Here is a 128597-nt window from a genome sequence, read left to right on the forward strand (position 1 = left end):
ACCTGCCTCATTGACCTGCGGTGGTGACCTCCCTTCACAGCGGGGAGGAGGCGTCTCTTCTCTCCTCCTTTCCAAAGCCAGCCTCGGTGCTCCTTCGGCGGCAGGCCTCGAGCCGCGGAGCACAAGGTGCTTGAAAATTTGGCGAAGTCGCCATTTTGGCAGTTTACGTCACTCGGGCAAGGGAGGTATCAAGTGGCAAGTTGCTGTCAGTTGGCATTTTGCAGCTTGCCTACCAAAGTTTGGCGCCAAAGGTCACAATCTTTGTAAAGTATAGTTACTTAGTGATATATATTGCTATGGTTAAGTGCTGTGAATTGTATTATATATTGAATTTGCTTTTATTGTAAATTTACTTGCAGGTATATTGCATTTGCCTTTGTTGTAAATTTACTTGCTATTAAGAATACATAATGTCTATGCAATTTCAAGATGATGCAGATGGTATACCTCCTTCTGAGGCTGAAAGTAGGAATGAAAGGCCCCAAAGGATAAAGCACCCTTCAGCCAAGATGCTAGCCCATCTAATAGATGAAAAGGAGCTCCTCCATGTGAGGTTAGGTTCGGCATGGGAGCGAATTGTAACATTAATGGACAGAATTGAGAGCTTGGGTATTACAAGGGTGCCATCCATATTACAGACAGACCTTGAAGAGACCTTCGGTATTTGGAGGGGTTTGGTGTCTAAGATAGTCCAGGTCCTCGAGCGCATTAACGCCAAGGATTCAGAGTTAGAAATAGTGAGTGTCTTAGCTGACACTAATGAGAAAGAAAATAAGGTGAGGGCAATTCTAGATGCCTTGGAATTTAGTTCTCCATCTGTTAATCTAAGGTCTGAGCCAAAAGGAAATCAGTCTTCCTTATGCAGCCATGAGACCAATCTTTTAAAATCACCTGCTGTGGCACTTAGTCTTAAGTCCAACCGCTCTAGCCAGGTATCTAAGCTAAGGGAGCGTGCATCGTCTAAACACAGCCACTCTAGCAAGTCTTCTGCTGCTGGGAGTGCCATCTCTTCCCTAGCTGCCTTGCACATTAAGGAGGCTGCACGTCTGGAGCTACAGAGCAAGGTTGCGGAGGCGGAAGCTGATGCAAAAGCAGCTGACCACACTTTCCACCTTAAAGAGGAGGAACAGCGACTCCAAATAGAACAGGCCCAAAGGCAATGTGAAATAGAAATGCTTAGAATAAGGATGGATGCTACTGCCAAAAAGGTAAAGGCTGAGACTTTGGCCAAGGTCCTAAGTGGGCAGCTCACAGAAGAAAATGTAAGTCAGTTGCCGAAGCAGGACCCTTCTTCCAAGGTGCTTGTGCATCTTAATAGCTTAAACAGCCAGCTTTCTGACGAGGAACATGAAGACTTCTCCGTTCGGTCAGAACAGGGCCCTAAAGTTGCCTTCGGGCTGCCGGAAGTTCAAAGCGTCATAGCGGGGAGCTCCTCTTTGCTCAGTTTGCCTGTGCCTCCTACTAAGATTCCCGAGCAGTCAGCCAAACCATCAAAGCCTATCACCAATTGGGCCCTACAAGCAAGTCCAAAAGGAACCATCTGTCCGTCTACAGACGATGCCTTCCCTCCAAAGGGTCAAAGGTCGACACCAGGAGCACGGGATTTCTCCCTGCAGCAGCCAACGCCACATAAGACACCGTCAACACCAGAATCCCAACTCGTCTCGATCCTTAGAAGTCCCAAAAGAGACCTCAAGGACAAGGGAGTCGAAAAGTTTTCAGACAAGCCTGAAGAGTTCCTTCTCTGGAAGGTTACCTTCAAGAGGGCAATTAGAGACTTAAAGTTGTTGCCTGAAGAAGAGCTGACCCTGCTAGGCGCCTGGTTGGGTCCAGCATCATCTTCTCAAGTTAAGAGAATATATTCAGCCCATGTAGCTGATCCCGACAAAGCCTTGGAAAAGGCCTGGGACAGATTACATCAGCGGTATGGAGCTAGCACGGAGATTGAAGCATCTCTAATGGACAAGCTGCAAAGGTTCCCAACCTTAAAGCTCAAGGACTGCAAGCTCTTGTGGGACCTCAGTGATCTTCTTGCAGAGTTAGAGTCGGCCAAGGAGAATCCAGAGTTGCCTGGACTGCAGTGCCTCGATCAGCATCTGTCCCAGCGGCAGATTCTGGACAAACTTCCCTTTGCCCTGCAGGAAGACTGGGGGAAACAGGTTTTTAACTACAAGGAGGCCCATTCTCAGGCGTACCCACCGTTTTCCCATCTGGTCCAGTTCATCACCAGAGCGGCCAGGGAAAGGAATGATCCACAGACGGGCCTGCCCACCTTATATCAAGGGATCCATACAGGGAAGGCGCCTGAAGTGGACAAGAAACCACCTAGAGAGGCCAATAGACCTGTCAGCGTAAAGGCAGTCGAAACTCAACACAAGACTGACAAAACCAGGTCAGAAGTAAAGGAGGTGCTCTGCCCCATTCACCAAAAGCCTCACAGTTTGGCCAACTGCCGGGAATTTGGCAAGAAGCCTTATAAAGAAAGACAACAGATTGTACAGAAGCTGGGCATATGTTTTAGGTGCTGTGGAGCAACTCCTCACTTTGCTTCCAACTGCAAAGAGGACGTCAAATGCGCAAGGTGTAACAGCCTTAAGCATTGCACCGCGATGCACAACTCTGACGCTGTCTCCCGCGCCAAAGGGGACACGTCTTCCAAAGAAGGGTCATCTACTGAAGCCACCAACATGCAGACCGCGTCACGGATGCAGGAGGATGCTCCATCGGTCGCCTGTACTGAACTATGCTCTGACGTGCACCAGTTCAGAGTCTGCCATCCCATCTGCCTAGCAGATGTATATCCAGCCAGAAGACCTTGGCTTAAAAAGAGACTTTACGTGGCTTTGGATTCACAAAGCGACGCCTCCCTGGCGACTCCAGAGTTTTTCCAACTGTTTGACATAAAAACCCAGACGGTCGACTACACCATGTCCACCTGTGTAGGGAAGAAGAAGTTGCAGGGTCGCATAGCATCCGGCTTTGTTGTCTCCTCTTGTGACCAGAAGAGACTGTTCGAGTTACCAGACCTCATTGAGTGTTCCTCTATTCCCCGGAACAAAAGGCAGATTGTCACCAGAGAAGTCGTGGAAGCCCATCCTCACTTGCGAAAGCTGAAGAACGCCTTACCTGCTTTCCGTCCAGATGTGGACATTGCCCTTCTGCTTGGTGCGGACTGTCCGAACTTGTTCTATGTGAACGACCAAGTTAAGGGACCTCCAGGGGCGCCCATTGCTCAGCTGCTACCACTAGGCTGGACAGTTACAGGCCCAGTGTGCATAAATAGGATGCACCCTCCATCGTCGGTGGGCACTCGTGAAGCGCACGTGCTTCAAGGCAGTCGCCCCACACTAATGCATAGCTGTTTGAGTCATATCTCGGTCTATTGTCAGGGAATAACTCCAGAGTATTCCTCCATTTTCAAAGTCTCTGAGAGAGACGAAGCCACAGCGCTCTCGAAAGATGAGCAAAGGTTTTCGGACATTATGAATGCTCAAGTCTCACGAAGTGCAGAGGTGAAAGCCTGCAAATCAACCACAGAAATCAAGATGGGCCAAAGATCTTGCCTGGAACCACACCGTTTTGAATGTTTTTCGGAGTGGCACAGTCTTCTTAGAGCAGTTGCTAGGCTTATACATCGTTTAGCTTGCAAAGATAGTGAGCCTTTACAGGTCCAGGATATGATAAAGGCTAAGAGCGTCATATTCAAGTCAGTACAGAGATCTGCTTTCAAGCAGGAAATAGCTAGGCTAGAGCAAGGGCTCAACATCCCTAATCAAAGTCTTCTAAATGAGTTAAACCCATTTCTAGACAAGGAGGGTATTTTGAGAGTTGGAGGAAGGTTAGCCAAAGCTAAACTCAAGGCGTGCATAAAAAACCCCATCATCATACCCCCTAATAGTCACACTGCATTGCTGCTCGTTCGGCATCACCATGAAAGGATCCATCATCAGGGTAGAACTCTAACTGAGGCAGCCCTTAGAAATGAAGGTCTGTGGGTAGTTAATGCCAAAAGGTTGGTCAACAGTTGTATTTTCAAATGTGTTAAATGCAGGCGCCTTAGGCGAAACTGTCAAAGTCAGTTGATGGCAGAACTACCTCAGGATAGGACTTTGACAGACCCACCCTTTTCCCATGTGGGAATCGATGTGTTTGGTCCTTGGGAGGTTGTCACTAGGAAAACCAGGGGTGGTGTTGTAAATAACAAGAGGTGGGCAGTTTTGTTTACTTGTTTAGTAATACGAGCTGTCCATATAGAAGTCATAGAAGGGATGGACACTTCATCATTTTTAAACGCATTAAAAAGGTTCATAGCCCTCAGAGGGCCAATTAAGTCAATTCGGTCGGACTGTGGCACCAATTTTGTAGGTGCGACCAAAGAACTCAATTGTGTGTCTAGGTTTGGGAGAGACCCAAAGGTTCAGAACTTTACGAATACTGAACAAATTATGTGGACTTTCAATGTTCCTCACGCCTCCCACATGGGTGGTGTTTGGGAGAGGATGATTGGTATTAGTCGCAAAATCCTTAATGCCATGCTTTTGAGTCATAGGTCGTTGACGCATGATGTTTTGGTGACACTTATGGCGGAAGTTACCGCAATTATCAACAACCGGCCGCTGGTTCCCCTTACCAGTGACCCTGAGAACTTACAACCACTGACTCCTGCACTTATTTTGACACAAAAGGTGCCAGGATGGAAGGACATCATGTTGCCAGTTCCGGACGGAACTCACCGTGCCCTGTGGAAACAGGTGCAGTCCTTGGCCAACCACTTTTGGAAAAGGTGGAAAGCTGAGTACTTAAGCCAGCTTCAAGCTAGAAGAATCTGGCAAAGCCCACAGGACAACATTGAGGTTAACAACGTTGTGTTGTTAAAGGACAAAGACTTGCCCCGCCATGCATGGCCCATGGGCATTGTATTAAAGACCTTTCCTTGCCCGGACGGTAAGGTCAGGAAAGTTCAATTAAAGACTTGCAACAGAGGCAAAGTGTCCATTTTGGACAGACCAATTAGTGACCTCGTGTTGCTTATTGGAGATGTTTAAAGTTCTAGTGTTTGTATTGTTGTGTATACAAAGGTGTTTGTATGTTTTTGATTGGTAAATTCCCACATCCTGGGAATTTAGCGGGGAGTGTTCCGTCCCCCAGGACGATGGTTTGCCTTACCTATTGGTCGTTTGTTTGTTTTCCCTCCTTTACATTTTGTTTGAGCCTCTGGCTGCAAAAGCCTAGGAAAAGTGGCTTGGAATCTGCAAGAGCTGGCTGCAGTTTTCTTTGCAGTGATTGGTCAAAGAATGCAACATCTTAGGACCGCCCTTTTTACCAGGGTCTAGTCTCCATTTTGGAGCTTCATTCTGGCTATAGTCTTCCAACGTGCTGGAGCTGTGCAAGGCTAACTGGGACAAATCATCCTCAAAACCAGGCCAATCTAAGCCTATCCAAATTAGATAAGTATTGAATTATACTGATCTGGAATAGGAAATCTAGTTAGAGGAGCAGGGTTATTCCATCGCTTCTAGAACTAATCTTTGCTGTAAAGATAGGGAAGGAAAGAGTTTCTCCTTCTAATATAGACAGCGTGATTAGGGTATAGTGGTTTTATAATCACCTTTGCCTTCTGGAACCAGGGATAATTCTGCAACTAAAACCTATGGAAATTTGTTTCATTTTCTGCAACTTTAAGATCTGTGCCAGGTTTACAACCTTGTATGAATAAACATCCTTTTTTGAAGTTATCCAGACTCAGTCGTTCAATATCTATAGGACAGCTTATAGGGATTTGCAGTTCGCCCGGATAAAGGACAGCACGTTTCAGTTTTATAGTTTTTTATTGTCCGGCGGACGGCACAGTTACACTATCGAACTGTATTTCTGGCATTGCAGAGGGGTTGGTTGGTTTCTGCTTAAAGAGCACTTTGGTTTTCTCAATGCTCAGTGAGAGGCCAAGCTTCCTTTATGCTCCTCAGAAGGTGTTTAAGGTGGCTTGTAGATCTTCCTTTGAATAAGCACAGACTATATTATCATTAGCATATTGTTCTATAACAAAAGTTGCTGTGACCAGCCAGAGAGAGGACGGTCTAGAAATATATTATTATTGTTGTTGTTGTTGTTGTTGTTGTTGTTGTTGTTGTTATTTTGACTTTCAGCCTGCTGAGGTTAAATAGCTTGCCATCTTCCCAACAGGTGATTTCCACACTGGTGGAAGTTTCCTGTCAACAAGGTGCATAATTATTTCTATGAAGATGGAAAATAAGGTAGGGGCAATAACACATCCTTGTTGGACACCTGATCCCAACTTAAATGGGTCACTTTGGGAGTAGTTGCGGTTCAAAACTGTTGCCATCATGTCATCATGGAAGAGTTGCAGGATGTCCACAAATTTATCAGGGCTTCTGATTTTCGGGAGGATGGTCCAGAGAGCATTACGAGACCAACTAAGCAAAGAAATATGGCTTATCAGTCACATGTAAGTGCCTTGAGGCTTTGGTTCCTCTGTGCTCTGTATAATGGTTTGGGCCCTGCCTATCTTCGTGATTGCATCCCCCTCTGTGATGTCCCATGGACCCTTGGGCCGTGAACCTGACTCCATTGTGAACCACAGTGATGAGGAAACAAGTTTTGTGCCGATTCAGCAAGACTCTGCCCCGTTCCAGATGTTCCCTATTGACAATTCTAGTTCAACGCTCATTAAAAAGGCCCTTGAAACGGAGTCTTCTCTTCCCAGTTCCCCTCCCTTTGATAGAAGGATGTTTGTGGAAACTAACAGGCAGGAGAAAGCTGGCAGGAGGCGGAGCGCTGATTAACCTATTTTCCCCTGAGAATTCTGAGGGAGGATTGCATCTGGTCAAGATGTTGTTCTAGCTCTTTTCCCTTGAGAAAAGAGCATTTGAGACACTTGTTCTGAGGGAAGATTCGAAGTTCTTTAAAAGTTCTGTGCACTGGCTAGCCAGCGCGGAGTCAACGTGTCAGTTGGAGGATTAATTTCACTTCCAGCCAAGCGTGGACCGCGTTTGGATCCACTACCTTCCAGCCTAGCCGTGCCTTGCCTAGCTGTGTTTCCTTGCCTTGTCTCGCCGTGATTCCAGCCTTGCCTTGTCATGTCGTGATTCCAGTCTTGTCTTCAATTCCTTGCCTTGGACTTGCTTTGATCTCTAGTAAAAGACTTGGACGTTTCCCCACTCAAACTACTTGGAAGTTTGAGTGCGTTTCGGTTTTTGGATTACAAACTTTAAACTCTAATATTAGACATTGGACATTATATTATTGGACTATATTTGACCTTTCCTGAAAGGTCTATTGATGAACTATATCTTCTACTTGTTTTTGTTTTAATTCTTCAATTCTTTAATAAAGATATTAGATTGTTTATTGGCCTCGGTGTATTGGTTTCCAGTGCTCTCGCAGCCAGGGGTGTCACACCCTCTTTGTACCTGCGCAAGTGTTAAGATCTGCCTGGAATCACAAGCACGATTGATGGGGACATGAGAGAGGGCCTTCTCGGTGGTGGCCCCCCAGTTTTGGAACACCCTCCACTGGGAGATTAGGCAGGCCCCCACACTGTCCTCCTTCCCTAGGGATTTGAAGACTTGGGTGCTTAAACAAGCCTTTGAGAACGTCTAGCCCCAATGGTCTGCAATCAATGACACAGCACAGCACTTTCATCCCATGCCTTCGTTCCTTAGTTACAATTTGCACTATCCTATTCCCTTGCCTTATCTACAGTCTGACCATGTCCTACTTGTTTAATATGCTATATGTTTTACTGTATTGTACTGTGCTGTGTGTTTATTTTATGCTGTTTTAGGCACTTTCTGCCATATGTAAGCCGCCCTAGGTCCCTTTGAGGAGATGGAGGTGGGGTACAAGAATAAAGTTGTTGGTATTGTTGTTGTTATTATTAAGGTAAAGGTTTTCCCCTGACGTTAAGTCCAGTCATGTCTGACTCTGGGGGTTGGTGCTCATCTCCATTTCTAAGCCGAAGAGCTGGCATTGTCCGTAGACACCTCCAAGGTCACGTGGCCGGTATGACTGCATGGAGCGCCGTTACCTTCCCGCCAGAGCAGTACCTATTGATCTACTCACATTGGCATGTTTTCGAACTGCTAGGTTGGTAGAAGCTGGAGCTAACAGCGGCCGCTCACGCCGCTCCCGGGATTTGAACCTGGGACCTTTCAGTCTGCACGTTCAGCAGCACAGTGCTTTAACACACTTTGCCACCGGGGCTCCTTATTGTTATTATTTTCATCATATATTTTATTATCACATTCACTTTTATGTTTCTTTGGATCTCCTCCCACAATGATTCCTGCTTCTTGTATTGTCTGTATTTTTAGATCATCTCATAGTACTCAGAATGGAAAATTAGACAGCTTTCCATGCAAGGCTGCATCTATATCAGGCATGGGCAAACTTGGGCTGTTAGGAATTGTGGGAGTTGAAGTCCAAAACCCCTGGAGGGCCCAAGTTTGCCCATGCCTGATCTATATTGTAGAATCAATGCGGTTTGACACCACTTGAACTGCCAGGGCTCAATGCTATGGAATCCTGGGAGTTGTAGTTTGGTGAGGCACCAGCAGTTCTGGAGGACGAAAGCGAAAACACCTTGTAAAGCTACAAGTCCCAGAATTCTACAGTATTGAGATTGTCGTTGAAGCAGTGTCAAACTGTATTAATTCTACAGTGTCGAACAGCCGGTAGGCTGTTAGGAATTGTGGGAGTTGGAGTCCAAAACACCTGGAGGGCCCAAGTTTGCCCAAGCCTGGTGTAGATGCACCCTGTGACCTTAAAAACTATTGGGGCCTGTTAATGAGGATTTGATAAGTAGACAAAGGAGACAGGAAAGGGAACAAAAGCCTTATTCTCTCCACTTCAACCTGAAACTCGAGAGGAATTTCCAAACCCAGCCGAGGAAGTGCAAGAATGCTTCCTTACTGCTCCATTCCTTCCCCCGCCCCTCGAGTTACATTGGGCGTATCTTTTGGGCCAATCAGGATCGTTTGCGTCACAGCTGGTCACCGCCGGCGCGCGCGCGCGGGAATTACGGAGGAGGAGGAGGGTCTGGAGTTTTCCCGGGGATTCTGCCGAAGAAGGCGGGCGGCTGTTACTCAAGCCCCGCAGGTGAGCCTTGCAAGTGGCGGGTCCTTGCCAGCCCTTCCGAAGTTGCCTCCTTTGCTCCGAGGTTTGTGCCCAGACCACATTATTCAGTGCTTAATTAAGTGTATACCAGCATGGTGCGCTGCCATGGATGAATGCAGTTCGGCCCCACTTTAACTGGCACGGCTCAATCCTCTGGGATCATGGGAGTTGTAGTTTTACCAGACTTCAGCCTTCTCTGCCAAAGAGTGTTCCTCTGTGTTGTCGAAGGCTTTCGTGGCCGGAATCCCTGGGTTGCTGTGAGTTTTCCGGGGTGTTTGGCCATGTTCCAGAAGCATTCTCTCCTGACGTTTCGCCTACATCTATGGCAGGCATCCTCAGAGGTTGTGAGGTATATTGGAAACTAGGTAAAGGAGGTTTATATATCTGTGGAAGTTCCAGGGTGGGAGAAAGAACTCTTTATCTGTTGGAGGCAAGTGTGAATGTTGTAATTGACCACCTTGATTAACATGGAATAGCCTTTCAGCTTCAATGTCTGGCTGCTTCCTGCCTGAGGCAATCCTTTGTTGGAAGGTGTTGGCTGGCCCTGACTGAGTTAACATTCACACTTGCCTCAAGCAGACAAGAGTTCTTTCTCCCACTCTGGAGATTCCACAGATATGTAAACCCCACTTGATCAGTTTCCAACAGACCTCAATACCTCTGAGGATGCCTGCCATAGATGTGAACAAAACATTAGGAAAGAATGCTTCTGGAACATGGCCATACAACCGAGAAAACTCACATCAACCCAGTGCTTATCTGTCTTAGTAAGGTAAAGGTTTTCCCCTGATGTTAAGTCCAATCGTGACTGACTCTGGGGGTTGGTGCTCATCTCCATTTCTAAGCCGAAGAGCCGGCGTTGTCTGTAGACACCTACAAGGTCATGTGGCCGGCATGACTGCATGGAGTGCCGTTACCTTCCCACCAGAGCGGTATCTATTGATCTACTCACATTTTCATGTTTTCAAACTGCTAGGTTGGTAGGAGCTGGGGCTAACAGCGGGCGCTCCTTCCGCTCCTGGGATTTGAACCTGGCACCTTTTGGTCCGCAAGTTCAGCAGCTCAGCACTTTAACACACTGTGCCACCAACTACAAATTCCATAGGGAAATAATGGTTTTCCTATTTTTTCATTAACAAGATTGTTATTGTTATTTATGTGTACCTTGGAATCTTTTTCTTGAACTTAAGGTGACTCTTACAGTGTCTAATTGGAAAGATTTGTCCCAAAGATGAGTTTGCCTTTGCCTTTATCTGAGGCTGAGAGTGTGTGACTTGCTCAAGGTCTATGGCAGAGGGTGTATCTACACTTCAGAACTAATGCAGTTTGACACCATTTTAACTGCCACAGCTTATTTTTATTTTATTTATTGTGTCAGAAGCGAACCAAGGTACAAGTTGTAATGTATTTAAAAACACAAAGTTAAAAACTTGGCATTATACTAAATGTCCTTTGACCAGTAGCTGGCCACCTGGAGTGCCTCTGGTGTTGCAGTAAGAAGGTCCTCCATTGTGCATGTGGCAGGGCTCAGACTGCATTGTAACAGGTGGTCTGTGGGCTGTTCTTCACACTCGCATATCGTGGACTCTACTTTGTGGCCTCATTTCTTAAGGTTGGCCCTGCATCTCGTGGTGCCAGAGCACAGTCTGTTCAGTGCCTTCCAAGTCGCCCAATCTTCTGTGTGCCCAGGGGTGAGTCTCTCATTTGGTATCGGCCATGGCTTGAGGTTCTGGGGTTTAGCCTGCCAGTTTTGGGCTCTTGCTTGCTGAGGTGTTCCTGTGAGTATCTCTGTAGATCTTAGAAAACTATTCCTTGATTTAAGACATTGGCATGCTGGCTGATACCCAAACAGGGGATGGGCCAGAGATGTTAATGCCTTAGTCCTTTCAGTATTGGCTGCTACTTCCCGGCGGATGTTGGGTGGCGAAATACCAGCTAAGCAGTATAATTGCAATGCTGCAATGCTTTTGGGTTGAAAAGACTGGCTGTTTACAAGAAACTTTGCCCAGGGGACGGCCGACTGGATTTACTCAACCTTCCAGGAGGCTCTTTCCACTTTTAAACATTTTTGAAATGTTTAAAGCCAACTCACTAATGCTTTGAAAGATCTCTCCAGCTACTACAAAGATAACCACCTGAAGCCTAACCCTGCCAAGACACAAGTGTGTGCTTTCCACCTACGTAACCGTGAAGCCAACAGGAAACTGAAAGTTACTTGGGAAGGCCAAGAACTCGAACACTGGTTCCATCCTAAATACCTTGGTGTCACCTTAGATTGAACACTAACATATAGGAAACACTGCATGAACACCAAGCACAAAGTAGCTGCACGCAACAACATCCTGCGGAAACTTACTGGCAGCGCATGGGGTGCAGACCCACAAGTAATAAGAACATCAGCCTTGGCCTTGTCTTTCTCAACTGCTGAGTACGCTTGTCCTGTTTGGCACAAGTCTGCCCATGCGAAGCAGGTGGACATAGCATTGAACGAAACATGCAGAATAATCACAGGATTAAACCTACACCTGTTGATAAACTCTACAAGTTAGCTGGCATTGCCCCTCCTAACATGCGACGGGAAGTTGCTGCTAACTGTGAGAGAAATAAGGTCAAACATTGTGAAAGCCACCCACTGCATGATTATCAGCCTCCTCCCACCAGACTCAAATCTAGGAAGGGATTCATGAGAACCACCACTCCTCTTGATGTTTCCCCAGCGACAGCAAGGGTGTCCCTCTGAGCAACTAAACCAGGCAATTCCAACTGGATGGCCCCCCATGAGGGTCTTCCTCCAGGGGCAAACCAAGAATGGGAAACTTGGAAGTCCCTGAACAGACTGAGAAGTGGGCAGATCAAAAGACAACTTGGCAAGGTGGCACTACCTGGAGGAATCCTCTACCTTGTGTGACTGTGGAGCAGAACAAACAACTGCGCATATGTATGCTTGCCCACAATGCCCTGCCTCATGCATGGAGGAGGAGTTGTTCAAAGCCACAGACAATGTGGTCACTGTTGTCCACTTTTGGTCTAAAACTATTTAGCTGCTTGTGATTTCCTTTATTTTATCACTTTTAAACTTATTTATTATGCAATGCTTTTGACATGAAATAAAATAAAAGCATTATAATTTCTCCATTGATATGGGGCATAGACATCCTGTAATAATGTAGCATGTCTCATTAAGAGCCACATCCACTGTTTTAATGCAGTGCAGTGTTGGGGGTTATAATATCCCTTTGTCGGAGATGGCTCAAGATCTTGTGAAACTACAAATCCCATGATTTCACGGCATTGAACCATGGTAGTGTCAATTTGCATTAATTCTATATTGGAGATGCATCCTGAGCAAGGAATCATACCCTGGGGTGCACCTCCATTGTAGAGTTAGTACAGTTTGACACTGCTTTAAAACACTCTCTAAAAGTACTCTCACCTTTGGCCCTTAGTCCCTGTGAGTGCTTGTTTGTAATTTTCCTGAAGGCACATATTGCCATGGATAAACAAGAAAGAATCTTGTGGCATCTTACAAATTTAACAAGTTTTATTCAATATGAACATTGTCTTGTGCCAAAGAAAATCTTAGAATTTAAAGTGTCCCAATACTCATTGATTTTGCTGCTACACATATGAAGTGGCTATGCACCTCAAAAATCTATCTTGAATTTTAATTCCTCTTAGATGGTTAGTTATGGATGTGAGGAGCACAAGAGTGTCCCTAATCAAAAGCATTAATAAATCTGAATACAGAGAAAGGAGCTCTTGTGGTTTATCATCCACTATTGTGACAGACTCAGCTTGCGTAGATGATATCAGACTCTGCTAACCTTAGAAATACTTCCTCAAATAACCTGCAGTAATCTAATATAAATTGCCCTGGCACCCATCGTATATTTAATCAGTGTCTGCTTGGGTGTTAATATTGATAATTATTAAATACTATTATTAATAAGTAATAATATTTAGCTATTAATATTAACACTTGGACATCATCATCGTTATTATTAGCACCCAGTTTCTCAGCCCTTAATTTTTGATGTAGTAACCCGTTAACAGTTAGTAAAAAGAAAATGAATCTAGCCGCGATGAGTCCCTTTGGGGAGAGAGATACAGGTTACAAATAACATTATTATTATTATTATTATTATTATTATTATTATTATTATTATTATTATTATGCATTTAAAGCCAGCATGGTGTAGTGGTCTGAGCATTGGACTATGACTCTGGAGATCAGAGTTCAAACCCCTGTTCAGTCATGGAAATCCAGTGTCTGACCTTAAGCAAGTCACTCTCTCTCAACCTCAAGAATAAAAGGCAAACCCTATCTAAACAAATCTTGCCAAGAAAACCCTGTGATACATTTCCCTTAGGGTCTCTTTACATCTGAAGTGACTTGAAGACACATAGCAACAACATTTATCGTTATTACTTGATACACAAGATTAGTACAAAGCAGACAAGATCACTAGGCTGGCATTTGTATTGGGTAACACGTTGGACACTTCCCTAGTGTCTAGGACTATGTGATGTATCTGCTAATAATATGTGCAGATCCGTAGGGTAGCCTTTTGCAGCTGATAGATGGTAATTTTATCAGGGCTGATTGTTTTCAAGTGCTGGCCAAGATCTTTAGGCACGGCACCCAGTGTGCCAGTCACCACTGGGACCACTTTACTGGCTTGTGCCAGAGTCTTTGTAGTTCGATCTTTAAATCCTCATGTCATTTCAGCTTTTCCAGTTGCTTCTCGTCAATCCTGCTATTGTTGTTGTTATTGTTGTTATTATTATTACAGTAGAGTCTCACTTATCCAACAAACGGGCCGGCAGAATGTTGGATAAGCAAATATGTTGGATAATAAGGAGGCATTAAGGAAAAGCCTATTAAACATCAAATTAGGTTATGATTTTACAAATGAAGCACCAAAACATCATGTTAGACAATAAATTTGGTAGAAAAAGTAGTTCAATACGCAGTAATGCTATGTAGTAATTATGAATTTAGCACCAAAATAGCATGATATATTGAAAACATTGACTACAAAAATGTGTTGGATAATACAGAATGTTGGATAAGTGAGACTCTACTGTATATGGTAGTTGTCATACACAGCAGATCAGAGGTGAGAATATGTTGGCGCCAGATTGTGTTACTTCAATCCTTCCTCACCCTTGCTGCCCTCCAGTGCTGTTGGGAGCTGCACATCATAAATATCTAGATATATTAACACTATTCTCACCCCAAAACTAGACAGTAATGCTAACCACTATTGAGCCAGCCCCCTCCTCAATGTGTAGCTTAATAGATGAATCTTTTTCTTCTTGAAGGAACATAGAATTTCCTTGTTGCAACAACGGCTGCTGGTCCATATTCAGGCACAGTCAGAAGGCTGGTTTCAATCTATGGATCCATATATTGCTCAGGTCAAGGTTATTTCAAGGACTACATTTTTAAATATGAATCACTCTGTGTTTTGAGATTTGCTGAGAATGCCTTTCTTTCTATCCCACCAACTTCACAGGTGAGAACATAGGAGAGGGCCTTCTCAGCCCCCAGGCTCTGAAATTGTTTTCCAGGGTGCATCAACACTTTATAATTAATGCAGTTTGACACCACTTTAACTGCCATGGTTCAATGCCAAGGAATCCTAGAAGTTGTTTATTAGTGAGGCACCATAGAAAGCTAAAGATTTTGTAAAACGGCCATTCCCAGGATCTTTACAGCATTAAGCCATGGCAACTAACCTGATGTCAGACTGCATTCTACAGTGTATGTAGATGCACCTTCAGAGAAGTTATATTAGCACCCTCCCTGCTTTCTAAGTGCTCTCAAGTAAAGACTTTTCTGTTTCAACAGGAGTTTGAAGATTGATTGTATGAGGTATATGCTACCTAAGCATGCTGGATTTTTCTAATGGATGTATATGTGTTATTTAATGGTTTGTTTTCTGATCATTTAAGCTCTTAATTTTTGTATTTTGTAAAACGATGTGCTTTTTAATCTATTGTGACATACTTTGACTCTTGAACTTGGAAAAAGGTAGAAGATAACAACAACAACAATATACTTATACACAAAGCACTAGAGGGAAGAAAGCAATAACGTTTTCTGAATGCTTTATACATTCGTTATTTAAGTACTCATTGTTGGATTTGTTTGTGTGTATATGAAATGTAAATCAAGTGTTTCTGCTGTTTTGCAAGAGTGTGTGTTTCAGCAGTGAAACAGTTAACAGCAGGCCAGTTTGACTGACAGCCTGCTGTGACCTATGAGACATGATTTCCGGCCTTGGAGGTCGGAACTTCCTTCAGACTAAGGAATGTTTTTCTTATCTCTTGTACTCTGTGAGCGACGGGACAAGCCGAAGAGTGCCGGCTTCGAGCTATGGACTTTGCTGCTTTGTAAATATCTTTGTAAATATTAAATAAGTGTTTGAACTTCAGACTGCAGATGTCTTTGAGTCTGACTTTGGAGGAATTGGTGAGAGCAGAAGTTCACCAATTCGTCAGGGTGCTGGTCGGGAGCATGATTGATCGATGGTGTTTGAAGAAACCCACCAACGCGCACCCTGACTCCTGGCTCTGCATCTTGACACTCATTTTAATATGACTAATAATAATAATCACTGTTTCTGATAGTGAATTACAAGATATTCATCCTTTCCACAACTTTTAAATTAAGTTATTTAGTTGTGGTGTTTGTTTATCATTTTGATCAGATTGTTTGTTACAAAAAGCTTCGACGCTGATGGTTGCTAAATGTTGATTTTTTGCATTGAAGAAATTACTTTAAAAATATGATAATTATTTCATGTTTAGATCTTTATATTGCATTTATTGTATTTTTAAAATAATATTTTTATTTTTAAAAGTTGTAAAACACCCTCAATATGCATTACAAACATATACACATATGCATACATAGACAACCCACCACCCACAATACAATTACCCCTCAATCCACCCCCAGTGCAACCCACCACCTTGACTCCCGACACTGAACAACGTAGAGTTTATACATAATTTTGTTTAACCCTCTGTGCTTCTGGATCAATAAATTCCCCTTGTTTTTATCACTTAGATTCCAGCTTCCAATTTCTTTCAAAAACTTCATGACTTTCATGTTTCAGATTGCTAGAAATCTTGGCCATTTGTGCATAATCCCTCAATTTATCCTTCCAATTTTTAATACTTAATGTTTTTTCACTTTTCCAGTCACTGACAATTGTTATGTGTGCAGCCGCAAAACTGTACAGGCAGATTTCTCTTTCTGGCTGCACTAGTTCATCACTGAATAACCCTAAAAGGCACATCCCTTGATTTTTTTTACTTTGTTGTGGATCACTTTATTTGTTTCTTTTATAATTTTTTTCCAATAGACATGCACCAATTCACAAGACCACCATACGTGAAACAAGGTCCCTTTCTGTCTTTTACACCTCAACAGCATCCTGATTGTGATTTGTCTATTTTGGCTAGGAGAGCTGGGGTTGTGTAACATCTGTAAAACATTTTATATAAATTGTCTCTTATTGAGGCCGCCACTGTAAATTTAAGGCCTTTTTTCCACAGGTTCTCCCAATTATCAACGTCTATGTTTATTCCTAGATCCTGGAGGTTTTTACTTGATTATCTTCCGGGTTGTAACCTAGAATATATTTATAAAGTCTGGCTATTAAACCTTTTTTCCCTTTGTCTAGTATAGTTTCCAGTTCTGATTTTTTTGAAGCAAATCCCTTCTTTTCATCCTTTTTAAATCTTCCATATAATTGGTGATAACGAAGCCAGTCTTTGATACCCAGTTCATCTTTTCCCCTCAATGCCCATTGGCCCTTAGTTCTGGTAAGTAATTCCCCGTAAGTTCTTACATCATCCTTCGAGGAGGGTCTCACAACAGCTTCTAATAGTCTCAACCACAAAGGTGTTTTCGGTTCTATAGCTAAATTATACCTACTCCAGATATCTATTAGGCTTCCTCTAATTATATGTTTATTAAAAGTCTTATTTAGCTTCTCTCCTTCATACCATAGGTATGCATGCCACCCAAATCGTAATCCATATCCTTCTAGGTTAAGTAAATTGGTATTCTTATATTATATTCAGTCTTTGAGCCAACTCATGCAGGCGGCTTCATAATAAATTCTTAGGTCTGGTAAATTTAGTCCCCCCCCCCCCCCCCTTTGGTGTCAATTCGATTCTTGTAAGCAATCCTGGCTTTTTTCCCTGACCAAACAAATTTCATAAGATCCCTTTTCCATATGTTAAAAATTTTGGTCCCTTTGATGATAGGTATGTTCTGAAATAAAAAGAGCATTTATTGTATTTTGAGGTATGGATAGAAATTGCTTAGTATTAATAGCGCAATGTAGCATCTCTGCCTTTAGAAAAACTTTTAAGAGAACAATAAGGTAAAAAGAAATAAATTGATATTTGGGGACAGAGGCAATGGCCCCTTCTACACAGCTAAATAAAATCCCACATTTTCTGCTTTGAACTGGCAGTGTGGACTCAGATAACCCAGTTCAAGGCAGATGTGGGATTTTTTGCCTTGATATTCTGGGTTATATGGCTGTGTGGAAGGGCCCAAAGAGGCACTTGAGAGATCCTCATGGGAGGTCTTTCCACAATGACAGCATAAGCAAGACATGTGGCAGAATGTTTTCTATTAAATATAGGATTCACTCCAGCTACAGGTGATCCAAGTATGGTCTGTAAACCTCATGCAATATCTCCAGTGTATCCAAACTTGGGGAAAAATGATGTAAAAATCAGGTTTTCAGAAGTTTCTTGAAGGAGGGGCACAAGTTTATATTTTTGGACTCCCTAGGCCTGGTTGCATTTCTTGAGCTGCATTTCTTTTCAAATTGCTGTCCCCACAGACTTTGGAAAAAGGTTTTGCCTTCCCCAAAACGTTTCCCATTTTTTCCTAGGGAGTCACATCTCTTGACTGTGGGATCCTGGATGGAATCTGGTTCGAGCCACAAAGTTGCCACAGAGGTCCTGTAGATGCACAACAGCTGCATTTTAAATACCCCTGAATTTAAATTTCGTAGCATTGGGATTCCTGTGCACTGACATGGTTTGAAAACTTGATGCTATTTCACCTACTACTTAGCATTTCCAAGGTTTGATTTTATGCTTTAGCTCAATATGTGAAAATAAGTCTGACAGTCCTATACTCAGAAAACGAAGCACTTCAAAACAAAGCAGCCCACATACTGTCTGATTCCAGGGAGAAACATAAACAATGGATGATGATTTCCTGGCTTCCTCCATGCTTTCGGTGCCTTCCTCTTTCCCCGAGAGCTTAGAGATGGCAATGGAAGTGGAGGCCCAATCCTCCAGGCTCTTCAACTTCTCCTGTGCTTCAGACCTTACAAATGGAGGGAAAAGCTTTTCTCCTGATTCTTACTTAGCAAGTGGGTCTTTTAAGAGGTATGTAGAACTGGAAATGTCCCTCTTGGGGCTTTTATCTTGGGGGGGGGGGGGAGAAACAAAACTATTGGGCAGACTTAATTTTATAGAGAATGTTTCAGCGGCATAATTACTTTGAGTAATGCTAAAATCCCCTGTGTGAGAGTGAGTGTGTGCGTGTTCAGGACTGAGAGTTAGGAATGTTTAATTAGTTTCTTCTAACAGCTGCTGTGTGCCACAGTGATCCCATTAGTGTCTTTGGCTTTTGTTTGAGCAGTGGTTTTTTGGATCCAATTCATAACATTCCTGGTGTGGCATGGCAGTTGTTGAAAAGAACACTTTCCTTCTCTATGGGTTTTATAATTCAAGAGAAAAGTGTTCATAGGCTGACCCTGTGGCCAGCACCATGACCCAATGGAAAGACAGTATTGTTTTACAAACACCATCATAAAGTCTGTTCTTTGCCACGGCCTTTCCACAGGGTGGAAAAATATCTGTGGTAATTACACCTCTGTTAGTAGGATATGAAATGTGTTTTAGAGTATTAGGGGTCTCACAACTATAATGTTCCTTATCTCTTAAATTAAAAAGATAGATCAATTCATACTATGGGTATGTGTGCCCTGTCTTATTTCTGACTTGCAATTCTTACCGTCAGCCAGAGCTTCTTACCCAATACATTTGGAAGCTGATTATAATAAAGCAAGTGCTGCTTTGTTTCTTTTTGGACAGCTATTTTGTGTTACATGAACACCTACACAGTACTGTGTATATTCATAGATATCAGCAAGCGGTGAATGGAGTAAATTCCACACCATCCAAGTTTTTACAGATGAAAGCTGGGACTTGCATAGCTAGGTCCATTAGAGTGTGAGGAGGGATTTATAGGCTATTGATGAAGAAGAAAAAAAGGTAGGAGAGGCAGAAGAAGTTTGCTTTCCTGGATCTACAAGGAAGGGCAAGATTTTCCTCCTCTTTTGTTATCCTGCGGAACTAATTGGGTGCAAACTGCTTTTGCACTTTCACTCAGTGTGCATCTACACCAGGTGTGGGCAAACTTCAGCCCTCCAGGTATTTTGGACTACAACTCCCACAATTCTGGGAGTTGGTGTCCAAAACACCTGGAGGGCTCAAGTTTGCCCATGCCTAATCTACACTGTAAAATTAATGCACTTTGACACCACTTCAACTGCCGTGGCTCAATGCAGTGGAATCCTGAGAGATGTCGCTTTACAAGGTCTGTAGTCTTCTCTGCCATACCCTCAACAGACTGCAATTCTCATGATTCCATAGCATTAAAGCTCACTTGTTAAAGTAATATCAAACAGCATTAATTTTTAGTGTAGGCTCACCCCCAATTGGAGACAGAGGAAGAAGGAGGCAGAAAGTGGGATGTTTCTGAAAAAGTGGAAAGATGGAAGTTTAATTGGGAATGTTCTTGCCAAATCAGGACACTTGGGTATATGAATAAATCATTAAAGGCAAGATTATGATCTATTGATAAAATATTAGTTTGTGCATCACATATATTTATGATACTCTTCAAAGAATCTAAATAATGCTGGCTGTTCTTTTCTTCAGGATTTTGCTGGGATTAGATCCTTTTCCAACTGATTATGAGGAAGACACTGTGGAATTATTTGGTTTTCAGTGGGTCACCGAAACTGCTTTAGTTGAGTCTTGTACGCTTCTCTTTGGATTATTCAGGTACGGTTTTTAATCTCTCTCTGTCTTGGTACTATGGTTATAAATTGATCATCATTTGCAAAATATTTGGCATTTTTGGAGTGTGGATTTGAATATTTTGAGCTGGTCTGTCAATTTTTTTAACCCAGTACATAGTTATTGGATCTAAATGCTAGGGGCATCCAGCTATACAGATTGTGCAAACAGGCACACAAAGTACAGGCCAACTGAATCTCATGTTTGCATGCGAAGGCACACTCTTCCCTGGGAGAATTCTTTCTAGTAATTGCATTGAACTTTTACAGTATGTTTCTGTGGTCAGGGCAAGATGGCTACAGTTGGGCCAAGGCAAGGGAGGCTTTCTGCACACTTGGCAGGACAACCTAAGATCAGTGCCATTTTGTAGCCTCATACTCAGCCATCTATTTGTCTTCAGAGATGAGATACATTATTTCCATGCCAACAAGTCTTTACTTGAATGCGACTTTGTTCTTGCAAACTTGCTTATCTTCACCTTTCCCTCCTGCTATCTCCTGCTAGTACTGGACGTTTTAGTGAGGAACCGTTGAACAGTGATTGCCTTCATAAGATCAGTTGCCATGCTCTCTGTCATAAGGTTTAAGCCATATGCCTGACAGTAATAAAAAAGTGGAGGTTACGAGGTAAGGAAGACACATATTGCCTTCCCCAGAGATAATTTTGCGAATTTCTTCCTCTGAAATAATAGCCTTGAACATCTGGGGTTTGTTGGCAGTCTCCTATCCACATGCTAACCAGGGCTGACCCTGCTTTGCTTCCAAGATCAGATGTCTTTAGGGAGTTAGACTATACTTTTATTACCTCCTGCCACACGAAAGGTTCATTATATATTATGGTACCTTTTGAAGCTCTCCAGCTTGAAACTTGTGGGCTTCAGGCAGAGATACATAAAATGGATGCAATTTGCAAGGCAAGGATTGTTGATACCACCTGTAAAGACTCTTTAAGATTTTTTGACTTAGTTTTTCCTTATAGTCATTGTGGTATCAGGACATTCTCTCTTTTTTGTATCCTCTCTGCTTAGAAGCAAGTGTATGTGCCTGCAAAACTGCCTATTAGCATATGATGACTTATACTCAGTGGAAGTTTTGCCAGTTCCATCCTCTGAAATATAGGCTATAGCACTTGGTATCCATTGGTGGTCTTCCATCCAAATACTAACCAGGGCTGATCTTGCTTCACTTCCAAAATCAGAAGCTGATGTCTTTACCTCCCCCCCCCTTACTATTGTTCATATAATGTTGTTTGGTTTTTATTTAGGATTTTTAAATATATATATTTAAACTCTGTTCTGGATGATATTCTTAGTTGCTATCATGTCACTTCCAGAAAATATGTTAAGTGGTAGATGAATGGCTTTCAGGCTATGCATAACTTGATATCATAATAGACTTAAAATGTGGCTGAGACTAGACAATTGTAGTAATTTGTGTTGGAATGGCAGACATTGTTTCCTTGGGGTTTTTTTCCTACTTAATAAGGTAGTTTAATAAAATTGAAGTCAGTCTGTTCTGCAGTCTGACACAAGAAGTTGTTTAGCATTTTATTGGCTATGCTGTCTTTTTCTGTGATGTCAATTTGACAGTTCCTGGAGAGCCTACCTATCCTAACTAAACACTCAGTAACTTGCTTCAATGTCTCTGGAAGACTATTAGTCTCCCAAAAGGTTGGCTTTTTGAAGTGAAAATGTTATTGTTTAGCTCATTTACTAAGTTAAAAATGGCTTTGGGGAGTATTATGTGTGGGTGGGTCTGTATGCATGTATGTATGTGAGGTGTACATGGTCATTGTTGTTCTGTTGGCAGGTATGGGAACCTTAGTTGTCTAAGGGTGAAAATGTCTATGAGGCATTACTTCTTGCTGCTAATTTCTAGAAACATTTACATGGGAGAAATGAAGGTGTGAGGGTCAAACGAAGTCTTCCTCTGCTCACTGAATCTAATCTGCAAATACTGTTCTCACCTTGCCCCTTGCAGGCATTTTATATTTTTGCCAATTTTCTCTTCAGCCAGACTCTGGAAACAAACCTGCCTGAATGGGGGTATGCCTTTGTAGAAGGAGATTTGTGCCATAATTGTGTTTATTGACTGGTGAACTATATAGATCACAGTAGAATGGAACAAAGTGAGTGGATTTACAGTGAGGCTCACTGATTTCAGAAATATTCCTGCTTCTCTCTAGGTGGTAATATGGACTGTAGTTTATTGAATTCGTGTGGTTGGGGTTCTTTTCATAAATTGTATTTGCCCTCGAGTGAAACTATCTTTTCTTTTACTTCTAGTCTTGACCATAGCTATCTATTTAGCATCTCTATTACTATTAGATGAGGCTTCATTTCAGAATAGCTTGACATTTGAAAATTGTGTGTACTGCAAAATGGATCTGTCTGCTTATTAACTGGCATTTCCTGTAAAAGGCACCTTACACCTGTTAGGTATGATTAGTTGCGGCTGTCAATTTGTTTGAGTAAAGTTGAAGATTTGGGCAATTCTGCAGCCTGGTTACAAAAAGTGGCATAACCTGTTGATGACTCTCCTGTCGCAGCTCAGTTTAATAGTACCTAGAGGACCCTGAAGGATCCTTGGAGACTTAAGCAAAGTCTATATTGAAGATAATGGTCTGGGTCCAAACACTAAATTCCTTCAGAAATGTAAAAGCTCTTTCTGTTTCTCTTCTCCTTCTCTATTTCTCTTTGGCAGAAGCTTTGGACCTTCTGCCGAAGGAAGTAGTCAGGTGAGGCATCTTTTCCAGCACCTCCTTCTCCCTGCAGCAAGAACTATCTCACAAGCTAATTTTGTCCAAATTGACTTCAGCTACTAGTTGTCTTTTGGTCCCATGTTTGCTAAGGGTGAACATTTATTTCTATGCAAAAAATACGGTTTTGAAATCCAGAGTTTGTTACTTGTATAAATGTGTTTCTAAGAACATATTCCTCTTTCCATTTGGATAGGCAGCAAATACAGAAACTGGAAATCCTCCTTCAATCAAATGACTTTGGTAAGTTTAATAATTTCTTTGCAGCAGTGTTTCCAACAGGTTTTTTAAAATAAACCTTCATTATACCGTATTTTTCACTTTATAAGACACACTTTTTTCCCCCCAAAATAAAGGGAAAAAGTCAGTGTGTCTTATAAAGCGGGGGGAAGGGGCCGTCCTCCTCGTCCTCCTCCCCCCCTGGCTGCTGAGGGCGGGCCTCTCTCGCTCTCTTTCGCCTTCGCCTCCCTCCCTTCCCTCCGAGGCAGAAGAGGCCTGGCCGGTCCAGGCCGGGACTGAGCCGCCGCCTGGATTTCTCGGAGTAGGCCCCGCAGGAAGCGCTGGCGGCGGGAGGCGCCCCTCGCTTGTCGCTGCCACCACTGCGCCTGCCTTCTCCTCCTCCCCCCTCGAGGCCAAGCAACCGCCATCGCCAGGAAGCCAGCGGAGGAGGAGGAGGAGGAGGAGGAGGAAGGGCTAGGCATGAACCACCGGCCCCCACAGCAGCCGGCGGCCTCAGCGGGGAAAATGCCCGCCCCGCAAGCGCCTGCCAGCGGGGAAGACGCGCTGCTCCCGGGCCGGCGGAGGAAGCTGGAGGCCATGATCCGGGACCCCCACTCGCCGGTCAATTTGGAAAGTGACAAACAAAGAGTTGGACGTCCTATGACAACAACCACCGAGTTTCACAAGCAAAAGTTTGACAGATTGACTCAGGATGATAGTCGTATCACTCAGAGAAAAATTTCAAGCATAATTGGCATTTCACAAGAACGTGTGGGTCATCTTTTAGTTCAAATTATTTTTCCCCATTTTCCTCCTCTGAAAACTAGGTGTGTCTTATCATCAGGTGCGTCTTATAAAGCGAAAAATACGGTAATTACTGTTTGTAGTTTGTTCTGTCCCCATTTCAGAACCCAAAGGGGAAAATAATATAATAATAAATAACAACAACAACAACAACAACAACATAGCATATGTGGACTGTGCCTGCAGTACACTACATCACAGGCATAATTTACTAGACACAAGCCAAATTGGACACCCTGGATAGAAAAACACAAAAAATTGTGACCATAAATCGAGAGCTGCACCCAAGAAGTGACGTAGACAGGCTCTACCCTAGCAAGGTCTGAAGGAAGAAGAGGGCTGCTCCAAGTCAAGTAATCAGTAGAGGAAGACAAAGGTAGCCTAAAAGAATACATCCAAGAAAGCCAAGAGCCAGCACTAAAAGAAGTTCATAAGACTGAGATGCCAAAGCCAAAGAATCAGAAGAAAAGTTCAGAGCCCAGCAGTTTGCAACACAGAAAGAGCAGTGGCTAAGCAAGCCACTCCATGGGCAGTATTTTAAGAACATTGAAGGGAAGGCCGACAGCAAGAAAACATGGGAGTGGTTTAGAAGGGGAACCCTAAAAAAGGAAAATGAAGGCCTGATTTTTGCTGCATGAGAACAAGTCTTATGAACAAATGCAGTAAAACAAGAACTGAAAAGTCCTACAATGACCCAAAGTGCCATTTATGCAAAGAGAGTGGTGGGACAGTGAAGCACCTTATTTGCATTTGAAAGAAAATAGCCCAGACCGACTACATCGAACATTACAACAGGCTAGCATCAATGGTGCACTGGAACCTTTGCAGTAAAACTTGGTATGAGCATAAGCCAGAAAAGACCACGTAAAACCAAGAAGCAAAAATACTTTGGGATTTTAGAATCCAAACAGATAAACACCTGCTACATAACACACCAGATATAACTGTTGTGAAAAGAAACATGTTTTTATTATAGACACTAGCTGTGCCCGGCCACGCGTTGCTGTGGCTGAAGGGAAATCATTTGTTGACCAGGTGGAATAGCAGTGAATAGCCTTGTAGCCTTTAAGTCTGGGTGTTTTCTGCTTACGTGAATCCTTGTTTGGTGAGCTGGAATACAATGGAATAGGTTTTCTGCTTGGAAGGCTGGGTACTTGCGTTGTAGGAAAATGGTTTTTTAACCAATTTGAATTGCACCGAATAGCCTCGCTTTTTCAAAGACTGACTGCTTTCTACATAGGGGCATCCTTTCTTGGGCAGGCTGAATGAGACAGAGTAGCCTCATGGCTTGAAACCCTGAGGGTGTACTATGAAGGGGAAATCTTGCTTGGTTAGGTTGAACAGCACTGAATAGCCTTGCTGTTTGGAAGCCTGGTTGCTTCCTGCCTGGGGGAATCCTTTGTTGGGAGGTGTTAGCTGGCCCTGGTTGTTTCCTTTGTGGAATTCCCATTTTCAGAGTGTTTTCTTTATGTAATGTTCTGATTTTAGAGATTACATTGTTGCTTCCTGCCTGGGAAAATCCTTTGTTGGGAGGTGTTAGCTGGCCCTGGTTGTTTCCTGTCTGGTATTCCCATTTTCACAGTGTTGTTCTTTATTTAATGTCCTGATTTTAGAGATTATATTGTTCTGTATTATTACACCACAGTAATGTTAGGTGTTATATTTGTTGCCTGAGAGTACAGGCAGGAGGCCCCTCTTTCCAATCCCTGGGGGAGAGAGAGAGGCCCAGGCAGCTGAGGGTGGGAAGGTAGGGCCCTCCTCTGAAGAGGGGGAAAGGGGAGGGAGGGGGGTGCAAGGAGCCAAGGCCCTGCTCCTCGGTGGCCCTGCCTAGGCCTTCACGGCCTTAGGCCGCCATTTGCCTCTCCAGACCCGGCCCATGTGGCAGGCCTGGGCCCTCGCTGGCTGTTTAGGGCCTTCAGGACACGAGGGGGGGGCTCTTCCCAGCCTTGCAGCCACCCCTGCCTCCGCCTCTGCAGGCCTCCACTCAAACCAAAAAAAAAAAACCCCAAAACCCAAACCTTGGGGCCTGGCAGCCTGCGTCCAGCTAGTGGGAGGCCGTGGTTGGTCTTTGCGGGGGAAGGGGGGGCCGGGCTCCACTTTGTGGAAGGCCCCCCCGACCTTCGGCTTTGCAGGGCTGAAGGTCCAAAAAAAAAAAAACCTTTGGGGCCTCGTGGCCTCCCTCCGGCTGGTGGGACGCTGAGGCGGCTTTTTGGGGGGGGGGGGGCTCCCTCCGGCCTGTGAGGCATGGAGGAGCCCGTGGGGGGGGGGGGATGGCGGGCCCGTTTTTCTGGAAGCCCCCCCCCCCCCCACACCTTTGACTTTGCAGGCCTGAATGCAGGAAAAAAAAACAACCTTGGGGCCTCGCAGCCCTCTTCGGCGGGCGTCACAGGCCCCGCCGCGTGGAGGCCCCTCCTCCAACCACCATGGGGCCTTCCAGCCAGGCTGACGACTGGGTTTTTAAGGCCCCATGGAGGTTCTTGACGGGATTTTTTGTTGTATCAACCTAGAGGCGTGGATGATGGGTTGTGTTGTCAAATTTCGAGGTTGGGGGGCCTTTACTTTTGTTGCTTTGCTCGGTGCCGCGATTCCATCACCCTTTTATATATATAGATTGCGGTACCAGGAAACACTAGAGTAGAGGACAAAGAGCTAGAAAAGATCCCGAAATACAAGGACTTACAAATTGAAATTGGACGACTATGGCAAAAGAGAACAACAGTGATACCAATCGTAGTTGGTGTGCTTGGAGGCATTCCAAGAAACCTCAAAAAGTACTGGAAAAGCCTTAATTTGGACAGAACATCAATCCACATGCTGCGATAGGCAGCATTTCTCAGAACTGTGAACATTCTGCAAAAATACTTCTAATATCCTAGGCCCTTGGGAAGAACCCAATATTCAGACGAATCCCAGACACTTGGACCTAATATACATGTGTGCTGTGTTGTTATGTACAAATAAATCTATATAATGTAGCATGTGTAAAAATTATCCAGAATCATGTTCTGTGTTGTGTACATGAAATTTATCACACAAGTTTCCTATTTAAATATGCAAACTCTTAAAAATAAATATTGTGCAGTAACAGTAACTAGCACTGGCCTTCCCTAGCAAGATCAGATAGGATTTCCTGTCCCACTTTAAAATCTGCAGAGTTCTGGGGTTTGTAGTTCAGTGAGCCCAGGACTTCTCTTGCTGAGAATGGAAAACCCCATTGCTGCCCTCATTCATGGAAGAAGTAAACTACTGCCCCCATGATTCCTTAGCATTGAATCATAGCAGTGAAAGTGGTCTCAGACTGCATTAATTCCAGTGCAGATTCACTCTCCCCCAAACTTAGTTTACTCTACCGTATAAACACGCATGTGTTGGAATGCAACCTTGTGTCAAAATGTCAAGTTAATTGACCGACTACTTTTCAAGTTCTCTGTGCACAAACTTATGCAAGCTGTATTTTTATATATAAAGAAGATGAGTTTGGGGAAGGGGGTACCACGGATGATAGGATGTGCAGTATATTCAATCACTTCAGCTCCCACAGACCACTGCGACTTGCACAAATGACAGATCAAGACCAAACCTGGCACACAGATCGCCCCCCCCCCCCCCGGAACCACTTTACGTCCTGGTGCGGTTAGAGGAGGACAGACCCTGGATGATGGGATTTGCAGTACCTTCACCTGAATCAACTTCACAGACCACTACGACCCCCACAAATGATGGACATGGACCATATTTGGCACATAGATACCCTATTATCCATTTCACGTTCTGGTGCCGATAGGAGGAGGATGGACCACAAATGATGGGATTTGCAGTACCTTCACCTGATACTTAACCAACTTCAACAGACCACAGAGACCCACACAAATGATAGACCTGGTCAAAACTAGGCACATAGACTCCCCATGACCAACAGAAAATACTGGACCAACTGAACATACTACTTTGATATGTTGGAATTGACCTTGATTATGGGAGTTGTAGTTCACCCATATCCAGTTCAATGATTTCATTTAAAACAGTGACATACAAATCCATTGACTCCATGAGGAACCAAAATGAAGTAGTGAAATTTCCAACTGAATTTGTTAATTCTGTCAATGTACCCGGATTATCGTCACACATTTTGAATTTTAAAATTGGAGAGCAAATTATATTACTACTAAACATCATTCAGCCAAAGTTATGCAATGGCACACAATTAGTAGTTTAGAAATTGAAGAACAATCTAAGTAAAGCAACAATTCTTATTGAACCTCATAAAGGTTAGGATATACTACTTCCAGGAATACCACTCATTCCAACCAACATAGCGTTAGATTTCAAATAATTTCAATTTCCAATATGCCTTGTGTTCGCTATGACTATCAAGCAAGTGTGCAGATTGAATTTACAGAACAATTGCTTCTTGCAAGGGTAATTATACATCACATGCTCCAAAGTCGGTAAACTGTCTGAAATTTATGTTTATGCAGAAAACGGACAAACCAAAAATGTGGTCAATCCACTAGCTTTACACTAAAAAAATAATTTTTGGTAAAAACCTCTTTTTGCTTCCTTTCATTTCATTCCACATAGACACAGCAACACAAGGCAAGGAATTGAATTGAATGATGTGTTTTCTCGGCGAATCTATGTTTGTTACAATACTTTTATTTACTTTCACATTCATTTCATATCCTATCATTCTGCGCCACAGCAAAGCGTGGCCGGGTTTAGCTAGTTGATTGTATTTTTACAGACAAGCAAAAAAAAAAAAAAACCCCTTAATTGTGTCCTATTCGTTCTAATTGATATTTTCTTTGTTTTATGTGTGTTTGTACTTGGATTGTTTCCCCTTTGAATCAGGGAAGCTGAGGTAGCATTCGTACATATATCATATGAAGAATAACATCTTTAATTTCTGTCTTACTGCCAGGTCAGGCTGCCCAACTTCACTGGGAGGCCCATGATGTCAGACAGCAGTGTACTGAATTTCTACAGTATGTGAAAATGTTCATCTTCAGGTGAGCTGCCAGAAACAGTTTTTCTTTCATTTTCCTCTGTTTATTTAGCATTGTTTATAATACAATATGTATTCATGCATTTGTTCAGATATCTGGAAACACATGTAATGGAAGAAGATGAGCTGCTCCATCCATATGAGAAACAAGAGACACAGCTGCCTTCCTTGCTGGTTGAGGAACTCCATTCTTTGACACTACATATTGGACATTTACATGAACTTCCTAGTTGTGTTTTGGGAGGATTTACCATTTTGCCTCAAGCTAAGGTTTTAATTGTTTTTTCTTGGTTTATTTTAACATGTATAAACAGTAAAAAAAAATGTGTGTGTGTGTATTGGGGGCGGGGGAGTACATGACATAAGACTAGGTTGGGCAGCCAGAATGGATGAGGAAGTACATTTTCTAACTAAGCATCCCACATCAGAAGTTTCCAGAAATCTATTTCTTATTTTGAAATGGGTTGTCATTTTAAATAGATTAGAACTGCTGTAATCTATATAAAAGGTAATGATTTCTTCCAGTGGTTCTTTCTCACTATGCTGTTATAATGCTATTATCATGAGCCTTTGGTGTCCACTAGGTTTTTTTCCCAATTCCCTCCAAAATGCATGGGTGCTGAAGTCACATTACATAGAATGGCACAGTAAAAAGATGTCCTTTATATATGTCAGAATCAGTGTTTACTTTTTTGATATTTTTTTTATATATATATATATATATATATATATATATATATATATATATATATATATATATATATATCTTCAAGCCATGGATGGTTGAATCCATGGATATGGATGACCAACTGCACCTGCATCCTAGGCTGCATCTTAAGAAATTCTACAGTATGTTATTTGGTAAGGTACTCTCTGGTTGAGAATTCTAAATACCTCTTCTAAAACGGCAAATCCCAGGATATTGTAGGGTGCAGCTACGGTAGTAGAAATTGAATTGTAGTATTAGGATGGTTTAGTGTGAAAGAGCCGAAGGAGAGGCAATTCAGTCTGGAATGGCTGAGGGTAGCATTGTACTCCAGGTGTAGATATAGCTTTATGGTTCAAACATTTGAGGACGTTATCACCTGTCATGTCAGCCAAGAAGAGACCTGGTGGGTCTCCCACCAGTACACTGTTATCATGGTGGGTTCTTATTTAAGAGTCACTCAGTCCCCTCCCTTAGATCAGTAAATTACCAGTGGAGTTAATCCAGCATGTAACCAGTCTGATCCATGATAGGGTTAAGGGAATATTTTCTCCCCAAGGCTGGGGCTGGGCAGGCTACATTTCCCAATGTCCTCCATTATCCTGCTCACTCTCCCAAGTGAAAAAGTAAGCGGAGTGGGGTATTCCCCAGTTATCTCTACTCAGCAAGATAACTGATCTCCCATGGGGAATTCCCACAGTTATCTCCAGAAATTCTTGCACATCTATCCTTTTCACAGGCAAGGGTTTGACTGAGGATTTATTTTTAAAATAAATCATACTAAAAGAAGCAAAGGTCAGTTTACAGTGTTGTCACTCCTTTTCAACTCTAGAAAAAATATTAGCTTTCAAATATCACTTGGTATTGATAACAATTGGTTTTGGTATTTTCTTCCCCCTTTTACTTAGTTATTTCCACCTTCATGGCATTTGCTGCATCTTCACCTGGACATCCATTGGTCAGTGCTGGAAATTCTTCATATTCTTGGTGAAAAGATGCCAAGTAGGTCTGCTTGTTGTCTAGTCTGAAATATTTGACTGTTGATTTTTTTTGTGGGGGAAGGATTAAATCTTTTCCAGTCAATGTGCATGTGTAAATAATTACTAAAGCAATAGCCTGGTAGAAACATCAATCTTTCATACATTCCAAAACAATACACTTTAAATTATAGATTGCTGTGTATTTATTCTCCAGAATCTTCAAGTTGTCTCAGATGTTTTTGTCAGTTGAATGATGCTTCAGTTTTGATCGCTTCCTGTAAGATATTTTTAGACTTTTTATTCCTAGCACAATCATGTTTTAATCCACAAGTTATATCCTAAGCGTTTTTGGTCTTTGTTTGTTTGTGTGGGTTTTTAGCTTGCCACCTTCATAAAAGGCATTAGGGTTAGTATAAGAGAGGGGGGTATCAGGGACTACCATGCCAGCATCCTACTTTCTTGCTGCTTCTATGAGACTGGAGAAGCTGCTGGCTGCTTAGTTACCCAACAACAGGAATATTTTGAAGACTTAGCTTCAATTGGGGTGGGGCAACACAGATGTAAAGATTGAGTCTGTAGCCAGGGATGAGGAAACAGAATGTAGAAAGGGTGTTGAATCCATTGCTTTCTCAGAAGACTGCCACAGAAGTATGCAAGGGCAGGGGCATAAAAAAGAGACAGTAACCCACCCAAGAGAGTGTGTTGGGCATGAAGGAGGATTTTGGGGGGGGGGGGGTGTCAAAGAAGAGCTCTTTCAGGAGGCTCGTCCCCTTAGTTTGTCTCCCAACATCACGATCCCCAGCTTGCCTAGCTCTCACTCTCCAGAGCTGGGGCAGACTATCTGTCCTACTTGTAAAGATTCAGCAGTCCAGTCAGAATGGGAGTTGGGCCAACCTGTAGATCAGGTCTACACAACCTGCAACTCTCCAGGCGTTTTGAAATTCAGCTCCCAGAATTGCTCACCATTGAACATGCTAGTTAGGAGTTGGAGGCCCAAACGCCTGGAGGGCCACTGGCTATGCAGGCCTGCTCTAGATGCAGTGCCCTTCAACCTGAGTTGTTGTGAGAAAAGCAGGATATAAATAAATGATGATGATTATTATTACTACTACTACTACTACTACTACTACTGCTATCATCAATGTCCTGAACCCATGAATCAAAGAAGAATGGGAAGAATGGACCTTGGAGCTATGTGAGGATTGTGAAGTATAAACCTTGTTTGTGCCCTTTTGGTAAGCCATGGAGATAGAGGGCTATGAAACCCTCCTGTCTATGAAAGGGGTAAAGGTGTCACAATTAATAAGAAATAAATATACTTTTAAGTTAAAGAGTAAGGAGCAAATCTAGGAAGATGAGTCAATTTGTGAAAAACAATTATATGAAGCCCTCTTCCACATAGATGAGACATTTTATTTCCCAGAGTTGTCATTTATTGTAGAAGTAACATAAAATTAGACTCCAGTGTAGGCATTCTACAGTATTGTTACCTGGACAGCTATAAGCAGTGTCCCTAAATTCCAGGCATATGCCATATAATGTTTTTCCCCTAGTAAGGAAAAAAATAGTCTGGGACTGAAAAATCCCCTATATGCAGGCCTGTAGCCGGGGGGGGGGGGGGGGAGGGTTCAACCCTCCCCCCCCCAAATTTTTCAAGTTATAAAAAAAATCTCGTTTACTCATGAATTTTAACTGGTTAACCAAATCCCCATGCTAAGTCTATGAGATGCAAAACATTAAGAGTCCCTCCAGGCACTATCTCAAGCAGATATTGACAGGTTTGTAGCGGGGAGGGGTATGTGCTAGGGGTTCAACCCCCCCCCCCCCCGAAGTTTTCAAAACCCCTCCTGAAAATTTTTTCTGGCTACGGCCCTGCCTATATGTATATGTAAGCATTGGCCTACCTTTTTGTTTTTAGTTAATGTAAACTATTGGAATAAAAATGTCCAAGACTCTAGTTCTGCTGCAGAGAAGATGGCATAAATGCTCAGAAGAAACTACTGTTCATCTTACCAAAACACAGAAAAACTGTTTTCAGACACAGTTCAAAATGCTAGTTATGACAAATGATTATTCAATCAAGGTTATCAAGGGGAAGTTGCTGCTAACTGTGAGAGAAATAAGGTCGAACATTGTGAAAGCCACCCACTGCATGACTATCAGCCTCCTCCCAGTAGACTCAAATCAAGGAAGGGCTTCATGAGAACCACCACTCCTCTTGATGTTCCCCCAGCGCCAGCAAGGGTGTCCCTCTGGGCAGCTAAACCAGGCAATTCTAACTGGATGGCCCCCCACGAGGGTCTTCCTCCAGGGGCAAACCAAGAATGGGCAACTTGGAAGTCCCTGAACAGACTGAGAAGCGGAGTGGGCAGATCAAAAGACAATCTGGCAAGATGGCACTACCTGGAGGAATCCTCCACCTTGTGTGACTGTGGAGCAGAACAAACAACTCCGCATATGTATGCTTGCCCACAATGCCCTGCCTCATGTACGGAGGAGTTGTTTAAAGCTACGGACAATGCGGTTGCTGTTGCCCGCTTTTGGTCCAAAACTATTTAGTTGCTTGTGCTTTCCTTCCCCCCCCCCCCCCCCATCATTTTGAAATTTATTTGTCGTACAATGCTTTTGACACGAAATAAATAAATCAAGGTTATCTGAAGCATCATATGAACCTGCAGGTTTTCAGATCCTCAGAGGAAGTCTTACACTTTGTCTTGCCATATTCCCAGTGACGTCTGTTGGGAATACAGGAGAAAGCGTTTTCAGTGTTTTACAAGGCTCTGGGCCTCTCTTTCTAGTCTGAGCTCCCCCTTGCTTTCATCCATCTTTTCAGGTTTTTGTTTTGACAACCCTTAGGGACCTGACTGTTAATGAAAAAGGTATTTTAATAATTACTATGAAATGTCCTTATTGTTATTAAGAGGTCTTTTTCTCATTGTGTTACTTAGTCTTCTTTATTTTAAAATAAGCCCCTTGTTAAAAATTAATTAACCTTCCTATTTAGTTGCAGATCTAGGCACATTTCTCAATGACTTACTTTGTGAGCCTTATTGACAGCTCTTATTTCTTACTTTCTTCTCTCTCTCTGTATATGTGTGTGTGTGTGTTCATACACTGATAATTTTATTTTATTGGTGACACATTTTAATTGTATCTGTTTAATTGTATCTGATGGTGGCGGGGTATAAATAAAGTTTTATAATAATAATAATAATAATAATAATAATAATAATAATAATAATTATTATTATTATTATTATTATTATTATCCTCATTATCCTCCTTGAGTTCTAGTTGTGCAAAAGGCAAGGTAAAATAAAATAAATGAAACTACTAATAATTCCAACATTTATAAAAGATTTCTCATTCCTATATCACCAGCTCTTTTCAGTAAAAAGTAATTTTATTTCATTCCAGTTCTTCTGTCATCTTTATAGTTTTAAGTCTGTATACACAACAATGTTTTGATCAGTTAATAACAGGATCTATTCATCTATTACCTGTCTAGCAAATTGAAAACAAAAAGACTACTCAATTTATCCTTCTCTTTTCAAAGCAAAACTCCACTTTTAAAACAATTAAAAGGTCAATGCATCTCTTCAGAATGTACCTTAAACCAATTAACACATGTTATTTGTCCTATTGATTTCAATGGAAATTCTAACAGATTCCTTTATGTAAGCATTTTTTATCCATCGCATTTGAGTGAAATGTCCTTGCAGACTCACCAGTTTATTTAGTATTCCTCCACAAGACTAAATCTAATTTATGAATAAAGGTGGAAGCTAGTATTATCATTGAACTTACATATGTGTGTCCGTCCATTTAGTCCTGAAACCAAAGCCCAGCGGGCAGTAAGGCCCCACAGTACCTAGGATTGGCACAGAATAAGCAAGACAGCGGAATGAAATAGCACTCTGTAACAGTGTCTAATCTTTAATCCCTTGTTACGCGCCTACTTCTAATTTTCTTTTTAAAAGCAAATTCTCCAATTCAGTGTTGCTGCATAGATTGCTTTACCTTTGAGATTCTCCTGTTGAGAACTGATCCTGCAACAGCCAATCAGTTTTCAGTGCCTCATAAGTTGTTTCCCTGTCCCTCCCCAAAAAAATATTTCTATACTTTCCTATATCTGGCGGTATACCAAGGACGGCTGACACCTTCTTCCTGTGCTTGGGTGATGCCATTTTGACATTGGATGATAAAGGAAATATTGTTTGGTCTAGCGTATTACTGCCATTTGAGGCAGTGCACCTCTTAGGTCTGAAAGGTTTCTTTTTGCTAATTCTACACTGTTTCCAGTTTTGGATAATAAAACCTGTTTATTGTTTGCTGATAATCTCAATTTCTCATATTGCAATTTTCACTTTATTCCCATTTTCTTAGCTAGAAACAATGGATACATGTTTTAATACTGTAGCAGGCATAGTTTCTAACACTAGATCTGTACTTTAGAGCAGAGCTATATTACAACAGAATATATTTTACAACATAATTTAAACACTTGTTCTTCATTTTATAACTTGACCACAGAGTAATTTTATGTGCTGTTTTAAATTACATATCTTATGGCCTTAAATTCTAAGTACAGAACTTTGCATATAATTAGATTTTCCTTAAAAGTGTAGAACCCCACCCTGGGTATTCAGATGGCTTGAGGATAGAAGCAGGTTTTTAAATATAAAGATTAGTTCAGCAAAGAAATGGCAATTGTGTACCTCCTGGGCTTCATTTGGTTTTATTCATGATTATTTTTGGCTGTACAGCCCATAGTACCACATAGGTCCAAGAGCAGAAAGGTTTGAAGTCTGAAAAGATGGTTGCAGGCTTTAATTCAGGGCTCCACATCTAACATGTTGGCTCTTCCCTTATTTACTTCCATTTCAATCCCCCCAAAATCCATTACCATTTTACAGAGGTCCTTCATTTTGAATCGGCTCCTGTTGAGACAAAAATAATACTCCTCGTTCTACTAAATTAACAAATTCCCAGTGCAGTATGATGAGATGGTCAAGAGGTGGCTGGGGCATCCTTTCATTGTGTGGATGGGTGACAAGGGTGGGTGAATGAGAGAGTGGAGAAGGAACCAGTGGGTTAGAAGGAAAGTTCAAAAGCAGTATTGACCAAGCAAAAGGCAGCTCTTCCTTCAGTCTAACAGGCCTTGAAGAACAAAATGAAATAACTTATAAGTAAAACAAGTGGGGAGAATGTCTTCTTATTCATTGTTCAGATGATTAGTTGTCTAAGGAGATTCTGCATACTAAGGTGGACCAATGAGGTGAAGACATGTGAAATATGTCCATGTCTCTAGTAGCTTAGCTAGGAAAGTCTTGAGAAACCGACCATTATGTAGAGCTTTCCCCATTTTACTTGTGAGCATACTAAGGTCTCCTTTTTAAACCTTACCTGAACAACACAGTTCCTGCTTGGGAAAGATCTGCTGTCTGGGAGATTTAGGAGTCATTGTCCAAATGAGTAATTTTTTCAAACTCTGGGGAGAGGCTTGTTGGATCACATGTCTCAGCAGTTGCCGATTAAATGGTGCTTGCTGTAAGTTTTTAAAATGGTTTTATTTGATACGTTAATTGGGTTTTTATATCAGGAAATGATGTTTTGACTGATTATGTATTGCTGTCTAATGTATTTGTATGAATTTTATATGTTGTATGCCACTTTGAATCCCACCCACGGGAGAAAAGCAGAATAGAAATGAATAAATTATTATTATTATTATTATTATTATTATTATTATTATTATTATTATTATTATTATTATTTTATTATGACACAGCAAACAAGATAGATATACTGGATTTTATATCACAAAATCACAAGTCGGACATTTCCCAAGTGTCTAGGACTGTGTGATGTATTTTCAGATGATGCGCGCAGATCCCAGCAGGGTGGCCTTTTGCAGCTGGCAGATCGTAATTTTGTCAATGTCTATTGTTTCCAAATGCCGGCTGAGATCTTTTGGCACGGCACCCAGTGTGCCCATCACCACCGGGACCACCTGCACTGGTTTCTGCCAGAGTCTTTGAAGTTCAATCTTGAGGTCCTGATAGCGGCTGAGTTTTTCCTGTTGTTTTTCGTCAATGCGACTGTCACCTGGGATGGCAACATCAATGATCCAAACCTTTTTCTTTTCCACAACTGTGATGTCTGGTGTGTTGTGTTCCAGAACTTTGTCAGTCTGGATTCAGAGGTCCCACAGTATCTTTGCATGTTCATTTTCCAATACTTTTGCAGGTTTGTGATGCCACCAGTTCTTTGCTGCTGGAAGGTGGTACTTGAGGCATAAGTTCCAATGAATCATTTGGGCCACGTAGTTGGGCCTCTGTTTGTAGTCTGTCTGTGCAATTTTCTTACAGCAGCTGAGATGATCAATGGTTTCGTCGGTTTCCTTGCACAGTCTGCATTTTGGGTCATCAGCTGATTTTTCGATCTTGGCCTTAATTGCATTTGTTCTGATTGCTTGCTCCTGGGCTGCAAGGATCAGGCCTTCTGTCTCCTTCTTCAGGGTCCCATTCGTGAGCCAGAGCCAGGTCTTCTCCTTATCAGCTTTTCCTTCAATTTTGTCAAGGAACTTTCCATGCAATGTTTTGTTGTGCCAGCTGTCAGCTCTAGTTTGTAGTGTGGTTTTCTTGTACTGGTTTTTTGTCTGCTGTGCTTTGAGGAGTTTCTGATTTTTGACTTCAATCAAAGCAGGTTCTTCACTTTGCTTTACATATTCTGCCAGGGCATGTTCTTCTTCTTTGACTGCTTGTTTTACTTGTAAGAGTCCTCTGCCCCCTGATCTTCTAGGCAGATGTAGCCAGTCAACATCACTGCGGGGGTGCAGTGAATGATGAATGGTCATGAGTTTTCTTGTTTTTCTGTCCAAATTGTCCAGTTCCATCTGTGTCCAGTTTATGAAGACAGCAGTATATCTTATGATAGGTATGGCCCAGGTGTTTATGGCTTTGATGGTGTTGGCTCCATTGAGCTTGCTTTTGAGAATTTTTCTGACCCTTTGTGTGTATTCTTTACTGACCACAGTCTTCACATGTTCATGCTTGATGTTGTCCAGCTGTAATATGCCCAGATATTTATAGGCCTCTGGCTGGTGACACTTTATCGTTTGTCCATTAGGCATATTTATGCCCTCACTTTCAATGATTTTTCCCTTCTTCAATGCCACTGTCGAACATTTGTCCAAGCCAAACTTCATGCTGATATCAGTGCTAAAAATTCGGACAGTGTTAGTCAGAGACTGGATTTCAGTTTCCATTTTCCCATACAGCTTGAGGTCATCAGATGCGAAATTTTGTGAGATTTCTTAGATGTTTAATAGCCGAGATTTGTTGTTGTTGTTGTTGTTGTTGTTATTATTATTATTATTATTATTATTATTATTATTATTGGGAGCAAAAGGCAAGTAGCACTTATCAAGCTCCCTTTTTTCCAACAAAAACTTAGGCCCCTTCCACATAGCTGAATATAATCCCACGTTATCTGCTTTGAACTGGAATATGTGAGTGTGGACTCAAATATTCCAGTTCAAAGCACATATTGTGGGATTTTCTGCCCACAATATGTGTGTTGAACTGGAATATTTGAGTCCACACTGCCCTATATTCTAGGTTATATGGCTGTACGCCATCAAATTAGAAGTGAAATCAGCAAAGACTGTTTTTTGTTCACTTTTCATTCTGTTAAATTGAATGTGCCTGATTTGGTACCTGCATTATAAAGTCAGTATTTAATAGTGAACTTTCCCCCTTTTATTTTTATTTCTAGGGCAAACTGTGTATGCTCACAGGTTCATAAATTTAACGGGTGAAAATTTAACCAATGTCAGTTTATTTGAAGAACATTGTGGAAACCTCTTACATGATATGATAAGTTTTTCAGCAAACAGATATACAAAGGTACTATACTGCTTTTATTTATTATTACAGTAGTGTTCTATTTCTCTTAATTGTATGATGAAATGAGTTGATGTCCTATACCTACCTTTTCCAGAATTGAATAAAATGTATTTTCCAGTTGAATTTAACTTTCCATTGGCCTCTTATATCTTGCTTATTTTTTTTTACTAGATCTTGGAAATACAAGGGTTGAATGACAAGTAATGCCTCCACCTTCGTTACTTGGGTTTGGATGGGAATATTTTAATAAATCAAATGCAGAAATAATCCTTAGAATGTGCTCTTTAACTACCACTATTCACTTTCCCACATAATCACCAGACAATTGGATACATTTCTGCCAATGATGAACACGTTTTCTGAAGCTGTCATGGAAGAAGTCAAAACTCTGTTTCTGCAACCAGCGCCTCACAGTACCCATCGTGCACAGATCTTCCGATAGCCAAGCAAACCAATAATGTGACCCACCCGTTCTTGTGAAATGCCGATTATGCTTGAAATATCTCTCTGAGTGATACGACGATCGTCCTGAATCAATCTGTCAACCTTTTGCTTATGAAACTTGGTGGTTGCTGTCACAGAATATCCAACTCATTGTTTGTCACGCAAGTCAGATGTTCCCACCTTAACATCTTTAAACTGACTCGCCCAACGACGCATAGTACTCACAATACAATCACCATAAACAGCTTGCATTTTCTGATGAATCTCCTTTGGGGTGACACCTTCTGCAGACTAGGACACGGAACAATGGCTTCAAACTACAGGAAAGGAGATTCCACCTGAACATCAGGAAGAACTTCCTCACTGTGAGAGCTGTTCAACAGTGGAACTCTCTCCCCGGGGCCGTGGTGGAGGCTCCTTCCTTGGAGGCTTTTAAGCAGAGGCTGGATGGCCATCTGTCGGGGGTGCTTTGAATGCGATTTCCTGCTTCTTAGCAGGGGGTTGGACTAGATGGCCCATGTGGTCTCTTCCAACTCTACTATTCTATGATTCTATGATTCTATGCTGTCAAGAATTCAATGACTTAAGCATGTTGCTTAAGTCTCATTGACTGACCTCTGTGCAGGGTTCCATACTTCGCACTTTAACAACACAACTGTTCAATGCTAAGGCTTTCTACCAAATGGAACTGTAGAGGAGTCTACTGAACAAGCCAGTACCTGCCGCATACCAGTACTGCCATCTGTTGAGGAGTTATGAAGGTGGAGGCATTACTTTTCATTCAGCCTTCATACCTTTGGTTATGGAATATGTTTTCTGCTTATTCACCTCTGCCTTCACTTTTGAAAGAGAAAATAATTTGAAGGGGTTTTTTAAATTTTTGTTTTTGACCCTTTTAGTTCTGACTGGAACAGGCACATTGATCCCATTGATCTGTGTTGACTTGCATTTAGCCATTGATTTAACAGGTCTACTCTAGCTGGGCCTGACCACAAGGGCTATGTAACTATAGCCCTGGAAAATGGAAAGTGGGGCTTGGACTAGATGGCCCATACGGTCTCTTCTAGCTCTGTGATTCTGTGAAAGTTAATTTGAATTAGGTGAAGCAGCCCCTCTGAATTCTCATGTTTGGATCTCATGTCCCACCATCCAAGAGCAAAGTGGGGAGAAGGTGATAGTAATGTTGTGGAGGAGGGAGGAAACCCAGAAAAATTCTGCTGGAAAAGAAGCACAGATATAAGATACAGTTCTAGGTCTGTATTCTCTAATATTTCTTCCCCCACAAAACAGTGGAGCAACTGAAGATAATACGGTTATTGAAATCATTTTTCATTTAGGGAAAGTGTGGGAGACAGAAACTGGTCACATTACCTCCCCCAGTAAGAATATTCCTCTCTCAATAAAATTTTCATTTAGTCTCCAAATCTTTCACATTGTAAGTCACTGAAAATTGTTTATACCAGAAGACTTATATTTTCTGTATTCCCATTCCTCTGGTAATTGTGCATACATTTCTTTCTTTGAGTGCCTAAGTTATATTTCTTAAATGCTCAACTAAATGTTAGGTTAATGCAAAGGTTGAGATTTGGGGATTAAAAGAAAATTTCATTCTGGGACTAATAGAACATTATTTTATCTCTGTTCTAGCAATCAAATCTCTTTACTTAAAGTTTCCAGCTTCTTTTCTCATGCTTCCATTTCATTCCCAGACAGAAAACTGCAAAAAAAAGTTAATAACTTTTAATAAACAGAAGAGATAACTCAATTGTGTAAAGAGTATATCGTGCAACATCAAGTGCTACATGATTAGATCTAACGCAACATTGTTTGAAAATTGTGTGTTTTAAAAATGTTAAAACAAATGGGAGTGGTATCTAGTGACTGAATGTGGCTACAATACCACCTGCTGGTGGATCAAGGTAAAATCTATTTCATGAAAGATGGCAGGCTAACAACTCACAAAATAGAACTGTGTTTTTGAAAATTTTGTTCTGTTATGTGCTGTTTTGGAATTCTTTGAATGTATTACAAATGGCTGTGGTCTGGCTAATTTGGATACTTTTTTATTTATTTAGCCAACATCTGCATGCTTTTATCTGAAATTTCATGAGTGAAATGTATATGAATTCAAAGTAACAAAAATTTTCTCATTAGGAATAATTTTGTGTTGTCTGCTGTGAGGCTTGAAATTCTAAAGTTGTTTTTAAAATAGGTATTTTATATATTTTTTAAAAAGAATTGAGGACTTGACTTCGGCAGGTCTCAATGGAGGACCTGTGGGACTTGGACCCGCACAAACTACACTTTGAGGTCTTCTGAGCTGAACCAGGCTGGACAAATGTGCCATTCAACTTCTTCTTGCAGATCTCCAATGAAGGAAAGCCACACTATCCCAAAGCCATCTGCTCCTCTGATGAGCAACATTGACTCCTGTGTTTAGCTAACATATTTTTCTTTGTCATTTTCAGCCATTGGTTCTGATTTTGTTTTGATTCTGTATTAACTCATAGCACTTTAATTGGTTGGTTTTGCGGTGTAATACAGCTTCAGGTTCAATATGTATTCCTCATAGAACTCAGTTTCCACATCACTGATCTACACAGGCCCTACTTTGTCTACATCCTTCTTAAAATGAGACACAGTGCTTCCAATGAACCTAACTAAACCTGAAGAGAGCAGAGCTCCTTTTCCCCTTGATCTCGATATTATTCATGCATTGGGTTTTTAAAAAGAAGCTATTTCTCAATGCTGACTCATATCCAGTTTGTGATCAACAAAGATTTCCAAGTTCTTTTATTATTATGTCAGATCCACCACACCCTTTACTTGTGTCATTGATTTTTTTTTAATGCTGAAATGCAGGAAAGAAAGATACAAATACAGAATGGAGAAGACTTGGTTTGGTAGCAGTATGCATGGAAGTCTCCTGTTTTTAACACTGTATCCTGCTTGTTGATTTTAATGATTGTTTTTATTGATGTTGATGTTTTTTACTGGGATAATTGTTTTATTGCTTTGTTACTGTTTTGTTTGTTTTATCGGGCCTGGCCCCATGTAAGCCGCCCCGAATCCCTTCGGGGAGATGGGGCGGGGTATAAAAATAAAGTTATTATTATTATTATTGGAAATCTTAGTAAACTGCTTCTCATGCTATCTGATGTGGGATTTGGCATTTTTTTCACCCTACTCCCCATATTCCATATTTGTGCTCACTGGTTACAGTTTTCTTCTTTTTTTTCCAGGAAACTAAATGGGCTGGTCCACAGGCCACCATTTTGAGTCTTTGTAGATCAGAAGTTGGATATGAGTCCAGTAGTGCAATGTAGGGCCTTTTATCTTTTTGATATTACCCCTGACAAAAGTCCAATATATAAAATTGTTTCAACTGTTTCTAACAGAATAGATATTTCTTAATCTGTGTGTATAAAATTGTACTATGTGATCTTTAAGTGAAGTAATTTATTTGCCACAGATAAGGCCTCCTGAAGCCCTGAACAGTCCCCACTATCCTTGCATCTGTGTGAAGGAATTGTGGGTTCTGCTTATTCAACTGCTTGACCACAGAAATAAAGGATCTCACACCGAGGTAGGCGTTGTTGCCCAGCAGAAATAACATTTCCTGCAAAAGTTTATATTTGAAACATTGGATACTATTGTTGTAGGTAACATGTACAATAAGCTTTGATCCATAACTATGCCATGTGGAACTGTCCTTCTCCAAATAGGAAAGTAGAAGCATCTAGAAAAATTGTTATGGGAGTGATCAGAAAGGAGAAATGTTTGCTTTACTCACCTGTTTTGGTTTTAGATATCTTTATTTTGTTTTCTTTTTGTGTGTGTTTATGTACAGCCAGTCCCCAAGTTGTGAACAAGATAGATTCTTTAGGTTTGTTCTTCAGCTGAGTTTGTATGCCAGTCAGAACAGTTACATTTTTAAAGCGTAGCTCCAGCCATACACACACATACATACATAGAAGCCCCCGGTGGCGCAATGGATTAAACCCTTAACAGTTTCTCAAGTCGCTCCTGACACTAAAAAAAACATACATACATGTATATATGTATCAGCTTTGGATAGCATAGGGAAGGGTTAACACCCCTGTGGTGTTTGTTTGGTTATCTGTGCCCCTGTTCAAAAGACTTCACCTTATTTTCTGTTCCTGTGAGAATTGGGTGAGAAAGCACCTTTTCTCCATGATAACTTTTCCAAGAGTGAATTTCCCTGCCAAGGGATGGATTTTTCTCACTTGTTGTCTCACCCCTGTTCTTAACCATTAGTTGTTTGTAAGTTGGACATTTGTAACTCGAGCACAGCCTATAGATGTGATAGACACATAAATCCATAAAGTGAAATATCAAAAGGTACATTTTGTTTTGTGAGTTTAAAAGTTTCTCTTTGGAAAAGTCCTTAGGTGATAAGTCTCATTTTCAGACTTTACAAGTTGTAGAGTACTAGATAGCGCCGGGTATCTATCTATCAGGGAAAAGTAATGCAGGAGCTCTATAGTGTAGGTGATTATTGTGTGTGTGTTTGTCTTTATATATACAATCTTTTTTTTAAAAAAAACTTGGTTTTTTTCTACAGTCATTCTGGAGTTGGTTGAATAAAATCCTTAAAAGTGTATTTGAAAAAAACAATGGTACAGAAGAAACGCCTTCTTTTGGATCTATTCCATGTAATGATCCATTGAGCTTTAGTTGGTGGATTATAACTCACCTGGCACCACTCTACCACATTGATCGAAATGGACACGTAGATAAAGAGGTGGGTTCTTTCTTTTTCCTTCGCAAATTTTTGCTGCGTAACTGGTCTGAATTAATCCAAGCTGAAGATTGCCAAGGATTCAAATTTTTGAATTGGTTGCCTTTCGGTTGTCTAAATGCTCTTCATGTTGTCTAGAGGGAACCAGACACTTTGCCATTTCCAAGCTTTGGTATCTCCTTTGTTCCAATAAGCTTGATTTCTGTGAGCAGTTCCTCTCTTGATAAATCAGTGGTTCTCAGCCTGGGGTCCCCAGATGTTTTTGGCCTTCAGCTCCCAGAAATCCTAACAGCTTGTAAACTGGCTGGGATTTCTGGGAATTGTAGGCCAAAAACATCTGGGGAATCCAGGCTGAGAACCACTGTTATAAATAAAAATTGCAACACAAGTTTATGGCTGAATCTCAATCAAAAACTGTCTTAATGACAGAAAAAGTACTTGGAACTATACCCATTGGCTACATTATTATGTCATGGATCTCTTTAGCTTAGATATGTCGGTTTCTTGCCTCTGTTATCAAGAACTATGTGTCTTCTTGTCAAACTGTGATCATGATATGGAAGAAATATATGCATATTTCTATGTCAGCTAGCAAAAATTCCCTTAGGTTATCTGTGGTGTGTTTTAATTTCTGTCAGTTTGTCTTCCATTTTTGAAACCTACTGCTCTGCCTCTAAGGTTTGAACTGTTTCAGGAGGGCACTGATATTTTGTCAACGAGAAACTAGATTTGATATTCTTATTGTGGTGGTTTCAGGCTAACAAAAATGTATTGATCTCTGGATTCGGGAAGTTTTAAAAAAACTTTTGTAGGGTCCGTATAGGGCTCAGAGTTTATCCATAGCATGGTTGATCTGTATATAGAGAAATGGATTTAATTGGAAAATTGACCGATTTCTTCCTCTGAAAGAAACTATTAATCTTATTTCAAACTTATAAAGGAAACATACATCATATACATTTTCCTCAACTACAAAACAGCCTATGTTATCGTACCCTTAAAGGCTACATTCATAAATGTTTAAAACGAAATAGAATAGAAATATTACCACTTTTGAACATTGCAGGGGTCAATTTTAACGCTGCTTTGGGCTATTGAAATATCGTCAGGATGACTTCAAGCTAAACATTCTTGCCTTTGAATTGTTTAAAATGACTACTTTGTGAGATATGCAAAGAGTGGTTTCCAGCTGAGCAGCTTAGCAGCTCAACAGGTGAGCCAGAAGAGGAAACTTTTTTTGTGCACTGTTAAAAGGAAATGTGACTTATATTCTCAAAAGTTGTCGTGAGTTATTTGTTGTCATTTTTTAAAGACAAAAGAATGGAATATTGACTTCTAAGCCACAGTTCCAGACTATGTGGATGTTTGTTTAGCAGATATATAATTCTTTGCCTTAGGCAAAAATACATGCACACACACACCAACACACATACACTCATATAGACAATGAAAGAACTGGCTATCAAATAGTTTTAATAAATCTACATTTCAAAAGGCAAAACTCCTTTAGCATAAAATAGCAAACTCAGTCTGTCCTATGGTAGACCGGATAGTCATTCTCACTAAGTGTTTATTTTATTGCTTCATAATGAACTTGTAAATTTCTTTATTATGCTTGGTTTGAGTAGATGGAACTTGTTTTGTTTTTCCTCTTTATTGGTCATGGATCAAGGACACCCTTTGACTATCACAGTAAGATACACACTTCCTCCATCCCTCTGCATTGCTTGAAAATATATTCTGTGGCATTTCTGGAAACTCTGGACTAGATTTTGAAGATCTACAGGAAGAGAACAAACTCTCTTTATCCCTGTTTTGCCAAGAGAACAACAGCAGATCAACACAATTTAATCTATTCATGTGCAGGGAGATTTTTTTTTTTTTAAATTATTACCTCTTATTACCTACATATTTATAGCCGAGATTAGTCAGAAAAGGAAATTATGACCCAGAATTTGTAAGATTTGCAAACTCAATGTGATTTAGCAAGAAGGCAGAAGACTAACTTAATTTGTGAGCTGCGATGCACATTGAATCCATTGAAACAGGTTATTCTTTATTGCTGTTACCTTCTCCCTAGTTAATATGCTTAGATGGATCAACCTGTGTTGTTCTCCTATTGTTCCTTCAGTAAAACTCTGTGCTGGATTCTAGAACATGAAAATGAAAGATTACATTGAAGGCTTTTAGGACATTATTCTTTCTCAATTACAGGCAGCTTGGCTGTGTATGTCTATTGAACACTCTAGCTTGTCTAGGCTGCAATAAACTGGTTATTTTCTATGAGAGTAAGAAATGTGTTGTCCATTAAGCTTAATGGAGTATTTTAAGCACAATTGGTAGGAAATAATGAAAGAGGTGGTAATCTTTCATAGTCTCAATTGGCTTGTTTTATAACAGTGGTTCTCAACCTGGGGTCCCCAGATGTTTTCAAGTCCCAAAAATCCTAACAGCTGGTAAAGTGGCTAGGATTTCTGGGAGTTGTAGGCCAAAAACATCTGGGGAACCCAGAATGAGAACCACTGCTTTATAAGAAGAACTATGCTAGATTGATTAAAGGCTGAATAGCCCAGCAGTCTCTTCTCACAGTGGCCAACCAAATGTTTATGGGAAACTCAAAAGCAAGAGTTGATACCAGTGTCCCATTCATATACCAAGCAACTGACAATCATGGGCTTTCTGTCTCTGATACTTGGAACAGCAACATGTAGGTCTCATGATTAGTAGGTTTCAATAGCTTTATCTTCCATAAATATGTTTAGTTTCCTATACACATTGGCAGTTATCACTACATTTTGTGTTAGCTACTCCATAATTTAAGTATTCAGTATTCAGAAAAGTACTGCTATCTCTCTATCCTCAGTCTTCCACCATTCAACTTGATGTTGCGGTGCCGAATTCTGGTATTATGAAAAGGAGAAACAATTCGATCTGCCTGCGTTTTCTACATCCAGTATAATTATATATGCTTCCTTCCATCCTTACTAGCATTTTTCCTAAAGAACATTGTGCCAGACATTTTTACTTATACAAACTTCACATGGGTTATAAACTTAAATTTTGTGGACTTCAATAAAATTTGACTTTTAAATAGATATTGGAGGATTGTGCTTTGGTATTAATTATATAATCAGCTATTTACATCTATTTTCTGCCTAGAAACCAATAGAATCCAACTGGCCTTATGTGGAAGGTTTATTGAAGCGGTCCATTAATAGTCAAGTAAGTACAGTATATGATGGGTAACAAGATGATTTGGGCTAATTTGTAGGTTAGTAGAAAAGTGTTTTATTCACCAGTTTGTTTTCTAAGCTTTGTTGTTGTTTTAAATTCAGCTGCACAAACAACTCATGATCTGTCTAAGCTAGGATGCTTCGTAGTTCTCTTCATGTTAGTGGTCATCTCCTAAGTGGTTGTGTTTTGGAGATAAATTGTCAGATAAGGTGCGGTGGAAGATAATTGTCCTGGATGTGTTACTTGGCTCTTTTGACAAGATATATTCCGAATAAGAGCAGGATGCTTAGAAAATGTAAACTCTGCACTGAATCTGAGGGTATCAGGTTGAGAGACGTGATAGGGAAGATAGTTTATTGCATTGAAAATTCAGCTATATCCTCATCACAGCAGGAAGGTGACTTGCCTTGCTGAGCAATTTGTCTTACAGGCTTGAATCAAACTCTTACTGATAAGGTTGTAGCTTCTGAGCATTCATTTCATACCTTATCATTTTTCTTTCTATGGAGCTGTTAATGCAGTACTTTGTGGCCCAGAGGTCAGAACTGACCTCCTTTTTAAAAGTGCTTTTCAACACGGCAAACATATTAATATGTTTTCTGTAAATTTGTTCTAGGTTGCATGGTACTAATTGTAATTTATGTAACATTGGCCATTATGAAATAATTTCTTTAATTTGTCAGTAATACAGAGGTATCTGTCTAGACAAGCAATAGGAGTATCCTGTTATTGTATTGGCTGATGTTATATAAATTAATACTGTTTTATACAACCTAAGAATGAATTTACAGAAGATATATCAATACAGAATATTTAAAACAGTTTTTAAAAGATCAAGAATTTGAAAAAAAGTATTAACCAAATCAATTGTTCTGGATCCCTAATCCCCTCTACAATGAATTTGACAAATTTGTCCTTTATGAACAGAGCTGTGTTCTAGTGGAGATTACCCCCTGGAGAAAGAGACGGGGCAGCAATTCTTCTTATATTTCTCCTCCCATCCAATGTCCCATAGTCTCCTGGAAAGTTCCCTAAACTTCTGGAACAATATGAGAAAGGTTAAAGATTTTAGCTGAAGCTGTAGAAAATTTCACTGGAGTACAAGACTGAATCCGAGGCAAAATTTAGACATGCTGTGAATTTGACATTTTCTTGTATTGTTACAACATTTTAAATTTTTCAAACCTAAATGTCATACTTGGCTTAAAGGATTGTCCTTCAGTGCCATATGACACAGTGAGGGCTAGGTCTGTCTTGCTATTCACAGCAAGTAGTGTGCTTAACGGTGTTCATTTTCAGTTTCTTCCCAGAGTAGTTAGTTATTAGAAAGTGCTCTTGGCACTTTGGATCATATCATCTTCTGTTTGGGATAAGCCAAGCTCCTCATATGGGAATTTTGCTGCACTTCTCTTTCAGGTTTTCATACAGTGCAAAGAACTTAAAATGTAAATAGCGTTTACTAGCTGGCAATGTCAGTAGTTGTCAGATTTTATTTTCTAGATCACTGCTCATATTAATAGATTGGGTTATGACTAAACTAGAAATAACATTCATAGAAGAAAATTATTCTTGGAATCTGAAAGCCTTGTATTTGATTTGTGATCAAGTTTGTTTTTATTAAATAAGAAAATGCTAAGTAGAACAAATTTAACAGCATTTGAATGTCTTTGTTTGTTAGATGGGGATATTAGAAGAACAGTTGCGAATGCATCTTCAGTGCTGTTTGACATTGAGCTACATCTGGGATGTGAACCTATCTGCTGTCACCATACTCTGGGAATATTACAGCAAGAATCTGGTTAGTAAATGAGCCTAGGAAAAGTTAGAACTGGACAGGAACATCTTGAGATACCTCGTGAATTTTTTTAAAAAATAATCCAGTTTATCAATTTAAGAACTTCATTGAAATAAGCAGGGGGACTGTCTTATTACCTTTATATTCCCCCCCCCCCCCCCCCCCGCCAAGCTTATCAGATTTATTCATTGATTCAGTTTATTTCACACTCTGCCACAAAAGCTCTTAGCAGCTTTCAGGTATTTATATTCTAAAAGAAAGAAAGGGGATGAAATATCAAGTGGTATCGAATTTATCACAGAGGAAAAGAGGGGAGATTGAGAGAGAGATAGAGAGCACAAGTGCACTACAGTCTCCCAGTGGGCAATCATCTGATAGATGACTCAGATTGTTATGTCCTTTTCCCTCTTCTTTTAGCTATAGGACAATGGGTTGCTTTTTTAAAAAAAAACCTGGATAGGGAAGAGTAAAGACCAGTAGGTATGGTGTAGCATATCATTGTCAATATAGCTTTCCAGAAGTATTTTCTTCACTGGGATGTTGTGTGACGTCACAAGAAAATGCTGCTAGGACTTGGCCATACAGCCCGGAAATCACACAACATCCGAGTGATTCTGGCCGTGAAAGCCTTCAACAATACTTTTCTTCATTGTCTTCATTCTGTAACAAAAGAGAAAAGGGGCATTCAAATGTTTTCAGGATTCTTGAAACAGGTGTGGGGGACCTGTGTTAGATACCCTAAATGCTCATGTATAAGTCTAGAAATTTTAGTTAAAAAATCAAATGAAAAAGCCTGGGTCAGCTTATCCATTGGTCAGTGTAAGTACTCTACCTTCACACTTATCAACAAAGGAGCCATCCCCTTCTCTGATTAGAATGGTGAAAGACAAGAACATAGTTCATTCTGGGAGAATCTAAAAGAAACACTGACCTCCTCTACTAACTCACTGCGATGCCATTTCAGGATATTTTGAATGCCTGGGCAGGGAAATGGCAGCAGCAAGGAATGGCCCTTGGGAGTGCTCTGGAACGCACTCCCAAGGGAAATTCAGCTAGCTGCCACTTTGGAAGGGTTTAGGAAAAGTCTGAAAACCTGGTTGTTCACACAGGCTTTTGAATAAGTACCACCCTCCTGAATGCTAAATTCTTGCACAAATGGTTATCCTTGATCGGTTGCATCCGCATGGGTAATTTCTTTATATATCCTCAGGGTTCAACTCGCATTTGGGTTCTCCCCAATGTTCTTATAGCACCTTTAACTTCCTCTATGTTTACAAGTCTCAGTGCACTTTGATCAGCCCATCCTTATGTTTTTATTGATGTGTTTTAACTTTGTCTTATTAATGGTTTGATTTTAATCGTATGTTTTAATTTTTCATTTGTGCGTTTTTGGTATTTGATGTTTTTGTATGTATACTCTTTTGCATTTGTAAGCTGCCCTGAGTCCCTGCGGGGAGATAGAGGCGGGGTACAAGAATAAAATTATTATTATTATTATTATTATTATTATTATTATTATTATTATTGAAAGGTCGTATCAAAATCCATAATTTTTTACCGAAAACCTGGTCTTGATTTAAACATGAGGTTGATTTATACGTGAATATATATGTCTCTTAGCAGTAAAGGAAGGTAGGGAAATGTCTCTGCATTCCTACAGGAATGAGGTACGTACAGAAATGGAACTGTACCCCTTGCCCAATGGTGCAAATGGCTCTTTGTGCCTTATTCTTTGCTGAGTATCAAGGCACATTTATGAAGATTAGACTTAAAAATGGCAATTATGCTTTTCTTTGTCAGTTTCTGTTAACTGGTTGGTTTTGCGGCTGGAATTGATTGCAGCAAATCGATTACAAAACCCTTCATTTGTCAACAAAAAATCTGCATGTAATAAATGTTGAAAGAAAGGTGAAACTCTTCAGTTCCATTTTTGATTCCATTTTATGAAATTTGCTATGTTTATTTTTCAGAATAGTTCCTTCACTATTCCTTGGATTGGTCTCAAAGGACTTGCAAACATTACTAAAACTCCCCTGTCTATGCACAAGGTGGTAAAGAACTGTTGTGGTGATATACATACTCCTGATTTGTATACATCTAGCAATAGTTATCAAATTTTTCTTTGCATTTTGGCACAAATAATGAAGAAAGCAGTGAGGACCAGTGGTGTTCATCCATGGAAGCAGATCAAAGGAAGGTACAAAGGCTTTGACAGTTTTCCACTTATTTTCAGTAGTGACTGTGTATTATCAGTGATAGGGTCATTTCTTCAAAATCTAAGTACGGCATCTCTTTATAGTCTATATTCATGAATTGTGAAAAATTCTCAAAGCCGTTTTAAACCAGGCAATTGGATCAGGTGTTTTTCTAATTTTTGGATTCTAAAATGCTGAGCACCATTTTATATAAACAGCATTTGTTTTAAAGTACTCTGTGTGACTCATTAAAAGCTGGTGGCTTCTTTGTGAACTGGGAGATGAATCCACTCAAATCTAAACATCAAAGGACCTATTCAAGGTGCTGAATTTATTTTGACATTAGCATTTAGCAGTTTACCCAGGTCTTTAAAGTATGGTATGACGTTAGAGTGAGCAAAGTGTGGTCCCATGCCCCCAACCTAGTGCTCTCCAAACATAAAGAAAAAATGCACCTAGGAAGTGTGGGGAATATATGCCCCATGGGCATTTAAGGTATCAGGGGAAAAACCTGGAAGCTAGTCAGAATTTATTCTGGTCATTTTCTATTTGGGGGCGGGGAGGCATTTTCTAAAAATATGACACAACCTCTAGAGCAGGCATGGGCGGACTTTGACCCTCCAGGGGTTTTGGACTTCAACTCCCAGAAATCCCAGCCAGCTTACCATCTGTTAGGAATTGTACGAGTTGAAGTCCAGAACACCTGAAGGACTGAAGTTTGCCCACGCCTGCTCTAGAGGATGTTGAAGGGCATTTCAGGCAACCCTCCCCCCAGTCCACATTAATTTTTTTTTTTTTTTGCACTAGGGCTACAGTAAAGGATACCACCCCCGTTATCTCCTAGAGCAGTGTTTCTCAATCTGTGGGTCCCCAGATGTTTTGGCCTTCAACTCCTAGAAATCCTAACAGCTGGTCAACTGGCTGGGATTTCTGGGAGTTGTAGGCCAAAGCACCTGGGGATCCACAGGTTGAGAACCACTGTCCTAAAGAGATAATGCAGCTTCCTAGCTTCCCAGATCCATCTACCCCTGTTCTAGACATGGAGTAGGTGCACCACTCCTCTTAATATGGAAGCTACTTCATGCACGATAAGTAATGGCAATATCCAGTCTTTAAGTCTGTGTCTCTGCTACTCTTCCTTCTGCCCCCAAAATGGGGAATAGGGAGGGGCAGTGGTCTGGAGGAATCCTAGCTATGTAACAGACATAATGCAATGGGTCAGAGTTGCATGAACAGCTTTGCATGGTATCCTTTTTACCTTTCTGTGCCTAGCACCTCCTGAAGTCATGACATGCAATCTAAAGAATTGCCAACTATATGTCTAGTAGATGTAGTAGATGCTACATGATCCATACTTAATTTTGAGTTTTAAAAAGAGAAAAGGGAAAACAAAGCTCCTGTTTATCCTTTAACATTTAGCTTGCATCAAGACACATTGAATATAAAACAGATTTTAAGAGAAAGTTTTGTGTTTTGTTTTGGTGTGATGCAGAATTTATTCCAAATTCCACCAGAAGCGGATGAGAGAACTGACAGAGGTGGGGCTGCAAAACTACTTCTATCTTTTCCTTCTGCTGGCAGCTATTGCAGAGACAGAGGACGTTTCCAGCCGCATGACAGAACTCCTGCGCTGTTTCAGCCCAACTTCCACTAGCATCCCACTGAGAGCTCTGATCTGGAGAGGATACTTTGCCTTTATGTTAACATATGTTGAGAAGAACATGGACATCAGTGTTCTAGCGGAAGAAATCTCAAATGCCTTCCATGAAAAGGCAAAGGAGTTTTTGGTAGGAAGAAATGACCTCATGCAAAAGCAAAATCTCTGGATGTTGCTTTCTACCTACCTTGATGGTGTCCAAGACGTTTTTGAGATCAGCCGTTGCTTGAATCTGTCTGAGGAAAAGCTGTTGAGTGAAGGTTTTAGCATGTTGCTCCCAGGATGCCGAGGAGCAGAACTTTCAACAGTGCTAAATCTCTTGCAAGATGTCCTGTTCAGGCTGAGGTAAGGATTTATGGATGGATGTTTTCTTCTAGCTTCTAACTTGCTTAAATTACACTTAACAGACCTATGTTATATCTTTGTTTGCTTAATTATTCAGACTTCTGAAAAATGCTCTTCATCCATGTGGATACTAGAGTGGTTTGCAAGTATGATTAACATAATGTGCAATTCAGATAAGAGTGCTAGAGCTCCATTGTAATCAGTGTTGAAACAGAGAAAGTAACAAATATAACAGAAAGAACAAAGGCAACCTATAAAAATGCCTGAGCAAAAAAGATTTTAAACTGGTGCCAATTGAAGTGCTTATGAGTAAAGCATATTATGCCTTTCAGTGCTCCCAAACCCCCCAAAGTGAGCTATTTAAAATCAGAAACCAGCCCCAGAGTGTGAACAGAAATGATGTGATATCACTTGCAGTGCAGCAGGATACACAAATTGTTGCCTGTCTCAGAACACAAGAATGAATTTATACATATTGTGAGAACACAGGCCTATTTTCTTATATTGGCAGTAGCATTTTTTGGGCAATAGTTGATTTGGTAGATAGCAAATATTATGATATAGGATTACAAATCACAAATATACATGCAAAATACAGAAAATACCAAATATAATGTATATAATATATACTTTAGAGTGGGGAGATACTATCTGAAACACACAAACTCATTAGTCCCAGTAAATGGTCCCATGGCATCCACAAAGGTCTGGTTAATGCGGGTTGAACCGAACGACAAAGGCTATGGGAAGACATCCACTGGATGTTTTCCTTTATTTTTTTTCCCATGACTCTCAAAGATGCCCTGCACCTCACAAGTATTTTGCCAATGTTGCAGCGCTGATGCGGATACAATATAGTATGCACAAGCAGATGTTCTGTCATTTTCTCTCCTTATCTTCACTCCTGAGGCCTCCAGGTTTGCATTCTTGAACCCCGTTTTCATTTGGAGTCATTTGCCTGCAACATGCTAGTGCGCACTATGTAATTTCAGACTCCTTTTTCTCTCAGTTATACACAGGAAATGGGTTTTCAGTCCTGTGTAGATTAACTGAGATAAAGAAGTTTATGGCATAAGCTTTTGGTAACTGGATCTATGAAAGCTTCAACATCTGATGCATCATCTGATACAACAGGAACTCATCTGATGAGGTAGACCCAATGAACAAAAGCTTATGCTATAAATATAGTTCTCTCATTTTCAAAGGTGCTACAAAATCCTGTTGCACAGTGATACACTCACTGTATCTTAGAATGCATTTCCCTGGTATTTCAGAGAAAGGTGGCTCGTAAAACCACCTCTGAGTATTTCTTGCCTAAGAAAACCCTATGGAATTCATGGGGTCACCATAAGTTGATAGGCAGCTTGAATAAACATACCTCAAGCAGAGAAGGCAGTGGAGAGGGGGGCTCATTGGATGTCATAACTCTTGTCCAAGCTGGAGCATCGCCCAAAGAGAAGGAACACTCAGCTGTTCTGGTTTTCCAACCTGAATCTCAAGTACAACCACATTTTCTCTCATCCATCAGCATATTTAGTAAGTAGCTTCCTTGGGGCAGAGTGCCATAAATGTAATGCGGTTAAAGTGCCAAAGTGTTAAGACATCTGAGCTTATTGACTGTGGTTCTGTCACTCCTGCTGGACTTCGGAAAATGCCAGGAGCAGCTCTGAACATCGCTGCTTTCCAGAGGTTTGTAGTCATTGCTTATTGAGAGAGAGAGAGAAGGGGGGGGAGAGAGAGATCTGATATGATACAAGTAATAGTAATTCCAATATAGTAATGATTGGAACTTTACAGTCTTATCTGAGTTCCTAGATAGATAGAAACTGCATAAAGTGTAATAACAAGTAGTGAGGGAAAATGAAGATTAGTGATTAAGTGCTGAACAGTTTTGCCTTGATTCATCGATACATTTTACAACCTCCAAGCTGTCCTTTCTGCAATAAACATGCTTGTTCCCACTAATTCATATTGGAGGCAGCTCTTCATTTTGGTGCCAAAAGCTACAGTAGGAAGGTTGGAAGACATCTTTTCCTTGTCATCCTGCCACAAGGCCTAATGAGGCAGTTATTGATTGGTCAGTGCAGAAACCTGAGGATTAGTTAGGGAGGGGCAGAAGAAAATATGCATTATAAACAGTTGGGGGGGGGGGGATGCTGACCGGCATGCTTACCTTAAGTGCTTTGTTACTGTCTGGATAGTTTGACTTCTGCTGTCAGAGGATTGTATATCCAAGGACAACTGACTTTTTTCTCCTAGGCTGTGTTTGAACAAAGATAAAGCATTTGACAAAGTGTAGGTGATTTATTAGGAGGGAACTTGTAAATTGTTTTAACTTAGTCTTTAAAAAGTAGAAACTATCCAAATTCAGGAGACTTCATCCCCACCCTCTTTGATTGTTCAAAAGTTTGTCTTGCATACTACCTTGGAAGATCATTTGATTTTCAATGGCTTGTGTAAAATCAGCACATGGGCTATGCTTGAAGTTTTTTTTTTAAAAAAGAATAAAGAAATAAAACAAACATTTCAATTAGGGGCAGGGAAGTTAACTGAAGTTTTAAAATATTGATCCTCCTTGCTCAGTGTAATTAGTTTGGAACCAGGTTTCATGAAAGGAAGCACTCCATCCATTTCACAGAAGTGGACCAGAACCAGTGGGGATTTTTTTTTCAATCAGCAAGATAACAAGCAGAAGTGGGAAATGATTTTTTCTGAATTCTTCCTTCTCACTGCAATCCCCAGACCCCGCCTCGTGATCCAGACCCAAAAGAATTCTTGTTTCTTATACTGTAATATGCCTGTCTACAATTTGCATTAGTCTGATAAGTGGCGCAGGGGGTTAAACTGCTGAGCTGCTGAACTTGCTGACCGAAAGGCTGGTGGTTTGAATTTGGGGAGCTGGAGGAGCTCCCGCTGTTAGCCCCAGCTTCTGCCAACCTAGCAGTTCGAAAACATACAAATGTGAGTACAGGAAGGGTAATGGCGCTCCATGCAGTCATGTCAGCCACATGACCTTGGAGGTGTCTACGGACAACGGCCGGCTCTTCGGCTTAATAATGGAGATAAGCACCAACCCTCAGAGTCGGACACGACTAGATTTAATGTCACGGGGAAACCTTTACCTTTATCTCAATAAAAAAGTTCTAGACAAATGTCACAATAATGTTGTTCCTTTTGCAGTATTTGAGTAAATGAATTCTGCTCTCCCCCCCCCCCCCCCACACACACACACACCAGCCACCACTTTTGTATAGTATGAATGTACAGTGACAAAATAATAATAATAATAGTTTCTTTCACAATTGTGGAAAAGAAAATGTATGTGTGTTAATATACACATACCCATCCATGTGACAAAAAGAGGGCTATAGAGCAGTATGTTTGGCCAGAGGAATAGCTTATATTTTTGGCTGCCTCTTCAAATTGGCAAAGGAAGAACTGCCTCACTGTAGCAATCCTTTTTTGTTTTAAGATCCAGATGGGAATAAGATATCAGCCCTTGTATAACTGTAATATTTCTGCCAGCTGCACTGGGTGTAATACTTCTCGGACTGTCAGAATTTGCAGGTAGGTAGGAAAGGAGACCACTGATTAAAGGGAGAAGCAGCTCCCTGCAGGCAGTTAGTTAATAATAACTTCATATGCCACTTTTCTGCTAACCTAAGATGATGGCTCACAGGAGCATTCCTTTATTGCTGATTAAGTAGCATTATGAAAATACTGACTTGGCTGTGTTAACTAAATGCCTTGGTATTTAAAGCTTAGAATGTCAAATAGTTCTAGCAGTCGCTTTTAACACATCACATGGGAAGTTTTCTGGAATCACATTTTATTTGAGGAGATTGTAGACTTGGCATTTTCCCCATTTTGCAAAGTGAGGTAAAGCTGGGCTTTAATTATAGCCATTCCAACTGCCATGTTTAAAGGCCTATCCGCCTTTCCATTATTACCCCTTTTATTTTTCCAGAATTTATAATGTAACTATGGAAATTTGCTTTTGGGCTAAAACGTGGCTCACAAGGTCTTGTAGGCGCTCGCTTTCATTCTGTTTTTTCCTTTAAGCAAGCATTTCAAAGTTCATATGTAGAAAAAGGACAGAAGATTAAATGGATTTGCTTATCAGCCTTGGCTTTTTTGCTTTTTCTCTCTCCCCTACTTCATTTGTTCTGGACATACATTTGTATCTAGAGTAATAATTCCTAAACTGTGTGTATTTTAAGATGACTTTGCTAGTGAATGATTCATTGGTCATGTTTTCAATCAAACTACAATGAGTGGCACTGGAGTTCTTGATTGGTCTCAATGTGTAAAAAGTAACTGTGCAACTGGCTCTCAAAGAAAGCACTCCCTGAAAGTGATGTAAGTTGAAACCCAAAAGATGGCATCTCTAAAAGGTAGTGTTCTGCTTAAAGAACCAAAAGCTGTTATTGAAAGAGTTATGTTGTCAGAGCCAATACTACTGCTACTTCTTGGAGTATATACCAAAATACTGCCCGTATAAGCACCAAAAACTACATGAAAAGATGGGAAAAGTCAGTAACAGGGCCTGTTTTCCATGCCAATTATTTTCCTGGTTTCATAAAACTGTATTTTGATTTTGTAAAGACAACAGCTAGTCTGACTTACATGGACCAGTGGCCTCATTTGGTGTAAAGTGGCTTCTTATGTCTATACAAAGTGGTGGTCTCTCTTTGCTAGAATTCTGTCAAGGAGATGTAGAATCATTAATAAATGGACGGCATGTAGGTAGCCCAATACAATTTGAACATTATAAGTCTTACCCTGGGCCAGTTCCTTATTCTACAATCACACGGACTGCTCTAAATCATTCCTAATTTCCTACCACTTTTTAAACATTAAACCCCTTGTTTTTGTCTCTCTTTTTTGGTGATACTGTTATTGCAACTCATTATTCGTTTGTGGGATACAGCTTGGAAAATGTAAAGTATTCATTCTTGGTTTTCAAGTTAGGAAAACTGACAAGAGTGTTGGAGGTGAAGTGTTTGGGTGGAAACTTCATGTGGCAAGTATGAGCTGTAATCCAGTGGAAAGAATATTATTGTAATCTCGGAATTTGCAACTATGGAAGGGACAGAAGGCTACACTATGCCCCCCCCAAAAAAAAAACCTTGGATAGCAACACCCACTTCCTCAAAAATAAAATAATTTTTATTAGTAAATATCTTCCTCTAAGGATGGTGGGGGTGGGAGCATTTTCTGCATGTTTTGGGTTCTTCCCAGACTGTTTTAGGCCTTTTTAAAAACAGGATGTGAGTGGGTGTCATTTTCTGCTTCAAAAAGGGTCTAAATATGGTCTCTTACAGAACATTTTGGAGCAAAGAATGAGGGACAGATACAATTTTTGAATCCCTAGGAGTCACATGAGTCCGCCCTAGTTTTAATCTGTAGTGTCATGCAATGTTCACAATGTAGCTATAGTAAAGCTCCAATTAAAAAGTGTACACCTCCCTGAAGCTTACTGCATGACCTTGGGTCAGTCACTATTTCTCACCTGCTTTACTAGATTTTTGTGAAGATATAAATGAGGGAAGGGTTGTGTTTGCCACCTTAAACTCTTGGATCAAAGGCAAAATATAAATGTTATAATAATTAAATTAATCCATATTCTGTCTCACAAGTGTTAAGCTTACTAGTGAACTTCATATCTTTCCCTGTGAGCTTTTGTACCTGAAAAATTGCAATTTTTACAGAACAACTGTAAGAAGGAAGGCTTAAGCAGTAATGTTACACTGACTGACTACTGAGCAAGCTTGGTACAGTATTTCTGATTATTTCTGAGTAACCAGAGTCCCTTAAGTGATGGTACCAATCCCCTTGTCCTGGAGGGCAGTTACATTAAAATAACTTGGTGTGTATATACAGTTGGCCATCTATATCCACAGGATCTACATCCAAGGATTTCATCATCCACAAATTTTAATTTTTTGAAAAAAAATCCAAAAAGGAAGCTTTGATTTTCCCATTTTATATGAGGGACATATTTTATTATGTCATTGTGTGCAATGGGATGTGGACACCCATGGATTTGTTACAGTAAGTAGTAACAGGATCAGGTATATATGTGTGTGTTAAAAAAACCTTATTGTGTTAATTATGAGCAGCTGCTGATGTAGGTTAGTAAGCAAGCTTGGACCACACCCGGTAGGGTATAACAGTATGAGTTTTTAGAATATAGTTTGGGATAGTTATGCTGCATGTGCAATGACTGACCAGCAATGCTCTTTGCTATGAAGAACTGTGTAAGTTTGTTGAGTTTACTTCATTTTTGATTTTGCAACTCTGCTGACAAGAGTAAAGATTTTTTGTTCATTTTTCCTCTTGTTTGTGTGTCTATTGTTTTGGACCTGACTGATATTTGCTTATGCGCAACAGGAGTTTGGTATCTGGTGTGTCCGTGTCAGTGTCTTCCTGAAATGAAACACAGCCGATATCAAGGGCCCGCTATAGATGGATTGTATTTTATTGTGTCCCTCTAGTGACAGACAGCATTTTGATCCTGCTGAAGTTCAGTAAGCCGAAAGGAGATACTATAATTTTAATTAATTTTCTTTTTCTCTTCAAATCACCCAAGTAATTTACCATGCAGGGTCCCTATAGCATTGGCACCCTTTTCCCTACTATTAGATTTTAAAATATGAATGGAAACAAGATCAGCATATATTCAGCTGTTTTTGAAGAGAACTAAAGAAAGTGGAGTACAAAAGGAGTAAGTCTTTAAAAATTTATTAAAGAGTATATAGCACATTGAACTTGTAATATGGTGGACTGCTAAAATAGTTCATCCAAATAAAAATTAATTGAGGGAGATGCGTAACAAAGAGTTTGAGCACTGTGTATTGATATGTCTGGGGACTTATAAATGTTTTGGAAATGAACTTTGTGATAAGGAATTATGAAAGTTGCAGTCCAAAACAGCTGCTTGGCCAAATACTTCCCATATTGTTTATGCTGAATTTTAGAAGTGAGTTGGAGTTGAGGACTATTTTGGGATATCTGAAGTGTGTGGGAACAAGCATTAGATTGGGATATTATTAGTAATCTGTAATTTAACATGCGGAACATCACTACATGTGTGCCAATTAATTTTCTGCCACTTGCATATTCATAGCCCTTTTTCAGGCTTCACTTAAGCCACTTGTATAGTTTCCATGAAACAATGAAATTGAACAGTAGAATAATAGAATCATAGAGTTGGAAAAGACCACATGGGCCATCTAACCCAATTCCCTGCCATTCAGGAAAAATACATTCCAAGTACCCTGACAGATGGCCTTCCAGCCTCTGTTTAAAAGTCTCCAAGGAAGGAGTTTCCACTACACTCCAAGGCAGTTCCACTGCTGAACAGCCCTCACAATCAGGAGGTTCTTCCTAATGTTCAGGTGGAGCCTCCTTATCTGTAATTTTAACCCATTACTCCGCGTCCTAGTTTCAAGGGTAGTAGAAAACAAGCCTCCCTCTTATGACATCCTTTCACATATTTATACATGGCTGTCATGTCTCCTCTCAACCTTCTCTTATGCAGGCTAAATATATGCAGCTCTTTAAGCTGCTCCTCATAGGGCATGATATCCTTTTAGTCACCCTCCTCTGGACACCTTCCAGCTTGTCAATATCTCTTAAATTGTGCCCAGAATTGGACACAGTATTCCAGGTGAGGTCTGACCAAAGCAAAATAGAGGGGTACCATGACTTCCCTTGATCTAGACAAGCGGTTTTCAACCTATGGGTCCCCAGATGTTTTGGCCTTCAACTTTCAGAAACCCTAACAGCTGGTAAACTGGCTAGGATTTCTGGGAGTTGTAGGTCAAAATACCAGGGGACCCACAGGTTGAGAACCACTGATCTAGACACTCCTTCTGATGCAGCCCAAAATCTAATTGACTTCTTTAGCCGCAGAATCACATTGTTTACTCATTTTCAACTTGTTGTCTATGAAGACTCCAAGTTTTGGCTCAGCTCTCTAATGTAATAATAATAATTATTTTTTGGCTAAGATGGCGGAGAGGTAGCAGGAACTATACAGCAGCTCGGTAAGAGAAAACATAATCCAAGTTAATCCTCCCATCTGAGTCTACCCTTGCTAGCTAGAGCTCTTGTTTGGTCATCCAGGGTCTTGGAGGAGGCCTTGGGGGCTAATTCGCGTGGCTCAGCAGGAAGAAAGGGGAAAGAGAAGATCGGGAGAGAAGAGGTAGAGGGCTACTGCAGCCGCCATTACAACAGGGCTGGAACGCTCTCCCTCATTCTGCCTCTCTATACTAAACAACTGCTGCTGCTGTTGCTGCTGTTTGGAACTGACTTTTCTGTCACTAGGGCCACTGCTGGTCTCTAACCTCTCCATCGCTAACGACCAGCTTGGGAGGAGGGTTTACACTGCTCCCGCTGCTTTGAATTCTTCGGAGCCGATCATTGCTCTGCAGCTGGCCGCTGTGTTGCCTAACACTGCCTACCTGTTTGACTCGTGACAGCGAGCTTTCTTCCCGAGGCGGCTCTCCATCTGGGACTGGGACTGGCTGTTTCCGAAGTCATTAACACCCAATTATCAGTGCTAGCTGCTTCAAAGGCTCAAAGGCTGTAGAGACTTCTACTTCTGCTGCTGCTGTTGTTAGAGACCTTCCCCCCTGGAGGCATTCTTGTTATTGCAGCTGCTATTCACCATCCGCTGGGGTTTTCTACATTGCCTATCCTCCTAAAGGACACAGGAAGCAGCGCTGTGGAGTGTACCATCTTGCTCCTTGGGACTTGCCTGGGCTTGGCCGACCTCTCCATCTGCCCCTGCCCTGTTGGAATCAACAGCTAGGGCCAGTGCCGCGTGACGAAGGTTTTTCCTGTACCGAACTCCAGCTATATTAAGGCCGCCTAGCTGGATTGGGGGGCAGCCTGTATTGAGCTGCATCCAATCTGCCATCTGTTTTTTGACACCATCAAGCCTTTTCTTTTTCTTTTTTTTTCTTTTTTTTTCTTTCTTTTTTTATTTTATTTTATTTTTTTATTTTTTTTAATTAGAGAGTTTAATTTTACTGGTTGAGACTGAGTCAATGAGGAAGTTCTAGATAGGAATAGCTTGGATCATTTCTTCAGTGCTGCAGCCTGCCATCTATTTTATTTTATTTCTTTATTATTATTATTATTATTATTATTATTATTATTATTATTATTAATTTTTTTCCTCTTTTCCTTTTGAGTGTGTATATGTGTGTGTGTGTATTATAGATAGGAGTGAGAAAGTTTTTATCTAATTTCAGGGAGACTCTGATAGGAAGCAGGTTTGAGAACCTGGTACTTAGGTCATAGGAAGTGATCACATAGGATTCGAGAGTTCTTGAGTTTTATTGATTGGTAAATTGATGGTCCCAGAATGTGAATGAAGGTATGTGTATGTTGGACGAGATACTGTTGAGCTGAAAGAGATAGTAGAAACGAGGGGTAATTTTGAAAGATTAGAGGTATATTATAGGAAGGTTTTTGAAAGGTAATAGGAATGAGTTGGCAGGAAACATCGAGGGAAAACGAACTCTTTTACCTATGTGATCTACTGGGAAAATCGTTCAGTACTGTTTTACAACAGTTAGAGACACTGAACAAGAAAATTGACCATCTTTTCAAAGGAATTTCCCTAATGGTGAAGAATCCTTCTCCTATAGACATTATACAAACTGTACCAACCAGCTTTATTAATATTAATGAGGAATTAAATGCTCTGGAAAGCCAGGGAAGAAAAAAGCTAGAGGAGCAGAAGGAAGGCAATAGGTCAGGCTTGGAAGGGGCCAGGGATGGGGTGGAGTCTTTATCTGGGGAAGAGAGTCAGAGTCAGGAGCGGGACGGCCGGAAGGAAACTAATAGAGTCTCTCAGAGGACAAACAACACGCTGTCCCCAGAACTGTTTGGACACTCCCTGGACACTTACTGCAATTCCCAACATCTGTTGCGAACTAATAAGGTGGCAGTGGAAGTGCAAGACTCACTATTGAACAGAGGAAGATGGACATCTAAGCGAGCGGTCCGGACATCTCTCTCACAAATTCTATCTTTAAGCTGGTCGAAAGTGAAGATCAAGACTATCGACTGGCTTCGTAGAGACTATCAGTCCTGGAACCGCTCCATTTGTCTTCTCATTGGATTGGAAGACAGAACGCTGATGGAGGAATTGTTTTTGTATAGGCCCAAACTACAACAGTGGGGCATTACTCTCAGGAGGGTACTAGTAGACCCATTGATTCGCCCCCTGGACATCAGGCGGAATCTTGGTAGACAAGATCCCCCAGTTTTAGGCCATGTCTATGTTACCTCTCAGTCCCGTTCTCAGACATCATTAGTGCCTAGCCCCCTTCCCACGCTAGATGATGATCTGTTAGATGACTCCTTTCCTCCTACACCAGCGGAGATAGGCCCCTCCTTTAAACAACCAAGTATTGCTGGTGATTTTCTATCTCAGGACAGCTGACTATCCCCTTCAATGGGCAACCTCAATCAGTCATCTCTCCAGGGGGAAGAGGGTTTCCACGGGCAGGGTCTCATTGAGGTGGTTTGGGGGAGAAGGAAGAACGGTCACTTTCGACCCAGGGAGAAGCGCAACAGAGTTTTTGCGACCCTGGAGAGGAATAGGTGTGGTAGTCTTCAGGACAGACCTCCCAGCCTTAAGGTCCTGCTTTTGAACGCCAGATCCGTCAACGGTAAAACAGCTGTTATCCAGGATTTGATCCTGGATGAGGGGGCGGATCTGGCATGCATCACCGAGACGTGGTTGGACGAGCAGGGTGGTGTGAATCTCACTCAGCTGTGCCCACCAGGTTTCGGGGTGCATCAGCAGGCCAGGGCTGGGGGGCGGGGAGGAGGAGTCGCGGTGATTGCTCGGCAGTCCATCGCCCTGATCAGATGCGCCGTTCCGCAGTCTTCGAGGTTTGAGTGTGTCTTCCTGAAGGTGGGAGCCCGAGACAGCTTGGGGATTCTGCTGGTGTACCGTCCATCCCGCGACCCAGCAGTCTCTCTGTCCGAGCTAGCAGAAGTGGTCTCCAATTCGGCCCTGGTCTCCCAACAACTCATAGTTTTGGGGGACTTTAATATTCATGCCGAGACCACTTTGACAGGTGCAGCTCAGGATTTCATGGTTGCCATGACGACCATGGGGCTGACTCAAGTTATATCTGGGCCCACACATCAGGCGGGACACACGCTGGACCTCGTCTTCATTGTGGACGGTGGGACAGTCAGAGTGGAAGAGCAAAATATTCTTCCATTGTCATGGTCTGACCATCATCTGATCTGTTTAAGTTTCGCCGTGTCTTCTAACCTCCGCAGGGGTGGTGGACCCATTAAGATGGTCCGCCCCAGGAGGCTGATGGATCCGGATGGACTCCTGAGGTCTCTTGGGGATCTTCCTGTTCTGGAGACTGGCGATCCTGTTGATGTCCTGGCTGATCGTTATAATAGCCAGTTGGCAAGGGCACTTGACACCATCGCTCCCGAACGTCCTCTTTCGCTGCGTAGAGTCATGTCGACTCCTTGGTTCACTGAGGAGCTGGCCGTGATGAAGCGTGCGAGGAGGGGACTAGAGTGCATCTGGAGGAAATCTCGGGATGTGTCTGACCAAGCACGGGCTAAAGCCGCTATTAAGGCTTACTCCGTGGCTCTGCAAGCAGCCAGGAAAGCTTTCACGACTGCCCGCATAGCGTCTGCGGCCAACAGGCCATCGGAGTTGTTCCGAGTTGTTGGGGAGCTCCTGCGGCCTCCTGAGACCCAGGGGCTTCCTGATGACTTGGCAACTAGGTGCAGCGATTTTGCGCACCACTTTGCAGGCAAAGTTGCTCAGATACGCCATGAGTTGGACTCCAGCTTAATTGTAGTTCCAGCGGAGGTAACCGAGGCACCTGTCTGTCCGATTTTGTGGGATTCTTTCTGGCTTGTTCTTCCGGATGACGTGGAGGGGATTCTTGGGTCTGTGAGGGCGACCACTTGTGCTCTGGATCCTTGTCCCTCTTGGCTGGTTAAGCAGGCCAAAGAGGGGTTGTTGGATTGGTTTGTGGCTATAATAAATGCCTCCCTGGGTCAGGGGTCATTTCCATCTTGTTTTAAGCAAGCGGTGGTAAAACCGTTACTAAAAAAGACCTCGCTAGACCCATCTGTATGTAACAACTACAGACCAATTTCCAACCTCCCGTTTTTGGGCAAGGTTCTGGAGCGGGTGGTGGCCACGCAGCTCCAGGAGTTCCTCGATGACACTGATTTTCTGGACCGCTCGCAGTCTGGCTTCAGGCCTGGGCACAGCACTGAGACGGCTTTGGTCGCCTTGGTGGATGACCTCCGCAGGGAACTGGACAGGGGGAGTGTGACCCTGCTGGTTCTCCTCGACATCTCTGCGGCTTTCGATACCATCGACCATGGTATCCTTCTGGGGAGGCTCTCCAGAATGGGACTCGGTGGCACTGTTTTGCAGTGGCTCCAGTCCTTCCTGGAGGGCCGTTCCCAGATGGTGAAGCTGGGGGACACCTGCTCGGACCCCTGGCCTTTGACCTGTGGGGTCCCGCAAGGGTCTATTTTATCCCCCATGCTTTTTAACATCTACATGAAACCGCTGGGAGAGGTCATCCGGAGTTTTGGAGGGTGTTGCCATCTCTACGCAGATGACACACAAATCCACTACTCGTTCCCACCTGACTCCAAGGAAGCCCCTCGGGTGCTGAACCAGTGCCTGGCCGCTGTGGCGGACTGGATGAGGAGGAACAAGCTGAGGATCAATCCTGACAAGACAGAGGCCCTCCTGGTCAGTCGCTCGTCGGATCGGGGTATTGGGTGGCAACCTGTGCTGGACGGGGTTGCACTCCCCCTGAAATCACAGGTCCGCAGTTTGGGGGTCCTCCTGGATTCAGCGCTGACGCTTGAAGCGCAGGTGTCGGCAGTGGCCGGGAGGGCTTTTGCACAACTCAAACTTGTGCGCCAACTGCAACCATACCTCGTGAAGTCTGACTTGACCACGGTGGTGCATGCCTTAGTTACCTCTAGACTGGACTACTGTAATGCGCTCTACGTGGGGCTTCCCTTGAAGACGGCCCGGAAGTTACAGCTGGTCCAACGTTCGGCCGCCAGACTAATAACGGGGGTGAGTTACAGGGAGAGATCTACTCCCCTGTTTAAGGAGCTCCACTGGCTGCCGTTCATCTTCCGGTCCCAATTCAAGGTGCAGACCATCATTTATAAAGCCCTAAACGGTTTGGGACCCGCCTACCTTCGTGACCGTATCTCCTACCATAAACCTGCCCGACCTCTCCGATCATCAGGGGAGGCCCTCCTGTCGCCACTACCTATATCTCAGGCTCGCCTTGTAGGAACAAGGGAGAGGGCCTTCTCTGCGGTGGCCCCTCGCTTGTGGAACTCGCTGCCCATTGAAATCAGGCAAGCCCCCACCCTTTTAGCCTTCAGGAAAGATTTAAAAACATGGCTCTTCCGGTGTGCTTTCGGAGAGTAAATGTTCTATGCTACTCCCCCCCCCCCCCCCCGATATTTATCCTCTAGACTGGTTCACTATCTGATGTCCCGTCCCTCGAGGTTTTATTCTGATCCCTTTCTCACCCAGAGTTTTAATTTTTAATCTAGTTTTTAAATGTAGTATTCATGCGGCCCGCTCGTGTTATACTGCTGTTTTGATCTTATGTTGTACTGTTTATTTTATGTAATGTATTATTTAATTGTATTATGTTATGGTTTATTGTATTGTCTTGGGCATGGCCCCATGTAAGCCGCCCCGAGTCCCCGTTGGGGAGATGGTGGCGGGGTATAAATAAAGTTTTATTATTATTATTATTATTATTATTATTATTATAAAAACTATTTAGAACCTGCCCTACCTCCCCAGGGGGACTCAGGGCGGTTTCCAAACAAAAAGTGGCAAATATTCAATACCAAAATAAAAACAAACAGACAAACAAAACAAATCAAAACAATAAGTAAAACAACATCAGTATAAACTAATCTGTTAAGGTCGTTTTGAATTCTGATCCTGTCCTCTGGAGTATTAGCTATCCCACCTAATTTGGTGTCATCTGCAAACTTGATAAGCATGCCCCCTAAACCTTCATCTAAGTAATTAATAAAGACATTGAACAGTACTGGGCCCAAGACCGAACCCTACACTCCACTGGTCACTTATTCCCAGGATGAAAAGGAACCGTTGGAGAGCACTCTTTGGGTTCAGTCACTTAACCAATTACAGATCCACCTAATAGTAGCATTACCTAGCCCACATTTGACTAATTGGTTTACAAGAAGTCATTGGGGACTTTGTCAAAGGCCTTACTGAAATCAAGATATGCTACATCCACAACATTTCCTGCATCTATCAAGCTTGTAACTAGCCAAAAAGGAAATAAGATTAGTCTGACATGACTTGTTTTTCAGAAATCCATGTTGACTTTTAGTAATCACAGCATTCCTTTCTCAGTGATTGCAGACTGTTCCTTGATGATCTGCTCCAGAATCTTTCCTGGTATTGATGTCATGCTGACTGAATGGTAATTGCTTGGGTCTTCCTCCCCCCTCCCCCTCCTCCTACTTCTTGAAGAAAGGGACAATATTTGCCCTCCTCCAGTCTGCTGGGACTTTTCCTGTTCTCCAAGAATTCTCAGAAATTATGCCAAAGGTTCTGAAATCACTTCTGTTAGTTCCTTCAGTATTCTTGGGTGTAGTTCATCTGGCTCTGGACAGTTGAATTCGTTTAGAATAGCCAAGTATTCCTGGACTAGTTCTACAGCTATTTTGGGTTGCATTTCTGCTATTAGTTCATCCACTCCATGTCATCCACTCCAACTGATTTCATTTTGTGAGAAAACTGAAGCAAAGAAGGTGCTGAGTAGTTCTGCCATTTCCTTATCCCCTGTTAGCATTCCACCATCTTCTCCACATAGAGGTCCTACCATTTCCTTCTTCTTCCTTTTCCTACTGACATAATCAAAGAACCTTTTTTATTGTTTTTAATCTCTCTGGCCAGCCTAAGCTCGTTTTGCGCTTTAGCCTTACTAACCTTTTCCCTACATATGCTGGTTATTCATTTGAATTCCTCTTTGTTGATTTTCCCCCTCTTTCGATTAAAAATTCTTTGGACATCCATTCTGGTTTCTTTACACTTATATTTTTTTCTCCTTGCTTGCACTGTTTGCAATTGTGTCGTCACTTTTAAGAAACTCCCATCCATCAACTCACTTCTGTTTTAATATTCCTGTCCATGGAATCACACACAGTATTTCCTTAAATTTTCTGAAGTCAGCTCTCTTAAAGTCTAGAATGCATGTTTGACTTTTCTTAGTTTTCCCCTTCCACGTGCTTCCATACATTCCAGGAGCACATGGTCACTCCTACCTAAGGATCCCACCACTTCCACTCCATTGATCAGGTCCCCAATGATGGTTAGGATCAGATTCAAAATAGCTGATCCCCTTGTTGCCTCTTCTATCTTCTGGACAATAAAATTGTCTGCAAAGCAAGTGAGGAATTTGTTGGACTTTGTACTCTTGGCAGGGTTGTTTTTCAATGAATATCAGAGTAGATGAAATACCCCATTACTACTATACCTCTTCTTTCCGCATGTTTGGTCATCTGGTCAAGGAAAGCTTCATCCAGGTCTTCAGTCTGGCTTGGAGGTCTGTATTTTCCATCAAAAGAGAGAACTGAGTGTGATTCTACATTGTAGAATTAAGACAATTCAATGCCACTTTAACTGCCATGGCTCAATACTTCCAAAGAGTGCTGGTGCCTCATTAAACTACAACTCCTGGGATTCCATAACACGACTGATAAAGCATGAACATGCAATTTTGTTGATTCCTACATGAACCAACATGAAAGGGAGAGGGTCAGTGGACTTGATCAGTCTTGTTAACCACTGAATTACATGGTGGATTTTTGCTCCAGGGAGGCAGCATATTTCTTAAAACGTAATGTAAGATTTGCAAATCACCACCTCTGTTCCCTTCAGAAGGGAGTCACCTATTGCCAACACCCTTCTCCTTTGAGGATTAATAGGTTCCCTTTCCTGTAAGATGCTCTGCAGGTCTCCTGAAAACTGACCCTGTTGTTTTTCCTCTTCATTTTGAACTGGTTTGTGTAGCAATAAAATGGGTTCCTCAGAGACATCCCTCATGCATTCATCAAGGACAATCCAGTCAGATTTGTCAAATATTCCCTCATTCTCTCCCGTGTATTCTTGTTCTGCCTCATCCATGATTGGGGAAAGAGCCTCTGCTTCATTCTGTAACTGCAGATTCCATGTTTATGAACTGTCCTCCTCTCCAGAGACATCCCCCATGCATTGATCATGTATGGTCCGCTCACTTGTATCTAAGAACCTCTCATCCTCCCCAATGTTCCTTAATGTCCTTAAGTATCTCAATTGGGCCTTAAGTTGCTGAATCCTCTTTTTCCATTCAAGTAAGCTGTTTTTACTTGCTGCAGACGTAGCTCACTAGATGTTCTGTCAAGAAGATGAACATTCCACAGCCCTTGCATGTGACAAAAAAAGCTTGTCCCTGCTCCATAACCTGGTGACTCAGGTTACTAAGCAGGAACCTTTACTGAAGACTGGTTCTCCTTCTCAAAACACCTCAGTTCTCCTGTTCTCTATGTTTTCCAAAGATGGGTGTTGTTTTAGTTACATGTGCCTAGCTGAAGCTCTGCTCCCTGAGCTCACAGCTCCGCCTCTCAAGCACAGAGTCAAAACTTCACTCTCCTCAAGCACATGGCCTCAAATACAAGGCCTCAATCAGAGGTATCAGTTCTCTAGACACCTGAACAGCCACAAAGCCTTAGCAAGACATTCACCCCCTTATAAACAAGTACTCAACCTTTAAACAGGAAACAAACTAACACTCAGCTTTCTGGTGCACTCTAAGAGATAAGATTTACCTCCAGCAAATATGGCTTTCTGCTTCCTCTTCAGCCGCTGGAGCTCAACTGCTGGCTCCACCCCCAGAAAGATTAGTTGATGTAGCTGAAGCTCCATCTCTCAGGCTGTTGTATGCCAGAGCTGGAACCCCTCTGACCTTAGACACCACACCAGTTGAATATTATCAGCAAGCAGTTTATTGAAGAATATATAAATACAAGCAATAAAAATGATGCAAAAAGTTTAGTCCAAAAAGGTATCATCAAAATGTAACCATTAGTCCATAGCTTTCAAGGTACAAAGATAAAATACAAGGTACAAAGTTGCAAAATCCACATGAACAAGACATCATAAAATCCCAATACTCAGAACAGGAATATAGCAAAACTGGAACCATGAAAATAGAAATCCACTTGGAAGCAACACTGGCATGAATATTCAGCATTGACCACACTGAAGTAAAAAGCTTTCCCTTGTCTCTTTTAAATCCTTTCCTGTCTCATGCAATGAGAATAACACATTTTGTTTTACTTTCCCACCAGATAACGATTTCCTTTTCCTTTTTTTCCCGAAGATGGGCTAATCTTTGATGGACCTGTGAACTCTCTTTTTTGTTTACAAAAGTCTTGACAGCTATCTTCAAGCTCATTAAATTCTGCACCTGACAAATCATCCTCAGAAAACCAATTCTCAGAGAAAACCTGTGGAGGGCCTCTCAATAATGTAGCCTTGAACATCCTCACTCTGTTGTAAAGAAATCTCAGGCTTGCAGCCAGGCCTGACAACAGGCTCGAAGCCAGGCCTGTCAAGAAAACCATCATCCCCATTGCCATCAGCCATAGGCCCAGAAATCTCAGCATCCCCTTTGACACCAGACACTATCACAGGCTGGCCTACAACACAAGCACAGAGACAAAACTCCACCCCCTCAAGCACAAGGCCCCAAGCACAAGGCCTCAAGCAAAGGTATCAGTTCCATAGACACCAGAACAATCACAAAGCCAGCCTTTAAACAACTAGAACAAACTAGACAAACAACTAGACAAACAAACCCTCATCATTCTAGTGCACTCTTAAGAGACAAGGCTTACCTTGAGCAAAGATGGCTTCCTGCTTCCTCTTTATCTGCTGGATTTTAAGTGATCAGAGTGGCGATTCTCTCCTTCAGTTTTGTGTGAGGACTTCACAACTGCAAATCCATTTGTGAGTTTCTGTAGTTTAAAAGTATTGCAGACTGTAAAATAGTTTTAAGGTTTATCTGACAATCTTTTTTTGTCTCAGCGAGAGCACTACTCTAAAAGTGGTTGTCTCCTTAATAAAGATTCTTTGATAGCTAGACTGTAGCTAAATCAACAAATAAGAGTGCCTATTCATTATTGTTGTAGTGCACCCTGTAGTTTTGCAGACTGAATGTGGAATTCCTACTATATATCTTTACTATGGAAATATATACTTGTTTTGAGTGGATTTTGTGTGTTATACTTTGTCATCAAAAATGCCCTGTGGGAAATCCTCTGAGCCCATCAGGAGACTCTCTTCTTCTTCCCATTTTATATCAGTCAACAGATAAGCTGATAAAGAGAATACAGAGAGGTGTCTTTTACTCCAGGGTTTCAATATTATTCCTTGGGAAATATATTTTTCCAATATATTAATCTTTTTGAATACTATTGTCAGAGGGAAATGTAACAGTTCTTAGAATTCTTTTGATCTTTGACATTATCTGAGCTTTTCTTTAAGAATAAGTTCCATTTTCTGCATCTCTAACGAGATTTTTACAATTTTCCTTCCTAGTCATTGGCTCTGATTTCAGTCCCTAGATACAGCAGCCATTGTACTATGTTTTGCATGGTAGAAGCAAGAATATGAAATATGAATGGTGCTATCATTTTTCTCCTATATTCAGCCATATTGTTTTCAGAAAAAACATTTGACATTGAACAATCTCTTTATCATAAAAATGATAAAAGTAGCTTGATGAATATGTTAAAATTAACTTTAGGGCAAAATGCAGCATTGTGTGAGTGGACTTGCACAGTGGGACTTTTCCATTATCTCCTCTTGCCTGTAACCCTTCCGACACATACAAAATGTGCTGCAGAGTATTCCCCTACCTCTCAAAGTAGGGGGTAAATGAAGAGGGGTCTTGCATCCTCCTTGTTTTCCTGATGGGAGCTGTTCTATCTGATGGAGGGGCTAATTGGATATAATCATTATCATGATATGCAAAGATAATGAAACAATGCGGGTAAATTTTGCAATATGTAGCAGCAAGATGTGTCAGTAATTGGTTTGAAATCAAATTTTGATTTTTTTGAAGCAGCATGTTCAACATCATGCATCATAAAAATGGGAAGGATATTAATATCTCTTCTCAATTATTCTCAACCTTTAGTCCTTCAGATATTGTTAGGGGCATCAGCTCCCAGAATTCTTAACCAGCATTATCAATATTAGCCACTCTGGGAATTGAAATCCAAACATCTGTAGTAATGCTATTCAAGATGGTGGTGCCTTGACCAACCTTGCCAAGAGATATTATCAGGAAAGAAAGAAACAGCTATAGCCAGCGGGCACAAATATGCTAATGGTCTCTGGTACATTGGAGTGGGGAATAATCCAGCCCCTAACACAGAAATCTTATGCAACACTGATCTAGAAGATTCAACATTTAAGAATCAATGAGCCAAACCATTTATTGTCATGTAGAAAACAAGGATAATTCGCATTTTTCATTCTCAGTAATATGTTGGATAAAACTTCCCTGGAAAGCTTTCCACTTAATGTAGGATATACAGTACCTCATATTTGGTCTAATGCACAGTGCACAGTAATCGCAGGCTGAAGTAAGCGTCTACCAGAGGACCTACGTGATTGTATGGGCGAAGGCGATCCTGTAGGTAACCTGGACCCAAACCATGTAGGGCTTTAAATGTCAAAAACCAACACTTTGTACTTTGCCTGGAAACTATTTGGCAGCCAGTGGAGTGACTTTACTATGGGCGTAAAATGCTCCCTCCTAGAAGATCATGTAACTTATCTGGCTGCCTTGTTTTGAACTAACTGGGAGTTTCCAAACTTGATACAGAGGTAGCCCATGTTAAAATCATCCACTTGATTGATTCTTTTCTCTACTTTTATAGAAGATCAGAATAATCAGAATTTTAAAGAATACCATATATACTCGAGTAGAAGCCGAGTTTCTCAGCCCTTTTTTAGGTTGAAAAAGCCCGCCTTGGCTTATACTCGAGTCAAGGTATAAGCCAGCATGGGGCGGGTGGCATTGGGCTCCTTGCAATGCATGGCCTCTCGTAGCGCCATGCAGCGGTCTAGAGGAGGAAGAGGAGAGGTGACAGTAGCGGAGCTGCTCCTCCTTTTCCAGCCCCCCTGACGCCTCTCAGAAAGGAGATGGACCTGCAGCTGGGCAGTGCTGCCCTGGTCCTGCTGGCTGCACAGCTTTCCTCCTTCCCTTCCTCCGCCGATCAGTTCCCTTTTTGCCTCTTGTTTGTTCTGCAGGAAAGGGGATCGATGGATCACAGGAGGGGGCATTTCCTCCGTGCTCCCACTCACCTCCCCACTTTCCGGGTCTCCTTTCTGGGGGGGGGGGGGGGAAGAGGAGGCAACCCCAGACGTGCAGTTGGCCCTGAAGTGGAAGGAGAAGAGGTAGGAGGGGAGAGAAACAAGAGGCAAAAAGCGAATTGATTGGCAGAGGGAGGGAAGGAAGAAGGCTGCGCAGCAGGCAGGGAGCAAGATCGATTGCGGGAGGGGCCACTTCCTCCGTGCTTTCTTTCCCCTCCTTCGAGAGGGATAGGAAGCAGACGCAGCCCCAGGCAGCTGTTCTGCTGTTGGCCTCGAAAACGAAGGAGAGCAGGCAGGCAGCCGTACTGGGAGCCCTGGGGACCAAAACCCCCTCAGTTCCTCTCCTGTCCGCAAAATGTTGGCTGGTTTGAAGTGGAAGAGAGGAGAGGGAGAAGCAGGACAGATGCCTGTTGGGTAACGTAGTCTTCTCTCTTTCCCTCCAAGGCTGCTTCTGTCCCTTCAAGAGGCTGGCCACTGCTCAGAGTCAGTGGGTCCTGAAGGAAGGAGGGAGGAAGAGGTTGCTGCCACCACCTTCCCAAGGGCAGAGAAGTGCTTGGCAACTTCCTTTTCCCCAGACAGAAGCAGCCTTGGAGGCAAAGCAGAGATCTGGCTTGGCTCCTCCTCTCTCTCTCTCTCTTTCTGTGTCTCTGCAACTGTCCTTTTCCCCAGAGAAAAACAGCCTCTGAGGTGAGCGGAGGGAAGAGCTGCACGCCCTCAGAGGACAACTTGTTTGAATTCTAGAGTAGGAACGGACCCAAGGGCCATTCAGTCACACCTCCTGCCACTCAGAAACACACAATCAAAGCACCCCTGACAGAAAGCTATTGAGCCTGTGCTTTCAAAACCCCAGAGTAGGAAGGAGACTCTACCATGCCCCAAGGCAGTATATTCCATTACTAAACAGCTTAGCTCCCCTCTTTTCTCTTCCTCTGTCTTCTGAGGAAAAGTTGGAGCCCCTTTGTGTCTCTTTGGGGTTCCCAACAAGGGAGACTGGGTAGATTGCCATGATCTATTTATTATTATTGTCATTACATTATTATTATTATTATTATTACATTTATTATTACATTTATTATTTTGCTCAATTTATTATTATTGGAAGGCTACGTAAGCACATTTACATTGAAGAAGGTTAGAATAATGATTTAATCAGAGTTGTACAATCTTAAATTACAGTTTTATGTAAATATTCAAAAACATTTAACTTACCGATACCTCAATTAATGTAATTTTACTGGTATCTATTTTTATTTCTATTTTTGAAATTGACCAGTAGCTGCTGCATTTCCCACCCTCGACTTATATCCGTGTCAATAAGTTTTCCCAGTATTTGTGGTAAAATTAGGTGCCTCAGCTTATATTTGGGCCGTCTTATACTCGAGTATATACGGTAAGTATCTTGCCCCATTACTAATAATATCACAGCTCAAAATCTGTTTGGCAAGACACTGGTGAAATTATATGTGTGTTTATGTATGTGTATGTTTTCCTCTAATTCATTGGTTTCTAACCTTTGGTCCTCCAGATGTTTTGGACTTCAGCTCCCACAATTCCTAACACCTGGCAAGCTGGCTGGAATTTCTGGGAGCTGAAGTCCAAACACCTGGAGAACCAACAGTTAGGAACCACTGCTCTAACTCATACATTGTATCTCACTTCAAAATTTGGTGCTGTGGGAGAGGTTTTTTTTCGTTTAGTTTACCAACATCTCTGGCTGATTTACTTTTTATGCATACATACTGACAATGGAATATTGAGTTCCTAATGGATGATGAAGTCATTTTTGGTTGAAGCATTCTATGTTTAAAATTAAAGATTGACCTTCCCCAGTTGACTTTATGTATTTCTTTAGCTGTGGGCACTCTGAAAAAAACTTTATTCATATGCAGTTGGATCCAGAGATGGATGAATGGAGTTGTTTCCACAACAAGGCTCTTCTCCGTCCCTGCAGCCTCTTGTGCCTGTCCAAAAACTGCTCCTAAAGACACCTCTTTCTTTGCTTGAACATCAAATTGGGTCCTTTCATGCTACACAGGCATTAGATCTCTCTGGTTGAAAATTGCAAATACCCTTCTCTAAACTACAAACTTCAGGATCCTTTAAGAAACAGTCATGGTAATTACAGTGCTGTTATTGTATAGTGTGAAAGGGTCCATCTATCCTGGAGAAGGATGGGGAAAATACTGAGAGAACATGGTGCGACTTAACATTCACAAGTGCCTTTCCACTTACACAAGAGCAAAACCACTTTCTTGTACCAGTTATTTTTAAAAGCAAGATTTAAATAAATCATCTCAATGTTTGGGTTGCTGTGAGTTTTCCGGGCTGTATGGCCATGTTCCAGAAGCATGTTCTCCTGATGTTTCACCCACATCTATGGCAGGCATCCTCAGAGGTGAAGTCTGTTGGAAACTAGGAAAGTAGGGTTTATATATCTGTGGAATGACTAGAGTGGGAAAAAAGAACGTTTGTCTGTTTTGAGGCAAGTGTGAATGTTGCACTTGGCCAGCTTGATTACCATTGAATAGCCTTGCAGCCTGGCTGCTTCCTGCCTGGGGGAATCCTTTGTTTGGAGATATTTGCTGGCCCTGATTGTTCCCTGTCTGTAATTCCAGTTTTCTGAATGTTCTTTATTTACCGTCCTGATTTGCAGATGACTAGGACATCTAGAAATTGCAGTTTTCCTTCATTTTCTTTTTCCACGGTGAATTGGATGTTTGGGTAGATGCTGTTGATTGTTTAGTTCTTTTTCTCCGTGGCTCCAAATAGTGAAGGTGTCATCCACAAATCTGAATCATATAGCAGGCTTTTTGTTGCTGTTTCCAGGATTTGTTTTTCAAAGTGCTAATGGGATCTAAATTATGACACTTCTCGCATCCTGTTCTCTAGTTGTCTGTCTTCATAAAGGGAAAGAAAGGCACCCTCATGGTTATTTCCAGAGTAACCAAAAAGGCCTGCTGAGACTCCTGTTCTCTTAGCACTGCATTTCTGAAAGATAAGGAAATGCAGCCCTCAAATATGATAAATCTGAGAATACATTTCTCTTCCCAGGCTGCTGCCATTTCAAAAGTTCTTGTGCCTCCTTTCTTCTCTGCTGTAACCATTTTATCTAGCAAAGCTGCTCTGACACTTGTTCTGTAACCTACCTGTCAGCAATACATGATTTACTGTTGTGAAAGAGTAAATCCACCAAATATGCTTTAAGAAAAAAAATGTACGAAACCATTTCAAAGTGTACCGAGCACCTGCTGCTCATGGCTCATAGTTGTTTAGAAAAATGTGTGATCCCTGAAGAACATCAATGTACATTTATTTTCTGGTTGAAGCACTCCACATTTGAAACTACGGGTTTTTTTCCCTTGAATGAACTTTCTTTTCCATATTTCTTTCTTTGCAGGTGGTGGCCAGAAAATAAACCCTACTTATACCGATTTTGCAAGATCCCCCCTCCTTGGCCTATTGAACAAAGGAAAAATATGACAGTAACATGGGTGGAGGGGATCTAATTGGCATTGAGATTTCTTAATTTAGATTATATAACTTCAAACACTATATTATATATTAGATTTATATATGTGTGTATGTGTATCTCTCTCTATATATATGTATCTTTGTCTTTTGGATAACTTGTCAGATTTAAGGCTTATTTAAAATGAAAGAAAGCCGAAGCAATTTTCTTTATTCCATTTCAGTCTCCTAAGGCCTATTTCCCCCTGGTGAGCTCATAGCAACAGGGGGGTTTAAGGGAATTCAGCTTTCTGCAAATTAATGTCTCGCATCATGAAAATTCAGGACTCCCCCTCTCCCCTCCTATCTTGAAAAGTAATACAGTGAGTGCGAGTATTATTTCTTGCCAGCGGGTGGAAGATGAATGATTTTGTCACAGTTTTACTGCTTGATGAGCGGTGTCCTGAGGGTCAGGCTTAAGTCTGTGTCACTATGCTGCTCATTACTCTTGAGCTAAATAAGGGCTGATTGGATCTAAATTGCCTAGCACATGGGCCGCAGATGAGCTCAGTGAGTAGGGGATGACCTGCTATTCAGGCTGGGAGTAACCCCGGTGTGCAAATGCTGCATTAGAACACCGTGGGAGAAGGAGAGGCTACCGACTGCTGCCAGGGAAAGAAATCGAAATGTAAAAAACTCTTTGATGCTGCAGCATTCGAATTTGAAATGTAGGAAGTGACAGGTTGATGGTACTTATCAGCTTTGGCTGGATTAGAGAACAGTGTCAACTTGCTTATATAATAACAGAAGAATGAAGCAAGTTCCTAACTACTTCACGTTGCCAGAGTCAATGCTGCCGCCTCTCAGTGGTTTTAATGGAGGAATTAGATTTGGTGTTAACACGTCTATGAGGATCTTATGCACACATACACATACACACACACACACGTAATATTCTCGCAATTTAGGGAGGGATTCTGTATTCGTGTTTCTCCAGTCAAAACAGAAAGGGAGACATAAGGAAAATAATGTTCTGTGTGTTTTACGTTACAACGCATTTATTTTCAAGTTATTGGTACACAATAATGAGACCTGTGTTAAATTATTCTATCTTCCTTTTCAATTCACAAGTCCAGCACATTTTTCTTTAGCTCTACTCTATCCCTTTGTGTAATGCAGTTGTGGAACTGTGATTACAGATGATTCATTTGAAGGAAATAACTCGGATGTAAATACTTGACAAATCTCAGGCACTGGATTTTCAATGTTTGAAGAACGTTATCTGTGTTGATAGGGGTTTTCCCTCTCAGGGAAGAAATCATTTCATAAGCTCTGGTTAGTTTTTTGTCCCATTTCTAGTCTGCCTCCCACTACCACTTAGATGAAGTAATTCCATATTACAAGCAGGTGGAGATGCCATATTCAGCTAGATGTTACCTTTCCCAGTGCAGACATTGCGGGGGTTTGTGAGCAAAACCACATTTTATTTCCTTATCCAATCTGGTGCAGGAGGTGGGTCCTGGTTGACTATGTCCAAAAGGTATTCTTCCATAGAGCTCCATCTCCAACGTGAAAAGGGGGTTGTATATCTCAGATCAGGATTAATGAAGGCTTTGGAAACAATGGCATTAAGTCAGAATGATCAGATATAATCATGGCTTATAATGGCTTGCTGTAGGAAATTGATTGGTGACCACACTGAGTTAGTGATAGCTTGATAACACTTTTTAAATTACAGGCAGTCCCTAAGTTACGAAGAAGGCAGGGTCTGTAGATTTTTTCTCAAGTTGAATTTTTATGGAAGTTGGAACAGGCACATTTTAAGTGTAACTGGAGAGTGAGAGAGAGAGTGTGGTAGTGAGAGAGAGAGCTTTGTGTATGTTTTGCTGCCCATTCCCCTGTCCAGGATATTTCACCTCACTTTCTGTCCCTGTAATAACTGGATTTTGAGAAATTTGGCTTGTTGTGGAAACAAAGATTGGTGATAAAGCTTCAGTGGGGACACCTTTTCCCCATGATAACTCTTTCAGGAGAGAATTTCCCTTCCTAGGGTTAGATTTCTCTCACTTCCTGTTGTCTCACCCCCTCCTTAACCATGAGTTGTTTGTAAGTAGGATGTTTGTAACTCAGGGACTGTCTATATGAAATCACATATTCTTCAAAATACCTATGTTTATTCATTTCTAAAATGCTTCTCTGCTTCTTTCTGTTTAGATAGGGAAAGTTCACATTAAAAATTAGAATTAAGTTTTAAATGTTTTTCCCCAGCCATTTTCAGTGGGGGAGGGGGTTGGGGGGTAAATTGGTGATGCTTATGAAAGTAACTGATTTGAATATTTAACTAACCCATGTCTAGTATTGGTTATCATTTGCAGACCAAAATACATGCAATAATTCCTTGGGTTTGTGCCAGTTGATGATCACAATACATGTAGCGTGTGTGTGTGTGTGTGTGTGTGTGTGTGTGTGTGTATACACACACAGCAATTTTTAAAAGGTTAGTAGGGAATAGACTATATTTCTGGACATAGTTGAAGAAATTGTGTCCTTGACCTTAAAGCTATTAACTTTTACTTGATTGTGTAAGGTGGAGTGCACATAATTATTGGATTGCATAAATGTAAGGAGATGTTTCTATTGTTTCTATGTATTTTTATATTGTGAAAATTTGTCCAGGTGCTGAATCTTACATAGCAATTACCACAAAATAGTTTGTCGGCTGGTACTGTTTACAAAGCCATGATTTTAATATTCTAGAAGACCTCCTCATAAGGAATGCTCCCATTACATGGAATACTTAGATATGGTATATCCTATATTACATATTGAGACCAACCACCACCATAAGTGCTCTATTCCATTGAATTTTGTGTGATAAGTACTTTATGTGATAAGTAAATGTTTTGTGGGACCAGAGGTACATAGTACACAAGTTATAGCAGAATAACTCTAAAAGAAAGGAAAAAATGAAATGTGTTCTTCCAAGATGTCTCAGAATTAAAAAGGAACACTATTGAGAACTTGGAATTAAGTGTGATAGCTAGTGCCAGGAACTGAGAAAAAATAGTCCAGAAAAGCAAAACAGAAATGTTATTCAGATTTTTTAAAATAAAAAATTCAAAAACTGCAACAATAAATACCACAACTTTGCAAGATCTGGAGGAGTCCAGGAATAGACATAGTAAACACTGGTTTATTGGGTTTATTGTTGTGTGCCTTCAATTTGTTTCCAGCATATGCCATACTTAGCATTGGCTGGTCCTAAGATTTGTGTTTAGATTCAATGGCTTATATCCAGTTGGAAAACCTCTATAAATACAGTAGACACCCTGGTCATCTCACTGTATTTGTGGGGCTAAACGAATTAGTAGTGAGAAGACCAAGATAGAGAAAGGGGTACAACTAGAAATGGCCTGGAAAAATCCAAGAAAAATGGGGGGGGGGGGGGGGGGAGACAGGAAAAAAAATTCCCCCCATTTTTTTCCGTTGTTTTTCCAGGTGTTCGCTTCTTTTTTGTCACAGTATCAGCAGCACTAGGATTTCTAAAGTCTGGACAGTACTCCTGCTGTCTGTTGGAAGACTTGTGCACAAATGAACAAAATATCCTAAAATCAAATGAACAACGGAAGATCAAACCAAAGAAAAACAAAGAGATAAAATGGGCATTTCTTTAAAAAAAAAACCCAGACTGAGAAAGAAGAAAGGGGGAAAGGTACAAGGAATGAGCAGATTGTTAGTGTCTATCAACAACAGAAGAGTTTCAAATTATTGGCAACAATCATGTGTGTGTGTGTGTGTGTGTGGTACAGGCAACACTGATGTCACATAGAATAGAAAAGAAAATGGGATAATTCGAATACAGCAAATCTATGAGTTTTCCTTCCTTCTGAAACAGTCTGGTGGCATTAAAGCTTAGTTTGTTCCAATCAGGCCCATGGAGGAAGATCTGTGAAAGTCACATTGCCCCTCCCTTCTTCTGTATGTTTCCTAGGGAAGTATTATCACTGCCTGGGAAACAGAGGATAGCACAGCAGAGCTAGTCTGAAAAGATGTTTGTTCTAAAATGCAAAACGGAAATGGGGAATTCCTTTCCCCTTACCCCCAAAGAAATACACATTTTCTTAAACATGATTCATTGTTTCAACTGGCTTTGATATCCATGCATTCTCAACATTATGGGGAGAAAATGTAGCAGATAAAATCCCCCCCTAAGCAGCATTGTCATCTTTTAAAGTTTGAAACGCGTGTAAGGGACAGAAAACAGAATTTCATTTCATTAAGAGTTCATTACAAAAGGTATTTTTTCCACCCTGTACTGCCTTTCCATGCCAAAGCTCTGGAAATTTTAATGACTTCAGCCACCCTTTAGAAGGTCAGAAGATTGAGAGACACAATTGTTACTGCTTTAGTGAAAGTTCCTTTTCTAAACAGGAGCATTTCTGAAAAGTCCTTAGTAGCTCTATCTCCATGTAAATTAACACTGTAAATTGTGCAGCTAGTGAGAATGGGGTGGTGGTGGTGGGAGGGAATTAAAATAATTCCAATAAATGGTTTAATTTATGCCTCAGCAGTTAAGCATGCTCCTGGTTAACAGAAATACCCTTCGGCTACACAGGATTTTGGAGGGTTGTAGGGCACTCATTTGCACATAAATAGCCATTAACTGATAAATTCCCAGAGGTCTCCTGTTGCATGCTAGTGGTTTTGACCTACTTAGCTAGCTTAAATTTGTTTTACAGAATTATTATAATTCCATCCTTGGCACTTAAACTTTGTGATTAATGCATGCCTCACAATACAATTAAAGTATAATTACACAGATTTACAGTTTGCTATCATGGTGTTATTGTTATTACAAAAGAGCTGGGTTTGGCAAATATTAGAAGAATTAGGGTTCTGATACCCATCACTTTGCAGTTATTAAGTGATTATGTTAAATGGGACTCTTTTACCTCTGAAAAATGAGTTAGAGAGGTGAAATATTAACACATCAGATGACTTTAAAGTGATGGTACAGGAGCGGAAAAGGAAGTTCTGTCACACATCATAAGTGATAGACTGCTTTTATTAATCTCCATACTAGTAGAGACAGGAGGGAGATACTGTTTTAATTGTTTTGCTTTAGTTTATATTCTTCTGCTAAGAGTTTAAATTCACAGGCTCAGGTTTCTGCCAAGAGTTGTAAGTAGCAATTAAGTTGGGTAGCGTGACAATCTAGAACAGTAGTTCTGGTAGACACAGATGAGAAAGCAGTAGTTGGAAATTTGTACCAACTGTGAAAATGATCTTGATGTGGGCTGGTTCAGAAAAACAACCCCTTTCTGCTCAATGCTGGATCAGCTTAAGGATCAATCTAAATTGTCTGGCTGCATTCAGTCCAGGAACACCAGAGAGGTGGATGAAGATTAATGAGCAGGGCATGTCTGCCAGAGCAGTCTACAATGGGTCAATGCCAATTTGCAGCATCTATAATGCGCATCTGACCTGACCCCTCTGCACTGTAACACACATCTGACCTGCATGGTGAGCACTGACAACATATGGAAATTGGGATAGACACAACGCAGCACTTGTGTTCCTCTTTTGGGAGCCAGACTGTTACTGAAAAGAGGATAAAGGGGATACCTTTTTCAGCCTACTGTGGTGAAAAAGTGAATGTATACTTCCATGCATAAAGGTCTTCACCCTACTTTAATTATATAGCGTACTACTAGATTTTATATTTTCCAGTCCTTTGTCACATGTGAAAATTCACCCCCAAGAAACCTTGTTAAGATGGTTAATGGTTTGGAGAGACGTTTTGCTTACCATTTCACAATACTGGAACTTTATGGCTCCAGCATTATAACAAGGGCAGTATTTACTCAAAGAATTCACAATTACTTTATGGACCTTCCTGTAACTTAATGTGCTGTCTCGCTGTTTAGATTAGTTTCTTCATAAACACAAAATCATGGAGGATATGTGTCTTTGTGGATACAAATAAGTTAAACATGTAATGCCTCTAATTTCTAGAAGCCAGGAAGAAGGAGTGGTGTAAGAATAAATAGTTGTGCTAAACCTATTAATAGTAAATTGCTGTACATAAAAAACATTTCAAGGTTTATCATATATATGTGTCTCAATGTCTTCGTTTGCTCCCTGAGTTTCTTTTAGACTTTGAAGGTAAATTTTGTCCTAAAATGCAAACAAAACATAAAACCATTAGCAGAAAGAGGAACAGTGAGCAAATAAGAGCTAAGTGTACAGGACTGACTTACAACCGCTGCCCTTCCTTAAGGAGACAGTAGTTGCCCTGCAATGATAAGGAAACTAATGAATTCAGAAATCCATTGATTTCTCTGGCTCTGTGCAGATTATATGCAGACTTGTTCCAAGGAGAGGAATTTATATGATATTTGCCACTTTCAGCAAGCAGTGCTGCTGTAATACTGCTGCTTCCTCAGTGGTTTTCCTGTTGATCCTGTAGAGTGAAAGGACAGGAGGATCAGCTCAGGTCTAAATGAGATTACAGCTGGTTCGGCAGCTTATCTGGTCTAATGCCAACTAGTGTGGCTTTGCACGTCCTAAGGGGTTTACAACAGAAACTGTTTATTGAGTATCATCGGTTTACTCAACACAAGCAGGCTAATCCTTCCCAGCCCCAGCATGTTGTAGGATTTTGTGTGAAGCCAAACCAAAAGCTCGTGTAGTTGGAGCCTCCAGAGCCTTTTCTCTCGCCTCGTATTGATTCCCCCCACCTTCTTTTTATATGCATTAAAAGTCAGGGAAAAAATAAAATAAAACCAATAACCAACCCTATTGTGAGCAAAAGGTTAATCTGACCTAAAATCTTACAAAAGCATCTATTAACCCTAGAAGGGATAGAAGCCTTTCTTTGCATTCCCACTCAGGCTTAGCCCCTGCACTCATTCCCTCCCCTCCCCTATTCTTTTCTTTGGTCGGTTCTTCCCTCCCCACTCCAATTTCCAGGAACAAGATAAGAAAAACAGCTTAGGCGTTTAATAATGGGATGGCTTGCAGTTTCTCATGCAGCAGTTGTTACCCTTTTAAATACTCAGTAAAGGGGTTTGTTTTAATTGATAGTTTTGGTTTTGACTGCCTCCACTTCTGAAGGCAACCAATGTGAGTAGCAATGCAGCTGTCTCAGCTTACTTTGTGATTTGCTAGTCCTTTTCCAGCCTACCCTTCCATCCTCTTATTCACTGGTTCCATTTTCACGTGTCTTGTGGGTTATTAATTTAGTCAGATTGCTGACATTGACTTTTCTCAATTTCTTTTACTTTAAATGAAAATACAGCATACAACATTTGTTATGCATGATGAGGCTGGCTTCAATGTATGGCATTCCTGTGAATGGGAGACCTTACAAAGATCTTGTTATTCACTGCCTTGCTCAGGTTTTGGAAACATGGGAACCTGGAATGTTTACTGAGTAAACTCCTTCCACTTTCCCCAGTATTAGCACCTTCTCCAGTGGGCCATGTTTTGTCATGAAGTGCCCAAATTATAGTAGTTTCAGTTTAATCATTTTGGCATCTCATGAGAGTTTAAGCATGATTTGCTCTGGGACTCATTTATTTCTCCTTTTGGCAATCCATGGTATCTGTAAGGCCCTTCCTCTAGCATCACATTTCAGATGCATCAAGGTTTTTCCTCTTGGCCTTTTGAAATTATTTAGCTTTCACGTGTATACATAGAAATTCAAAATACCATGATTTTAATGATTTTGAAGTTGGTGTTCTGTTATGCATCTTTACACTTGAGCATCTTATGAATTCTTTTGTAATTGGGTTTCCAAGATGCTGTCTTCTGATTTCACAACAATAAACTTCATTTTGGATAGGATTTGAGTCATAATATAAAATATCTTAATGCTTTCATTATCAGTTATCAAGTTGTGTAATTTACTTGCATACAATAAAGAAATGTGAGTAAATGGCCAACATACAATTATTTATATATTCTAAAAGCATATAGATTACATTATTATACACAACACTGTACATAGACACACCTTTACATAGAACTTTCCTGCATTGTATAATGCATTTTCATTATGTTATCCTTGTTAATGTATTAAATAAAATTGTATTCTTTTTTTAGTGTATCCCTGAGAAAGGCCAACTCAGTTAGTGGCCAACTTTCATTGAAATTTTTCAAACAAAGTTCATAAAGCTTGTCTCCTGATTTGCTTTGGCCTAAGTAAAGCTAGCAAGAATTATACACCAATTTATTTTGGGATGGTTTAGTTCCTACATTCTGCTTCAGTGAGGTAGATAATAGTGGGAAGTTCAGTTAATATGTTTGACAACATTTCAGATTAACATGGGAAAAGTAGGTTATCCATCTCGTACATATGTGGGTAAAATTCCCGTGTGAAAGACATAAGAAAGTAGAGTGAAATGACTTCCGGGTGTAGCAGCATGGCCTCTGGTTGAGTGTCTGAGAGCTCTCGGACATTCGCCTCCTCAAAGACTGAGAAGGGCTGATTTTTCACCCCATCTCCTGGATGGATTGAGATCTGGGAGACAGTAAAAACACAGGAGAATCCCCACCGAAGCTCTAAAGACCTATTACCTTGAAGGCGACCGGCCAAAAGATCCGGACAAGGGGACTGTGATATCGGTAGAAGAGGCAGAAGGGACCGACGTCCCAATACATTGACCTGACCACGCTCCCAAAAGAAAAGTAGCTGACACTCTCAGCCAAAAATTGGAAGAGTGGATCTTTGCATGGTGACAATGAAACTGGTGCCCGGGAAAAGGCAACTGATCTACATAAGGTACCCTCCTTATAATATCGAGGCTGTAAATGAGTGAATGACCAAAAAAACTGAGTACTCAGTTTGAATATAAAAGTATTTAAGGCAGCATGCTATCTTATAACTATCATATAACTACTATTTAATAATTGAACACATGCGGCAGGACCCTGAAGGGTTGAAAAAACGCTGACCTTGAAAGCCTGTTGTTTAGTCTACACAATCTCCAGCGTTATCCACATGGTCCAAGGGCCCGGATGAGGCGAAGCCGGAAGTAAGGGAACGGAAGAAGAGACAAAAAGAGAACAAGAAGGGCAGGACCAGAGTGAACACCATAGAGCTCTGAGGAGGACTGAGAGAGGAGGGAGCTAGGAAAGAACAGACAACAACAGGAAACAAGAAGAAAGAGGGCGTAGGAAGATAAAACCAAACATAGAGATAGACAAAGGACAGATAACCAGACAAGCGGGACGCGAAATCGAGGACAAGAAACAGACGCTTGATGGGGACAAGAAGTAGACATTTGACGAGGACGAGAAGCAGACAAGGCGTCAACTAAGAGAGGGGAACCAGGACAAGAAGCAGATGAGGCAATAACTAAGAGAGAGGAACCAGGACGAGAAGCAGACGGTTGGAGATCGAGGGCAGCGGCGACGAGGAGGAGAAGCAGACGAACAAAGGGCCTGTGAGAACCAGAGGAGGAGGAGAAGGGACGGAAAACCCGCGTTAGTTTACCAAGGAAGAAAGGTTTAGGTAGAATAGAAGGCCAATAAGAAAAAGATAAGAAGGACTTAGCAAGGAAGGAATCCACAAAAGAGAAAGAGTGGGCGGGGAGGGGGAATGGGGGGGTAGATCTGAGATAAGAAAGAAATAATAGTCCCTATCCCACCAGGGAATACAAAAAGTAAGGAAGAGCAAAGGAAAAGACAGACAAAGAGGTTCAGAACCCGGTAAAATATACAGACTCTGACTGTGATAGGGCAAATGAAATAGATAAAAGAGGGACAAAAAGAAGGAAATCAGACAGTAAGAAAAGAAGGGGATTTTTTGACTGAACTATTGGGACATCCTATTAAATTAAGAAGATATTAATGAGATATTTACAGGAAACTTCCTCTGAATCAGACTAGTTGATATTAATATTAATATTGATATTAATTATATATCGAACTATTGAAGACTATTTGAAACTATTACCCCAATTTTGTATACCCCCCTCCACAGAATGAATTGATAAATTGAGTGGATTTTTACTTAATGAATTAATTAATGAATTGTAACCTATAATCAATTGCAAGATTTAGGTATAGCTTTTGAAACTCAAAGAAATAGTTTCTATTTCAACCTACACTGATATTAACTCTGCAAAATGAACAGAGAAGTTGAAGACGGAGGAGAGAATGCTTGGAAGAAGTAGATTGCTAAATTAGAAGAAAGACAAGAAAGGCTTGAAAGGAAGGAATCGGAACTTCAAATAAGAATAAGGAATATTGTGGAGGAGCCGAAAGAGAATATCAAACAAATTGTGACACAAATCCTAGCATATCTATTGCAGGTATCGGATGAAGAAATGGAGGAAGGAATAGACAGTCTATAGGATTACCACAAATTTCTCAAGAAAAATTAAAGTAGCAAGAGATGTGATAGTCCATTTTGAAAGAAGAAAAATAAGAGATGTAGTCTTGGATACTAGCAATAAGAACACTGTAAGGTACAAAGGAAAAAACATATTAATTGTGATGCCTCATGGGCCTTGTAGTCCTGTGCCTAGTGTCACTGTGGTAGATGAGGATGAAAACATGGGGTTTTCTCCGGATCAACAGCCAGAGTCTTTCCAGATGCCAGATGTTCTTGTCCAAGAACCAATTAAAACTGACCTTGACCAACGCTCACCTCCCTTTGCTAGAAAGCAGTCCTTCTCGGCAGATAGGGGAGTGAAAGAGAGAATTCGCAGGAGTGCCCGAATTGCTGCCAAGCAAGACACTGATTAGCCATGTTCCCCTGGGAAAATCCAGAGAGTCTCACACCTGCAAGTTGGGTTTCGTTCCCTGTTCTCTAGGGAAAGAGAACGCTGGACGCCCGTTTGGCGGGAAACGAGACCCAGATAAAAGTATCGGGCTCTGTTGATTCTTTGCGGAGACAACAGCTCAGCTTCGGGAGTGAATTCCATGTTTCCAGCCCAGTGTGGACTTCGCTAAGTCCGCAATCCAGTTTCCTTGCCTCGCCTGTTCAAGTATCCAAGAATTGCCTTGCTTTGTTCTCAGCCACGGATTTTGTTCTTAGAATCAAGTTTTTGGACTACCTTGCCTTGTTTTGAACCACGGACCTTGTTTCCTAGATCCAAGCCTTATTCCCAGCCTTCTTGTGGATTTACCTTGTGCCTTAAAGGACTTTGGACAATTCCCCACACTATTGCCTGACAACAGTGTGTGTTTCGGTTATTGGATTTTACCTTTGAACTCTAATATCATTTATTGGACAAACTTTTCCTGGACTATTTTAGGCCTCATTTGAAAGGTCTGTTTCTGAACTATACTCTCTACTTGCTTTTATCCTTCTTATATATTTCCTTAATAAAGATATTAGATAGTTTTATTGGCCTCCGTGTTTGGTTCTTGGTGCTCCGCTGCCTGGTGTGTGACATTAATTCTGAAAGAATATCCGAAAAGTACCTTGCAGAAAAGGAAAAAATATCTTTTCCTGACAGAAGACTTAAAAAAACAAAAACAAATCCGGTTCCGATGGGAAAGAAAAGACTGTATCATGGCTACTTACAAACAAGAAAAAATATGGATTACATCAGAAGAGAGAGCTAAAGAATTTTATAACATACTAATGAAAGAAAAGGACAGACCAGACCCATCAGATCATGACTCAGACAGAGCAAGAAAAAAAGCAAGAATCATATCCCCGGACAAGACCACCATAGCAATCAGAATCCAAATCACAGCCCTAGCAGACCCAAAAGAAAAAGGAGAAGAAGGGAAAAAATAAATTATGGAACTAAAATGCTGTTCTTGTAATACAAACGGTTTAAATTCACCTAATAAAAGAAACAGATTATTCAAACAATTAAAGAAGTCCAGATTCGATTTAATAGCGCTTCAGGAAACTCATATATGCCATAAGCACATAGCTCATCTAACACAAAAAAGTCTAGGTAACGAATTCATATCTTCATCATCGGAGAAAAAAAGAGGTGTTGTCTTATATATAAACCATAAATTAAATCTGGAATTTGCATTTAAGGATGAAGAGGGGAGAATGGTGGAAACAAAAATAAAAAGGGGCAACCAGACTATACTATGCCCCAAATGGCTCAAAAACAGCATTTATAAATAAACTAAAAGGGAAAGTAATAGAACAAGATTTTGATGAATTGATGATTATGGGGGACTTTAATGGAGTCCTCGACCCAGAATTAGACAAAACGACGAACCCATCAGATAAAAATAAAGAAGCCCAATCAGGTAAATTACCATTAAACTTTTTAAAGACATTACAGGAGTGAGATCTAAAAGATGTTTGGAGATCTCATCATGGTTCAGAAAGAGACTTTACATACATTTCAAACAGACACCAATCCTGAACAAGGATAGATATGGTATGGATGACACCTTCACTTATCTCGAAAATAACTAAAATAAAAATCCTTCCTAGATACATATCAGATCACTACCCTATCGAATTCACCATAAATAAAACTCAAAAGACTTACAATTGGAGACTAAAGGGACATTTATTAAAATCAGAGAAGGACATAAAAAAACAAAAAAGTATTAAAAGAATATTTTGAACTGAATGATGTGGCAGAAGTCTCAATTCAAACTATTTGGGATGCTAGTAAGGTCGTCATGCCATAAAATGCAATTTTATTCAACAGAACTCTCAAAAAATCAAAACAAAAAATTTGGCGATAAAATAAATGAGGAAATCAGAATTAAAAAGAACTGAAAAATAATCCAAATAATGAAAAGGTTAAGGATGATTTGGAGCTATTAAATAAATAAAAGCAACATACAGAAATGGAAGAAAGCTAAAAAACTAAAATTCATAAAACAACAGCATTTCCAAAATGCCAATAAGCCTGGTAAACTGCTAGCTTGGAAAATTAGAAAAAGGAAGCAGGCTCAATTTATTTCAGAAATAATTGAGGAAGGAAGAAGCTACACTAATGAGCAAGAAACTGCAAAACAATTTAACAAATTTTATAGCAAATTATATACTAAAGATCAAAATAGAAAAGATGAGATCTCCAAATTTCTTAGCAATCAAAAACTATCAAAAATATCGGAAAAGCAAAGAGAACTATTGAATAAAGAAATTACAGAGAATGAGATTAAAAGAGTAATTAGAAATCTAGACAGTAACAAGGCACCAGGCCCAGATGGCCTAAATGGTCTATATTGCAAGGTCTTCCAAGAGGAAATAACCCTATATCTTAAAAGGATCATGAATGAAATCCTTGAAAATCAAATAACTAATTCATAAAGAAGGACAAGATTCAAAAAATGTAAAAACTATAGACCAATTTCTTTATTAAATTCGGATTGTAAGATTTTTACAAGCATATTGGCCAATAGAATGAAGGACTTCTTGGAGGACTGGATAGGGGAGGAACAGATGGTCTTTCTATCTAGGAGACAAATGAGGGATAATGTGAGAGAAATTATAAATATAATAGAACATTACGAGTTCTCAAATAAAGAGGAACTAGCACTATTAACAATTGATATGGAAAAAGCATTTGATAATCTAAATTGGGATTTTTTCAAATTATTAATTAGAGAATTAGATATGAGGTATAAATTTACAAATGCAATCAACCAAATTTATGAGAAACAGGAAGCTAAAATTAGAGTAAACACATTAGAATCTAAAACCTTTTTAATTTCTAAAGGAACTAGGCAGGGATGCCTGTTGTCTCTTCTTCTATTTATATTCTCAATAGAAATCCTGTTTAATAATATAAGGAAAGATACTCAATTAAGAGGGGCAAAAATAAAAAATACAATTATAAAATAAGGGCATTTGCTGATGACCTAATTTGCATAATAGAAGACCCAATACACACAATAAAACATTGGCTAACTAAAATAAGAGAATTTGGAGTAATTTAGGGACTCGAACACAGAAAAAACCATGATGTTAACAAAAAAATTGTCCAAGAAAAAACAAGAAGAGCTAAGAGAACTGCCAGGAATTCAAATTAAGAAAAAAATAAAATATCTAGGAATAATCTTAACAGCAAAAAAATCCCAGTTACTAGAAAACAATTATGACACTAAATGGAGGGGAATAAAAAATGATTTTAAAAAATAGAAACATCTTAAAATGTCATTACTAGGGAGAATTGCCTCAATAAAAATGATCATACTCCCCAAGATGTTATTTATCTTCCAAAACTTACCAATTATTAGAAACTCACAGAAATTTAAAAATTAGAATAAAGATTTGTCTATATTTATATGGATGAGCAAGAATTAAAAGAATCCATTTGATTGATGATAAAAAAGGGGTGGACTGGGATTTCCAGATCTATAACTATACCATGACGCTTGCGGATTAGCATGGGTAAAAGACTGGTCTACTTTACAAAAAACTAAAATATTAGAAATAGAGGGAGCTAATTTGAGGGCGGATTGGCACACCTATATATGGCATGAGAAAAATTTTGGGAATCATTTCATAAGATCCTCATTAATAAAAATCTGGGGAAAATATAAAGATAGGTTATGTACAAAAACACCTCTTTGGATCTCTCCCCTGGAAATTTGCCAGATGAGAGAGACAAGTGGAGAAACGTGGCCAAGGTATAAAGACATTCTGATGAAAGAAAAGGGAGCCTTTTCCTGAAAAATCAAGAAGAAATTAGTCAAAAATTCCAAACTATTGGTTGATTCCAATACAGACAAATTAGAGAAATCTTTAACAAAGATAAAAAAAGTTAGGGTTTGAAGAAAAAGAAAACTTTTGGGACAGAGTTATGAAATTGGAAAATAAAATAATATCAAAAATGTATGGGAAATTATTAGAGTCTGAATTAATAAAAGAATGTATGATAAAATGGGCCAAAAATATAGGGGAAACGATTAAATTAGAAGAATGGGAAAAACATGGAACCAAAGACTCAAATATACTTATGCGGCAGATTTGAAAGAAAATTGGATTAAATTATTTTACAGGTGATACTTATTACCTCAAAAAATTATCAAATTATTATAAATGTCAAATAAATGCTGGAAGTGCGGAGAGCAAATTGGGACTTTTTTCCACAACTGGTGGTCCTGTAATAAAATTAAAGTGTTTTGGAAGGAAATACACACTAAAATTCAGAAAATGTTACAAATTAGAATAAATATGGACCCCAAAATTATGTTATTAGGAATGTTCAATATAGAAAAAGATAAAAACAAAGAAGTACTATTTAACTATTTAATTATCGCCGCAAGGATGACCGTAGCCAAGTCTTGGAGAAATAAAGAAATTCTGGAAGTGCTGGATAAATAAGATCCTAGAAATAATGAACATGGACAAATTGACGTACCTGCTAGTGAACAATCAAGGTCGTCCAAGAAAACAAACGGACTGGGAAATGATTAAAAAAAATTAAAAGTGGAAAAATGAAGATCTTAATTTAAGATCTAAGAATATTAGATTAAGTACTAAACCTCACAACAGGAAAAAAGGAATGATCTGGGCTACCAGGATGAATTTGAGAACTTATGAAAGTGGGAGGGGGGGGATAAGACTCAAGGACACCATGCAATAGGTGGAAGTTTATTTTATATTTTACATGTTTTTGGCTATTTTTTGTCTGTTTAATTTTTACTTTTTTCTCTCTTTTTTCTTTTTTCTTTCTTTTTTCCCCTTTTTTCTTAGTTCTGTAATTTATTTTATTGTATGTTTATATCTATGTTTATGTTGAAAATAACACTAATAAAAATGTATTTTACAGAAAGTAGAGTGAAATGGATTCTGCTTAAAATTATGATCATTCTGAACATGAAGCATGGCCACAATTTAAACTTAATTGACAGGTTGTGTTCTCGATAGAAATGTAATATTTATCCAGTTGCCTCTGTTTTATCAAACTGGTCTGGTAAAGCAGTAGGTTTCACATAATAATGAATGTTTAGCACATTTGGGAATAAAAACTGTTGGCTGTGTTTGCTTAAGTTCTTTGTTCAATCATTTGAATTGTGCAAATCAAAGTGTTTTTAGTCACTGTGAGATGTTTCACCTACGTATTTCTTCCCCCTATGCACAGGTCACTAAATGAATTACATTCACAGTTTTACAGCTTAGCTGGTGTTGGAATTTGTTAAATTGATGCCCACTGATGTTGGAACTCGTAAAACGTTTCCTTGTTAATGTGACCAGGCAGAGTTCACATTGTTGATGGTGGCTTTGATCTCATAAACCATCCCTTCATGGGGTATGTGTGTGTGTTTTAAAAATGAGAGTGTCTTGGAGGTACTGTTACAGATTTAGGAAGCCTACCGTTGTCCTCAAACGACAGAAAATTAACTCTGCTGTTATGGCTAGCTGTTGAGAGGACTTGTTAAGTACAGAATTCTTTATCCCTTTTGAAAGGGCACTTGGTAAAATAAAGTAGGTAATATATGAACAAATATTTCCACTACCAAAGCAGACATTGACCCTTTAATTATTTTGGAAAACGATTTCTTCTTTTCTGTAACAATTCATACACATACAGTTACATATTTCTCAGGGTACATGAAATGGATGACTTTTATGGAACCCATACTTTGTAAACATCTTTCTGCATGTGGGAAGCTCTGTTTAGAAACCATGGAGTCCCAACTGGAGAGTTCGAAGGCCAAAATAGAAATTATGTTAATAGTACTGTTGTAATTAGTATGAGTCTAGTTATCAAATTGAAGACCTAATTCTAGTTGTTGGGCCAACTAAAGTCAACTCAGCGAGAACATGATAAGATGCATTGCTACATAAGTTGCATTGGTTCAAGGATTCTCATCTGGATAGAATGGACAATGGGTTTTATGTCTTAAATTGCAGCTGTCGGCAGAAGCTTACCATGAGGAAAAAATAATTTTAGGGCAGGAGGCAGATGTAATGGAATCTCCTTCCTTCCTTCCTTCCTTTCTCTCCCCTCCCTATCTCCTTTTACAAATGATTATAAAGATATACAGACCAAAAAAATCTTACCATATTAACATAGTTGTCAGCAAATGATCACAAAATAAAATGCACTCTAAGAATGAACAATATTGGTGCAAAATATTTGTAACTGATTTTTGCTTTTCAGTTGTTCTATTTTTATTTTAAATATTTCCTGAGTAATCAAGGTTATGTCCTGCTAGCAAAATTAGGCTTATGAGACTTCTAACTGTCCTTATTAAGTGCCATTGTCTTATAATACCTTGACTCTGACTTTACACTGCTGTTTATAGAATTTAATAAAGTAAATGTAATAATACTGCCAGTGCCTTTAATCTACAGTCTCAATTGAGTTGACCAAGAGGTAAATAGGACCAGGAATGATAACACGTTGGTACAGATTGTTTTTAATAAGCATGTAGTTTAGTAGATAATTCGAAAGCAGTAATATTTCCTATCCTAGTCTGCCAGACAAATTTATTGATGCTTCCTGCCCCTCCTTTGCCTCATTTCTCTTGGGTATGTTGATTCCCTGTGGACATATTTCTACTGAACCTTTAGAAAGTCACAGTTTCCAAATTAAATAAAGTAGTAGGAATGGTATTAGCAGAACCGAATACATTTGAGTGTTATTGAATACATACCACATTGTGTCTACTTGTACCCTTGGTCCTTGAGGCTGGTAACATCAGCACTGCCCCAAACAGTAAGCAAAAAAATTTGGGTTCTCATAAAAGGGCAGCAATTTTTTTAATTAATTTGTTGCTGCTGTTTAATATGCCATAGATTGAGAAAAATCGTGGTGAGATTCTTTGGCTCTAGTCTCAAAACAGTTTGCTTAGCTTCAGTGACTATTTCCCTTTGAGTGGATTGTGCCTTTACTGCTTTGCTTAAGGCAGTAAAATGTCCTGGACATTAGTGCCAATCCCATATTATTAGGGCCAGGTGTTGATCTTTTGAGCATGTGTGTTTACTAAGGCTTTAAAAATAAATGTGGATGAGAAACGAGCTGCAGAAAATAATCTGTAGCTATATTTCTGTGTCTGTTCCAATAGTGTATTCCTTGCATACAAAATTAACAAATAATAGAATATCTGGCTTAGGACTGTGAGCAGACTTACTTGCCAGTTGATAAATGTACCCATTCATTTTAGAGCTGCCTGTTTCTCATTTAGGTTTGACACATTAAGAGGTGCATAATTAATGGTTGACATTAGTAATTAACATTAACTTTATGGTGCTTAATATGCCATAATTTATCCATCAAATAACTGGTATGCACAAATGTCTTTGCATGAAGGTTTTAATTATAGAAAATGATCTTTCAGTGCTCGAATTTGTAAAATGAAATGAAATAGCATTTGTCCTTCTGAGGAATTCAGTTGTTCGCCAGACTCCAAGATAACTGCAGGCTAATGTTGCTTTTGTTTCTTCTTAGGGCTGTGCATAAACAGTTAAGCCAAGGGCTGCCATTAGGGAATATGGTCCCAAACGCTCAGGCAGCGTCGGTGGCGAAAGAGCACCATCTGGCTGTGGCTAAAGCTCTCTGGAGAAATTTCTTTCCATTCCTGAAGAGTCAGAGAACAATGCAGACACCACCTCCTCAGCTTGCAGATGCAGCTGCAGGTTTGTGCTCTACTTCTTGCTCTCCTTGCCAATGTCCCTGTCACCTTCTGGTTCTTCTTTGAGAGGCTCTCCGATGATAAAGTAGAACCTTCCTGCAGATGCTGATGTTCTTATTGGGCACGTTCAGCATTTGTGTCCATGCATTCACACACACACACATTATTGGAGTGATGTGGAGTATTCACCTTATTAATGGGGTGCCTCTAGCTCTACAACTTGAGTGGCACTTTTCTCCCCGGTATCATTTGTTACATTTGAAATGTGAGCTATAATCTTAGGCAAGGTTAATGGTTGATGCTTCATCATATTAAATGTGATGCATATTCTCAGAGCTTAAATGAGTTTATTCATAGCTCTTCTGCTTCTATGGATCTCCCCCCCCCCCAAATGTTTCCTTGGATTATAATAATATTCATTTTGTGAATGTTTTTCTACACATATATCAAACATTGCAAATACATGGTATGACATGGTTTTGAAACACACACAAAACACCCCATATCCCAGAGTATCACACTGCAGGAATGCCACTCAAAATCCTAGCAGATGGAATAACATCTTGAGAGTAAACTGGAAGAGTGGTCAACCCTTGGCTGCTGTGGATCTCTGCCCAGCTGATTCAGTCCTCTGTATTTTGATGCAATACCATTTTTTCCATGTATTAGGAACTGTCTTCATGAACGCTCGAAGATCTGATCAATAATGAAAATGAAGTTGGACTTCAGTAGCTTTCAATAATTAAATACAGTGATAATGTTCTTGAAATGAAATGCTTTTTCTAGAAACCGGGAAGGAGGGATTTTTGTGTATGTGTGTCAGGAGCAACTTGAGAAACTGCAAATTGCTTCTGGTGTGAGAGAATTGGCTGTCTGCAGAGATGTTGCCCACGGGATGCCTGGATGTTTGATATTTTACCATCCTTGTGGGAGGCTTCTCTCATGTCCCAGGCATAAAGTGAAAGCAGAAATGTGTTAATCTTGTTTATAAAATGTGTTCTTTGTTTAATTTTTTGATGTGTGTGTGTGTTTTTTTTAAATAAGCAATTTATTTATTTATTAGCGGCATTTATATCCCGCCCTTCTCACCCCGAAGGGGACTCAGGGCGGCTTACAAGTTATATGTACATACAATACATTATATTAATTCATCATTAGAGATAAGAACCAGCATTAAGAATGTGGAGATAGTAAAGATAAAGGTTTCCCCTGACATTAAGTCTAGTCTTGTCCAGCTCTGGGAGTTGGTGCTCATCTCCATTTCTAAGCCAGAGAACCACCGTTGTCCAAAGACACCTCCAAGGTCATGTGGCCGGCATGACTGCATGGAACGCCATTACCTTCCCGCCGGAGCAGTATCTATTGATCTACTCACATTTGCATGTTTTCGAACTGCTAGGTTGGCAGGAGCTGGGCCTAACAGTGGAAGCTCACCCCACTCCCTGGATTCGAACCACTAACTTTTTGGTCAGCAAGTTCCGCAGCTCAGCGGTTTAACTCACTTGCCACCAGGGGCCCCAATGTGGAGATATAAACAAGAATTCAGAAGACTAGAGCAGAGGTTGGAAGAACATACTGTAATAAAGTAAAAACAGTATGAACTGTTTCATTTCACTGTATCTGACAAAATATGCAATCTCTGGGCATTTTCTGTGTCCAAGGTGACTAGGATATTCATGGTTAGAATTCGTTCATTTCAGTGCAATTTAATATCTGTGATTTCACATATCAGTTCAAAGTCTGGGAATGTACTCCCCGCAGATAAGAGGGTTGTATCCATGATAATAAGGACAAAAGTATTTCATGCAGGATATAAAGAGAGGCAGCTGCACCAATATCTTATAATTCCCAGCATGTTTTGAGCATATTGCAAACAAAAATGCCAGATTGCACCCCAAATTTCCAAATGAATGGGAGTTAGGAATGGAAAGTCTTCTGAAAATGTTGAATGAAATTCCCTTTAATAAAGTGACATCTTGAAACATACAGGGAAATAGAAAGTTATCAGTGACTTACTAGTAGAATAAAGGATGAGGAAACATCTTGAATTACAGAATCCTATGGGAGGTGTTCGTGATTGGGAAATATAAAAAGCTTTGCAGCTTTTTATGATTCTAATCCAGTATAACTTCTACAGCAAGTAAATAAATACCTGAAGTAGATGGATTTTTAGGAGATCAGTTACTGACAGTAAACGGATAAGCAACACCAGCTGAGCTCTTTTTATGCTCTCAGGTTTCAAACTTTTCCAGGTGCTACTAGTTATGTATGTGCTCTAAATTTCTCCTCCTTCATCTTTTTTTAAACCTTAGGTTTTACTTTACTAGCTTTGGATATGCCCAGTACCTGTCCATCAGAAATTCAGCCTCAGCCAGTTTTGTCAATGATGCAGTTGTTTGGATGGGATGATATGGTTTGTCCCAGGCTTGTTTCAAGATACCTGAGTCACATAATACAGAACAGGTGAGCAAAGTAACCTCTCTGGCGAATAGGAGCAGCCATTGTGCTTGTCTCCTATTTCATTCTATCAATCAAAGTTTTAAAAAAAAAAGATTTCCGATTGTATTATATATTGCATTGAGAAATTTGTGGAAAATGTGACTGGGTAATAAAATTGCACTCTCTGACCAGATAAAGGTGAAGAGACTTAAAATGGTAAAGAGACTTTATGGGCACCCTGTAGCTTTGCTTTAGCTTATTCAGGCAGCTTGCTGTGGCCCAGGGAAAATTTTGATTTTTCCTTCTGTTGACAACTGTTGACATATATTTTTTAAAAATTCTTCATTTCCATTTAGACTAAGTTGTCTGCTTTATACGAAAGTTAAATATAAAGACTTCTTAGTCTTATTGAACAGACAAGTCCCAACATTGTGGTTTTGTACAGCCAGCCTCTCACATTTGTTGGGTTTAAGGGCGCTGAAAATGGAAACCATGAATAAAGAAATTGCTGGGTTTTTTATCTGAGAGAACACCTGTTTAGTAATAATAATACTATAAAACTATTTCTATTTCGTCTTATCTCCCCAAAGGGACTCTGGAATGTTTAGGTCTTCCAGCACAACTCTATAGTCAACATCTGCTGGATGCTGGCCATAGAATCACATTGGAGGACCTATAGAGTCTTATAGAGGTGTTATCTCTAGAAATCACTAGGTCCTCCAGCATGAATATACGTTAACCATAGAGTCTCACTGAAGGACCTAGAGTGAATATTGAGTTGACTGTAGTTCTAACTGCTCTTTCAATTTTTGTGGATGCATCTACACTGTAGGGTTAATGCACTTTGACTTTAACTCCACAGCTCAAAGCTATGGAATCATCAGATTGTAATTCTTACAAGGTGTTTAGGCTTCTCTGCTAAAACGTGCACCAAACGACATTTACTGGTACCAAACTATGCAGATGCACCTTATGCTTCCATGTGTAACTCAACTGAAAACTTCAAATATATATATAGCTTCTTCTTCACATGTAAAGGAGATGAGAAACCAAATGGGCTTATATTTCAACATAAATGTCTACATTAAAAACATGCCTCCCACCCCTCAAAATGTTTGAACTAAAAAAGCACAAATGTTTTGCCTACAAATGTCCAGGAGCGCCTCTAACCCATGGGTTTGGGGAGAGGGTTGCTGATGGTCATTTTGCTATATTTGTGGCATGTGGCCCACTTATAATCCCCTGCTTTTTAAAATCAGGAAGTGACAGGACCAGAAAGCTCTGTTAAACAATTGATTTTAAACTGATTTTTATGTTTATGTATTTATAGTTTATGTTTTGGCATTTAATGTTTACCATATATATCTTGTGCTCTGCCTTGAGTCCCCTTCGAGGTGAGAAAGGTGGAATATAAATGCTTTAAATAAGTAAATAAAATATTATTTCCAGTTCTGAAAAATAAAAGAACTAACTAAGCAGAAATGGCCAATAGCTACCAGATGGTGGGTCCATTTTTAAGCCCTTTATATTTCAGTGGGACAGAGGTTCAGTGGGGGTTGTGGTTTATTGACAACCAAGTTCAACCTCACAACCCTTGGTAGTTGCCTCCCCTGCTGAAGGACAAGCTAGTGAAATTTTCTTCCTCATTATATTCCATGTACCAAATGTAGGGAACAGTGTGGCTGATTTAGGAGACAAATATGGCATTCAATGCCATAGTGCATTTCCTATCGATGGCAATGCTACTTATGTATAAAAACATATGGAAAATGGTGTTGGGAAAAGACAGCTTTTTTTCCTTGATTTGCTTTTTTTCATTACTACCCTCTTTTCTGCAGTGCACTGTCTGAAACTTTTGCTAGCATGGGTCAGATGTCCTTCCAGGCCTTGTTGGTACACTCCTGGTTTCGCTGTGTTTTGCAAATGTTTATCTATCACCCTCTTAACATTTCGGTCAGGACAGATGTTGAGCAAACAGCTGGTAAGTGTGTGCCTTCAGTAGGTGAAGAGCAGCAATTATGAGTTTATATTGGTGCTGGGAACTATATTCATCTATATTTTATTATTTTATTTAATAAAATATTAAGATCCTGCCCTGTGTCTCGAGATCTCAAGACAGTGTACCATACCATAATTCCTTACATAAAAATCAGTTTTCTCCTTTACTTTTTCATATAATTAACCCTTCTGTTTCCTCATCTTAATAGCTTCCTTAACCAGTAAACAGTGAGTAATAGTGGAAAGTGTATTTTCCTTTTTTTGAGTTAGGCACTAAAAATAAATGTCTAGTTCTGTGCTTTATAGCACAAGTGCTGATTATTATTTTCATTCTACCTACAAACGAGATTTTACCCCTTAAACCACATTGCTTGTGACAAGAAGAGTATAGTTAAAATCTCTGAATGGCTAGTTAATCTACATTAAGTTATGTCAGCCAAGCATTCCAAGAATGTTAGTCTCATGGATTAGTTTTTTTAATAGTAGTCTTTATGGCATAATTTTTTAAAAAAATACATTAAAAAACCAGAAAGAAGAGAAAAGAGGAAAAAAGAGAAAAGGAAAGGAAAAAAAGAAAAGAACAAACAAAGAACAAAAAAATCTCATGAACTAGTTTTAACACCAGCAGTAGATGAGTTGATTTAAAATGTCCACAGACCTAAAGGTTTTTTTCCTAATATTTAATTAATTATGACTCAGGGGCTGATTTCTTTTTCTCCAAAAGCACGTGTTTGGCATGTGTTTATTATCTTCATTCTCATTGTGTGATTCCAAATTATTTCTCATTGTATAATTTTGCTATATACTCTTTGCACATTGGAGCCTAATGTTGAGCCATATCATTTTTTTTCATCTTCTGTTTCATAACAGAAAAGAATCACATGGATCAACTAGTCGAGCTCACAAGACTGATCCTTAAGCTACCAGAAGTAGAAGCTGTTTTCTCAAAAGCTCATGTTAATGTTCCTGTCTGTAGGCAAGATCCCAAGGAAGCTGTTATTCAGTTTGTGAAGGTACAGTCATTCTTATGATTTAGAGATGTAATTATTCAATTATTTTGTTCTCAAAAGAAGCAAGATGTGATTTTTAGTTATTTTCTTCCCACTGTAAGAGAATCTACAAAAAGGTCTTTGTTAGGGGTAATTATATTTGCAGCTCAGAACTTATTCAGTTTTTTGTGCAAGAAACAGCATTTTCTGTGCAGAAAACAACATTCTAAAATTTTAACTCATTTTTTTCTAATCTACCCAGAGAGCTTATAATATGGAGTGGGATAGAAATATTGTATATACTTAAATACATACAGTTGTTGTTTGTCCATCAGTCATTTCTGACTAATGGACATTTTATCATAGGGGTTTCTTGGCAAGATTTCTCACAGGAAGGTTATATTTGCCTTCCTCTGAGGCTGAGAGAGTGTAACATGCCCAAGGTTACCCAGTGGATTTCCATGGCTACAGAAGAATTTGATCCCTAGTCTCCAGAGTGCAAACCTCAAACCACTAGACTATACTGGCTCTCACATACATACATGCATGCATACATGTTTACATAAATATAAGGTATAAGGGTTCAAACATTTACATGGGAGAAGCCCCCATCTACAGCAAGAAATGTCATTTTGTGTTCAGAAAATCAAAATACTTCTGAAGGGGGTGGTACAATTTTCTACAAAAGACATGTGAATTTAGTATAGATTAAATCCTGAACTGTGAAGATTCTCATCAGTCCCAGATTGTATTCATCAGGATTTCTTGACATTCAATAAATATGTTTGTCTGTTTACAAACTGTAATATGTTTACAGTTTTAGAGAACTCGGATTTATAATTTGTGAGATCCAGTTTTGTAGTTTGTCTTAGTATTAAAGAAGTGTGGTTCTCCACTTCTTTCTTTTTATGCACCTTTTTTCATTTCTCAGGCCTTTGGGAAAAACTATAGTAGTCTTCAAACACTAGCTGAAAAATCAACCACAGTGACCAAGGCGCTAGAATACATTGGTGATGTATTAAAACATGTAAAACCTTACTTAATGAAGAAAGGACCTGCAGAAGGATTCCACCTCAGTTACAGGATTATAGGTAATCATCATGGGCAATCTTCATTTTCATGGCTGTTCTATATTGGAGAAAAATACACCTAATTTAAGAGGGTTTTTTCACATCCTCTTTCTATCATAATCATTTTAATGTGACTTTACGTGGAAGCCAATATAATACCAAGTAGTCAAGAGCCCGAAATTTGTCTTATTTGTTTCATCCGTGTTTTTGTTTTGTTCCATTCATTTGTTTGGCAGGAAACCCTTCGCCAAATGAAAAAAAGCAGTTAAATGAAAGGAAAGTGGGAATGATAACCGTTTGGTTGCCTGATTTTCTTCCCATTGGCGGCAATAGGCAGGCTTCCCATGCTCCCATTCCCTTCAGTTTTAGGGCTAGAGGGTTTCACCATTTCACTGATCTTCAGACTCCCTCCAGCATTTATTTGAGTTGTTGGGCTTGAGGGAGAAACCCCTGTCTCTGAATCCGGATAGGCAATTGCAGTCTGTGGCTCATTGATGCTGCTTTTGCATCCCTTGGCTCTTCTTCAGGCTCTATTACTTTGAGCCTGTGCTTTGAGTGTGTGTGTGACCTGCAGGCCCAAAAAGCCTGTGACTGCCAAGACTTGCAGGTGAGTGGCAGGTGACTAAGAGGTGCTTTGTGCTTTGCTCGGTGCTCAGCTGTAAGCCCTGGCATTCACAGGTGCTTTGGGCCTGGAGGCCACACACACACTCTCTTAAAGAGAGTCTCTTTCCCTGTGTGTTAAAAAGTACAGGGGGTCTACCAGTCCTGAAATTATACCATGAGGCGTGTGCACTGATGTGGATGAAAGAATTGACTACTCTAAAAGAAGAGAAAATATTAAATTTAGAGGGCTTTGATCTCGGGGGAGGCTGGCATGCGTACCTTTGGTACGATAGAAGGAAAAAAGAAAAAAAACTTCGGTAATCTCTTCATAAGATCGGCGATCATTAAAGTATGGAAAAAATATAAGCACAGGCTATAGCTTCCAAAAACTCTGTTACGGAGTTCTCCACTAGAGGCAATCCAAATTGGCATAGGAGAAGTGGTCAACATATAAGGAAATCTTGAGGAAGCAAAATGGGGACTATATATAAAAATCCCAAGAATAAATAAACAAGTTGAATAAAAATGTCTCCTGGTTTCAATACAGACAGTTAAAAGAATACTTCAACAAAGATAGGAAATTGGGATTCATGACAAAGAAATGGATATGGGACAAGATTATTCAATTGGAAAAGAAGGAGATAACGAAGATTTACAAGATATTACAGTGGTCCACAGAAACTGAACGATTGCATAACAAATTGGGCTCGGAATATTGGACACCCTATCCAACTAGAAGATTGGGAAAAATGCTGGAACAAAAAATTAAAATATACATAGACCTCAAAGAGAATTGGTACAAGATGATGTACCAGTGGCACATCACCTCCCAGAAAATAGCAAAATATTATAAAAACGTACAGGAAAAGTGCTGGAAGAATGAGTCACATGTGGTGAGCTTATAAGATAGCCAACAATTTTTGGAAAAGGATCCACCAAAAATAGAGACAATACTATTCCTCAAAATTGAAATGAAGCCAGAATACTTCTTGTTAGGCATGACAAACTTCAGAACAGACAAGAATAAAGATATTTTATTCAATTATGGTGACGGCAGCGAGAATAGTATACACCAGACACTGGAAGACTAAAGAAATTCCATCAATAGAGGATTAGATCTTGAAAGTTCTTGAAGTTATGAACAAGGACAGTTTAACTTATTATCTCAAGAACACTCAGGGAATCCCGAAAAGAATATCAGATTGGACACCAAAAAAAACTTTATGAAACAAGAAAAAATGATCATTATAGCATAACAATTAAAAATATGCATACGAGAGGAGCTCATATGCAAAAATAATCAAAAGGAGATGCTGATAGAATAAGAGTGTATTATAAAGAAATCTAAATAACCTTGAAGGCCAAGAATGGAAGTCGACAAAATCCCCTACTCACATTACCCTCCCCTATTTTTTATGTTCTTCTTTAATCTCCCAACTTTTGTCCTCCCCATTTCTTTTTCCCCTTATTTTTACGTATAAATCATTTTGTGTTAAAAATTATCAATAAAAATTAATTTTTTAAAAGAAAAAAAGGACAGGGGGCCTTGCTACCCATTTAAAAAGATAATGGAGCCTGATGAAGAGCCAAGGGCTGCAAAAACAGATTCAATGAGCCACAGACTGCATTTTACCTATCTGGATTCAGAGATGGGTTTCTCCCACCAACTCTAACAACTCAAATGAATGCTGGAGAGAGCCTGAGGATCAGTTAAATGGTGAGACTCTCTAACCCTAAAACTGAAGGGAAAGGGAGCATGGGAAGCCCTCCCATGTTAGCCAGTAGGACAAAATATTCGTTCATTCGGACGAAAGAACGAAACAGCTCATTCGGAAAAGCCAGTTTCTGGAAGCAGCGCTTAAAAACGAAAATGAAGACATACAAATGAAACAAGCAGAAATTGATAGGAAATCTATCAAAAGCACAAGACTAATACCAAGGAGCAGAACTTTTCCCAGAAGGGGATTCAAGACATAGTTACTATATAACATACTTCTAGTAGTAGCTTTGAGGCCATCATGACTTTGCAAAGTTATTTCCTTTTGGACAGTACCTCCCAAAATCCCTAATGTTTTAGGCACTTTTAGTGTTCTTTTCCAAAATGTATCTTTTTGAAGTCCCTTTTCATTCATTTCTTAGTTTGTAGTGATCACAGAAGATACTAATCCAAGTGCAATGAAATGACATTGTGTTTTGTTAAGGAAAATAAGAGCAAAGGGCTTCAGCATTTGCCTCTGGAAGCCATGTCTGCTGATGCTGGTGCTTGACCCATTCATGACAGAAGAGCAGCAAAGAAGGAAAGAAGTTATCCAGTCTTCCACAGCTTTCTTCTGTTTCAAATTCACCCAAAGCTACATACTGCTATGCTTCCACATATGTATTTAAGTCAGAGTTGAATGCACCTTTCCTATTCTGGATCAACTAGGTGGCCTTTACACAAAGAAGACAGCCTGGCTCTTTCAGTTGCCAATGGAAAATGCAACTCAGCAGAATGGCTGTTTATGATGTCCTTTCTTCCCTCTCCCTAATTTTTTGGAATAGTGTCATGTAGTTTTCTTGGTTTTTATTCAACAGGATGTCTTGTGAAGTCATGGGCACCCATACTGGCGACTACCAAGGCCCAACCACTCTTGTTCCGCATAATAGATTGTTTGCTTTTGCCCCATGCGGTATTCCAGCAAGACAAAGGGCTGCCTGCAGCGATGCTGTCTGCCATTCGGGAGAATCTTCCTCTCTTTGTTCAGGTGGCTGTGCATCTTTCTATACCTTGTTAGCTATTATTATAACAATTTCTAACACTGAATGTCATGCAGAAAAGTGCTGTGTGTAGGAGATCAATCAAAAGTATAGTTTTCACTTGTGAAGATTGACATAATAACAGCATAATAAAGATAATAATAAATTATTGTGCCTCCAAATATTGTACAAAATAAAATTATTAGAGCAATCTCCAAAATCAAAGACTGAATAGCAGTTAAACAAGGAAAGACAAACCAGAAAGATTATGATAAATAAGTTTTCATTTCGTTGGCCTTCTGTCGCATAATTTTAATATATTTACTCACAGTCATTAAGCACACATTAAGTTGATACCCTGTAAATAACTAAGCACTTACAAAACTGATTTAAAAAAACATTTAAAAGAAAATGACCAATAATATTTCCTCTAAAATAGATGCTAACTTTGCATCTTAACTTTCTTTTATGACAGAACAAAAGAATAAATTTTAATGCACATACTTGGTAGTTCATCCCTTTGCACAATATGCCAAAGGTTAATTTAAGTAACCTTTTCTAAAATTGTCATAAGTAATTTCAGTACAATATTTTTCTTGAGGGGAATTCGTCTAAATAGGACTCACACCCCTATCAATAATTAGACTTAGTAGACCAATCTAGGACTACCAGTTCGCATTCTCTCTAATTTTATCTTGGACTTTTTACTTAAATTCAGATCTTGTTGCTTCCCTAGAGTAGCCTCAAGGAAAATCCCGGGTGATTAATTTTTTCAGTCTGATTTATCAGAAGAGTCTTGGGCTGCTACTGCTCCATCGTAAATATTTTTTTGGAAATCTTCCAAGTTAAGGAAAGCAATGGCCCCACTGTATTTGGAATCGTTAAGGCCTCATCTGGAGTTCTGCATTCAGCTGGTGTGCAGCATTCATTATAAGCAGGATATAGACAATTTGCAGCAAATTCAGAGAAGGGCAACAAGGACAGAAAACAAAACATATGGGGAAAGGTTGAATGAGCTTGGCATGTCCAGCTAGGTGAAGAGAAGACTCAGGAGTAACATAAGTCCGTTCCTTAAATACTTCAAGGGCTGTCACAGAAGGTAGGATCAAGTGTAATGGTTGAAGATCACAGTTGAGTAGATTTTAATTGAATATTAGAAGAAACCTCCTGATAGTAAGAGTGATTAGTAATTGAACCAATTGTCTAGAGAGGTGGAGATATCACCTTCTCTGGATGTCTTCAAAGAGCCAAACCTGCTGGGAATGCTTTAAGTCGCACCTGACCCTTCATTGACCAAAAGGTTTTATTAGATAGCCCATGAGGCCCCTTCCAATTCTGTGTCTCTATGATCCCATTTTCTTAATTTTTAACTAATTGGAAAACATTCTAACTCCTTTCTCAGAATACATCAGGAATTAATCTACCTAAAGTTCCAACTCAACTGGTGGAAGAATTCTATTATCTACTGCTTTCAAATACTAACTCAGTATTTTGAGACATAAGTGAGTGGAAAATACATGTTGACCTCCAAGAGCTCTGGATACTTTGATATTAGTGTTAGCAGTTTATGGTGGCCATCAGTGGCATGATTGCATAAATGGAATTGTTACTTTACTGCAAGCTATTTACCAAGTGATGGTTCATTAATAATAATGTGAACAAACTTATACACTGGCTAACTGACCCTCTTAATACATATTTATACTTTAATAACTGGAAAATATAATTTTTGGCATTGTTGCTGCTATTAAATACATGCATCTGTGAAATTATTAAATATCAAGCAGGTGACTGGTCAAACAGCCTTTAGTCTGAAGAACTGCAAAACTATCAATGAATCTAATTTTTTCCATTTTCATATTGGATTATTGCAATCATCAAAATAATTTTAGAATGGATTGCTTAAACTATGTTCAATTAAAAAGGACATTTCTTCTTCCATAAGAGCTTTCTTTTTTCCTCTGTGTTCCTGCCAGAATATTTTCCCTTTGTTGCTACTGCTTTGTGTCTGACCATTTTGCTAGTATGAATTCCAAGCAAGAGTCTTCATGAATTTCCCCAGTAATGACCCCTTATGACAGGAGTCTCATGATTTACCTCCATTCCTGTCAATCTCAGAAAGCGCTCTCAACAAAATCTGTTTACACAGATAGGAGAGGAAAAAATGCTTAGAACAATCAAAAAGTCATGGATAGAAAACTGACTAGAAAATGAGGCGGGAGGAACCACTGCCAGAGTTTCATGTAAAACAGAAGAAAAGCCAAAAACATTCACATTGAAAGAACAACCTGAGTAGGGAACAGATGGTTTTATGCAGGTGTTGAGCTGCATCTCTAATGAAATTACTGCTATTATTGTTAGTAACTTTATTTATATCTTGCCTTTCCCCCAAGATTAGGACTCCGCAAGAAAGATTCCACAAGAAAGATTACAATTAAAACATACAAAAAACACTACATTGAATTATTAACTATATTGAATACATATACTCTAAAAAGGATGTTAAAGGTTCAACAATACAGTTTAAAGCAGTACAACACACCCAGCCCTTTTGTTAAAAGCTTTCCATTCTAAAAGCCAGATAAATAAGTCTTTGCCTATCAGTGGGAGTACCATCTAGGGGTACAAACTACTCATAGTTAAGACGGGAGTGAACAACAGGAACTGAGAGAAATCTGCCTCTAAGAAGGGAAATTCAGTCCTGAAAGAGTTATTATGGGGAAAAGGTGTCTCCACTGAAGCTTTTATCACCAATCCTTGTTTCCACAAAAAGCAATAGGTTCAGGCATGGGAAAAGCCCATTTCACAAGCAAAACACCATTTGCGGTTCTTAAGAGCCACATCACAGAATAATGTAAGTCAAATGTTTTCTGAGCATAGTTGCTTCATAGCTTGAGGGTTTAAAAAATTATGTTAAGATAAATGACAACTCAACATTATTACATATCTATAAGATACTAATGTCAACAGGTAATTGAATAGTAGAGTACTGCAGTCCACAAGAATGATCCACAAGAACTGCTGCCCAGAAGAGGACAAGCATATTTGTGCTCTTGCTAGCAGTGTACTTTTCATCTCACAGAGAGGTTTGTTTGTTGATGAGCCTAAGAGTTATTTATAGCCACATGGCCTTGCTGTAGTCACAAGAGTAAATTTCTTATCAAGCAGATTGCACAAAATTATTCTATTTTCTGCAGTGACTAACATTACTGTTAAACACTTGCTATTCTGTAATCATTTCAGAGTAACTTGTCATATTTTTTACATTTACAAAATTACCTCTTAAACCTTATATATTAAAAAAAAAACCCTCGGAGAGAAATCCTACTGGAAATATGATGAAACCAAGTAATTAGAGAGCTCCAGTTTTTGAGACCCTTTTAAACCAAAATCTTGGCAGAACCGATATTTTGGCTCTTCCCCCCTTCTTATGGGCCTTTTATTTAACTTTTTGAAAATAGTTGAGAACCTCTCTTTCCAGTTGCTGCTGGGACTCTTTTTCCTTGGAAGCTTAATGCATAGTAGTTATTCTTTAAATAGTGTAATAATGCTACATGTTCTAGTAGGTTTCACTAGATCATGCAGTTTATGAGAATTAAGATTTGTTGTAGTTTCAAGACAGACACATTCATGGATGTGTGTTTTTGTCTTCTCGTCTGTGTTTTTTCCTTTTTCCAGGGTTTGTCCTTCATATGCTGTCAGTCTCAAACACAAGGTGCCTATTTGAATCAGTTGTTAGGGAATGTTATCCAACAGTATTTGGGTCGCTTCTTTCCTTCATCATCATCTGCATCTCGAACTGGGCAGCATCCAATTTTGCTGGCAATGTGCAGTTCCCCCACCAACATGCTAGGAGCCTTGCATCTATATAAGATCACAATGCAAGTCATAAGGTAATGCTCAGAAAATGATTATTTATTTTCCTTTTATGGACAGAGAATTCAGCACTACAAAATGTGTTCTGATGGAAAAACAATGGATAGAGATGATCCCACTAAAATGGTGTGAACTTCAAAACATTTGTGGGAAAGCTAAAACTGAAGCATATTGTTTTATTGTGTTTGAGGAGTGTGCCAGTTTGAGAAAATCGACCTACACTTGTATTTGTGGTATCCTTATCTACAGTAATCGACTTGATGGTGTGTGTATGTGCCTTTAAGTCGCCTGTCAACTTATGGGGATTCCATGAATTCAGTAGGGTTTTTAAGGCAAGGAATACTCAGAAGTCGTTTCGCCAGTTCCTTCAAAATACTTAGAAGTGATTTTGCCAGTTCCTTCAACCAGCTATTAGGAATTGTGAGAGTTGAAGACCAAAACACCTGAAGGGCCAAAATTTGCCCATGCCTGGATATTCATTGGTTGTCTCTCATCCAAATATTAACGATGACTGGATCCTCCTTCCAAAATCAGGCAGGATCTCGTTCATTCAGGGCAGGTGTGCACAACCTGTGGCTTTCCAGGTTTTTGGGCCTCAAACTCTCAGAAGCCTTAACCAGCTTGTCCAATGGTCAGGAATTCTTGGAGCTGATACACAAAAAACCTGGAGGGCTGCAGGTTGTGCTTTAGGGTATTTGCACCCACCTAAGGAAGAGGCATTGCTAATTTATTGTTGGGGTCTTTCTATTTTTCTTCAGTGAAAATTACCTACAGTTCAAAGGCCATGCACCTCCATCTAATCTAGCACCAACTCTAGCTTTTATACTTGAAGCATTGAGGAAGACTAAAACTACTGAAATGTATGAGGTTGATGTGTTCCTCCCTCCTGTGTTGAAATGCCTTCTGTTGGTTAATGAACCTCTAGGTGAGTCTATGAATTTTCTTTTATTTTTTATTGATTTTAAAGTGCATTGTGATGTAGAGCATACATGTAGAAATAAATTGTACATATAAATAGGTCACAATGGGAATTTGGTTTGCCAGCCTATGAGTATTTTTCACCCTGGTAAATGTATCACAAAATGCAGTTAACATTTTTATGTTGTGAATTAGAAAACTTTGTGCTAATATTGGACTGTAGGCCTTTCATTCAACTTCCTTCCTTCAGACTGCTTGGTGATTAATTCTTATAGCACATAGATAGCTTTTTTTTTTTTGGTCAGGTTGTGATCGTTGCTTTTTAATAGGATGGGAAAAGCATAGCCTGTAGATCTAATGCCCTGTACCTATTTAAGCCAGAAGTGCAAGAACAACCTTCAAAATTGTTTCCATTATCTCTTCCCCTCACCTAATTGTTTAGCTTTGACTATCCCTTGAGCATATAGAGATGTGGTAATTGTGGATCCTGTGATTCATAGAATTTGGTGGCAGCCAAAGTCTTCTCCACTGGACGTTTATCCTGCCCTTCCAGATCTTATCAGCTTAGGATTCAGCTTCATCTCTGAACTGAGATGGTTTTCACTGTCATCTGCTTGCTGGTGTTATGCCATCCTTAAAAACTGTATCCCAGTATAAGAGACCAAAGGAACTAGAGCCCAATTCTGCTATTAATTGCTATTTATTCTACTATATAAGGCATTGGATTTTTAGACAAACTTTTCTTTAATTTTTTATAAACGTCCTCTAAAAAAACATATTGCTGTTTTCCAATTGGGTTTTTCAAAGCCTCTGTGATTCCCCTCCCCCTTTATTTCAGTTAAAAAACTGTCTACAGAAATTCTGCAGTGTGTGGTAGAAGGCTGCCAAGCAAGGTCAGAAGGAGAGTTTGCCACCCAACTGACTTCTGTGTTTAGGTAAGTAGAAAACTGGCCAGCTGGCATTGAAACGATTGCAAGGCATTTGATTGAAAACATGTTCTTTTAAGCAACTAATTATCCTTAACATAATTTGATGTTGATTGCCTATAGTACTTCCATTCTTGGCAAAATGGTTTGCCATGCAGATTGGCCAACAAAAAAAGGAAATCTTTTAGACAGAATCATGAACATTTTTCCCCCTGTGGAGTTTTAATGCTGTTTTAGGGAAAACACATTGCAACCATAAAAATAGAGCATTGCAAGTAAACCGTCAGGTTAATTTCTTCCTCAGAATTGCATATTCAATTTTGAAACCATCACGCTGTGCATTTCTCTGTCCCTGCTCCATCATTGACAAATACTATTTGAGTATCTGCAGTTTTAAGACTGTGGGGAGGAAGAGTAAAAGCTGAACAGAAACTCAGATCTGAATATAATTCAGCTTTCTTCTGACCTTGTAGCACATAACAATGTTTGCTTTCATAACCAAGGTTGATCCTTTTCCTAATGTGGATCAACCTTGGTAGAATTCCACTTGATCAGTTTCAATTGGTGAATACTATTGATGTGGACAAGCAGCTGAGGCAAGTAAGGGAGATAACCTGCTTTTTTGATACCTGTCCATCTTGGGGGGTTGTTCATGGAAGAGATGCAATTAGATTTTCAATACAACAAATTATCAATGCATCTCTCAGGGAGGGGAATTTTCCATCAGTTGTCAGCTATTGCTATTGGAAAGAAATCTTCCTTTAAACTTGACATGAACAAGTGATACCAAAAACAAGACAAAAGTATAGTGTTACTTTGAAATTCACAATTTGTTGATTTAGCATTGAGCAGGGCATGCTTACATGGCTTTGTACACAATTCAGTCAGCATGCCCTAATGGCCTTGAAGTATGCAAGATGATTTTTGGATGACATATTTAAAAGAGGCTGATAAAGGAACTGCACAAAATAACAGTCCACCTCACCTGGGAATGGATATGTCTCGGGAGAAATATCAGTCTTTTGTTCCTGTCTACTCTCATTTCAGCCATGTTCATAGTTAAATTCAGACTAGCCTCCAGAGAGAAGTATAAATGTTAGAAACTTCTCAGTGTATTTTCTTCCAGGTGTCTGTGCCACCGCGACCACTTTTACTGAATCTATTACTGTTTTAGATGGTGACAAGTTCCCTAAAGGCCATTGCTCTGACAAACCTGGCAACTTCTTTGATAGACCTCAGTTAACTCAACTTCTTTTGGCAGATAGGGGCCTAATGCTGGGATTCATAAGGACCCTCTTACAGAGAATAGTATTATATGATAGCATGTCCTTGTATTCCAAAAACATTGTGGGACACAGTGAAAATAATACTTTTAAATCGCTGCCAGTCATTGTACGGAGTGACTGCATAAAAAGAGAACATGCATGAAAAGCTTACTTGAAAGCATGAAGCTGCACACCATTATCCAGAATGTAGTCTTGTAACAACCTGAGAACTAAATGTACAGAGAACTGTATACAGTAAAAAATTGGCTGGAGCCCTATGAATTGGGCCCACCACAAAGAAATGAAAATAGCAATATCCAATGCAGGTAGGATACCGTCTATAACATCCATGATTAATGGATTGACGTTCAACAGATATGTCCATGATAGCTAGGTCTTGACAGGGTTCACCTCCTCTCTGTGGCTTTGGTTCTGTGACTAAATGATAAAACATACAAGTTATGAAAGAACTAACTCTAGACAATATATGACTTCAAGTAACACAATAGTGCATCTGTACATTGCTATCCCATACCACAGGTGGGAAAATTCTTTGCAGATGGAGGAAGTCTGTCATGGTGCAGGTTGAATCCTCAAGCTCGGATCTACTGGCACCAAAGATTCACGTTCATGGTTCCATACAGTTCCTGTTATATTATGAAACATAATGGATTTTATAACCAATCCTAAAGTATCTCCTGTTTTAACAGGGATGGGAATCCTATTGACAAAATCCCCATAAAGTTTGGTTCAGGTTTATCATGACAAAAATTGATAGACAACAAACCCTTGCATTGGCACAAAAAATTAAGGAATGGTGTGAGAGGTCTTCAAAGATGAGAATAAAAGAAATGTTTTTGCAGAAATCAGGTCCTTGTTTATTATATTTGCCAGGAAGGAATTATCTATCCCCTTGCTCCCCCAAATGAATATCTTGAGTTGTGGCAATTCATTTTAATATTATTTACTATATGCTCATTAGCAAGTGGTGTGTGCTACTCCAATTATCATGCTGCGGATTACACTTTTCTTTCCTGTATTTGTTCTATTTCGTCTTTATAAAAGTAAGGCATTAAAATTGGTGGACATAGTCAGGTAAATGTTTTCCCATAGAAGTTCCTTGCTGCAACCTGTAAAAATGTTATTTTAGTATGATGCCTAGATTCAATCACTTTCAGCAGTACTCATTGTATAGAGGAAATCTGTATACATAGTTGCTATGTTGGTGTTTAGGCTTTCTAGTTTATAGACTTAATGGATGGTCTACCTGTCTGTCAGTCCTTTTACTGCCTGTCTCTAAATCTGAACCTGTAACATTAACCTTTCTGTATTTCTTTAGCACCCCCCCTGCTCCAAATGCATACATTTGTTGGAGCTTGTTTTTTGTGAACCATTTTTTTACCATGTGCTAAATGCCCTTGTTTCTTCCTCCAGGCAGTTCATCCAGGATTACACTACTGTATATGGTAATCAGGTTTACAGCATCTTGGAAGCAGTGGCAGTCTTGGACCAGTCTCTAGTTATCAGCTTGATTCCTGCTATGACAGAAGCCCTGAGGAATTCAGAGTACAAACAAGGTCTTGGCAGAAACACTTTGCAAAGGTACAGTGTTTAGAGATTACTGTTGCTTTTGGATGGCGAACAGAAGTTCACTCTGTTTACAAAAGTCATGCTTAAACTACAGCACACAGTCCATTCAGGCAGAACATATTTAACTTCCACTTAGATTCTTTAACAGTATAATAGATTTATGTTTGCTCCAGGGTTGTAGCTATGAGCTGGATGAAGGCATTGCTCCTCTGCTTTCCCACTAAATGTTATTTCAGTCCCCAGATTCCTACCATTTCAGTAACAAGAAACGTCAGTAATGGAAAATTTTAGTTGATCATTTAGAAATATAGTTTAAGAATCCAAAGGAAAAGGGCAGGCAAAGTTACCCAAAGAATGCCAACAAAACAAATATGAGTATTTCCAATTATGGACATTTCGGGAATGAAGGAAATTTTCATTTTGGGGCAGAATTTTTATTTAGGATTCAATACTCTCATTTCGTGGGGGGCCCGGTGGCACAGTGTGTTAAAGCGTTGAGCTGCTGAACTTGTGGACCAAAAGGTTGCAGGTTCAAATCCAGGGAGCAGAGTGAGCGCCCACAGTTAGCCCCAGCTTCTGCCAACCTAGCAGTTCGAAAACATGCAAATGTGAGTAGATCAGTAGGTACCACTCTGGCGGGAAGGTAACGGCGCTCCATGCAGTCATGCCGGCCACATGACCTTGGAGGTGTCTATGGACAACGCTGGCTCTTCGGCTTAGAAATGTAGATGAGCACCAATCCCCAGAGTCGGATGCAAGTGGACTTAACGTATGGGAAAACCTGTACCTTTACTTACCCTCATTTTACACACTCCCCACAGCTACACCCATTGTTTTTATAACTTATTAGTTGCTTTGTCTATGCTTATATATATATATATATATATATATATATATATATGTGTGTGTGTGTGTGTGTGTGTGTGTGTGTGTGTGTATATACATATATATATATACATACATACATACATACATACATATATATACACACACACACACCAGTAAACAGCTGTGAAGGGTGATGGTTTATATAGACCTTCAGTTGTTTGAACTCCTAGAAAAAATTACACAACAAAATATTATCCCACATTTGAAGCTATTAAATAACGTAGTCTCAATCTCTGTTCAAAAAAAAAGCAAAACTCAAAATTAAAAGGGGAGTTGCTAAGGTCAACGAAACTGATATTAACATGAGCAAAACCACAATTCATGATAAAGATTCTCCAACTATTCCAAAACTAGTGGTAAAGAAACACCTTTATATGCCAACAGTGCTCAGCTCTTGAGTTGGATGTTTATCTGTTTTGCAGCATTAATTTGTACCCCTTTGGACATGCAGGATACATTTGATACATTTAGAAGGCACTAATTAAAGATTGGTTCATATCTCCTGCACGCATGTGAATGCTTCATATTTTAGAACTTAGATTGCCATTTCTGTATAAAGTCATAAGGTTTATTTTGGGTCTTTTGGTTTTGTTTGGCCGATGATGATGATGATGATGATGATGATGATGATGATGATGATGATGATGATAACATTTATTTGTAACCCACCCTCTCTCCACGAAGGGACTCGGGGCGGCTTCCAAGTATAAAGGCAGATATTCAATGCCATATACCTGCCTCCAGGTATCTTTTGTAAATGGGAGAAGAGTAATCCTTTTGCAATGAAATAGCATTGTGAAATGCTTTAGATGGGATAACCAAGTAATAGAAGTTGGAAGTTTGAATTTTGTAGTGAACACCACATCATCATCTTCATTGTCATCATTATTAGAGATGGAAATCGCACTTGACATCCAAGTAAATCTTTTCTGAAGCCACTCTTTTCATAAGCCAAATAAGACCAGATGAGCAATTTTCCTGCTTTGTTTCCTAGTAAACAGGGCAGAGGGGAGAATGAGAGAAAATTACGTTCTGGTTCTTTATCAATTTACTTTAAATAGCCTAAGAATGACATGACTGATTCTTAAGCTCCATGACACTGGTTTTAATTAAAGTGTTATATACTTTTTTTGTCTTTCTTAACAGGGAGGCCTATAAAAGACTCTTATCTCAGCTCACAGAAGCTGGACAGATGGAGATACTGAGACTGGAAAATGAGACCCATTAGCAACCCGTTGATTGGTATTTTCAACAGTCATTTCCTAGAATGCTAGTGCTGGGTACAGGGTGCATCCGCCCTGTCTATAGGTACAGAGTATATCTGGTTCATTTTATGAGAACATGCAAGCTGCCCTTGAGCAGCTTTCGATTCAGCCTTTTAATATAGTGGGGAAAGGAGGGCAGAACCTTTATCTTTCAATGAACTCCTGAATCCTTTCTGGAGGAAAACAATGCCAAATAGAAGAAACTTTGTTGTTTTGCTGAAGATTCATCTTTTAATTTAAAAATAAAAGTTGGAAAAGCAGGAAAGGCCATTTTTACCTGTAATGGTGTTTTTCCCCCCTGCTCTAATGAATCAATACACTTTGGCTGTCAGGCCTTTTCATTTTGACACTTTGAGTGATGTTTTGCACACAAACACTTCATATGAGGCTGGTGGCTGCAAGAGGTCCAATCTAAGCAAGGGCAGGGTTAGGTCAGGATGTTTGAGCCACCTGATGTTAACAGAAGAGCTTGTGTCGGCGCTGCATGGAAGGGTGACAGCTGTCCTAGCATTGTCCCTGTATTAAAAACGTGTAGATGTGTTTCGCGGTATTCAACCTCTAACCTCCTCTGTGTTGTCCTTGTGCGTTTTTGCTGGTGGTGTAGCCAGCGCTCCCAGTCTTGAATAGCAAGAATTGATTCAGCTATAAGAACAGCTACCCGGGTTACTATATGAGTGTCACCTTTTCCTTTTTCCAACTCTTCCTCCCAATCTTCTATGACAGAAGATGTAAAGATCCTTGGGGAGTTTAGCCAAACTCAGAAGTGGAGGAAGGAATGCAGGTGCAAACATCGCAATTCAAATCCCTCCTTAATGTTTTTTTTTTTTTTTACTAACATCCCATACGATTACATTTTGTGTATCGTAAATTGGATTTGTTAGATATTTCAGGATGTTCTCAGCTATGTCATAAGTCTCCCTATAATTTACAGATTTATTTGATGCACACTTTTGTTAAATTACACAATCTTAGTGACTTGGAGTAGAGTTTTGAATTGTAGCAGTGAATTGTAAGGACTTGGTAGAAAACCCAGTGAAACAAACTGCAACTTTTCAGAGCTAATAATGAGAGACTGTTTTTTGTGTCTTATCAATTACTGCCATGGAAACTTCCCTATAATCTTGTTCAGAGCCTTTCTGTATTGTTATAGTATTCTTATGTAAAGGTAGCAGATTATCTCTTTCCTAAATCAACTATCATTACTTCAGATAATACAGTAACTAAAAGCCTCTTTCAGGCTACTTAATAGTGTAGAGCATGGATGTTCTTTTCATTATGAAAGTGACTTATTGAACCCACATTGTAGCTTCTTGTAAGCTCCTACACCTGGGAGGAGTTTTATTCATCTCAAAAGGCCTCTGTTTCTAAAAGGTTTTCTTAAAAAGCCTCTTCAAGTGAGATGCCTTCGAAATCTAAGTCTTTACCATTCAGCAGATAACGGAAACAGAAGTCTGTCTTTAGCATTAACTTCTTGAAAGTGAAGCCTTTGACTTTTAAGAAAATTGAAGAACATATTGTGGGAAATTGTTTAACTTGAGTGCATATTATTTCAAGCATAATTAATACGTAACTGGAAATACCATTGCTTTCTACAAGAGTAATTTGTGAACAATTACTCTTTTAATGCTTCTGGTTAAGCAGTGGCTATTAACAAGCCTATTAATAAGCAGGTTTTTAAATGTTATATCAAATAACATATGCCAAATATGGGCTGGGGGGCCCATTCTGAAGGCCTCACTGTTCAAGAGATCTAGTCCAAGATGGAGTCCTCCAGTCACATGAACTATCTGGAACTGTTTAATGGTCGAGAAAGCCTTGAGGGCATTCAAACCCTCACTTGTTGGAGCACGTGATCCAAGTCCTCACGGACAACACCACCACAAAATTCTATATAAACAAACAAGGTGGGACACATTCTGCCCCTTTTTTGATGCTTGCCATTCATATATGGGATTGGTGTATTGGCAGAGGGATTCACCTTATGAAGAAAATACTCTAGCCGATCACCTAAGCAGGACTTCGCTCATGTATCACGAGTGGTCCCTTCATCCCATTGAGGTGTGGTCTCGCTTCAAACGACGGGGCAATCCGGAGTTGGATTTATTTGCGACTGAGGAAAATACCAAGTGACCTCCCTACTGTGCGCGTCAGCCTGAGCCGGGTCCAGGGCTGCTTAGGGGACGTGTTCCTTTTTGTTTAAAGCCATCACTTCCTCTATGCGTTCCCACCGATCCCTCCTTATTCGAGTGGTGTCCAAATTGCAAGTAGGCAATGTGGTGGCCGCAACAACTGTGGTTCTCTCCCCTTCTCGAGATGTCCAGGGGTGAGTTTGTGCACCTCTTAAACTGCTCAGATCTCCCCACATCCCGGGGGGTCAAGTTCTCCATCCGGATGTACACCACCTCAAATTAATGACTTGGCAGATTTGATCCAATCAGTGAGGGCTATTATAGATGCAGCCCAAAGAGCCTCAACTAAGTGCTCTTATGTTTACAAATGGACTTTGCTATTAAAAAAGGAGCTGACTCAGCTTCGGCGACAGTTTCCATGGTTTTGGATTTTTTGGTTTCACTCTCAGATATGGGTCTCTCCCTTGATTCCTTGAAATGCTACCTTGCGGCCATATATTGGTACAGGAAGAAAGCGGGTCTCCTGTCATGTTTTTCAGATAGGTCTTTTTCTTTGGGGCTTCAGGAATATGAAGCCTTCTGTTGCCCCCTTGGTTCCATCTTGGAGCCTAGAGGTTGCGCTTTCCTCCATGGTTAAGCCTCCCTTTGAACCTTTGGCTTAGACCAGGGGTCCCCAAACTACGGCCCGCGGGCCACATGAGGCCCCTCGAAGGCATTTATCCGGTCCCCACCATCCTCTGAGGAAGGTGCGTGCTGCTGCCGCCTTTCCAGCCATCTTCCTCTCACTACACAAGCCTTGGAGCTTTGCCTTTTGGGCCTTTCCTCCCTCTGGTGCACGAGCCTTTGAGCCTTTCTTGCCTTCTCCCTCTCGCTGCCTTGAAACCTTGTGTAATGAAGTATGAGTTTTGTATTCATGTTTGTTGTGTTTAACTATGTGCTTGTGGTTTGGTTGGCTAGGTGTGAGACGGCGGCAGCCATTTAGTGGCTCTCCTCTGAGGTAGTTGCCATGGAGATGTGGGCAGAGCCATCTGCCGAGGGGAGGAGAAGTGAAGAGGTTTTTAAAAGTGAAGCCTCAGTCTGTGCTCTGATGAGGCACAGGGAAGATTGATTTCAGGTTGATGGGATCAAGGAGACTCAATTGTTCATTTTGAGTCGGTTTCAAATAAATTTGGTGACTTATTTAATGTAGTCTGTGTCCTGGAAAGGCACAGAGATTCTGTGATAGTATATCACAGGGGTGACTATGGTTTGAAGTTACTGGATAGTCCAAGTTTCAGACTTTGGGAACCAATCCCAGCTGGACTCACAGAGATCCATTGAAGTAACAGTTTAGAAAGGAGCAGAGGAAGAAGTTTTAACTACTTTAGGTAAAAGAAGTGATACTTTAGAGAGTTTGATTCATCTCATTCTAGTATTGTAACTGTTAATAAGAATACCTCTAAGTGAAACATCTTTTGTAACCACCAAGCTTGTGCCTGAATAAACTTGATATTGTTCTTTTTACATCAAAGTCTCTGTCGTCTATAGACTCCCTCAGCGCTACTATTTTAACACCAAATAAAGTAAAAGGCTTCTTCTGAACGATTGGGTGGTTGAGCACTTTTATAATCTAAAGGTGTCTCTCCACACAGTGGTGGCTGCATTTCCACTAATCGGTGGCCCGCGGGCCACATGAGGCCCCTCGAAGGCATTTATCCGGTCCCCACCATCCTCTGAGGAAGGTACGTGCCGCTGCTGCCTTTCCAGCCTTCTCCCTTTATTATTTGGGACATCTATTTGTTATTAATTGTGTTTTCTACGCTACCGTTTTACACCTTGCCTTTCAAGCCTTTCCTCCCTCTGCTGCACTGCCTCCTTCCTCATCCAGTGCGTGCCTTGCAAAACTTTGCTTTGTGTTTATAAAGGTATTTTAATTATTTAATTAATTATTAAGGGGTGCTTTGCTTGTGCACAAAGGAGAACGGGGTTGGACTAAATGGCCAAGGGGTCTCTTCCAACCTTCTTTATTATTTTTATTTTTGTTATTATGATTATTAACATTGAGGCTGGGTGGCCATCTGTCGGGTGATTTTCTTGTGCTTTTGGTGCACAAAGGCAGAACAGGGTTGGACTAAATGGCCCAAGGGGTCTCTTCCAACCCTCTTTATTATTTTTATTTTTGTTATTATGATTATTAACATTAAGGCTGGGTGGCCATCTGTCAGGGGTACTTTTCTTGTGCTTTTGGTGCACAAAGGCAGAAGGGGGTTGGATTAAATGGCCCAAGGGGTCTCTTCCAACCGTCTTTTTTAATTATTATTATTATTATTATTATTATTATTACTCGGTGGCCAACTATAATCCAGCCCTCCAACCGTCTGAGGGACAGTGAACTGGCCCCTTGTTTAAAAAGTTTGGGGGACCCCTGGCTTAGACAGAGATGTCCTATCTCTCCTGGAAAACAGCATTTCTCATTACCATCACCTCTGCGCATCATGTGAGTGAGCTTTGTGCACTCTGAGTGGACAAGCCCTATCTACGATTTCACAAGAAGAAGGTTGTGTTGCCCACTGACTTAGCCTTCCTGCCTAAAATAGCTTCCCTCTTTGATATGTCTCAGGAAGTGATCTTGCCAGCCCTTTTCCAGAACCCCTCCTCTTCTTTGGAGCGGTCACATCACCGTTTGGATGTCAGGAGGGCTTTGGTCTTTTACATACATAGAACAGCAGAAATCAGGAAGTCCCCTAGGCTGTTCTTGAATAACTGGAAAGACGCCAGTGGTCTCCCGTTCTCTCCACAACTTTTGTCTTCTTGGATCGTTTTGGCAATTTGTCTAGCTTACCATCTGGCTGGTTGTGACTTACCTGGGCAGATGAAAGGACACTTCACTAGATCCGTGGCAGCCTCTACTACCTTCCTGAGGGTGTTCCTTTGGAAGACGTATCTTGGGCAGCTGCTTGGTCTACCCTGCACACTTTTGTTGTGCACTACAAGGTTGATGCCCTATCTCGGAAAAGTGCAGATTTTGGCAGAGCAGTCCTCTTTTCTTCAGTGGCATGACTCCCACCAGCCAAGGTTAGTAACTTGCTAATCTACCATATGTGTGATTTCACAGAGACCGCAATAAAGAAGTAATGGTTGTTTATAACCGTGTTTTTTCAAGTGGTCATCTGTGAAATTTGCACATCCCCACCCATCCTCCCCGCTGTTGTCATGCCTCAGTTCTTCAAGCTGTTACTCTGCAGCAGAAAAACTGTGGCAGTAGCCCCTCCCACTGGCTATATAATCTATCGGTAGAGTGGGCAGGGCTACCGCCAAAATGTATCTAAGCTTTCTCTGAAGGCACAGGCACAGGAAATACCATGTGCGAATTTCACAGATGACCACTAGAAGAAACACAGTTGCAGGTAAGCAACCATTATTTTTATTTAATTAATGTATATACCACTCTTCTCCCCTAGGCGGACCCAGAGCAGTCATACACAATGATATAATTAGATGCTACATATATCATACAAATGTAGTAAAACCAAACATAAAACACAATTAAAAGCTGGTATCCAAATCAAATTAAAACAATAAAAATCATGTGACCATTACAACAGGGGCAGTAGAATTGAGCCAAAGTCAGAGCCAGTCCGTGTTCGACTTCATATTAATCCACAGAATCCATCAGGTCATATCAATTCATATCCTAGGATGGGCCAAAAGCTTAGTCCCACATCCAGGTCTTCTACATTGTCTGCTTAGTTACATATGCATGGCCTGATCCTACCTGCCCCCCCCCCCCCCCGGCCATCTTAACAACAGTCAGTTTTATCAGTGTTAGAGAGAATGACATTTCCAGCTTCTTCTCCTTCCTCGTTGTAGCTGCTGCCTGTTAAGGTGGGCTAGGAGACATTTAAACAGCATTACTGTAAATTTAAGTGGTCTTACTGAATACAGTAGAGTCTCACTTAGCCAACATAAACGGGCCGGCAGAATGTTGGATAAGCGAATATGTTGGATAATAAGGAGAGATTAAGAAAAAACCTATTAAACATCAAAACAGGTTATGATTTTACAAATGGAGCACCAAAACATCATGTTAGACAACAAATTTGACAGAAAAAGTAGATCAATACGCAGTAATGCTATGTAGTAATTACTGTATTTACGAATTTAGCGCCAAAATATCATGATGTATTGAAAACATTGACTACAAAAATGCGTTGGATAATCCAGAACGTTGGATAAGCGAGTGTTGGATAAGTGAGACTCTACTGTATAGAGCAATTACTGATCCATAGCTCTATATGGTAAATTTGTAATTGCAGTACAGAATGCCAGCCTCTGTTTTCTTTTACAGCTGCTGGGTTTACATTTTAAAATATTCTTATTTTGTGTCAGAACCCTGCTACTAGAGCCTGTATGTGGCTCTGAGTTTCAGGGTCACTGACATTGATAAGACACCTGCGTCTCAGGACTCGGAGAAGAAACGGCTGCTGGACTTGGCGGGGAATTTGCGCGGGGTTTTACTGAGCGGGAAGAGACTTTTCAAATGAGGGGGAGGGTATATAAAGGATGGTTGGCCGGAGTCTCCCATTCTTGGCTTTTCTGATGTTTATGTTTCCTGCAGTAAAGTTTCTGGTGATATCACAGAGTGTCTCGTGTGTTCATTCAGGAGCGGCTGTGGTGAGCTGACACTAAGCCAAGAATATAGACACCATCCCGCTGTAGCGGTGAGGTGTAACATGCAAGTGGAGGATGAAGAGCTCTTGGGCGCAGGAGGAGGAAGGTCGGGAAGGGCCACTCCCGAGCCGGACGCTGAGTTCCACCAGCTGGCGGCCCTGGCGTCATCCACCGCTTATGCCCAACCAAATGGGGTAACCCAGAGGCGTGGAGTGGTGCGGGGAGACAGCACCGGAGGAGAGGAAGGTTCACCTTCCCCAGGCCCACAAAGGATGGTGTTTCTGGAGGAGAGGATGTCGGCGATGGAGACCACCCTGGCAGTAATGTCGAGGGTGATGGAGCGCCTGGCGTTTCTGGCAGAGCCAGAGAGAGGAAGGGAACTTCGGGCCGGCTCAATGTGGGATGTGAGCGTGGGAAGCAGCCAGGGCTTTGCAGACCTCCCAGCACCGAAGGGAAGGGAAATGCGAAAGGAGCCCGGCCCAAGACCCAAACAAGCCCGACGCGGGTGGAGGAGAGTGACGACGAAGGGGAAAAGCCTCCGAGAATCCCGGCTACGCTCCCAGCTGAGACCCTGGTGCCCCTGGCGAATGCCGGGCGTGGCACAGGGCCAAGAGAAACAGCAGCTGGGCCCACTGGTCCGCAAGGGGGCTTGCGACGGGCGGAGAATTGGGGATTGCCACCACAGGGACCCCTACCGAGACGAGAGGAACTAAGGATCGAGTTTGGGGGAGAGTCCTCTGAACTGGAGTTTTTCCTTACCACGGTGAGGGGCTATATGGAGGACAATGCTCACACTTTTAGAATGGAATCCAGCCGGATACGGGCCATTGGTGCAGTGTTGAAGAGGGGAGCGGCTAGCTGGTATGTTCAGCTGCACGCGCGGCGCGACCCATGTCTGGGGTCAGTCCGACGCTTTATGGGGGCCCTGGAGACCCGTTTCCGAGATCCATTGGAGCAGATCCGGGCGAGGGAAAAGTTGAAGACCGTCTCCCAGGGGCAGAGGTCGGTATCTGAGTATGCGGAGGAATTCCAATGCCTTGCCGAAAAGGTGCCGGAATGGTCTGCAGTGACAAAGATGGAACTCTTCAAAGAGGGGCTCAGGAGGGAGATCCTTTCCTGGGCGGTGCATCGTGATGAGCCTGACACACTGCGCGGATGGATTCAGCTGGCGGGGCGCGTCGAGACATCGCTGGCCCAGGCGAGGAGGCACCGAGGAGCGCTACAGCAACGGCCGCAGATGAAAGAGGGGAGCCGGAAGGAGGGATCAGCCCCAGCCGGGAGGAGAGCGGAGCCGACAGGGAACGTGAGCGCCAGCAGGAGTGGCTGCTTTGTGTGCGGCCGGTTGGGCCACAGAGCTGCCAAGTGCTGGCAGAGAAAAGGAGAAGGCGGAGGCCAGCCCAAACCAAGAGCCGTGGCAGGAAAACGCGCTGAGGAAGAAACACCGATGAGGCACCATTCGGGGGGGTTGGTAAGTCAGGACAAAGCTATGATAGTGGTCCCCATTCAGCTTGAAAATGGCAGCAAACAAGCAACCTGCAAAGCGTTTGTGGATTGTGGATGTTCCAGGAACATCATTTCCCCTGAACTGGCCGAGGGATTGGGATGCGAAAGAACGAACCTAGAATCCCCAATAGCATTTTCGCAGTTGGACGGATCCACAGCATCAGGATCGTTAGCTAGGTACAGTGCCGAAGATGTAAAGTGTAAGATAGGGAGTTGGGAAGGAAAGGTGTCATTTGTGATATCACAAATAGCCAGCTATAATGTTATACTAGGCATGCCGTGGCTGGGGCAGGCCAACCCGCAAATCAACTGGGAGGATAAGAGCATGATTTTCGGGATGAGTTTGGAAGAAGGGAGCCAGGAAGTTGAGAGGGAGCCGGGGAAAAGGGGGGAGGAAGACTCTATCAGAATAGCAGAACTGGCAGAGAAATTACCCCCAGAGTATCGGGATTTTGTGGACGTGTTTGACGAGAAGGAAGCAGACAATTTCCCACCGAAGCGGAGAGTTGAAATGAAAATAGAGCTAGTCCCAGGAGCAGAGCTTCCCAAGGCAAAGATATACCCGATGTCGGCTAGGGAAAAGGAGGAACTGAGAAAGTACATTGATAAAAACCTAGCGAGGGGTTTCATAGAACCTTCGAACTCCCCTTTAGGGGCACCTGTGTTGTTTAGGCGGAAAAAGGACCAAACGCTGAGGCTCTGCATTGACTACAGGGGCCTGAATGCAATCAGTACTGTAAATAAATACCCTCTACCCTTAGTGAAGGACTTGATCGCCCAGTTATCGGAGGGACAGATATTCACTAAATTGGATTTAATTGAGGCTTACCATAAATTGCAGATCAAACCAGAGGACAGGTGGAAGACGGCCTTCTCCTGCGCCTTCGGATTATTCAATTATTGTGTGCTCCCATTCGGTTTATGCGGGGGAGGGGCCGCGTTCATGCAATTAATCAACGAAGTGCTGCATCCATTATTGTACAAGGGAGTCTTTATTTTTTTAGATGACATATTGATAATGTCTCGGACCAAGGAGCAACACGTAGAACTAGTCAGGGAAGTCCTACAAAAGTTGAGGGAAGCGAAGCTGTATGCGAAGCTTGCCAAGTGCGAGTTCAATAAAGACCAGATAGACTTTCTGGGGTATAGGATTTCCTCCCAGGGAGTGGCGATGGACCCTGCGAAAGTGGAAGACGTAAGGGGGTGGGAAGCCCCCAGAACACGGAAGCAGCTGCAATCCTTCCTGGGGTTCGCAAACTTCTATAGGACATTTATCAAGGACTTTGCGCGCCTCACTTTGCCATTAACGGATTTGTTAAAGACTAAAGGCAGGGGAGAAACAGCCAAAGTGAAGGCCCCAGGGGCCAAACTGACCTGGACAATAGAATGCCAGGAAGCTTTTGAAGCCCTTAAAAAGCGTTTTACTGAGAAGCCTGTCCTACAGCACCCTGATATGTCTAAGGCCTTTGTACTACATTGCGATGCGTCAGACCGGGCATATGGGGCAGTTCTGCTGCAGAAAGACGAGGGGGGAAACCTGAAGCCATGTGGCTATCTGTCGAAAAAGTTTAGCGATACAGAAAAAAACTGGCCGATTTGGGAGAGAGAAGCCTTAGCGATTCTGAAAGCACTAGAGTGCTGGAGACACTTTCTGGAAGGGAGTGGAACACCGTTTGAGGTGTGGACTGATCATAGAAATTTACAGTATCTGAGATCCCCTCGTAAACTATCAGCGAAGCAGATTAGATGGGCCCAATATTTCAGCCGTTTTGATTTCAGACTCAAGTTCTTCCGGGGGAAACACAACATACTCGCTGACGCTCTCTCTCGGATGCCTCAGCACGGGGGAGGAATTCAGGAATCTGAGGGGAGCCTTTTCCTAGATAAGCAATGGGGCCTGGCAGTACTGACTCGAGCACAAGCGGCCAAAGAAAACAAACGTACTGCCATTTCCACGGGGGGAGGAGAAATATGGGAGGAAGAGTTGAAGCGAGCATATGGAATGGACAAATGGTTACAAACGAACAAAGAACAGGGAGAACTGTGTGGGGATTTGGTGTTTGTTAATAAGAAATTGTATATTCCTGAATGTTTAAGACAAGAAATGTTAAGGAAATGCCACGATAACAAGGGTGCAGGTCATCTAGGCCCCACCAGGACTATTAAACTGTTGGCCAAACAATGCTGGTGGCCCGGAATGAGGAAAGACGCCAGGGGGTACGTCACGCAGTGTGAATTATGTGCAGAGGGCAAAACACCACCGGGGAAGCCCCAGGGGCTATTGCAGAAGGTGGTGGAGCCCATGAGGCCATGGGAATGCGTGGCAATGGATTTTGTAGGCGAACTACCCCCCAGCAGAGGCCACAGATACATTTGGACAATATTGGACCTATTCTCAAAACAGGCACACTTTGTGGCCCTGCCAAAACTCCCCTCGGCTGAAAAGCTCGCTGATTTGTATGTAAAGCATGTATATCGCCTACATGGGTGCCCCGACAAAATAATTAGCGACCGGGGAGTCCAATTCACTGCAAAATTTTGGGGAAAATTCTTACAGCTGCTAGGAGCGGAAAGGAATCTGAGCTCGGCTTTTCATCCCGCGACCAACGGGGGGGTCGAACGTACCCAACAGACACTGTGCCAATTCTTGAGGATGTACACCAATTATAGACAGGACGATTGGGCGGACCTTCTACCGTTTGCTGGGATGGCTTTTAACGGGGCCGTACATTCGGCCACAGGTCGTGCCCCATTCGAAATAGTATACGGACAGGAGGTGGCACCTTTCCCCAGGCTACCCGAGTGGAAGGAAGGAGAGGGCCAGACCGACAAGGAATGGCCGGCCAAAATTAAGCAAGGGTGGCAGACCGTGGTAGAGGCATTGCGGGAAACACAAAAGAAGTACAAGCTCTTTGCAGATCGTAGGCGCCGAGAGGGGGACAAATTGGGTGAAGGAGATCTGGTTTGGCTGAGCACAAAAAACCTGAAATTGGGGTTCCCATCTAAGAAATTGGCCCCACGCTATATAGGGCCGTTCAGGGTAGCGAAAAGGATAAACGAAGTGACCTATGAGCTGAGGCTACCCAAGGACCTAGGAAAGGTACACCCGGTATTCCATTGCAGCCTGTTAAAAAAGTATAAAGGAACTCTGGACAGCGGAGAACAATAGTTGTGTTTAATCTTTTCCTTCCAGGACGAAGGGGAGGAGGACGCCATGTCAGAACCCTGCTACTAGAGCCTGTATGTGGCTCTGAGTTTCAGGGTCACTGACATTGATAAGACACCTGCGTCTCAGGACTCGGAGAAGAAACGGCTGCTGGACTTGGCGGGGAATTTGCGCGGGGTTTTACTGAGCGGGAAGAGACTTTTCAAATGAGGGGGAGGGTATATAAAGGATGGTTGGCCGGAGTCTCCCATTCTTGGCTTTTCTGATGTTTATGTTTCCTGCAGTAAAGTTTCTGGTGATATCACAGAGTGTCTCGTGTGTTCATTCAGGAGCGGCTGTGGTGAGCTGACAATTTTGTATAGTAAATACCTGTGACCATAACTACAGAACATACTTCCAAGCAAGTGTAGAATGAGGCAAAAATTAGTTGTTCTGATTTGTAAGGAAAGCTATATTTGTTAAATAAAATTCACAGTGGTGATCTCTTGATTCATTTTTACCATTTTACAATAACTGCTATTTTGTAAATTAAATTATTTTATTTTTACTTGTTTTTCCCTTTGCATTTGATTACTCTTAGCCTCTTTTTCTTTAGTAATATCTGTGGCTTGAAATGCAAAAGCTGTATCTTTATCGTATCAAAGTAAAATTGACATGTGACCAAGGACGCCTCTACAAAAATTACTCTGGTTTAGCTCCATAAAATGGCAATATGCACACAAAATTTCTCTTTGTAAAAAAGAAGAGGAAGGACTTGCATATGTTTCTTGATTTCCGAGAAATAACATTTTCCTTTTTATTACTAACTCTTTGTTTTTATGTATGAATTGCTGTTTAATTCTTGAATCAAGAAGTCTGTGAACCTAGAAAATGTTTTAATGTTTTGCACTCAACTTGACAGGTAAGATAGAGACCAACAAGATGTTGTCAAGAATGAAGGAAAGCAGTGGAACCATTTATGTAATGCTTTCTTTCAAAGGAGTACCTTTTATTGTCATGAAAACCTGAATCCATAAAAAATTGCAGAAACACTGGGTTCAGAAGGACTTGAGCCCAATAA

General features: G+C 40.7%; 1 protein-coding gene across 6 annotated transcripts; it reads left to right on the forward strand.

Moving 5' to 3' along the window:
• Nucleotides 1-9041: 9041 nt before the first annotated feature.
• On the forward strand, nucleotides 9042-119721 carry mms22l (MMS22 like, DNA repair protein). 6 transcript variants are annotated; one of them, XM_016997214.2, is made up of 26 exons: nucleotides 9061-9178; nucleotides 18063-18257; nucleotides 18365-18567; nucleotides 20128-20253; nucleotides 23222-23268; nucleotides 28970-29057; nucleotides 29146-29323; nucleotides 30668-30761; nucleotides 38519-38649; nucleotides 42566-42679; nucleotides 43679-43858; nucleotides 47015-47077; nucleotides 48768-48887; nucleotides 50855-51081; nucleotides 52572-53081; nucleotides 95343-95530; nucleotides 97839-97989; nucleotides 99804-99946; nucleotides 100834-100976; nucleotides 101884-102043; nucleotides 105200-105369; nucleotides 109040-109254; nucleotides 109996-110162; nucleotides 110994-111090; nucleotides 113781-113948; nucleotides 115971-119721. In XM_016997214.2, exons 3-26 carry the CDS (start codon nucleotides 18380-18382, stop codon nucleotides 116050-116052), a joined length of 3750 nt encoding a protein of 1249 aa, XP_016852703.1. In that variant the 5' UTR covers nucleotides 9061-9178; nucleotides 18063-18257; nucleotides 18365-18379; the 3' UTR covers nucleotides 116053-119721. The 6 variants fall into 6 exon arrangements, with proteins under 6 accessions (XP_062825107.1, XP_016852707.1, XP_016852704.1 ...); XM_062969037.1 differs by having other exon boundaries at nucleotides 9042-9117; nucleotides 18063-18567; XM_016997218.2 differs by lacking the exon at nucleotides 18063-18257 and having other exon boundaries at nucleotides 9042-9117.
• Nucleotides 119722-128597: the final 8876 nt, after the last annotated feature.

Source organism: Anolis carolinensis, chromosome 1 (assembly GCF_035594765.1).
Source record: "Anolis carolinensis isolate JA03-04 chromosome 1, rAnoCar3.1.pri, whole genome shotgun sequence".
In the NCBI taxonomy this organism is placed as follows: Eukaryota; Metazoa; Chordata; class Lepidosauria; order Squamata; family Dactyloidae; genus Anolis; species Anolis carolinensis.

What these genes read in the sequence shown, in the direction of transcription:
- mms22l (XM_062969037.1), top strand. Translation starts at nt 18,380, where the DNA reads ATGGATGATGATTTCCTGGCTTCCTCCATGCTTTCGGTGCCTTCCTCT. An exon ending in ATCTTCCTCTCTTTGTTCAG is followed by an intron (nt 105,370 to 109,039) that starts GTGGCTGTGCAT and finishes TCCTTTTTCCAG; the next exon opens with GGTTTGTCCTTCATATGCTG. An exon ending in ATCACAATGCAAGTCATAAG is followed by an intron (nt 109,255 to 109,995) that starts GTAATGCTCAGA and finishes ATTTTTCTTCAG; the next exon opens with TGAAAATTACCTACAGTTCA.